The sequence below is a fragment of the Bufo bufo genome, chromosome 10 (assembly GCF_905171765.1).
Source record: "Bufo bufo chromosome 10, aBufBuf1.1, whole genome shotgun sequence".
NCBI lineage: Eukaryota > Metazoa > Chordata > Amphibia > Anura > Bufonidae > Bufo > Bufo bufo.
The window spans coordinates 111,424,439-111,568,617 of record NC_053398.1 but is presented as its reverse complement, the minus strand read 5'-3'; the positions used below and the strand labels follow the sequence as shown (position 1 = coordinate 111,568,617).

At 45.5% G+C, this 144,179-nt stretch overlaps 1 protein-coding gene across 3 annotated transcripts; it reads right to left on the bottom strand.

Moving 5' to 3' along the window:
- Positions 1-73,092: 73,092 nt before the first annotated feature.
- On the bottom strand, positions 73,093-134,801 carry ZDHHC1 (zinc finger DHHC-type containing 1). 3 transcript variants are annotated; one of them, XM_040409744.1, is made up of 12 exons: positions 134,712-134,801; positions 130,165-130,510; positions 126,252-126,470; positions 112,629-112,804; positions 110,032-110,133; positions 107,850-107,974; positions 103,606-103,764; positions 97,133-97,248; positions 92,836-92,918; positions 87,212-87,296; positions 82,655-82,790; positions 73,093-73,657 (listed from the first exon to the last, which is right to left on the bottom strand). In XM_040409744.1, exons 3-12 carry the CDS (start codon positions 126,468-126,470, stop codon positions 73,152-73,154), a joined length of 1,707 nt encoding a protein of 568 aa, XP_040265678.1. In that variant the 5' UTR covers positions 130,165-130,510; positions 134,712-134,801; the 3' UTR covers positions 73,093-73,151. The 3 variants fall into 3 exon arrangements, with proteins under 3 accessions (XP_040265678.1, XP_040265677.1, XP_040265679.1); XM_040409743.1 differs by having other exon boundaries at positions 134,665-134,786; XM_040409745.1 differs by having other exon boundaries at positions 82,655-82,766; positions 134,665-134,786.
- Positions 134,802-144,179: the final 9,378 nt, after the last annotated feature.

Below are 144,179 nucleotides of genomic sequence, written 5' to 3'. Positions count from 1 at the left end.
TGGGTGACGCACTGTTATAGGGGATCTGTGGGTGACGCACTGTTATTGGGGATCTGTGGGTGACGCACTGTTATGGGGGATCTGTGGGTGACACTGTTATAGGGGATCTGTGGGTGACACTGTTATGGGGGATCTGTGGGTGGCTCTTATTGGGGTCTCTGGATGGCACTGTTATGGGGATCTGTGTATGACAGTTATGGGGGGGATCTGTGGATGACACATATATAGCATCTTATGCTATGTGTCATCCACTGATCCTCTCCATAACAGTGTCCCTGTAGTGTGAATGACCCTCAATACAGGGGATGGGGGTTGCATCTGCTTTTATAATGACAGCGGGGCCCGTGCAGTGACTGTATTCTACTACACGGGCCCCGCTCACTGTATATAATCGTATCTGTAATAGTTAATTGTTATGTATATAATCGGGTAATCAGCGCCTGTATACTTACAACTACAAGCGCTCGGTAGCAGAGAGGAGGGAGGAGGCAGGCTGGGAGGACGGGAGCTGGCAGCATGAGTCACTACGTCATGCGCCCACGCCGCCTGCTTCATTCATAAAGTGGGCGGCTAAGGTGCATGACGTAGTGACTCACGCTGCCAGCGCCCGTCCTCCCGGCCTGCCTCCTCCCTCCTCTCTGCTACCGAGCGCTTGTAGTTGTAAGTATACAGGCGCTGATTACCCGATTATATACATAACAATTAACTATTACAGATACGATTATATACAGTGATCGGGGCCCGTGTAGTAGAATACAGTCACTGCACAGGCCCCGCTGTCATTATAAAAGCAGATGCCGGCCCCCAGCCCCTCCTCCCTCTCAGCTGATACACCCGCCGCGTGGCATCGCGGCGGGTGTATCATTGAAAATTCGGCAAAATGCAGCATTCGCCCCATAAGACGCACTACTATTTTTCCCCCACTTTTGGGGAGGGGGGAAAGTGCGTCTTACAGGGCGAAAAATACTATTTCAGGGGAAGTTCTCATGGGTGTTTCCCTGCCCCCAGGCTTAAGCTCCACCCGGAGATTCCTGGGTAAAGCACCAGATTCTGTGGATTTTTACTGCAGAATTTCAGCAAATCATACCTAAATTTCTACAAATGGTACTTCAGTAGGAGCAATGCTACAGTTGTAAGCCCTGTTGACAGTGCTGTGCAGTTCTGGTTCTGACTTCCAGAAATGGAGCTACACAGAACAGTGGGGTGTCAGATTAGCTAGCGATGCTGGGCAACACCTTTACATAGTAACATTGTAAAATAAGGCTGAAAAAAGACATCTGTCCATCCAGTTCGGCCTGTTATCCTGCAATTTGATCCAGAGGAAGGCAAAAAAAAAACCTGTGAGGTAGAAGCCAATTTTCCCCACTTAAGGGGAAAAAAATTCCTTCCCGATTCCAATCAGGCGATCAGACTAACTCCCTGGATCAACGACCCCTCTCTAGTAGATATAGCCTGTAATATTATTACACTCCAGAAATACATCCAGGCCCCTCTTGAATTCCTTTATTGTACTCACCATCACCACCTCCTCAGGCAGAGAGTTCCATAGTCTCACTGCTCTTACCGTAAAGAATCCTCTTCTATGTTTGTGTATAAACCTTCTTTCCTCCAGACGCAGAGGATGTCCCCTCGTCACTGTCCTGGGGATAAATAGTGGTGATTATTTGCACAGTAATGCATTCAATCACTGGTTTCAGATTTAATCTCAGAGGCAGTTGTCTGGACCTACCAGCTGTTGTTAAAGGGGTTATGCCATGACTGATTTAATAAATGAAAATCAGACACTCTATAGTACATGACAATACCTGTCTAACAGAGCTAGAACCAGTCCTGTACCTCACATGGACCCAGCGCTCTCCACATTTACTGTTCCAGTTGCTAGATTATCTTCAACGGGGAGGTCAGGGGGCATTTCCTTTCTGCTGCAGCTGTCTCCCTGAAACTGCCACAGCTTCTAACAGAACATATGGTGGCAGTTGAAGATTTAAACTGAGCGCATGCGACCGGCTCAATGAGATGGACAAAAAATAAGGAAAAGAACAAACAGCAGGTGGCGCTATACAGATACATTTTATTGAATAGCTCAGTGGTTATACAAAAAATTTAATTATATGCAGTTACAAAAGCATTCAGATGCAGGTGCTGGTTTGAAAAATATATGCTTCATGACACAACCCCTTTAAGTGGCTGTCCTCTGCCTAGAGAAAATGTAGTTTGCAGGTCATAGATTCCTGCAAACTGTTCTAGCCATCCAGGAACTGAACAAAACAAGCAGATCATATAAATATGAACATGTTGATAACGGCCTATACCCAGTATATAAAAGTAATCAGATGCCTGTTGTCTGGGTCTACACACGGTATTATATTCTGGAAATTTGCCCATATTACCCTGTAATAGTTTCTGTTTCAGTTGCCTGGTCTATTAACACTGTGATATTTCCTCAATAAATGGCTTACTGTTTCTATTTTTTGCATTACGAGAACATCCTCAAGTAGATTATTCACTAACTCCTTCCACCTGTAAGCCGTGTACCGGGGTGGGCTCCCCAGGATACAGCGAAGTCACGAATGAGGAAAACAACTCCACCACCAGCCTTTTTAAAAGCAGAAATTTACTTAAACGTGGTAATGAACACAACTACAAATGCTGGGAACACACAATAAATCTACATACACCCAGCCCGAAGGCTGAGACCCTTGTGCTGCACAGTACGGCACCCTCTGATGGATGCAGGAGGAAAGCAGGGTAATTTACCTACTGGCGGGCACAACTAAACTGCCACACCTTACCTGTTATTACCCTAAAAACAAGAATAACTGTATGGGTGTGTGGTGCGGGCTAGCCTGCGGTGCAGCACAACAGCTTACAGACTTACAAAGCTCTACAGTATTCCCCCTCCCATAACTGGTCCTGTAGCACGTGACTGAGTATTCCTTCTGAGCAAAACGCCAGCCTGGTTTGAGTTTGTGGGAGGTTTATCAGCTCTTCAGTGTGAAATGTCACTTTAAGTTATGGAGTCCTTGCAATGAACAATAGCAACACTTGTGGCCTGACACAAACAGAAACCCTAACTAACTAACTAACTACAGGCCTGGTCTCAGTCTCTAAGCGCCAACACTGTGATGAGGTGCGTGCACGATCTTACCAACCCAAGTCTGCTCTGCCTCTGCTGGTGACTCGGAACTGAACAAATGCCTCTCCAACAAGTGTGCCGCAGTGTATGTAGCTTTGCTCCTCAGCTCTCATCAGCGTTCCTGGAAACAATCCTCGTTCCTCTGGACAGGATCAGGGTCTTGGACACGATCAGCTTCACTTAGTTGCCACTCTGGTCACCTGGATGCTGTGAGATCCTCTGCTAACACAGTTCCTCAATCTCAGCTCCCTCTAAGATGGCTGCTTTCTTTCTCTTCCTCTCCAGGCTGTGTAACCCCACCTCTCATGAATGTGGACATATATGCAGTCTGTAGCTGTGTTTCGGAAACAGCGGCATCTTGTGGCCAAACAGCAGAATTTCAGTCCAGATCATTTAATTTTATCTACACAGTGTTCAGACAAGGAGAGCTGTTTCCTCATCTCACACACCCTTTAAATAATTTTCCACTTTTCTATAATCAGTCCATCCCTATTTTCAGACTTTTTAAACTTAATATTGAACCACTGGTTTTATTTTCCATTTAACGTCAGAGAGAAGGTTTAAATCTTGGTTGAACCAGGTATTGCTTATTTGTTATCAGAGCTCCTTCCCACCAGAAGTCACATGTGTTATTCTTCCCATAGTAAAAATACAGAAAATTTCTCCTAACATTTTAGATGAGACTATAAAATGTCAAGTCTACAGTCTTTCATATTACCCCTTAGATACATAATCTCACGTGCGTATTGCCTGTTTTCAGTACACATGATATGTAGGGCTAGGTGTTGAAAGTCTTTTGGATTCAGACCTGGGTTAATGGCTTTGCAGTCTTCTTGAAGATATCTGCTGACATTTTGGAATCTACAGTATTATCCTATATGTGTTAAGAAGATAATGCTCCTCATAAAGTTTTGGGAAGGTAATAACATTGTTAATTACAGTACTGTAGTTATAAAATCTGATGAAGTGAACAAAAAATGGTGGAATAAGCTTTAAGGGCTTATTCACCCTAGGGCAGACCCTGTCCCCAACCTGCCGGACCTGCATAGGATAGCATACTGTACTTACCTACTCCCTGCCGTTGAGTTCTGGCTCCTTTGCTTATCCGCTGCTGCTCTCTTGAGGTTTAACGAGGGTTACATGCCCGCTGCAGCCAAAGATAGGCTACAGCTGTGACATGTCCATCATGCGTCGTCACTGGGTCACGTAACACAAAAAGGGACACCTCACCACTGCAGCCAGTCATTATAGAAAGGAAGATCTTTGGCACACCAGAAGATTCTTTTTCAAGTGATGCTTTAATACATATTTGTGCAATTACATTGTTGTGTGCTTAGTTTCCATCCAGAGTTTATAGCAGTATATTGGGCCATAAAAGATAGTCCCAACGTTTTGGTCGAGTAGCGACCTTTATCAAGGGATCTTGGCCCATATGTGAAGCGAATTCCTCTGGATGTGGACCAAACAGCCATATGACCTGTGTCAAACCGGACGTCCATGCTCAGAGACTGGAACGTGGCAGCTGGGGAGCAAAGTAGGTGGAACACAGAAGCGGGGAGCAGGTAAGCACCTACCAGGTCAGATAGAAATCTGACCTTTGCTGCATTTCTCCTCCCCTCCTTCCTACAGCAGCCATCCTCCTGGTTGCTAGGAACATATGTTGCTGGCCATGGGCTTGCATCCCTAGTATAAGCCAAATAGGCATATTAACTAGGGTGTGCCAGCTCAGGACTAGCCTCCCTGGCACTTTTTCCCCTGCCCCTTCTTCTAACTGTTACCCAGTGTGTGCATGCCCTCAGGCACACACCTCCATTTTATTGGCCACAGCCAGTGAATGCAAAGAACTTAAACATGATTAATTCATTCCAAGGACTTTACAAAGTACCAGGGGACATTCTTTACATGTGGTGAAAATGTGATTTAGACATCAATACAGGAAAGGGTTCTTTACAGTTAGAGCAATCAAAATATGAAATGTCCTACCCCAAGAGGCAGTAATGGCAGATGCTATGGAAGCATTTGAAAGGGGCTTTATACTTATCTAATAGCAAATGTCATTGAGGATTATGACTAATCTAACAATTAATGTGATCTGAATAATGTCAAGTAATCTAAGAAAGGCTGAACTTGACTGACCTCTTTAACTATGCAACAGGACTCCCTTTGTTTCTAACAAATTACTGTCCCTCTATAAGACACACCTGACCATAAGAAGCACCTAGGTTTTAAAGGAGGAAAATAAGGAAAAATATTTTTCAGCAGACCTCAAATCAGAGCTCCAATCTTCATCACATCTCAGATCATACTCCCAATCTTCATCAGACCTCAGATCATACCCCCCAATCTTCTTCAGACTCTCAGTCTTAATCAGACCTCAGATCAGACCGTCAATCTTAATCAGACCCCCAAATCAGATCCTCAATCTTCATCAAACCTCAAATCAGACCCCCAAATAAGACCCTTATTACTCATCAGATCTCAGATCAGACCCCCAAATCAGACACCTAATCCTCATCAGACTCAGATCAGACCCCCAAACTTAATCAGACCTCAGATCAGACATAAAATAAATAAAATAAATTACCTCTCCTGCTCCGGATAGCACTATCACTCAGGAGATCCAGCACACTCTTCCTGCAGTGCTGCACTTATGTCCTACAACATGTCATAGTGGGCGCTTACGTGCACGCTCGTCCTCATGCTTTACACTATCAGGACATAGCATGTAGCCCAGAGAAGACCAGGGAGCGATGCCTAATACCAGCCCCAGAAGCGCAACAGTATATTCACCACTCCCTGGTCCTACTGTATACTAACGAGCCCTGCCATAATTGAAGCTGTCACTAGTATCTCCTTCAGAAGATGCACTGCCATTCCCCACCACCACTTTTGGTACTCTGTTTTTTTCCCATACTCAAGAGTAGTGTTGAGCGAACAGTTCGAGCATAGTTCGGGTCCGTACCGAATTTTGGGGTGTTCGTGACACGGACCCGAACCCGAACTTTTTCGTAAAAGTTCGGGTTCGGGTTCGTCGTTCGGCATGTATTTTGGCGCATTTTGAAAGGCTGCAAAGCAGCCAATCAACATGCATCATACTACTTGCCCTAAGATGCCATCGCAGCCATGCCTACTATTGGCAAGGCTGTGATTGGCCAAGTGCAGCATGTGACTCAGCCTCTTATAAGCTTGTGCGCACGTCGGGACGTGCTCACTCCCGATGTGAATAGAACAGGGTTAGACGCAGCTGATGCTAGGGCGAGAATAGGCAGGGATAATTGAATAACTGGAAGCAAATTTCTCTCCTCCACCTGTGATTCATCTGAACAACTGCAGCTGAGCTGCTTTTTTGATAGGGATTGGCTATTTTTAGAGTGGCTAGAGTGATTTTTCCATCCACATGTACCCGGGCTGACCGCCGGCCGCCATTTTGCGACTTGTAGTGCTGCAGCAGAAGCTGCCACAGTGTGCATTCCAAAGCTCCAAACAAGTCAGACATCTACACCTGGGATTCAGACCAATAGCGATTTAGCAGCACAGTCCAAGGCTATTTTTTTTAAAGGTTGTGCAGACCATTTTGTGGCACATGTTACTGGGCTGATAGGTGGCGGCTATCTTGGGACTAGTGCTGCAGCACAATCTCTCCCAACGTCCATTAATCACTTGTAATAGTGGTCTGTGCCATAGAAATCCTACATCAGGGACTTGGGTGTGCTTGTGTCACCCCTACTAATACCAGTCCACCTGTAATCCATACAGTGAAAAGCCATAAAGTATTCCAGTGAGGGAATTTTTTTTTTATTTAAAAAAGGCCAAGTTAGTTTATCTGGCGTTCAATATACTAGATACAGTTAGGCCTGCGTTTCATACATCTGGAATTAGCAAACTAATGTGCTGGGGTTGGGAAAACATATATGTACCCATACTAGAATCTGTCAAAGAAAGCGGTACTCACATATAACAGTCATTCCATCTGTAATCCATACAGTCAAAAGACTGAAAGTATTCCAGTGAGGGAATTTTTTTTATTTAAAAAAGGCCAAGTTAGTTTATCTGGCGTTCAATATACTAGATACAGTTAGGCCTGCGTTTCATACATCTGGAATTAGCAAACTAATTTGCTGGGGTTGGGAAAACATATATGTACCCATACTAGAATCTGTCAAAGAAAGCGGTACTCACATATAACAGTCATTCCATCTGTAATCCATACAGTCAAAAGACTGAAAGTATTCCAGTGAGGGGATTTTTTTTATTTAAAAAAGGCCAAGTTAGTTTATCTGGCGTTCAATATACTAGATACAGTTAGGCCTGCGTTTCATACATCTGGAATTAGCAAACTAATTTGCTGGGGTTGGGAAAACATATATGTACCCATACTAGAATCTGTCAAAGAAAGCGGTACTCACATATAACAGTCATTCCATCTGTAATCCATACAGTCAAAAGACTGAAAGTATTCCAGTGAGGGAATTTTTTTTATTTAAAAAAGGCCAAGTTAGTTTATCTGGCGTTCAATATACTAGATACAGTTAGGCCTGCGTTTCATACATCTGGAATTAGCAAACTAATGTGCTGGGGTTGGGAAAACATATATGTACCCATACTAGAATCTGTCAAAGAAAGCGGTACTCACATATAACAGTCATTCCATCTGTAATCCATACAGTCAAAAGACTGAAAGTATTCCAGTGAGGGAATTTTTTTTATTTAAAAAAGGCCAAGTTAGTTTATCTGGCGTTCAATATACTAGATACAGTTAGGCCTGCGTTTCATACATCTGGAATTAGCAAACTAATTTGCTGGGGTTGGGAAAACATATATGTACCCATACTAGAATCTGTCAAAGAAAGCGGTACTCACATATAACAGTCATTCCATCTGTAATCCATACAGTCAAAAGACTGAAAGTATTCCAGTGAGGGAATTTTTTTTATTTAAAAAAGGCCAAGTTAGTTTATCTGGCGTTCAATATACTAGATACAGTTAGGCCTGCGTTTCATACATCTGGAATTAGCAAACTAATGTGCTGGGGTTGGGAAAACATATATGTACCCATACTAGAATCTGTCAAAGAAAGCGGTACTCACATATAACAGTCATTCCATCTGTAATCCATACAGTCAAAAGACTGAAAGTATTCCAGTGAGGGGATTTTGCTTATAAAAAATAATATATTTCATTGTGGTGCGAGTTGAATCGCAACAATGAAGAAAAATACTATTAAGGGACGAGGACGCGGTCGTGGTGGTGTCCGTGGAGCCTCTGTTGCTGGTAGAGGACGTGGCCGTTCGGCCCCAGGCGCACACAGTAGGGAACGAACTCCCTCAACTAGCCGGCAGAATGTACCGCAATATCTCGTGGGGCACAATGCCGCTCTTAGGATGGTAAGGCCTGAGCAGGTACAGGCATTAATCGATTGGGTGGCCGACAGTGCTTCCAGCACGTTCACCACATGGTCTTCCACCCAGTCTTCTGCGGAAAGCGCACAGGTGGCACCTGAAAACCAAGCCCATCAGTCTGTCACATCACCCCCAAGCATATCAGGGAAACGGTCTGAGCCACAAGTTATGCAGCAGTCTCTTCTTCTGTTTGAAGACTCTGCTTCCAGGGTTTCCCAGGGGCGTCCACCTAGCCCTTCCCCAGTGGAGGAAGACATACCATGCACTGACGCACAACCACTTATGTCTCCAGATGAAGAGGACATGGGAATACCACCACAGCAGAGTCACCGACTCTCTGATGATGACGAAACACAGGTGCCCACTGCCGCGTCTTTTTGCAGTGTGCAGACTGAACAGGAGGAGGTCAGGGAGGGAGACTGGGTGGAAGACGATGCAGAGGACGATGAGGTCTTAGACCCCACATGGACTGAAGGTCGTGGCGATGACTTTCACAGTTCAGAGGAAGAGGTAGTGGTGAGACCGAGACAACAGCGAAGCCAAAGAGGGAGCAGGGGGCCAAAGCAGACGAGCCGCCGCCCCCAGAGTTCGCCTGCTACTGGACATCGCCAACAGGGACCCAGCCCCACAAAGGCAGCTTCAAAGAGTTCCCTGGCATGGCACTTCTTTAAACAATGTCCTACCGACAAGACCCGAGTGACTTGCACGCTCTGCCTTCAGAGCCTGAGGCGAGGCATTAACGTTCTGAACCTCAGCACAACCTGCATGACCAGGCATCTACATGCAAAGCATGAACTGCAGTGGGGTACACACCTTAAAAACCAGGCTCCCCCTGCTCCCTCTACCGCTGCTGCCTCGGCTTCCGCCTCGAGAGGAATGTTGCCACCTGCCGAGCAGCAAACAGAGGATGTGCCACCGACACCACCACCACCGCCACCGTCAACTAGCGTCTCCACTATATCACACAGCAGCGTTCAGCTCTCAATATCTCAAACCTTAGAGAGGAAGCGCAAATTCCCCCCGAGTCACCCTCGAGCCCTTGGCCTGAACGCCAGCATTTCTAAACTGCTGGCCTTTGAAATGCTGTCATTCCGGCTGGTGGACACAGACAGCTTCAAAAAGCTGATGGCCATGGCTGTCCCGCAGTATGTGGTTCCCAGCCGCCACTACTTCTCCAAGACAGCCGTGCCTTCCCTGCACATGCAAGTGTCCGATAAAATCAAGTGTGCACTGCGCAACGCCATTTGTGGCAAGGTCCACCTAACCACAGATACGTGGACCAGTAAGCACGGCCAGGGACGCTATATCTCACTAACTGCACACTGGATGAATGTAGTGGCGGCTGGGCCCCCGGCGGACAGTTCCTTGGCGCACGTCCTTCCGCCCCCTAGGATCGCAGGGCATCATTCTCTGCCTCCTGTAGCCTCCTCCTCCTACTCGGCTTCCTCCTCCACTGCTTCCACCAGCTCATCCGGTCAGCCACACACCTTCACCACCAACTTCAGCACAGCCCGGGGTAAACGTCAGCAGGCCATTCTGAAACTCATATGTTTGGGGGACAGGCCCCACACCGCACAGGAGTTGTGGCGGGGTATTGAACAACAGACCGACGAGTGGTTTCTGCCGGTGGGCCTCAAGCCAGGCCTGGTGGTATGCGATAATGGGCGAAATCTCGTGGCAGCTCTGGGACTAGCCGGTTTGACGCACATCCCTTGCCTGGCGCATGTGCTGAACTTGGTGGTGCAGAGGTTCATTCACCACTACCCCAACATGTCAGAGCTGCTGCATAAAGTGCGGGCCGTCTGTGCGCGCTTCCGCCGTTCACATCTTGCCGCTGCTCGCCTGTCTGCGCTACAGCGGAACTTCGGCCTTCCCGCTCACCGCCTCATATGCGACGTGCCCACCCGGTGGAACTCCACCTTGCACATGCTGGAGAGACTGTGCGAGCAGCAGCAGGCCATAGTGGAGTTTCAGCTGCAGCACGCTCGCGTCAGTCGTACTGCCGAACAGCACCACTTCACCACCAATGATTGGGCCTCCATGCGAGACCTGTGTGCCCTGCTGCGCTGTTTCGAGTACTCCACCAACATGGCCAGTGGCGATGACACTGTTATCAGCGTTACAATACCACTTCTATGTCTCCTTGAGAAAACACTTAGGGCAATGATGTTAGAGGAGGTGGCCCAGGTGGAGGAGGATGAGGGCTCGTTTCTAACACTTTCGGGCCAGTCTGTTCGAAGTGGCTCAGAGGGAGGTTTGTTTAAGCAGCAGAGGACAGGTTCACAAGTCGCCAGCCAAGGCACTGTACTGGAGGACGAGGAGGATGAGGAGGAGGAGGTGGAGGGGGACGAGGATGACGCAAGTTCACAGCGGGGTGGCAGCCCAGGCCCATCACTGGTGCGTGGCTGGGGGGATACGGTGGACGATGACGATACGCCTCCCACAGAGGACAGCTTGTCCTTACCCATGGGTAGCCTGGCCCACATGAGCGAATATATGCTCCAATGCCTGCGCAACGACAGCAGAGTTGCCCACGTTTTAACGTGTGCAGACTACTGGGTGGCCACCCTGCTGGATCCCCGGTATAAAGACAATGTGCCCACTTTAATTCCTGAACTGGAGCGCGACCGTAAGATGCGCGAGTACAAGCGCACGCTGATAGAGGCGCTCTTGAGAGCATTCCCACATGTCACAGGGGAACAGGTGGAAGGTGAAGGCAGAGGAGTGGCAAGAGGTCGCCAACGCAGCTGTGTCACGGCCAGCTCATCTGAGGGCAGGGTTAGCATGGCAGAAATGTGGAAAAGTTTTGTCTCCACGCCACAGCTATCTGCACCGACACCTGATACGGAACGTGTTAGCAGGAGGCAGCATTTCACTAACATGGTTGAACAGTATGTCTGCACACCCCTCCACATCCTGACGGATGGTTCGGCCCCATTCAACTACTGGGTTTCGAAATTGTCCACGTGGCCAGAGTTAGCATGTTATGCCTTGGAGGTGCTTTCCTGCCCGGCGGCCAGCGTTTTATCTGAACGCGTATTCAGCACGGCAGGGGGCGTCATTACTGACAAGCGCAGCCGCCTGTCCACAGCCAACGTGGACAAGCTGACCTTCATAAAGATGAACCAGGCATGGATCCCACAGGACCTGTCCCTCCCTTGTGCAGAGTAGTCCTTATTAACTGCCTAAAACATGTCTTGTTGTGCTACGGGCCACTTCTTTATTTGATACAAATTTTATGAAACCCACAGTTGAATGAAACTCTTCTCTGTCTGGGCGCCGGAGCCTAACCAGATGAAAGTGGCCGGTTAAACTAACGGGTGACATGAAGCCATAACCTCTGCCATGCTACCTCTGTCTTCTGTCTGGGTGCTGAGGCCTAAGTCAAATAAAGCGGTCTTCTGCTGTGCTGGGGGATATGAAGCTAATCTCTGACCTCTCTCCTCTGTCTGGGTCCAAAGGCCTAAATCACTGAAAGAGGCCTTCTCCTGTGGTGTGTGATATGATGCCAGAATATGTGCTGTGGGGCCTCTCTCCTCTTCCTGGGTGCAGGGGTCAAATAAACTAAATTGTGGCCTACTCCTGTGGTGGCTGATATGATGCCAGAATATGTGCTGTGGTGCCTCTCTCCTCTTCCTGGGTGCAGGGGTCAAAGTAACTAAATGGTGGCTTCTCCTGTGGTGGCTGATATGATGCCAGAATATGTGCTGTGGGGCCTCTCTCCTCTTCCTGGGTGCAGGGGTCAAAGTAACTCAATGGTGGCTTCTCCTGTGATGGCTGATATGATGCCAGAATATGTGCTGTGGTGCCTCTCTCCTCTGTCTGGGTCCAAAGGCCTAAATCACTGAAAGAGGCCTTCTCCTGTGGTGTGTGATATGATGCCTGAATATGTGCTGTGGTGCCTCTCTCCTCTTCCTGGGTGCGGGGGTCAAAGTAACTCAATGGTGGCTTCTCCTGTGGTGGCTGATATGATGCCAGAATATGTGCTGTGGTGCCTCTCTCCTCTTCCTGGGTGCAGGGGTCAAAGTAACTAAATGGTGGCTTCTCCTGTGGTGGCTGATATGATGCCAGAATATGTGCTGTGGGGCCTCTCTCCTCTTCCTGGGTGCAGGGGTCAAAGTAACTAAATGGTGGCTTCTCCTGTGGTGGCTGATATGATGCCAGAATATGTGCTGTGGGGCCTCTCTCCTCTTCCTGGGTGCAGGGGTCAAAGTAACTCAATGGTGGCTTCTCCTGTGGTGGTTAGTATGATGCCAGAATATGTGCTGTGGGGCCTCTCTCCTCTTCCTGGGTGCAGGGGTCAAAGTAACTCAATCGTGGCTTCTCCTGTGGTGGCTGATATGATGCCAGAATATGTGCTGTGGTGCCTCTCTCCTCTTCCTGGGTGCAGGGGTCAAAGTAACTAAATGGTGGCTTCTCCTGTGGTGGCTGATATGATGCCAGAATATGTGCTGTGGTGCCTCTCTCCTCTTCCTGGGTGCGGGGGTCAAAGTAACTCAATGGTGGCTTCTCCTGTGGTGGCTGATATGATGCCAGAATATGTGCTGTGGGGCCTCTCTCCTCTTCCTGGGTGCAGGGGTCAAAGTAACTCAATGGTGGCTTCTCCTGTGCTGATTGATATAAAGCTGATGGTTGTGCCATCTGACATGGTTGCCAGGGTCTGATTCAATGGGGGCCTACTCCTGTGGTGGGTGATCTAAATGCCTGATTCTCTGCTGTGAAACCTCTCTCCTCCGTCTGGGTGTAGGGGTCAAAGTCTTTCAAAGTCGCCTTCTCCTGTGCTGATTGATATGAAGCTGATGGTTGTGCCATCTGACATGGTTGCCGGGGTCCCATTAAATTGTGGCCTACTCCTGTGGTGGTTGATATGATGCCTGATTCTCTGATGTGGAACCTCTCTCCTCTGTTTGGGTGAAGGGGTCAAAGTAACTAAATGGTGGCTTCTCCTGTGGTGGCTGATATGATGCCAGAATATGTGCTGTGGGGCCTCTCTCCTCTTCCTGGGTGCAGGGGTCAAAGTAACTCAATGGTGGCTTCTCCTGTGGTGGCTGATATGATGCCAGAATATGTGCTGTGGTGCCTCTCTCCTCTGTCTGGGTCCAAAGGCCTAAATCACTGAAAGAGGCCTCTCCTGTGGTGTGTGATATGATGCCTGAATATGTGCTGTGGTGCCTCTCTCCTCTTCCTGGGTGCGGGGGCCAAAGTAACTCAATGGTGGCTTCTCCTGTGGTGGCTGATATGATGCCAGAATATGTGCTGTGGTGCCTCTCTCCTCTTCCTGGGTGCGGGGGTCAAAGTAACTCAATGGTGGCTTCTCCTGTGGTGGCTGATATGATGCCAGAATATGTGCTGTGGTGCCTCTCTCCTCTTCCTGGGTGCAGGGGTCAAAGTAACTAAATGGTGGCTTCTCCTGTGGTGGTTGATATGATGCCTGATTCTCTGCTGTGAAACCTCTCTCCTCCATCTGGGTGTAGGGGTCAAAGTCTTTCAAAGTCGCCTTCTCCTGTGCTGATTGATATAAAGCTGATGGTTGTGCCATCTGACATGGTTGCCAGGGTCTGATTCAATGGGGGCCTACTCCTGTGGTGGGTGATCTAAATGCCTGATTCTCTGCTGTGAAACCTCTCTCCTCCGTCTGGGTGTAGGGGTCAAAGTCTTTCAAAGTCGCCTTCTCCTGTGCTGATTGATATGAAGCTGATGGTTGTGCCATCTGACATGGTTGCCGGGGTCCCATTAAATTGGGGCCTACTCCTGTGGTGGCTGATCTAAATGCCTGATTCTCTGCTTTGAAACCTCTCTCCTCCGTCCGGGTGTAGGGGTCAAAGTCTGTCAAAGTCGCCTTCTCCTGTGCTGATTGATATAAAGCTTATGCTTGTGCCATCTGACATGGTTGCCGGGGTCTGATTCAATGGTGGCCTACTCCTGTGGTGGGTGATCTAAATGCCTGATTCTCTGCTGTGTAACCTCTCTCCTCCGTCTGGGTGTAGGGGTCAAAGTAACTAAATGGTGGCCTACTCCTGTGGTGGGTGATATGATGCCTGGTTCTCTGCTGTGGGACCTCTCTCCTTTGTCTGGGTGCTGTGGTCAAAATAATAGTAAGTGACCTTCTCCATTGGTGGGTGACTTGAAGCCTGATTCTGTGCTATGGGACCTCACTCCAATTAATATTGTTTAATTTTTATTTATTTTATGTTAACTCATCATTTCCCTATCTACATTTGTTTGCAGGGGATTTAACTACATTTTGCTGCCTTTTGCAGCCCTCTAGCCCTTTCCGGGTGTGTTTTACAGCCTTTTTAGTGCCCAAAAGTTCGGGTCCCCATTGACTTCTATGGGGTTCGGGTTCGGGATGAAGTTCGGGTCGAGTTCGGATCCCGAACCCGAACATTTTTCGAAAGTTCGGCCGAACTCGTCGAACCCGAACATCCAGGTGTTCGCTCAACTCTACTCAAGAGAAATACTGATAGGGAACTTACATTGTGAGCAGGGCCGGTGCCGGGAATTTTGCCAACACCAGCAAAGCTACATTTTGGTGCCCCCCCCCCCCCCCCCATTTTGCAGCTCACCTGGCCCTTGTCCCGTCTGCAGCATAGAAACATATACGGTTTCACCCTCTAAGACGCACCTAGGTTTTAGAGGAGGATAATAAGAAAGAAAAAATTTCCATTACACCTCAGTTCAGACCAGCAATCAGATCCCCAATGTTAATCAGACCTCAAATCAGACCCCCAATGCCTCAGATCAGACCCCTATGTCAGACATCATCCCCCATCCATCAGCCCCCCATGTCAGCCATTAGCCCCCATCCATCAGCCCCCCATGTAAGCCATCATGCCCCCAGGTAAGCCATCATGCCCCCATGTCAGCCATCAGCCCCCCATGTCACATCACCCCCCTATGTCACATCAGCCCTCCATGTCACATATCCCCCCCTCCATGTCACATTTCTCCCCCTCCATGTCACATTTCTCCCCCTCCTTTTTACATAATCTGTCACATCACTCCCATGTCACATTTCTCCCCCATGTCAGATTTCTCCCCCTCCATGTCATATTTCTCCCCCTCCATGTCACATTTCACCCCCTCAATGTCACATTTCTCCCCCTCCAAACCATGTCACATCACCCCCTTCGTGTCACATCATGATCACATCATTACCCCCTATTGTGTCACATTTCAGCCCCCCCCATGGCACATCATCTCCCCCCCCCCCACGGCCGGCCCTGGCCCCATCCCCATGTCACAGACTACAGACATTGTCCCCCCTTCCATCATGTCACCATCCCCCCCTCCATTTATGATTGTTGTTTGTGTAATAATTTTTCTAAAACACATTTATGCCGTGCACTCTAGCGCTAGTGCGCTCATCAGTGATCACCTACCCACCTGTCCTGCTGCCACGGCAATCTGGCTGTGTGTGAATCAGACTTATAGACACAGTCAGCTCCAGTCCCTGCTGCCGCCCGCCGCCGCTGAGCCACTCGCCAGTGACAACCCCCCTGGCTTGACCCCGTGACCGTGCTGCCGTGCTGCCAGGCTCGTGCCGCTCTGTGAGTGAGGGCCAGGGCCGCACGGCGCACGCAGGCTGGGGCGGGCGGCCGGCGGCGCTGCGGCGCAACTCACAAGTAACTTAGTAAGTGATTAAAAAAAATAAAGTTCATTTTTCCGCCCTCCCCCAGGGTGCGCCCTAAGGCAGCCGCTTGGTCTGCCTTATGGTAGCGCCAGCCCTGATTGTGAGCTCCATTACATACAGCAAGCAATGATAATGTCTGTAAAGCACTGTGGAATATATCAGCGCTATATAAGTGAGTAAAATAAAATAAGGAGCGTCTTGTTGAACATAGTAAAGCTGTAAAACTAGAAAGCTACAACATATAAACATATAATGTCTGAATAAACAATGTATAATAACATGTCAATTAAACGGCATCAACCACCATAAATTATATATAATTGCAAGAATAAAAACAAGTCTTGACAGCTTTGCTCATAGACGATATTCAGATTTGCGTGCCTTGTAGAAATAAAGCAATCACATTTACACCACACGAAATGCAACAGATATGTTAGAAAACATAACTTTACTCAGATCCTTTGGTGAGTCTGGTGTCCAGGGCCGTCTTTAATATTGATTGGACCCTGGGCAAGAATTTACTTGGGCCCCCTGGATCCCCCCCCCCCGCACTTTGCTGTACTTGCTATACAGCAGCACTTACCTGTCACGTCCAGGGCCTCCTGGTGACGTCTCCTCTCTGTCATCATCCTCTCTGTAGATCTTCTCTCTCATCATCTTCTCCACTCGGTCTGGACAACTTCTCTCAGCCGCCTCGTCTCTGCAGAGTGTGACACACAGACATCTTAGCTTCCTCACATTCTATCATTATCCCCCAACTGGAGTCCCCACAGTGTTATCCTGCTGCTTGCTGTGCCCCCCCCCCCCCCCCGGGTGTAGCTATAGGGGGTGCAGAGGTAGCAGTCGCTACCGGGCCCAGGAGCCTGAAGGGGCCCAAAGACACTTGTGCCGCATAAGAAGACACACAAAGCACTGAGGGAAGCGGGGCCCAAGCTGAACGCTTGCACCGGAGCCCATGAGCCTTTAGTTACGCCCCTGCCTCCCCCCCAATACCCCCAAATACTATCCTGAAGAAACATTACTGCCCCCCATAGCAATAGTGCTCCTCATAGTCTCACCAATAGTAATTCCCTTCTAGAATTCCCTCATTAGTACCACTGCCCCAACCGTGATAATGCTCCTCAACAATGCCCCCATTATTAGAAAAGCCCTCCCATATTAATAATACCCTCACAGAGTCCCCAGTAGAAATAAGGCCCCCTATTGTGTCCCCTGGATCTGCAGTGCCCCCTGCAGTTATCCAATGTGTGAGAGAGAATCTAAATCGCACATCCTCATTACTATGCTTTTGATACAACAACTGTTATAAATTTTCAGCAAGATAAACAATGGCTATACAGCACTATTATCATAAATTTGCTATGCACTATTAGGAGGCATTAGTATACAGTTTGATCATAGGCCCACTTACCACGACAAGGTCGCCTCCTTGGTGTTCCTGAGAGGCTGTGAACAGGTGAGCTCTTTGCACTAGTTCACATGCGGTGCTGGACGGTGGCCGTCGCTGCTTTTGTGCCGTGCTGGTGGAGTAATGGGACCCAGGGCCTTGGTGGCTTTTCTGCACAGTGGGGCCGCTGTGCGGCTGCTGGATCCCATTGCCTGCTGGAGCGGTGTGGGGGCGCGATGGTCGCCGCACTGCGCCGCGCCATAGTTAGAGTAGGTCCCCACTTGAAAGGAGGCGACCTTGTCGTGGTAAGTGGGCCTATGCTCTTTGATCAAACTGTATACTAATGCCTCCTAATAGTGCATAGCAAATTTATGATAATAGTGCTGTATAGCCATTGTTTATCTTGCTTAAATTTAAAACAGTTGTTGTATCAAAAGCATAGTAATGAGGATGTGCGATTTAGATTCTCTCTCACACATTGGATAACTGCAGTTATAATCCTCCCTCCACCATACAGTCCCATGTAAATAACATCACCTCCTCCCTAGCCGCCTCCAACGCACAGTCCCATGTAAACATCACCCCCTAAGGCTACTTTCACACTTGCGTTCGTGCGGATCTGTCCTGTACTTGTACAGGACGGATCCGCACCGATAATACAACAAATGCATCCGTTCAGGACCGATTCGTTTATATTAGATTTTAATTTCTAAGTCCCAATACAGATCCGTCCTGACTTACATTGAAAGTCAATGGGGGACGGATCCGTTTTCAATTACACTATATTGTGTCAGTGAAAACGGATCCGTCCCCATTTACTTACATTGTAAGTCAGGACGGATCCGTTTGGCTCCGCAAGGCCATGCGGACACAAACGCTGCTTGCAGCATTTTGGGGTCCGTCTCCAAAACGGAACGGGGGGCCGTACGGAGCCGAACGAATGCATTCTGAATGGATCCGCATCCATTCAGAATGCATTGGGGTTAAACTGATGCATTTGGGGCTGCTTGTGAGAACCTTGAAACGGATCTCACAAGCGGATCCCCAAACGCAAGTGTGAATGTAGCCTAAACATTAAGTCCCATGTACATAAACATCATTCCCCCCCACCATCCACTTTCAACATACAGTCCCATGTAAATAACATCACTCCCTCCCCCAGCCACCTCAAGCACACAGTTCCATGTCAATAACATCCCTCCCTTCAGCCCTAACATACATCCTAGTTAAATAACTACAACCCCCAGCATTGCTCTGCCTCTCCCTTCACTTACCTCTCCAGTCCTCATATACAGACATCAGCATTAGGCTCCTTCTCCTCTTCAATCCGGTCCAATCCTGCACTCGTCACATGATGGTGACATCATCCAGGTCATCCTATCACAGCCTGTTTTGCTGATCACATGACCTGTAATGTCACCACAGGTCCTTCATCTCTTCCCAGTGTATTAGATTCAATTGTATTGCCGTTCTGTGTACGGCAATACAGTTGTATCTAGCAGGCAGGCAGGACATTCGGGGCCTGTGACAAAACATCAAGGGCCCAGGCCCCGAATGTTTTAACCTAGCGACGAATGTTTTAACCTAGTGACTAGTGAAAGGGAGTCGGGAAACGGAGCTCCCTTGGGCCCCCAGGAGCAACTGGGCCCGGGGCAGCTGCCCCTTTTGCACTGCGGCAAAGACGGCCCTGCTGGTGTCCAGTGGATTGATCTACAGTATAGTAGCAGTATCTACTTCTCTTTCTTTTAACCAGACCTTTTTCAACCACAGCTACATGTTCTAGCACCTTAATTCCCGAAAATGGTCATTGTCCTGGCAAAAAAACTTTTTGAAACTGGTATTTTTTGGTTCTTTTGGCTTTTCTGTCTATATAATAGTATTCAAAATGGTGCGGGGATCAATTAAAGGGTCACTGAATCTTCAGAAAACTTTTGATATGTGATAGTGACCTATCAGCGGTTTTGCATTGTGGAGGTCTGAGTGCTGAGATTCCCACCGATCGCTAGAACGAGGAGAGAGAAGCACTCGTATATCACGCTCTCTCCTCACTTCAGGAGATGGAAGAGAGACAGGCCTATAAACTTTCATTTGAGTCTGTCTCTGTTTCTCTCCTGCAGCAAGGAAAGCATAATCTGTAAGCTCTTCTCTCTCCTTGTTCTAGTGATCGGTGGGGGTCTCACGCTCAGACCACCAGCGATCAAAACGTTTCATATGTCTCTATCACATATCAAAAGTTTCTAAAAACTCAGTGACCCTTTAAGTGTTTCTGCAAATGTGGTGCTATTCTAGGATAGCAGCTGAGCGCTCAGTAGAGGAACTAGAGTCCTTTGGCTCCCCCACCAATCAGCTGAATGAAGCAGCTCAAATCTTTTAAAGGGATTCAGAACCATTATTTATCAGCTAGGCACTCGGACCTCCACTGAACTTGAGAATGGGGGTCTAGCACTTAGGCGATGAAGAGGAATCTGAATTATGCAGCTTGCACTGTACTTGCCGATCCCTTGTAAGTCCCATAGACTTTGAATGGAGCAGCATCATGCATAAAGGAAAGCTATTGACAGTGTAGGCAAGCCAAGCCACTCTTATCTGCATTTGAACTGTACATTGCTATGTTTGTCGGAGCTCTGCATGAGAATTGTGTATGAGTAGGCGGCAATATTTACTTATCAAAAGCTTTATTACTTGTCGGTTTAAAATGAACTCAACATCAGTTGAAGAAAATATCTCAAGCATCTCTTTATCTGAAGTACATGGGTTAAAGCAAATACCATCTGACCAAAAAGTGCCTTAACGACTTTTCAGGAGCCCCGTGGAATCGAGCGACGGATTGCGTTGCTAGGATGCTGGCGGTATCTGTTATTAACTACAGCAACACATCATGGCTCGCCCTCTTGTGCAGAGCATTGACGCTTATCACGAGGAAGTGGATTACTGCAGACAGTGATGAAACATGAAAGAGTGAATGGCTCTAATGCCTTGTGTGTCTGCCAGGCGTGCCTCGAAATCTTCTCCTGTTTACTGTAGTATGGATTAAATGTGAACATAATAAATGTTCTACTGGTTGCTCTAAGGTTTTGTTGGACCACGGTGGAGGCACCTGGTCTATATCAATGGTCTTCGAAGTCTTCATGAGTTGGCATGTAATTTCTTTTTACAGAGTACCTACACTTTGTAATAACCTTTGATATGTCATAGCGAGATATCAAAAGTTTTGATCAGAGGGGGTCTGTCTGCCAGGACCTTCACCAAGCTCTAGAACGAGGAGAGAGAGGCCTAGGAATCCAGACGAACTCAGAGACTTCTATTGAGGCCATCTCCTGTAGCGAAGAGAGACAGTTCACTATGCGAGTGCTTCTCTCTCCTTGTTCTAGAGATCGCTGGGGGTCTTTACAAAGGGGGTCTGTGTGCCAGGACCTTCATCAATCTCTAGAACGGGGAGAGAGAAGCCCATGAATCCAGATGTACTCAGAGACTTCTATTAAGGCCATCTCCTGCATCGAAGAGAGACAATGCACAATGCGAGTGCTTCTCTCTCCTCCTTCTAGAGATCTCTGGAGGTCTCTGCATTCAGATCCCCACTGGTAAACAACCTTTGATATGTCGTTAGGAAGTGTCAAAGTTTGTTCATAGTGCAGCGACATTTTAAAACAGGATCCAATGTTTTCTTTCTACCAGCTTTAAGCGACTATTCCTGACAGCCTTGTTGAACTTTGAACAATTCTGAAAATTGCTAAACTAACAGCCTAATAAAAAAAGTGTTGGTAACAGTGGTGGAACTACCACCATAGCAGCCATAGGGGCTACTATGTGGCCTGCAGTGGCAGGGGCGCCCAGGCCTCGACTGCCAGTACACACTCAAACACACACAGTAATGATTACTGGCAGCTGAGGAACTAGGCCGTAATGGATGATAGACACAGCAGTCGGGCTTAAGCATGGGATATTCTTTGTTCTTCGGAGAGAGTGAGTATTACTTTTTTTGTTTTACGCTTTTATTAACAGTACAGGGCAGCACTACTCTAAGTGGCTCTCATTGCACCAAAACTCTGCCCCTTTCAGCTCCCACGTCCTCCCTCCCTGCTTTGATTGACAGAGCCAGGCACTGATGATGTAATCTCACCTGGCCCTCTGTTCTTGCATAGCTTTGCATACTGGCACATACGCAGTACACCACGGTTTCTCGCCAGGGCTGAAATCGCCTGTACTGCACATGCGCTGATGACGCAGTGAAAATGTCTGTCAACTTCCTGGTGGAGACCGACGTCATCAAGAATGCTCCTTACAAGTGATTTCAGCCCTGGCGAGAAATATGGCTGTACTGCGCATGCGCTGATATGTGAAGCTTGTATGCACCAGAACACAGTGCCAGGGGAGATTACGTTGTCACTACCTGGTCCTGTCAATCGAAGCAGAGAGGGAAGGGCTGGACGCTGAAAGTTGTGGAGCATTGGTGCAATGGTGATGCCCTTATTTGCACCAAACGGTTCATTTGTTTGAGTCAAAAAAACTCATATCTCAGGAACGGAACCTCAGATCGGAAAGCAGAAAAAAAAAAAAAAAATTTTTAATTGGGTGACCTAAAGCAATATCTATGCCCTTGGTTTTATATGGAGGTCAGTAGTGACAGACTTTAGTCTGTCAATTAAAATATTGCATATATCAATTATAGTATTTCTTCTGGGTTACAATAAAAGGGGTATAATGTAGATCTTACAATACTCAGATGTAAAAAAGTACCTTCAATGTATTCCTATAATGTCTGCATGTTTTAGGGAGACCCCAGCAGAAACCCCCGGTTGTGTCCTTTCCTCCCCATGCAGTTCCTCTTCTTGCAGGGCAAGATTCATCAGTGGAAATCCAAAAATGAGGATACTAAATTATGGTGGTGCAGATAAAACAGCCTTGCACTGGCTGAGGAAGCTATCGGACGTCCTCCATTTGGCTCACCAAGCCGCGAGTCATGAGGACCACCGCACACAGCTCGCTAAGCCACTGCAATGACAATTTTTGGCCTCAGTTTGTATACAGTATCCACCTAGCAGTACTGGAATAAGTTATCTTCCCACCAAGAGTGAAATATTACTTTTAAGGGAGAGATTAATCTGTCAGTGAGGAAATCCATCCCTTAATAACGATCTTGAAGAGCTTCAGGAATGTGAACGTAACTATAGTTCTATGGTGAGAGCAGGAGCCGTAATATCCACGTCCCTTTTCACTTATCACATTATAATCCCATTTATTTTATCAAACATCACATTTTGGCGCTGCGCGGTAGTAGGAGTTTATGGGGGAGCTGCCTTAGGCTCAGAGAGGTTTTTTCCTGGATGTGATGCTATTAGGAGCATGCAGCAGCAGCAAATATAGGCAGATAGCTTCTAGGACTGTCTTCTAATGTTTGTGTTTCATTGAATTCCTGTTTCCATCTCTGGGAAAATTCCTGCGCAAAGACTGCAGCTACACTGACAATTATATTAATGCTCATCATGCACAGCCAAATCCGACAGCTCAGACTGAGGAGTGAACGTTGAAGATGGAGGAACACTGAAGATGTCTAAACAAACGTGCTTAGTCTAGCCAGAAAACATGAGTCCCACAGATCTATTAATTATAGTTTAAGTATTAAAGGGGGTCCGAATGAATCGAAATATGCTTACTAGGGTCAGAACATGAAGTGTTAACACTTTGGTATATACTTTGGAGTTGTTGTTATATCATTTGGTGCTCCAAAGAGGACAGAAGACCGGTCAAGCTTGCAGTAGACCGAATCTGTCCGCCGTCAAAATAACATGCAGCAATGCTTGACAATATATGTTTTCTAGATTTCCACAGTTCAATGCACGGTAGCAGTTTCCTAATCCATCCTGGGATGTACCTATAGCACCTTTCATGCAGCTCTTCTTGGTTCATGAGTAGGAATCTACAGATTTTCCATTAGGCCTGTGTATATGGATGGCCCAGTTGGGAAGGACATCTGTTCAGGGTCTATCTATAGTAACTGTCACTTTGAAAGATGGGTTTCTACTACTCTCTGTTAAAAAATATATACATTGAGGTTCTAGTTCAATAATATATAGGATATGGACAACTTTGCACCAATTTTGAATGCTCCAGTGCATCTAAAGTTAAAAATTAAGGAACTTTACAAATAGTCTTGATAAAAAACATTCTATGCTCCTGACTATAAACCAACCTTGTGCATCCTGATCAGTAGGCCATTCCCCCACAGGAATTTACAGTATGCGTTCCACTATAGAACGCTTCTGAACTTACACCGGAAGTGACCCAACAGGCACTTCTTGTTTCTGTCAGCATGGTTTGTTGTAGGGGCGTAGCTATAGAGGGTGGAAAGGTAGCAGTCACTACCGGGCCCAGGAGCCTGAGGGGGACCAAAGACCCTTGGGCCACATAAGAAGACACTTGTATTATAGAAAGTGCATGCTAGTCAAGTTACACCTCTGGCTGGAGGTTAGGTCAAGAATTTGGCATGGGGAGGGGGTGCCATTTCAATTTTTGCCTCAGGGAGCATGAGGGCTATGTGCTCCTCTGCCCCCTGGCCACAAAGGACTGAGGGAAGGGGAGCCCAAGCTGAACTCTTGAACCAGGGCCCATGAGCCTTTAGCTACGCCCTTCGTTTGTTGGTGACCTTTTGACTAGCAAGCAGCTACAAAAGTGATTATTCTATGACTGTTTAGATTTTTTCCTGATGAAGGGAAGCCATTCTCCCTAAAACGCGTCAATCTTTCTCAATAAAATACACTACTGCAAGCAAAGTCCTACTCTCCATCCTTGGACAGGCTGTGTATTTGGCATCTGTAGAAAACCTTGGTGAAGGAAGGGAGGGGTCGTCAGGGATGGGCTGAGTAGCCATATGTTCCATTGGGACTAAATACATATGGCTTGAATTGGCGCCTCCTATAACCATTTTAGGTCTATTTCTGTAATAATAGGGGGAGATCTACAGTCTATGACCATATTTTGTATATCTGCCTGATCCGCATTCTTTGCAGATTGCACATGGACCCCATTCATTTCTATGGGTCTGTAAGAAAAAAAAAAAACACACAGCCCATAGATGTCACCCGTGTGTTGTCCGCACCCGTGTGTCTGCTCCTCAAATTATAGAACATGACCTATTCTTGACCTTCCTGTTGACAAGAATAGTTACTTCTAGTAATGGGAGTGAGAAAAATGGGGATTGCATCCATATTTTCTGTATCCGTAGCTTGTGGGCTGCAATGTGGACATGGTTATGTGCATGAGGCCTAAAAGAAACGCTGTCTTTGTTGGCCACTCCAAGCCATCACAGCACAGGATCAGACTACATAGAGTTTGTTTGTAGTCTGTAACCATGGAGACATAGGTCTGCCTAGGAGCTGTACATGAACTTCACCATGTTGGAGTTATTAAATATAGGGAAACGAGTTGTATGGGTGAGGACTGAATTGTGCGCCAGAGCACCTGAACACAATAGAAAATTATCATAGAGTAGAGAAGAAAAAGCGGGACCTTTGTAATGGCGCTAATACAGCAATCTGATCCCACGTCTCCTGCATTAGCGCCGTTACAAAGGTCCTGTTTTTTCTTCTCTACTCTATGATTGTTTTCATCTCAAAAACCGCTTCTACAGTACGGGAAAAGACCTTGGCAGCAGTGCAGACACCCCGCACGCTGGACGGAAAAATACCAGCAAGGCGAGACAAAGGTGTTGTGACTCATCACAACATCAAATGGTAAGCGCAACTTATTATTTATTGCGATTTTGTGTCAAACGGCAACACGCACGAGGCGCTGCCTCCTGTCTTTCCTTCTTCTTTCGAAATAGAAAATTAGAGACCTTGCATTTTTAATTTTTCTCAAATTTACTAATTTTTCACATTAGTTATTATGATTTTCCTTTTTATATCATCCATATTTGCAAGTATGGTCGAGGTTTAATGGGCAGAGTCAAAGCTTTTCTTGGCCCAGTAAATCAGCGGGAATGCTGAGAACATTTATGCCAGTTGTTATTTATAATTCCTCAATTAGAATGTTTTTAAACATCTGTCATCCGCTTCTAGCAAGTAAAGCATAGCCCGCACTGAAACGGCACTAATTGTCTATGGAAAATTCTATGTAAACTCTTCCCAACACCTAACTCAAAGCAGTGGATTTGCAGCACAGTTTGGACAGTTCTCAATGTGTCGCACATTCAAATAGGAAATTCCTATCAGTCATGTCTATAATCTAAATTATGTTTTGGTTAAATACATTGCAAGTCACTTCTCAGTGGGAAAAATGAGTGGGGAAACATGCTTTAATATAAATAGTTCATTTTCCAGAAACCGAATAATAGATGAACATTTTGTTGATGTATGTTTACTCAGTCCTACAGGGGTTTTTCCACCTCGGCATTTGTGGCACATTGCTAGGATATGCCACACGTCAGAGAGGTCCATGTCCCGCCTTAAAGAGGTTGCCTGGGTTCAGAACTGAACCCGGACATATACCCTTTTTCTTCTCCCACTCAGCACAGGGCAAGGGCTTTTTTGTTTATATTATTACACTGCTAGGCGGAGGCTTTCACCCAGCAGTATTCCCAGTGATGTCACCGGCACTAATGGGAGAGCTTTAGCTCTAGGGCAGCACTAAAGCCCGCCCATCAGAGCCAGTAAGTCACCGGGAACACTGCTGGGTGGAAGCCTCCGCCTATCACTGTAATAATATAAACAAAAAAGCCCTTGCCCTGTGCTGAGTGGGAGAAGAAGGGGATATGTCCGGGCTCAGCTCTGAACCCAGGCAACCTCTTTAACCTACATCTCATAGAACTACACTGGAGAGTCAGCAAACACAGATGGCATAGACAAGTGCATGTAGGAGTTTCGACACGTTAGACTACTTTTGGCTAAAGCCATCATTTTGTCAGGACCAGTCAGTACTCTAATATGTATGGGGAGCACCTGATTCTCACGGACAGATGATGATGTAGAGGGAGATCAGGAACGTCAAATTACAACAACGATCCTTTTGGTTCTACCCAATCAGTGCTGCCAGTGTCACACTGTGCAGGAACAACTGGTAACCCATCTGGACCTTCACTGCAAACTGCTTGCAATTCATTCATAACTTCTAGCAGGAATAATAAAGAAATGGAACAATATAGAGTCATAACAATTGATGTTCCTGAATTATTATTACAAGATAATGCAAGTAGTTACTAAAACAGACATGTCAGGAGAGAATATACTATGGTATTCTTTAAAGATCGTCACAAAAAGACTATCAAGGATTGTTTAGGAAAATAGCACATGACATCTGACTTTGAAATTCCATTAGTATAAGTGCTTCTGTAGTGTGGGAAGAGCAACTTTTTTCCATGATCTGTTAATTTTGATTGTGTCCACTTGCATATGGTCAAGAAGGACTCAAGCTTTTAATGTTTTAGTTGTTTTCTGAGAAATGTATTTTCCTAGACTTAGACATCAATCTAAAGGAGAATATACGGTAATAACCACTCTTCTGGATTAACACGTTAAAGGGGTTATCCGATTTCTGAAACAGCCCCCCATGTGCCGGGCCCCTCACAGGTAATATACTTACCCTGCTGCCCATTCCCGGCGCCGCCCCTGGTCCCCGCACCGCCGCTGCTGCTTCTCCCTGCACACGAATGAAAACATCCAGTGTCGGTGGGGGGAGGAACAGCCAATGGTAGGCGGGGACCAGTTCTGACCAGTAAAGATCACTTCTCGGCAAGATGGCCACCCTGAAATCATGTACAGAAAAAGGAATAAAAAAATGTACAATCCGCAAAAACAGATGGCAAAATTAAATATCTGTTTTTCATTTAATTAGAAAAAAATTATGGCGATACATTCCTGTTGGCACCATGCCATCCAATATACCATGCTTGTACTGCTGGAGGCCTAGATAAAGCAGGGTAGCAAAAATATAATCTATACACTCAGCTAAGGCTCTGTATACGTCCCCCAGGCAGCTCTCTAGATCAAATTAGGGCAAATTATGTACAGTGCCACAGTACAGGGGTACCTCCAATTGTTTGGTAATGCACTGTACTGTGAAGTAAGGTAATGTGATTCTATGCTATGTAATTTGTATGCAGAATATCTATGCATGGTGTAGGTATAGCCAGGGTAAATTATCCTGGCCTAGCCCTCATAAGTGCTTAGGGTGTGGGCTGGCTCCACCCTTGGCTCTAGAAAGTTCTAGGCAGTCTGAGAAAAAGCTTGAAGAACGTGGGGAGCAGACTCTATGTGCTTCTCTCCTCAGGCCTCCAGCTTCAAGAATCCAGAGACTAACAGATCTCCTTGGTATCCTCCAGCGAAAAAGGAAGAAAGACAAGATTGGTGAATCTGCATGGCCAGGCAAGGAGTCAGTCAGCAAGATAAAAGTCCAAACTAGCGAAATATCATGTTACTTCTCTCTTACAATAAATGGTAAAAATGCTGGAATTGCTGTTTTTGTCACCTCATCTCTTAAAAAAATTACTGAATAAAAAGTGTTGAAACGGTCGTACACTACAGTATGTAACCCAAAATGGTATAAAAAAAACTACAGTTCGCCCTGGAAAAAATGAGCCATTGCACAGCTCCAATGACAGCAAAATAAACTTTAAAAAAAAACTAAACAGCTAAAGGGTTGTTTGGAACTAGAAAATTGATGTCCTATTCTCAGGATAAGTTATACATATCTAATTGATCAGGGTCCGACTCCTGAGGATAGGCCATCAACACCAAAATATCTCAGAATATGGCGCCACAAAGCAATTTTTTTTTTTTTTGTAAAATTTTTTGTTTTGTAAAACTAGCAAAAAATAACAAACATTATAAATTTGGTAATCATACTCACAGGCAGAATAAAGTTATGTCATTTATAAATAATAAACCTAAAAAAAAATTAAAAAAATGTGCAATTGTGTTTTTTTCTATTTCACATGCAAATTATTATTTTTTTATAATATACTGCGTGGTTCCATGAAAAAAATGCAACTCATCCTTCAAATGACATGCCTTCATACAGCTATGTGAATGGAAAAAAAATAATTAAAGATTAGGGCTCTTGAAAGGTGTGAATGAAAAAAACAAAAATTGATAAAATTAAAAATTTATGAATAGAATATTTAAAATAAAAACTAAAAACATTATTTTGCTTCTGAATACTAAAGATGACACAAAGATAAAATACCAGGCGTTATTAGGGGGAGCTTACTACTGTTTTTTTATACAGTTTAAGGAATATGCTGTAAGTGCCTAAAATCAGTGGAGGTCCGACATCCGACACACCCACCAATCAGCTGTTACATGCAAACGCCAATCCTGGAGCTACCACTGACAATGGAGCAGGCAGCACAGCTCCGTTCAAAGTTTAGTGGCCGTGTCAGGTTACTGCAACTCAGCTCCCATTCACTTGAATTGAAGATTGACTCCTGGCTTCAAATAACTGCATCAACAAACCTACACATTTGGCTGAAACCTTGGGGTTGTGCCCCATGTACATTAAAGGGGTTATCCCATGATTAATGTAAAAAATGAAAATCAGACATCATATACTGTAGTTCATGACAACCTCTTTCTAACAAAGCTAGAACCAGTCCTGTACCTCACATGGATCCAGAGAGCTCCCCATTCATTGCTCTGCTAGATTTATATCAAGCTGAAAGCTCAAGGGGAGTGTCTTTTCTGCTGCAGCTCAGGGGGCGTGTCTCAGCTCTCCCTATCACAGCTCAGGAGGCGTGTCCATGCTCTCTCTATCACAGCTCAGGAGGCGTGTCCATGCTCTCTCTATCACAGCTCAGGCGGCGTGTCCATGCTCTCTCTATCACAGCTCAGGAGGCGTGTCCATGCTCTCCCTATCACAGCTCAGGAGGCGTGTCCATGCTCTCCCTATCACAGCTCAGGAGGCAGTTGAAGGATAAAACAGAGCATGTGCGGCCATCTCAGTGAGCAGGTCAAAGAAATAAGAAAAAAAAAGGGAGGTGGCGCTATACAGATACATTTTATTGAATAACTCAGCAACTATACAAAATTTTTAATTACATGCCATTACAAAAGCATTCAGATCCAGGTGCTGGCTTAAAAACTGAAGAATATTTTTGGTGGGACAACCCCTTTAATTGCTGTGTACTGTGTATACCCTGATAACCATCTCATGGTCGTTAATTCTAAGTGGGTGCTATGCCTTTAAAGCCACATATCTTCATCAGCTGTTAGATAATACCGTTGCAATCCTTGGCATGGCGAGGAGAGTGCCGTTTCCTAGGGAACAGTTGCTGTATTAAACACTCAGAGCTGGAATTCACAGTCTTAATTGTTAACAGGTGAACGATTTCTCTGTCCCGCGAATAAAACCAATCTCTCGCTGCCTCATTTGCATACTTCAAAACATATTTCTGCCCAACGTATTCCTAAAAATGTGCCGCTACAGCTGCAGATCACAGTGTGCACACAATCCTGAGAAACCCTTCTTCTGCTGAATGTAGAGTTTATGGCCAACAGCGGTATTGTTTACTCTTAGTGCGTAATTTATTAACCATATTCACTGGCAATAATTTACCGCCGGTGGTATCCAATACTTGACCTGTGTCTAGTTTCGGATATGTGCTCAGTTAATTGGAGAATTAAATTTTATGATTTATTGTTGAAGCACTTATGAATGTGTGACGGGAGTTTTTCTAACGGCCGTCACGTCTGTTCTAAGAACAATGGTAGTCTATGGGCTTACACAGCCGTTTTTTTGACGGCCCGTGAATAACGGCTGGCACAAAATAATACATGGTATAAACAAAAAATCGAGTACCCAATGTCTCCATGAAAATTCAAGATTTATTAGATATCCATTGAAAAGTTTATGTGAACAGGTACTGGATGCATGGTTGACGCGTTTCGAATTAAAAGTACTAGGATTTTTTTAAATCCGAAACGCATCAACCGTGCAGGCGGTACCTGCTCACATAAGCTTTTTAATAGATATCTAAAAAATCTTGGATATTTATGGAGACATCAGGTGCTGGAGTTTTTTGTTTATACATCAGTGTTTCTCTTAAAGACATCAGTGTCAATTTTTCATGGCCATTTTGCAGAAGTGCGTGCATCCATTTTCTGGCCGTGTATCCGTTTCCAATGGCCGTTTTGCATCAGTTTTGGGATGAAGTTCATTGGATTTTTTTTTAACAAACCCAACTCCTGCAGAGCCCTCAGTATACCTAATGTCCCCCTGGACATCAAATGCCCGCCTTAGTGCCCCTAGTATGAATAGTGCCCTATTTAGTGGACCCCAGTATGTATAATACCCCTCATGGTGGCCCCCATTATATGTAATGCTCCTCTTAGTGGTCACCAGTATATATAATGCCCCTCACAGTGGCCCTTATTATATATAATCCTCCTCTTAGTAGCCCCCAGTATATATAATGCCCCTGTTAGTGGTCCCCAGTATAGTTAATGCTTCACTTTTTGTACAGTTTTAACATAAAGAAAAAATACTCTCCTCAACCACTTGCATGCACCATTACACTTGGGATATGCACTCCCAGCATGGTCATGTGACATCATTACGCCTGGAGCGATATGCCACCAATGTCTAAGGTGAGACAACCAGTTTAACTCAAACTTGAAGCTAGCTTGCAAGGTTATATTATAAATTGTTATTGGAATCTTTCCCCAACCAATCGGAAACATGGTAAAAGTATAAGCCTGTAGGACTCCAAATACCCTGTGGGCAGGGGCGTAGCTATCATGGAAGCAGTGAAAGCGGCTGCTATGGAGCCCGAACTCAGGAGGGGGCCCGGGAAGAGGACAAATAGATCTATTTTCAGGGCCGAAGGAGTAGTGAGTATGGTGCTCCTAGTCCTATCACTGGTATTACTCACCGCTCCCTGGTTTTCTTCTCTGGGCGCCTGCACTGCACTAAGTCCTGGCAGTGCACAGCTTCAGGACGAGACGTAGCGTAGGAGGAGAGTACTATGACCTTCTGACACTTTGCGATATCAGGTCACAGTCTAGTGCATGCCTAGATGCAGTGCTGCACAAAGAGTGGAGGTGCCTGCAGGAGGAGATGAGAGGTATGATTTTTTTTGTCCGGTCTGTGGTCTGCATTAAAGAGATTAGGGGGAGGGGGGGTTGCCCATTCAAAAATATTCTGTGGGACCCAGTCAGTTCTAGTTACACCACTGCCTGCAGGCACTGTTAAAAAATGTAGGCATATTTTGCATGGTTGGATAGTCCTGTTGTGTTGCTGGACCTCTGTGTGCAATTAATATAAAACACCCTAAAAATTATGAAGGTTGCATTGGAAAACTATATTTTGTTTCTTGTGGGGGATTTCCCATAAAAAAATATTCTAAATTTTTCAAACCAGCACCTTTTGCAATTGCATGGAATTAAAAACTTAGTATAGCTACTGAGTTATTCGATAAAATGTATCTGTATAGCGCCACCTGCTCTTTATTCTTTCTATTATTTCTCTGTCCTACTCACTAAGGTGGTCGCACAGGCTCAGTTCCATCTTTCAACTGCCACCAGCCATATATTTTGTTAGATGTGGTGACAGTCACAGGGAGAGAGCTGCAGCACAAATGAGACAACCCCTGAGCTATAATAGGGAGAGACATCAGAAAGAACATGCCCCCTGTGAAATGACATGACCTCTGAGCAGCCATCTTGAAATAAATCTAAAAGAGCAATTGGAATTAAGAATGGGGAGATCTGTGGGGTACAGGGCTGGTTCTAGCGTTGTTTAGAAATAGATTGTCATGTACATTGACAATAATGATTGGATAACCCCTTTATTAGACGTGCACCTTACCAGGCTCTGGCTATATGGTCATCTTGTTGAATGTCTGCTGCCTCTGTAACACCCCGGTGTGGTGTTACCACTCCTAAACCCTGCTACTATATTCAATGGTCTAACATAAATGTCATCTGTGTATTTCTGTCCAGGTCCTCTACACTGCGCATTCCTAATCTTGTTATGCAACTGTTTATTACATGTAATGTGCCTGGTTCCCCAGCAGGTGGCAGCGTATATGGCAGAGCTATACTTAGATAGAATAGAACTCACCATTACATTCTTCCCCTTTGGGCAGTCCTGCTTGCTACCAGAATGAGGCTAGGCAGTTCTGGTTTGTTCTGGTTGAGACTCCATGTTGGAGCTGCCAGCATTCTAACCTACTTTTTGGCTGAACATAAGTCCGACTACAAGAGTGAAGTTCAGCAACTGAGGAAACAAAGACACCAAGTTAGCTTGTCAGTACAGTAGAGTGAGAGAAAGATATAGCAGAGTTGACTTTGCCTGCCAGTTTATTGCTAAAGCCTGCTGGAACCAAGACAAAGCCTGAAACTGTTTGGAGAAACGTTTATTCAAGTAAAGCTGCCATTGAACATCATCTCAAGGTCTGGACTCAAGTTATTTTTTCAAATCCCTCAATTATTCCCCCTATTTATTGCCTCAGAGCCAAAGTCTGGGGTCCAGCAGTATCCAGGTAGGAGCACCGTGACACACATAAAGAGAGATTTTAGGCTGCAACATACCACTCAGCATTTCCTACACCTGGGACGCGATATAGAGGGACCTGTGACGCGGCCGCCCGTTGCACCTCTTCACCTGACAATGGCTGATGATGTTGCCAGGAGCCTACCTATGGCTGACGTAAGTCTTCTATGTAGATGTGTATTAGGAAACAGATGTTTTCATGCCTTGAATGTGATTTGTTCTTTAATACATAGAATAACTTTCATCTTAGACCTAGTTGAACTTTACAGATTTGGCTTTCCCCCAACAAGTGATTCCTCAAGAAAGGTCCTAGTCTTGTTGATGCCAGACCTCGTTATTCTTTACCAAAGTGATGAAAAAGACTTTTTGTTTCTTGTATTTGTTTGTGAAGGGATCACCATAGAGACTCGAAACATTGTGGCTTCCACAAGAACAGATAATTAATCACACATTATATGAAGCCAATGATGAATACTCTGGGCACTGTTCCTGGTTATCACTGAAGGGGTTTCCCGGGAGTACAGTATTGACAACCTACCCTCAGGATATCACATTAATATCTAATTGTTGGGGTTTTAACTCCGGTCGCCCCCATTGATCAGCTGTTTGAAGAGGCGCTCCAGTGAGGGTACCAAGCACAGTGCCGTACATTGGATAGTGGCTGTGTTTGGTATTGCAGGCCAGGCACATTCACTTAAATAGGACTGAGCTGCGCCTAGGCTATGTGACCTATAAATGTGACTAGTGATGAGCAAAGTATTGAAAAATTTGATTTGGCTGATTGCAGCATCTGACATTAATAACAGTGTAGAATAAAATGAAAAAAAAAATAATAATAATCATACTTACCTCATCGGTTTGATTGTGAAGAGCCAGCCGCTGCCATCTTGATTAAAGATCTAGCGCGAAATCTGTCACGGCCAGTGAGGATGTCATCACGTCGGCCGGGATTTATTGTGAGATCTGCATTCAAGAGGGAGGTGGCCGGCTCTTTGAGCTCAAATGGATTAGGTAAATACGATTTTTATTTTATTTTTTACCATCATTCAGGGAAAACTGATTCGCTACCATGAAGCACAAGGAAATTTGGCTTTGTGACGAATCTAATTTTCCCTAAAATTCTGATCGAATTCCACTTCGTGGAGTTCCATTTGCTCAACCGTAAATGTGACATCACATGGCCTAGGAAAAGATTGGAGATGTTGCGGTGTGATCTCACGCTGTGCGTAGCCTTCACAGCACAGCCGACAGCAGGAGGAAGAGGATCACAATGTAGGTGAGAAGCAGGAGAGGTAAGTCATTTTTTTATGTTAAGTTTTCTGTGGCATGGGGGCACATATGGAGGCATGGGGGCAGGGCCATTTCTTGGACTGGGCGGGCCGGGTGGCCGCCGTCAGAAGGGGGGCGCTTGCAGCGAGGAGGCTCCTTGGCCGGTGTAGCGACTGCCATAAACACTACACACTGTAAGGACATGCAGGACGGCGGCAGCCTTCTTTCACCTCCCGGTAGCGCCCTTACTACTTTATAGACGCCCTTGCCTGTGTCACAACTTGCACGCGCCTCATGAGAGGGAGAGATGGGGTTCAAACTCACAACCTTCTGTATCAGAGGCAAACCACTTACCCACACAGCTATAAGAGCTGCATAGCCACTGACTGAAAAAATATCAGACTTCTACTGTAGACTCTGTTATAGCCAGTGTACATTAATACACATGACAGCTTCCCCAACACACCCAGCACTGCTATATCTCTATATGACATCACACTCAGCTCTGCTATATCTCTATATATATGATAGCTGCTCCAGCACACCCAGCTCTGCTACATCTAATACACATGACAGTTGCCCCAGCACACTCAACTCTACTATATCTCTATATATGACAGCTGCCCCAGCACACCCAGCTCTGCTACATCTATACACATGACAGCTGCCCCTGCACACTCAGCTCTGCTATATCTATATATCTCTAAGTATTACTATACAGTAGATAGATATATAGAGATAAAGCAGAGCTGAGTGTGTAGGGGCAGCTGTCATGTGTATAGATGTAGCAGAGCTGGGTGTCCCGGGGCAGCTGTCATATATAGAGATATAGTAGAGCTAAGTGTGCTATGGCACTATGATACTGCACACAGCTCTGCTATATCTATATATCTCTAAGTAGATAGATACAGTAGATAGATATATAGAGATATAGCAGAGCTGAGTGTGCTGGGGAAGCTGCCATGTGTATAGATGTAGCAGAGCTGGGTGTGCTGGGGCAGCTGTCATGTGTATAGATGTAGCAGAGCTGGGTGTGCTGGGGCAGCTATCATATATAGAGATATAGCAGTGCTGGGTGTGTTGGGGCAGCTGTCATATGTATAGATGTACACTGGCTACAACAGCTAACAGAGTCTACAGTAGATATATGGACATACAGCCCGGGACACAGGCCGGAAGAGGCTAAATCGCATCGCTAACATGGAGGTAAGTATAAGTGTTTTTTTTTAAATACCCGACTGTTACTGCCACATGGGGGGAGCGGGAGGCACTTGATACTGGCACATGGGCGAGGGGGGTTGGCACCTGATACTGGCACATGGGGGGGTTGGCACTATGATACTGGCACATGGGGGGGAAGGAGAGAGGCACTTGATACTGGCACATGGGGGAGGGGGGTTGGCACCTGATACTGGCACATGGGGGGGTTGGCACTATGATACTGGCACATGGGGGGGAGGAGAGAGGCACTATGATACTGGCACATATGGGGGGAAGAAGAGAGTCACTTAATACTGGCACATTGGGGTGGGGGGAGATGACACTGATACTGACACATGGGGGGAGAGAGGCACTTGATACTGGCACATTGGGAGGAGGGGGAGATAGCACTATGATACTGGCACATATGGGGGGGAGGAAAGAGGCACTTAATACTGCACATTGGGGGGGTGGCACTGATACTGGCACATGGGGGGGTGGGTGGGAAGGAGAGAGGCACTTGATACTGGCACATTGGGAGGAGGGGGAGATAGCACTATGATACTGGCACATATGGGTGGAAGGAGAGAGGCACTTAATACTGGCACATGGCGGGGGAAGATGGTACTGATACTGGCACATGGGGGGGTGGGTGGGAAGGAGAGAGGCACTAAAAACTGGCACATTGGGGGGGGGGAGATGGCACTGATACTGGCACATGGGGGGGGGTGGCTCAGGAGATTGGCATTTGATACTGGCACATTGGGGGGGCTACTGGCACATGATAGGAGGCTACTGGCACATAAGGGAGACTACTGGCACATAAGGGGAGCTACTGGCACATAAGGGAAGCTACTGGCACATAAAGGGGGGCTACTGGCACATGATAGGAGGCTACTGGCACATAAGGGGGCTACTGGCACATGATAGGAGGCTATAGGCACATAAGGGGGACTGCTGGTACATAAGGGGGGCTACTGGCACATGATAGGAGGCTACTGGCACATAAGGGGCGGAGAGCTACTGGCACATAAGGGGGGCTACTGGCACTTGATAGGGGGGCTACTGGCACATGATAGGGGGGGCACTCTGGCTACTGGCACATGATGTGGGGGCTCTTATTACTGGCACATGATTGGGGGGCATCTATGGGGGCTCTTATTACTGGCACATGATTGGGGGCATCTATGGGGCACATCTTTCTGGCACATGATTAGGGGGCATCTATGGGGGCACATCTTACTTGCACATGATTACGGGGCATCTATGGGGGCACCTCTTACTGGCACATGATTGGGGGGCATCTATTGGGGCACTTATTAATGGCACATTATTGGGTGGCACTATAGAGGCATCTACTGAGGCTAAAAAGAAGGGGTATTTTATATGGAGGGCTCTGTATAGGGGCATTTTATACTGGGACACATTATGGTGGGTACCATGGGGAAGGGAGGAGAGGAGTACTATGGGGTCATCTACAGGGGCACTGAGAAGGGGTATTATATATTGGTACATTATGGGAACATTAGCTCAACTGGGGGCATTACAAGGGGGTATGTTTTGCACATTATAAGGAGAATTATTTCTACTGGGGGGTATTATGGTGGGCTTTATTACTCCCCCATGGTATGACCCCCTAGTTGCAGCAACAGCCTCTCCCTGCTCTGCTATCCCTCTGCCCTTTCTCCAAATCCTTATTATGAAATCTTTCTCATTAGGATAAAACACAACATCAGCTCTGCTGAGCCCCCGGCCAAGTGTGGAAGTGGCGTCCGAGATCCCCAAGGGCCAAGCCAAGTAACTGTAAGTTTTCATGTGAAATATGTTTGTTATACACATATAGCATACACTGTGCCACACAATATACAGTATACCGCTACACTGTGCCACACAATATACAGTATACCTCTACACTGTGCCACACAATATACAGTATACCGCTACACTGTGCCACACAATATACAGTATACCTCTACACTGTGCCACACAATATACAGTATACCTCTACACTGTGCCACACAATATACAGTATACCGCTACACTGTGTAGGGGTTATACTGTTTATTGTACAGCATGGCACAGAGGTTATATTGTCCGGCATGGTGTAACCTCCATACATTTTATGTACAGTATACACTAATCTGCCTTGCCATCTATGCTTTGAATCTGGTTTTATATGTTACTTGGTTTTTGTACATTTACTTGCTAGTTGAGACCTGCTGTGATTGGGTTTTAGTTAGTTATTAAATGCTAACATGACAGTTTTTTGGTTTTGCACATTATTGATGATTGTATTTCATGACTACTCTTCTAAGGGTATTGCCTTCCTTTATACTGCAGTTCTCCTGTACTACTCTGCCTGCGACTTTTAGCAGTTTAAGCAGTATTTATGATTTTCTTTTGCTCTCAATAAATCTTGTGTTAAAGGGCTTCTGTCACCCCATTAAACCGTTTTTTTTTTTTCTTTACTAATAATCCCTACACTGCGATCTCTGCATACATAAGCTAATTAATGATTTTCGTTCAGTAGAATTTGCTAAAAATCGATTTTTGAAATATGTAAATTAACTTGCTACCAGCAAGTAGGGCGGCTACTTGCTGGTAGCAGCCGCATCCTCCGATCGTAATGACGCCCCCTCGGCTTGTTGATTGACAGGGCCAGCGGACGGGATCTCTCTCTGCTGGCCCTGCCTGTTTTCATTCAATATCTGGCGCCTGCGCCGCGGCCGTACCCATCTTCAATCTGCGCAGGCGCACTGAGAGGCGGCCACTCACTCGGCCGCTCGTTCCTCAATGCGCCTGCGCCGATGACGTCACATCTACACCCGGCGCAGGCGCATTGAGGAGCGAGCGGCCGAGTGAGTGGCCGCCTCTCAGTGCGCCTGCGCAGATTGAAGATGGGTACGGCCGCGGCGCAGGCGCCAGATATTGAATGAAAACAGGCAGGGCCAGCAGAGAGAGATCCCGTCCGCTGGCCCTGTCAATCAACAAGCCGAGGGGGCGTCATTACGATCGGAGGATGCGGCTGCTACCAGCAAGTAGCCGCCCTACTTGCTGGTAGCAAGGTAATTTACATATTTCAAAAATCGATTTTTAGCAAATTCTACTGAACGAAAATCATTAATTAGCTTATGTATGCTGGGATCGAAGTGTAGGGATTATTAGTAAAGAAGAAAAAAAAACGGTTTAATGGGGTGACAGAAGCCCTTTAAGCATAAAAAATAAATAAATATGGTGAGACGGTTGCAAGTACTCTTCTGATATGATTTCATCGAGCAGTTTTGGTGGGGGGGGGGAGTTTTTTTGACACTTGCCCTGAGAGAAATTTTACCTAGAAACTGCACTGTATGGAGGCTACTAAGAGGTGCTGCACATAGGCATGGGGGCACATATGGTGGCTGCACATAGGCATGGGGGCTCATTTGGTGGCTGCACATAGGTATGGGGGCTGCTAAGAGGCATGGGGGTACATATGGAGATTGCTAATAGGCATGGGGGCTGCTAAGAGGCATGGAGGCTCTTCTCTGAGGTCTGATTGGGGGTCATTCACATTGGAGTCTGATCTGAGGTCTTACTGGGGTCTTATTAACATTGGGGGTCTGATAGGGGCTGTGAGCTGAGGTATGATTAATATTGGGCTTTTGACTGCTGGTCTGACCTGAGCGCTAATGCAAAATATTTTTTTCTTATTGTTCTCCTCTAAAACCTCCTTATGGGCCGGTGCGTCTTATAGGGCGAAAAATACGGTAATTAGGAAAAAGTGGTAGTAGCTGCGCTCACCTGAATCCAAAGTGGATGCACGGGCGGTGCCAGGAACAAGGCGCTAGTACCAATGAAAAGCGTTCAAACAGCCCAGCTTTTAAAGGTAAAAATTCAGCCTTTATTCTTCCAAGACTTAAAATCCAAAGTAGCAAAAAGTCTATGCGTTTCAGGTCAAATAACACTTAATCATGACAAAAAGTCATGATTAAAGGTCGTTGTTTGACCCGAAACGCGTAGACGTTTTGCTCCTTTGGATTTTAAGTCTTGGAACAATAAAGGCTGAATTTTTACCTTTGGAAGCTGGGCTCTTTGAACTCTTTTCATAATATGAAGTAAAAATGAATCAAACCAGCAAAGGAGGCAATATGGACAATCACAATACATTAGTAAGTGCCTTGTATTTACTTTCTCTACATAATAACTGCTATTTGCTGGAGTTAGACAATCCCTTTAAACCTGAACATCTGATAAGTGATGGAGTCAGCAGATTACTAAGCATTTACTCCAGTCAAACACAGATTGGTCTTTGTGTGTAGCCTTCCAAAACAGGTCTGCTTTCGGCGTCTGCAGACGGCCTATCCTGCAGGGCTTTTACTGATTGTGTATGTTTACAGGAGGATTGTCATAGAGACTGACAGCGTCCTGGGCTCCATAGGCCATAAACTGCACGTCATCCGTGAACACAAACATTAAGTTGCTACCATTAGTGAAGATTTATGGAGAAGAATCATCTAATTTATTTTGCCGGATTCTAATAGTTGGTTCTAAGTAGATATACTGTATATTATAGGGGTGGTCTACAATGTCTGAAAATATAAAAAAAGATCACAGAATCACCACTAACTCCAGCCCCGTTCTCTGCTGTGATTCTCTGCTACTCCCGCAGGGGTGACATGGCAGGCTATGGCATTGGATCACTGCAGCCAATCACTGTCCTCAGCTGAAGACCTGCAGTGATCTGAGGACAGTGATTGGCTGGTGTGTCATCTCTGCTGGAGAAAGGGGTGAGTGCAGGAAAGTAGCTATGGGCCCTGGTGCAAGAGTTTAGCTTGGGCCCCCCTTCTCTCAGTGCTTTGTGCCCAGGGGCAGGGAAGGAAGCACATAGCCTTCGTGCTGCCAGAGGCAAAGATTTAAATGGCACCCCCCCATGCCAAATTCTTGACCTGACCCCTTCCCTCCAGCCAGTGGTGTAACTTGACCAGAATGCACTTCCTTTAATACCATGTCTTCTTATGTTGTCCAAGGGTCTTTGCCCCCCCCCCCCCCCCCCGGGCAACTGCTACCACTGCACCCCCTGTAGCTACACCCCTGGGTGAGTGCATGACCTTTTTTATTTTAACAAAAAAAGGCAAAATGTAGCAGCACAACTGTGGTGTAAATACCGTTCCTTATTGTGGTGGTGCCCGCCGTGTCGGAAGTCAGTCTCAGACTCCCCCAACTTCAGATGCACTTGTAAAAAAAACACAGCACTCTCCAGTCTTGATTCTTTCAAAGGTTTATTCACCAACACTTAGCGACGTTTCGACCTGTGTGGTCTTTATCAAGCTTTATTCATCTTTTTTATTTTAAGACATTGTAGGGGATGTCTGAGATTTGTAATCATCTCAGACCAGTGACGTAACTAGAAATGACTGGACCCGACAGCAAACTTTTGAACACCCCCTTCATGCACAGCAACTTCTTTGCATCCCCTACTTCCATGCAACCCTCACTCCTGTGACTCTCAGACCAGCCGATCTGTCTGTTTCCTACACGTATTTATGTCATGTCACTGTATATAAAGTCTTTGCATAATACTGTTGAGGGGGCCCTGACAATGAAATATTTTAGTTCTCCTCCTGGGTGGGCCCCTTCTGAGGTCAGGCCCCAAAGCAGCCGCTCCCCTATAGCTACACCCCAGTCTCAGACAAACCCTTTACTTTTGAGCAAGCTGAGTTCTCAGATGGCTAATTATCAGATGTTAGCAAGTGACCAATGGTCAATGAGACTAAAATTGCAAGACAGAACATTAACCCTTATGTATCAAACCTACTATAGAGAAAAGGCAACTTGGTTCTCAAAAGTAACCAATCAGGTTTCAGTTTACAGCATTTCATATGTGAAATTCTGCCACTGATTTGTTGGGGTCCATTCACACGTCCGCAAAATGGGTCCGCATCCGTTCCGCGGCCCCGCAAAAAAATAGAACATGTCCTATTCTTGTCCGCAGACACGGACAAGAAAAGGCATTTCTATTATAGAGCCGGCTATCTGCGGTCCGCAAAATGCGGAATGCACATGGCCGGTGTCTGAGTTCTGCGAATCCGCAATTTGCGGTTTGCAAAACAGTTGCGGACGTGTAATGTAATGTTCAAGTGTTTTTTAGCTCCCATTATCTTTCATCAGCATTTCTCAGGAAGCCAATGGTATTGACCATGGACACGGTGTGGCAGGACGGAGGTGGAGAGTTGGGAGGAGGGGTCCAACATTTGGGAACAGCCCACGGCCTATGATCTATTTAAAGGGGTTTTCCAAGTTTTTTGAACTGATGACCTATCCAGAGGATCCCCAGTATCTGATTGGTGGGGATCCGACATCCGGGACCCCTGCCAGTCAGCTGTTTGAGAAAGCACCGATGCTCGCAGTACCACCGGTGCTGTCTCTCTGCTCACCAGACACAGTGCCTTTCGGACCCCCACCGATCAGATACTAATGACCTATCTGGAGGTCAAGAATTCTATATATTTACATAATCATTTGTCCATGGGACGAACACAGATGCCTTCAGCTGTCAATCCAAATATAACAGGTCAGCCAGTGTCATAGGTACAAAGCTGCTGACAGATGCCTCTTATATTCCAAGTTTATACATATTCATAGGCTAGGAGTAAGAACATTGGTTTGAAAAGCCTAAGCTTTTAGGGGCATCTGTCAGTAGATTTGAACCTATGACACTGGCCGACCTGTTACATGTGCACTTGGCAGCTGAAGGCATCTGTGTTGGTCCCATGTTCATATGTCCATGCATTGCTGAGAAAAGTGATGTTTGAATATATGCAAATGAGCCTCTAGGAGCAATGGGGGTGTTACCATTACACCTGGAGGCTCTGCACTCTCTGCAACTGCTGTTCCCTCTCCACTTTGATTGTCAGGACCAGGCATGATGATGTTTTCACAGCCTGGCTCTGTCAATTAAAATTCAGAGGGTGCGGTCGTTGCTGCTAATGGGGTGGAAGAGGCCTCAAGAATCATTGTAAAGGGTTAATGAGCTCCTCCGTCTCAAAAACAATTCCACGACAAGTGGGGCAGAGGCAGCTGTATGCACATCAGTAACTAGCTCCATGTTTTTAGGTGTTTGATGTGTAAACAGGACACACTCCTTAGATACCTAAAGGACAGTGATCAAATATTATGCCCCGAGGCGGACACGACTAATTCAATCAATGGAGCTTCTCTGTTTGGGAAACTATTAAACTGCCTCAGAACACTGCTGCCTCTATAAAAAAGGACAAAGGGAGATACACAAAACGATGCTTTGGCAAGAACCACAGTAAGCCATTTATGATGGGCTGTGAAGTTAACTTGTAATAAATGATGGAACATGTAATGGGCTGGCACCGAGTTTCCACCGTTGTCCATGTCTCAAAAAGAAATAGTATGGCTCAAAACAAGTGCCAGAAAGAAAATGTAGTGTTATGTGCTAGCTTCTCGTCTCTCAATATTTATTAACGATGTTACTAAGTATCTGCAAAACCATATAAAATTATTGCAAAATTTCAACTAAAATGAGTCACACACCCAGAGATTTCCAGACTACACCCAGACTTCTGTGCATTCATTGCGGCTTCCCTACATCCATGACTGAAAGTGAAGTATCTGTCTACTGCACCTTCACTTCTAAAGCAAGGGTGAACCTACAGCCTGCGGTGTACTTCTGCATAAGGACCCAGAGGTATATTCCCATCTGAGAAATTTTTTGGCATATCCATAGATAGGGATGTCCCGATAACATTTTTTTTAAGGCTGAGTACGAGTACCGATACCAATTACCAATACCAATTATAACAGTTTTATGTAGTTTTGCAACAGCTGGAGGCAAACTGGTTTGGAAACACTGGCATATAAGGAGGGGAATATGCCCATCCCCACCCCCACCTTATTTTATTATTCGCTGTTTGTCTGTTTTAAAATGAAATAGAGAGAAATTAACCGAATTTCTCCTCCATTTCATGCACCACCATACCCACCTGGCCTGCTGCAATCCTTCCCATGCAGATGCTCCAGAGTACTGGGAGGAAGTGGCTTTAACTTCCTCCCAGTGCTAGGCAACCGCATGGGACTAGAAACACCACCGCACATAAGTCCCGCCCCGAAGCCGATTAGCTGGGACACGTTGCCGTCCACACGCTGATCGGCTGGGAGCAGCGCCACCATCACCGCCGCCGCCCAAAAGAGAAGATAAGGCCACGCCGCCGCCCGGAAGAAGATGGGACATGCCACCGCAGCCGCCACCACCGCTGATCTGGGCCATGAGGTATCGGCCGTGGTATCGGCAACATTGGCACGAGTACAAGTACTCGTGCAAATGTCCGGTATCAGCCCCGATACCGATACTGGTATTGGGACATCCCTATCCATAGATAGACCATAAATATCTGATAGGTTTAGCATTCCAGAGAGGTGGCGTTTAGATGAAGAGGTGGTGCTGCTCTCTCCATTATTGTTTATAGGAATTGTGAAGTCCTCATCCATTTCGGTAACTCCCATAAACTACAATGGTGACACCTGCGTGCATAGGCGACCACCTCTTTTCTTTCTCTCTAGGGTACTGAATGGGGGAGCAGGGTACCATCATTCTTCCATTTCAGGGAGTCATGAGTCTTAGGACATCTCAGTATGATGTGTCAAAAGTTTTATAAAAAGACAGGTACACTTTAATATAGTAAGATCGATACCGGACCATGGACAAGATAAGTATTTTGCATTCTAGGGGCACTGTAACTTGCAGGATTCAGGAGCATCACTAGATCTTGACAGTATTCTGAGAACACTCTATTATCTTGGGCTTATGACCGGGGTAAGGGGGTGTTTAGAGATGCGGCCAGGGTAATAAGAGGAGAGGCTTACAGTTCAGCTCTGTAATGATAACTGGTAAACCAGCAACAAGGTCTTGGGTGCCCAAGGCTCATTAAAATGCGTGGGAAGTGAAGGCGAGCCTGTCTTGTTCGATCCTACATGAGAATTACTGTAGCACAATTGGTTTAAGGGGTATTCCCATCTGGGACATTTATGGCATATCAATGCTTGCGAAACTCTTTTCAGAAGACCCAAAGTGGTTTCCATTCATGACAGGGACCTGTTCTTGAGATAGGAGCAGGACCCAGAGGTGGAACGAGTCTCAACCATCAGACATTTTGTAACAGACAGTGTGTGTGGACCCACTGTGCCAACTAACCAGTTTGACTTTGGGCTAAACCTAAGGGTGTTGTCTTGGCGGTTCCCTGGTATTCACCTTTTAACCCCTGTACAGGGATCTTCACTGCAGGGAACCAACCAGGTTGCTACCTCCTGGAGTAGTCCTGGTGTAGTTGGCTGCTGACCCACAGGAGTCTGAGACACTGGACCAGGAATAAGGCAAAAGGTGTAGTCTGAACACGGTCCAAGGTCGGGGGAGGCTGAGTATGTGCTTAGTTCAGATGGCAGTTCCAAGGTCGGGGCAGGTGGCAAGGTGCAGACAAGAGATCACACCTTCGCTGGTTACTAGAGACTAAAAAACCTCAAGGCTCAGGCAAGGGGTTGGGAAAAGCAGCCCAACTAAATAGTGAGGCTGATCAGCACCTTTATCAGCAGATGGACAGGGAACAAGGGGAAAGGATTAACTCCAGCAGAATGTGGCATCATTTTAGAGGGGAAAAAAGCGAGACTCCAATTACTTATTTCAAGATGAGGTCCTGTGAATCAGCTGGATGTTCAGAGGATTGAGACTCACTTACTGCTGATGTTTGCCATTGATGCCACCAGCCAGAGAAGGCAGAGGGGGAAACATCTGTTTCGTCATGACAGTGCCACCATGGGCTCCTTATTGTTAGTTACACCAGTGGTTTTCACAATTGTTCAGCTTTTCAAGCCATGTGATGTAATAAATAAATATATGATGCTGCAAAAAATTGGTTACAGAAAGAGTCAGCTATATCAAGTGGGGAATCTTGGTAATAGCCGTTGCACGGTACGTTATGAAGAGCTATTCCATATGATGAACAAGTGTGAGAAATACTAGGGATGAGATAGGTACTGGGTTACAGCATTTCACTTTAGTACTATTTTTGGATGGCTGTTTAAAAGGAACATCTGTGCCAACAGATCTCTAGGGATATTTTTGTCCAGCGAGAGCCATGGAGTTGTCTCCTGATGGTCCACCGAATGGTCAGTTGTACTCATGCTGACTCTGCCTCATACTATAGACGCCTCTGAATCGCCTGTGGTTTCCTGCAGTCATTTAGGACTTTAAAGTGAAAGATTAAAGGCAGGCAATCATCATATTTCAATGCAGTCATCGTGCACGGTTCTATATTATTATTTTTTTACTGTGTTTGTATCTGGTTGCTAAGTGGGATTAGGAGTAAGCCAGCGGCCTAATGCTTCTCATGATAGAACTGAATTCAGACATTTTAACAAGAATATTTCTGCTCCCTCGTGAATATAATTCAGTTCTATATTTCAGCTCGGCCATAGAAATCTTCTACACAGTCTCCTTTGACTTGTCTTACATTCTGATTGACTGCATGTAGCTACTGCTCTCTGATGGATGTGTTTGGTTTGATATGGCCTCCTTTTATTTCTAGTGCAGAATTGTGTCTGTTCTTAAAGGGGTTATCCCATGACTAATGTAAAAAAAGGTAAATCAGACATCATATCGTACATGACAATCTCTTTCTAACAAAGCTAGAACCAGCCCTGTACCTCACATGGATCCAGAGATCTCCCCATTCATTGTTCTGCTAGATTTATACCAAGCTGACAGCTCATGTGGAGTGTCTTTTCTGCTGCAGCTCAGGGGGCGTGTCCATGCACTCCCTATCACAGCTCAAGGGGCGTGTCTATGCTCTCCCTATCACAGCTCAGGAGGCATGTCAATGCTCTCCCTATCACAGCTCAGGAGGCGTGTCCATGCTCTCCCTATCACAGCTCAGGAGGCAGTTGAAGGATGAAACTGAGCATGTGCGGCCTTCTCAGTGAGCAGGACAAAGAAATAATAAAATAAAAAAAAAACAGCAGGTGGCGCTATACAGATACATTTTATTGAATAACTCAGTGGCTATGCTAAATTTTTAATTACATGCTGTTACAAAAGTATTTAGATCCAGGTGCTGGTTTGAAAACTGTAGAATATTTTTCATGGGACAACCCCTTTAATTTATAAGACCTGCATGGTTCAAAGTCTAGAAGTAAATCAGAAGGAACTGATTGTGGCAAAATCCAAATCTTCCTCTACAGAGAGATCAATATGGTGATAAAATAGTGATTTACTGCAATGCAATGACACAAAGTGCAATATTCTTGGAGTGCACTTTACACCTATTTTCATAGTCATATTGCACCCAGCCCCATTTTACTGAGTGTGTAAATGTTAAATGGCAGAGGATAATAAATGCTCATGGTAAACTAAGATGTCAATAGTGGAAGAAAACGCTTTAGTTTTGTCCCCATTCATTGTCAATGGGGACAAAACTGAACGAAACGGAGTGCACCAAAATGCATTCTGTTCCATTTGGTTGTGCTCCCATCGCAGACAGAATAATGCTGCAAGCAGCGTTTTTCTGTCCACGATGTGGTGTGGAGCAAGACGGATCCGTCCTAAGACTCCTAACACAAAATGTAAGTCAATGGGGACGGATCCGTTTTCTCTGACACAATCTGGCACAATAGAAAACTGATCCGTCCCCCATTGACTTTCAATGGTGTTCAAGACGGATCCGTCATGGCTATAGAAGACATAATACAACCGGATCCGTTCATGACGGATGCATGCGGTTGTATTATGGTAACGGAAGCGTTTTTGCAGATCCATGACGGATCTGCAAAAAACGCTAATGTAAAAGTAGCCTTAGATGCGTCATGTCTGCCTCCTTGGTATGGCTCCTGATAATTCCCAGTCTGATAGCTTCTGAGCATTGTGAATTTCTACCACTGTCAGGACAGAAGTGGTCAATCAGAGATTATCTTTGGTGTGAGATTGGAGCAGGATGAGAAAAAATACACTTAAGGAGCTGCTGGTTGACTGAACCCATAAATGGAAGCAAACAAGTGGACTTAAATGGGTTGTCCCATAAAAAATATTCAAAATTTTTCAAACCAGCACCTGGATCTGAATACTTTTGTAATTGCATGTAATTAAAAATTCTCTATAACCACTGAGTTATTCAATAAAATGTATCTGTATAGCGCCACCTGCTGCTTGTTCTTTTTATTATTACCCCGTCCGCCTCACTGAGGTGGTCGCATGTGCTCAGTTTAAATCTTCAAATGTCACCAGCCATATCTTCTCTTAGAAGCTGTGGAAGTTACAGGGAGACAATTGCAGTAAAAAGGACACACACCCTCTGAAAAAGGAAATGCCCTCAGAGGTGCCAACCTGAAATAATCTAGCACAGGGATGCCCAACCTGCGGCTCTCCAGCTGTTGTAAAACTACAACTCCCACCATGCTCTGCTGTAGGCTGATAGCTGTAGGCTGTGTGGGCATGCTGGGAGTTGTAGTTTTGCAACAGCTGGAGAGCCTCAGGTTGGCCATCCCTGATCTAGCAGAACAAATGGATCCATGAATGGGGAGATTTCTGGATCCATGTGAGGTACAGGGCTGGTTCTAGCTTTGTTAGGCTACTTTCACGCTAGAATTATTCTTTTCCGGTATTGAAATCCGGTAAAGGGTCTCAATACCGGAAAAAAAACGCTTCCGTTTTGTCCCAATGCATTCCGAATGGAAAGCAATCCGTTCAGTATGCATCAGGATGTCTTCCGTTCCATGCCTTGTACGGTATTTGACCAGACAAAATACCTTTTTTCCAGCCAAAATACCGGAACACTGCTGCAATTGCCGGATCCGGCATTAATTTCCATTGAAATGTATTAATGCCGGATCCGGTACCAAGTGTTCCGGAAATTGCTGCATCGCCGGATCCGGTTTTTCGGTCTGCACATGCGCAGTTCTTTCTAGCTTTGAAAAATGATACCGGAAAGACGGATCCGGTATTGCAATGAATAAGTCTACCGGATCCGGAAAAAAAAAAGATATCCGTTTGCATGCGGATTTCCGGATCCGGCAGGCAGTTCCGGCAACTGCTGGATTCTAACAACGGTAGTGTGAAAGTACCCTTAGAAAGGTATTGTCATGTACTATATGATGTCTGATTTTCATTTATTTCATCCATCATGACATAACCACTTTAGAGGGTACCTATAGTTTTGTAAACCTGTGACTTATCATAGCGGCATGTCAGAAGTTTTGATCTGTGACAATCCAGGTACTGAAACCCCAATGATCATTAATACCAAGTGGCAGAAGCAAGCCCCTTTGGCGTTATCAGCTTTGCCTGGCTTTCCTTGGAGAGTGGAATAAGTGGTTAAAGGGATTATCCCATAAATAATGTAAAAAATTAAAATCCTACATGTCAACCTCTCATTCATCATTTTCTACGCCTGTTTTATCTAAATGTAAGAAAGCTAGGAAGCCGACTGGCGCTGGACACACCGAAGTTGCCTCTCCAGAACTACGGCGGATCCACTGCCAGCTATAGGGGTTATTAAGACTGGCGTCGAGATAATTGTCCCCTTTGTCTGCAGCTGAGAACCCTTTAAATGGAACGGGAGCTTCCTACAGCTTTTGAAGGGGGTTGTCTTCCCATTCATTGCTCCAGTTGTTCCTCTAGATTCATGTAAAGCTTAGGGGGTGCGTCCTTTCTCAGGGATGTGTCCTTTCTGCAGCAGCTGGTGGCAGTTAAAGGATGGAACCTTCCATTTCAATGAGCAGGACAGAGAAATTAGAAAAAGATCAAACAGCAGGTGGCGCTATACAGATAGATTTCATTGAATAGCGCAATAGGTATAATACATTTTTAATGACATGCAATTATAAAAGTATTCAGATCCAGGTGCTGGTTTGAAAACTGTAGAATATATCTTTCGTGGGACATCCCCATTAATAGTTGCGCATGCTTTCTATGAAGCCATACACCGCATGCTCTGCTATAGGAGGAGAGCAGAGATAAAAGCTGAAGGGGCTCTGTGCCAAGCTGAGCACTCCCGCGTTTTCCTAATCCAGGCCTGTTGTGCTGCACCCCACGGTACAGTTCACTTCCATACAGTATTATAAGGATATTGTCATGTGACTGTTCTTTTACTCATATTGACGTCAATTCATTATGCTACGTTATCATGTAGCGATTTATCACTCGGGATATAAAAAGATCATTGCCAAGAATACGGTAGTGACGTAAAATAGATCTCAGTTTGCCAGATAAAACAACATCTCCTTTCATATCGACGACTCACCGCCCCCTGGGGGGAAATAAACATTATGTCCATTCTTGTATGAAGAAGGGGGTTAATCCCCGAAAGGCGTTACATGTAATTGGAATAAAAGCAGCATATCCATGAAGATCCTTGGCTAAAAACTAGCTGGACATTGTAATGGGGCGGTGCTGGAGCTGTGACAGAGAAAGAAGTGCATCATGGGTTTGGTTGGATACAGGAACAGGAAGTGCTACCTACAGGATGGGCACCAACCAGAGTGAAAAGGGGTCAGACGAGTCCAAAAAGAAAAAAAGTGCAGAACCCCAGAACAGAGTCACTGCAAAGAGTTAACTGATGTAATGTTATATTGCTAAGTGAAATGTTGTGATATGTTCTGTTTTGTGTACTTAATGACACTGTATGGATAATTACAGGTTGGGTTGCTGGGGAGATGGAACAGGGTCCATCCCAGAGGAGTCTAGCTTGAGCAGAAGAAGAAGATAGTTTGTGAGAAAGCTCTGCAGACAAGTCCCAGAGAACCACCATCTCTGAGACTTGTGCAACCAAAAAACACCTGCTACACCAGAGCGCTCCAGAGAGATAGATGGAAGTTAGAAGGTCCAGAAGGCTGTGCACTGGAGTCAATCAGCAAGGTATTGTGCACGTTTATGGCAGAGAGACCTTACTGCTGTGAGAGGGAACATTGCTAACATATCCTTCCACACTTGGAGACGGCTTGGCCAGCTGTATCTGAAATCTGCACCCCCTCCGTCCAGGAATTTGTAGAAGCATTTAATAAAAACCTCATTGCCAGCCCAAGGTTCTGTTGAGAGGCTTTAGAAAGACACAGAAAAGGAGCACCACAACCCTCTTCATTGCTGTTGTCCATACACTTCTATTGGGGATGGATTGCACTGTGTTATTTACCCTGGAACTGTGCCTTGTTATTACTGGATGGATTACTACTCCTATTCTGCACTTTAGTAAAGAGAGACTTATTTATTGATATCCACTGACCCGGGTATTGACCCCACTATACATCTGCCGCTGTATCCACAGTCCTGTTTTGTACCCTGCCTAATATCAAGGGAAGCCTAATCACTACCAGGCAGAAGCCCCAACACCAGGGTGTGCCCAAAAGGAAGAAAGAGTGGCAACAGTCATGCGTGGCCTTCTGCTCCATTTATTGGGGGGAAAGGGACCCCTATACTCATGATCCCCCCACCAATCAGGTGGTTATCTCCAGTCCTGTGGATAGGGGGTTAACTTTAAAACTTGGCACAACCCTCTTAGCTACGGGGACCCTGTACAGACCTATGGCATGTTGGCAATTTGTAAGCCTGTACTGCAAGGCACCTCATGAAAATGAAGAATACAGAGCAGCGGTGCGATCGTTTCAATTATAGAACGGGGGTCATTTTTAAATACCGCTAGGAGATCAAAGAATATATTGGATTTTTTTTACCATTTATTCCAGTGGGGATGTCTACGTGTGCAGTATAACCTCACGGCTACCCGATTGCCTCTGAAGCTGCTGCACTCCTTGGACCATAGTCTTAGAAGAATGAGCAGAAGGTGTCACAAACTTGATAAACAGGGTGAATAACATCAATGTCTTATGCTGGAGGCTTATGGACTAATAGAAAGCAAATGCTGTGATGTATGATCCTCTACAAGGCCATAAACATTAACAGATGCTGTTTCTAACTTCCCCATATTGGACTTGATGAGCTCCTAAATGTGCGGTGGACACCACAGATGATTCATCGCTGATCTGACTATTAGCTTATCTTGAATCACAAGATAAATGTCAAAAAGGCAAAATAGTTTTATTTTCTAAACTTACTTTTATATAACAGGGAAAATGGCCAAAATATGTTTATTTGCGTGGCCATGTACTGTATGTATCTTGGGTATCACTACAATGTATTGGAGGAACTAATCAAGAGTTTTTGGGAAGAACTGAATTTAGTATATAAAGGGCATCTCAGGAGTCATCAGAAGGGATGGATAATCTAATAAACTAATTAAATGATTGGCATTATAATAACTCATAACATTATTGTATATTACACAACCGCACCTGATTCATTCTCTCATGGGAAGGAGGATAGTCCTAGAGTCCTTGCTTAAAGGGAACCTGCCGCCGGGATTTTGGTTATAGAGCTGAGGACATGGGTTGCTAGATGGCCGCTAGCACATCCGCAATACCCAGTCCCCATAGCTCTTTGTGCTTTTATTGTGTCAAAAAACGATTTGATACATATGAAAATTAACCTGAGATAAGTCCACTCTGAAGGAGCCCAGCACAGCCCCTCAGGGAACGAACTGCGCATGCGCTAGCTCGCGCATCACGAGATTATGGCGCTCTAGCTTTGTGACGGGGAGCAAATAGGAGATTCGGAGGATGCGGGGGGGTGCTGGGCTCCTTCACGCTGGACTCATCTCAGGAACAGGACTCATCTCAGGTTAATTTGCATATGTATCAAATCGTTTTTTTCACACAATAAAAGCACACAGAGCTATGGGGATTGGGTATTGCGGATGTGCTAACGGCCATCTAGCAGCCCATGTCCTCAGCTCTATACACAAAATCCCGGTGACAGGTTCCCTTTAACATTCCTCTGGAAGGCTTCTTTCACACTTCTGTTCATAGTTCCGGTAGGTTGTTCCAGCAGCGTACCGGAGCTCTCTGGTTCCGGCATTGCCAGATGTTATCAGAATGCTTGCCAGCCCCATTGACAATAATGTGATACAAAATATCTATCTGCTCCCCAGCAAACATGCCGAGATTCGTCAGGACAGAAACTGCTGCACACGTGGGTTTTTGTCCAGCCAAATCCAGGAATATTTGCCGGGGAGCAGCTGGATCTCTGCCGGATCCCATTATACAGTCCTGATCAAAAGTTTAAGACCACTTGAAAAATGGCAAAAAAATCCTATTTAGCATGGCTGGATCTTAACAAGGTTCCAAGTAGAGCTTCAACATGCAACAAGAAGAAATGGGAGTGAGACAAAACATTTTTTGAGCATTCAATTTAATGAAAACAACGCATAAACTGAAACAGGCTGTTTTTCAGCTGATCAAAAGTTTAGGACCACTCCTCCAAAAAAAAAAAACTAAACACCCCCAAAACAGAAATCCAACTTCCAAACATGAACTCAGTAATGAGTAGCTCCGCAGTTATTGTTTATCACCATTAAAAAATTTGTTTCGGCATGCTTGATGCAAGCGTTTCCATGAGGTGAATGGGAACATTTCTCCAAGTGGTGAAGGCGGCCGCACGAAGGCCATCTACTGTCTGGAACTGTTGTCTATTTTTGTAAACTTTCCTTGCCATCCATCCCCAAAGGTTCTCAATTAGATTTAGATCAGGGGAACACGCAGGATGGGCCAAAAGAGTGATGTTATTCTCCTGTAAGAAGTCCCTTGTCCTGCGGGCATTGTGTACTGTAGTGTTGTCCTGTTGAAAAACCCAGTCATTACCACACAGACGAGGGCCCTCAGTTATGAGGAATGCTCTCTGCAACATCTGGACATAGCCAGCGGCCATTTGACGCCCCTGCACTTCCTGAAGCTCCATTGTTCCACTGTAGGAAAAAGCACCCCAGACCATTATGGCGCCCCCTACACTGTGGCACGTAGAAAACATCTCAGGTGGGATGTGCTTGTCATGCCAGTAATGTTAGAAACCATCAGGACAATCAAGGTTAAATTTTTTCTCATCAGAGAATAAAACTTTCTTCCACCTTTGAATATCCCATGTTTGGTGCTCTCTTGCAAAGTCCAAACGAGCGTTCTGTGGCGTTCAAGGAGACGAGGTCTTTGAAGACGTTTTTTGTTTTTGAAGCCCTTCAGTCTCAGATGCCGTCTGATGGTTATGGGGCTGCAGTCAGCACCAGTAAGGGCCTTAATTTGGGTCGAGGATCGTCCAGTGTCTTGACGGACAGCCAATTGGATCCTCCGGCTCAGTGCTGATGAATTATTTTGGGTCTTCCCCTTGACTTTTTTGTTCCATAACCCTCAGGATAATTTAAGAAATTCCAAATGACTGTCTTACTGCGTCCCACCTCAGCAGCGATGGCGCGCTGTGAGAGACCCTGCTTATGCAGTTCAACAACCCGACCACGTTCAAGAAGGGAGAGTTTTTTTGCCTTTGCCATCACAACGTGTGACTACCTGACAGAAAATGACAATGAATCCACATCTTTGCACAGATTTGGCCTTTTAAATGCATGTGGTCCTAAAATTTAGATCAGCTGAAAAACAGCCTGTTTCAGTTTATTCGTTGTTTTCATTAAATTGAATGCTCAAAAAATGTTTTGTCTCACTCCCATTTCTTCTTGTTGCATGTTGAAGCTCTACTTGGAACCTTGTTAAGATCCAGCCATGCTAAATATGATTTTTTGCCATTTTTCAAGTGGTCTTAAACTTTTGATCAGGACTGTACTAGGTATGGAAGGATGAAACTAGCCTTATTCTTCTCATACTTCCGCTGTACTGGCCGCACCACTGAAACAGATCAATCCAGGAAGATGTTTACACTAACACACTGAAAAAATCAGAGCGGAATCCACATGTGTTTTTTTCCAGAGCGGATCTGCGCCCAAAATGAGTTGAAAACGCATGGAGCTGTTTTTTTTGCTTCTCATTCATTTCAATGGGAGATTCAGCACAGATTCTGCCCCAAGATAGTACATGTTGTTTCTTTCTTCCACGTCAAAAAAAAAAAGTTTTTGGAGCTGATTTTGAGGCAGAAACGTGACAAAAAACTCCATGTGAACTGGCCCCAAGGGCTCATGCACAGGACCATATTTTTCCTTAGCGCACAGACCCATTCATTCCTATGGAGCCATACACACATCCGTATTTTTGGTGGATTTGTGTGGCCGTTCCGCAAGTTATAGAACATGTCCTATTCTGGTCCGTTTTGCAGATGGATAGGCATTTCTATTGATGGGAGTGAGAAAAATGTGCAATGTACACATGAGGTATCTGTATTTTGCTAATATGTGGTTTGTGGACCAAAATACTGATACACTGTGTGCATAAGCCCTAATCAAAAGTAGGGATCGACCGATTATCGGTTTGGCCGATATTATCGGCCGATATTGAGGATTTTGAACGTTATCGGTATCGGCATCTATTTTGCCGATATACCGATAACGTATTGGGAACACAGAACGCGCTGCTCTCAGCGCGTTCTGTGTTCCCTCCGCAGCACAGGGGAGAAGGAAGCAGTGTCTCCTCCCCCTGTGATGCTGCTGCCGCTGCCGCCAATGACAGGACGGAAGACAAGAGGAGGGGAGGGGCTGTGGCCGCTGCGCCACCAATGAAGATGAGTCTTTCATTAATTCAAATACAGGAGGCGGGAGCTGGCTGCAGAATCACATAGCCGGCTCCCGACCTCTATGAACGGCAGCTGCGGTCCGCGGTAGTTAACCTCTTAGGTGCCGCGGATCGCAGCTACCGCTCATAGAGGTCGGGAGCCGGCTATGTGATTCTGCAGCCAGCTCCCGCCTCCTGTATGTGAAAGAGAGGTATCTTCATTGGTGGCGCAGTGCGCCCCCCCCCCTCAAGCAGTGCGCCCCCCACCCCAATAGTAAAAACATTGGTGGCGCAGTGCGCCCCCCCCCCCCCCTCAAGCCCCCTAGTATTAGTCATTGGTGGCGCAGTGCGCCCCCCACCCCCATCCCAATAGTAAAAACATTGGTGGCACAGTGCGCCCCCCCCCCAGTTCTAATCATTGGTGGCAGTGGCCACAGGATCCCCTCTCCCCTGCTCCTCCGATCGGAGCCCCAGCAGTGTAAGCCTGGGGCTCCGATCGGTTACCATGGCAGCCAGGACGCTATTGAAGCCCTGGCTGCCATAGTCAGCTCCCTGCTGCTGGGAGAGTGCGGGAGAGCACAGGGCAGCAGGGAGAGTGCGAGATCCTATTCACTCTGATAGAGATCTATCAGGGTGAATGGGACAGGGGTTCTAGTCCCTAAGGGGGCTAAAAGTTAGTAAAAAAAAAAAAAAAATATTAAAGTATAAATGAAAAAGATTTACAAAAAAAATAAAATAATAATACACGTTAACAATAAACATTAATTTTCAGCAGATTTGTGTAGGAAATTTTTTTTTTTTCCTCAAAAATAAAAATACCCAGAATATCGGTATAAATTATCGGCTATCGGCCTGAAAGTTGACAAATTATCGGTATCGGCCCTAAAAAATCAATATCGGTCGATCCCTAATCAAAAGTAAAGCATTCTATGACACACTGCTCCAAAAAATTAACAAACACATAAATCACACATTGGATGCCAAGGTATCATTCATTCAGAAAATAAGTGACATAGCAATGGTCAATGAAAACCAAAATCATCAACCAGCTGAGGAATGGATTCCAAATCATCCCAAAAATCGAAGTAAAAAAATTCAGATCACAGGCAGATCCAATTTGCGTGAATTTTTTTCATAGCAACCTATCTGACTGATGATGGTGTGTATGGCCAACTGTGCCTGTATGCACTCCCGACAATGTCTGGCCATACTTCTGATTAGACAGCAGATGGTATCTTGGGGATATCCTCTAAGATCTGGATTTGGTCATCAGTGAGCTCCTGGACAGTCTGTATGCATTCCTGACAATGGCTAGGCATGCTTCCGATGAGATAGTACAGGGATCAGCAACCTTCAGCACTCCAGCTGTGGTGAAACTACAACTCCCAGCATGCACACTTGCTTAGCTGTTTTCAGAACTCCCATAGAAGTGAATGGAGCATGCTGGGAGTTGTAGTTTCACCACATCTGGAGTGTCGAAGCGAAGGTTGCTGACCACTGAGATAGCAGATGGTGTCCTGGGGATATCCTCCCAGACCTGGATCAGGCATCAGTGAGATCTTAGACATTCAGTGGTCCTACTTAGTGGTTCCAGATGCAGTGATACAGAATGCCCCAGAGGCTCTCAATTGGATTCAGGACTGGGGAATGTGAGGACCAGTCAATGGCCTTAATGCCTTCCTCATCTTGGTACTACCTACACATAAGAAGGAGGAACCCAAGTCCAATGCACCAGAGTAAGGTCTCACAGTGGCTCTAAGGCCTCATGCACACGGCCGTTGTTTGGGTCCGCATCCGAGCCGCCGCCCATTCACTTCAATGGGGCCGCAAAAGATGCGGACAGCACTCCGTGTGCTGTCCGCATCCGTGGCTCCGTTCCGCGGCCCCGTTAAAAAAATATAACATGTCCTATTCTTGTCCGCTCTTTCCGGACAAGAATAGGCATTTACATTGCTGGCGCCCGTTCCGTTTCACAAATTGCAGCACGGTTGTGTGCATGAGGCCTTAGAGTAAGAGATGACAGTCTCCAACTGATCCAAATATCAAACCGCTAAGACAAAGTACACCGGTGATCTAATGCAATGTCAAAAGCAAAAGGGAAAGTAGGAAGACAGGGAGGGAAAGTGGAACAGAAAAAGGATGGAAAGGGAAAGAAAGGAAAGAAGAAACGTTGGAAAGGGGGGGGGGGGGGGGGTAAAGAATGGAAACAAAAACTGCAAAAAACAAAAACATAAAAAAGAAAGCAAGTTTTGTAAGCCAGTCTCTCTATTACCTCTAGTAGACACAATGGCATATAGATTACCACCAGGGGTGGACTGGGAACTTAAAGTGGCCCCGTTTTGTAGTCGGGTCTAAATTGATGGAAGGCGGGGCCAGCAATACCATTTGCTGGCACATAATACCACCCCAACAAAGCCAAATACCACAGTCCATCACAAAATACATCCCCAAAAACTTCTACTGGACGGCCGTGAGGAGGGCTCAGTCAGCCCGCTGGGCATCGGTCCACCGGAAAATTTCCCTGTAAGGTTAAAATTGCCAATCCGCCCCTGATTACCATAGGCAGACAGGTGTGACGTATGGGACCTTATAGCAGCAGGACAACACAAGAGACCACTACTCCAAAACAATCAACAGTCTCCAACTAGGATTAGTTTTTGAAACCAGCTAGTCGGTTCTAATACCTCCTTTTTTTACTAAAAAAGGAGGCCAATAGCGGGGCTTACTCTGGTTGGTAAGCCCCACTATTGGCTTACTGGTAGGCTACCAATCAGAGTAAGCCCCGCTATTTGCCTCCCTTTTTAGTAGCAGGAGCGTCCCACTGCTATCCTAACTCATACAGTCAGTGCTAGTAGGACTTGTCCACATAGACCTGTGATGGCTAACCTCCGGCACTCCAGCTGTGGGTAAAACTACAACTCCCAAAATGCACATTTCCTTAGCTGTTTTCAGAACTCCACGGAAATGAATGGAGCATGCTGGGAGTCGTAGTTTCACCACAGCTGGAGTGCCGGAGGTTACTCATCACTGACATAGGTGTACTGCTGTTCCTTATTTTCATCTGTAACGGCAGCTTTGTTTGCCCCCCATTTTTGGTTCATGTCCCCTGATGAGTCTTCATCATCAAAGACAGAAACGTGGCACGTAGGGCAGTGCAATAGGGCTGGAAAAGGGCCAAGGCAGTTCGAAGGGCAGGTTCTGGACAGGGTGGCCCCTTTCTGGGCGAGTGCTCTGTATGGACAGGTAGGGAGTTCTAGGTCCCTGGTCTCTTCCAATAGGACTTATCTAGGGACAACTCCACTGTACCCACTGCCTGTATGCGGTAGCACCAGGACCACATCACTACTACGTGTCTACCCACCAGGACCCCCCATTGATAATACCGGCACAATACCAGACTACTTGGATCCGGTAAGGCGATTTATTTAAAATATTTTTTCTGGTCACGAAAAAATGGCGCATGGACACAAACAAAAGTTTGCGTCTGTTTAGATATTTGGCGCACCAGATTTAAGATGGAACGCCCATGATCGTTGTGATTACTGTTATTATAAGCTAAGTTTTATATTGGTACTTCCTTCCTTGGATATTTGAGCCGGCTCATAAATGATAGCGTCTCGTCGTTATGCGCTAATTCCTGTAGGGAACGCACCGTGTGCTGCGTTGAGGGTCACACAGGAATGCCGTGTACAAGGACCCCAAGTTAAGTGCTGCTAAATTATTTTTTTAGCTGTAGACTCCTGGTGCAGTGGTTGTACAGCCAGATCCAGAACACGAGAAGTCTGCGGGATATGCTGTGGGGTCTCTGGAAACCAGTGGTATTCAGATGTTACACCACCCATACACACAGAATTACGGTATATAAAGGTGTATAGATTGCATTATAAAATACAAGCACTGAGGAAACGGTTTGTATAGATGCTTTAATATTCTGCATGTTTTAATGTACGTCTTTACGCACGTTGATTATAATTTGCTAAATACTGCCACCTAGTGGAAATTGTATTCCTTTCCCTTGCATGAAATAAGAGCACTGGCTTCAGTCTCGCACACGGGCGTCACGGATTTGGTCCGGGTGCATTGCGAGTGCGCACACAATTTCAGTCAGTTTTGTCTGCGATTGCATTGCGTTGTTCAGTTTTTTCCACGCGAGTGCAAAGCGTTTTAAAGCGCTTTGCACACGCTTGATAAAAAACTGAATGTGGTACCCAGACCCGAACCCGGACTTCTTTACTGAAGTTCGGGTTTGGGTTCGGTGTTCTGTAGATTTTATTATTTTCCATTATAACGTGGTGAGTGCGATGACGTCAGCGCAGGTCCTTTTGCAGGTCCTGCAAGAAGAAGAAAGAAGACGATAGCGGCTGCGCGATCAAGTGGATGAGGTGAGTAATTTTTTTTATTTTTTTTTAACCCTCAATGGACATTTTACTTAGCATTCTGTATTAAAGACTGCTATTATTTTCCCTTATAACCATGTTATAATGGAAAATAATAAAATCTACAGAACACTGAACCCAAACCCGAACTTCAGTAAAGAAGTCCGGGTTCAGGTCTGGGTACCACACTCAGTTTTTTATCACGTGCGTGCAAAATGCATTAAAACGCTTTGCACTCGCACAGAAAAAAAACCGGACTGAAATTGTGGGTTTGTCGCAACGCATCCGGACCAAACCCGTGACGCCCGTGTGCAAGAGGCCTAAGGCTGGGTACACAACAAGCGTGCTGAGCGGCTAATTACAGCATGGTGAAATAGCATGCATTTTTAGCGCAAAACCGTTTTTGTGAAGCAATTGTTTTGGCCACGTGGTTTAATATGTCCAATTTTCCAAAAATGTTTTACCTATGAAAACTGCTGCGATCCATAGTAAATGCATGCGATACTGTGCGCAGTAACTGGCCATGTGGCACACCACTACTATGTGTGAACCCAGCCTTAAGGCTCATGCACACGAATGTGCGTCGGCCGGGCCCGTGCTGCGGAATGAAAATTGCGGTCCACAATGCAAAGGCACCGACCGCGGCGCCGCCGCATGCTGATCGCGGACCCATTCACTTGAATGGGGTCTGCGATCCGCACTGCAAAAAAGTAGTGCATGCACTAGTGAACGAGTCCGCCTCCGTGATGCAGGGTGCACATGGCTGGTGCCCGCAATACAGGCACGGCCAGGCAATGGCCGTGTGCAGGAGCCCTTATGATGTCAGAATGCATAGGAACAGCGAGTTTTCCGCGCGGGTGCAATGCGGGAGGTGAACACATTACACCCGCACTGAATCCGGACCCATTCATTTCAATGGGTCTGTGCACATGAGCGTTGTTTTTCACGCATCACTTGTGCGTTGCGTGAAAATCGCAGCATGTTCTATATTCTGCGTTTTTCACGCAGCCCTGGCCCTATAGAAGTGAATGGGGCTGCGTGACTGCGTGAAAAACACATTGCATCCGCAAGCAAGCGTTTTTCACTGATGGTTGCTAAGAGATGTTGTTTGTAAACCTTCAGTTTTTTTATCACGCGCGTGAAAAACGCATTGCACCAGCGCAGAAAAAAACTGAACTGAACGCAATCGCAGACAAAACTGACTGAACTTGTTTGCAAAATGGTGCGAGTTTTCCTGAACGCATCCGGACCTAATTAGTCACGCTCGTGTGAAAGAGGCCTTACTCCTACATTTCCAGGAGGAATAACAGAGGAGCTGCCTACAGTAGGCTTCTAATAAAAGATGTTATTTTACGGGGAATAGCAGAATTTTCTAAAATGTTACTTCCTCTTTAAAGAGTTTTTCCAACTAACAATACTTACCCCACAGGATAGCTAATAAGGATCTGATCACTGGGGGTCTGACAGCATGGACCCATCGAGATCACAAGAACAGAGGTCCCTCAGCGCACTGTACTGGAACAACACAAAAAAAAAAAAAAAAGAGAAAAAAACTCCAAAAATGGGACACATTTACTGCCACCCTCAACTTAATATTTGGTTGTACACCCTTTGGAAGAAATAACTGAAATCAATCGCTTCCTATAACCATGAACAAGCTTCTTCGGCTACTTTCACATTCGCGTTTGGTGCGGATCCGTTCAGAGAATACAACCGCATGCAACAGATCCGTTTGTATTATCTTTACCATTGCCATGACGGATCCGTCTTGAACACCATTGAAAGTCAATGGAGGACGGATCCGTTTTCTATTGTGCCAGTGAAAATGGATCTGTCCCCATTGACTTAGGCCTCTTTCACACGACCGTATGGCTTTTTCAGTGTTTTGCAAGCCGTTTTTTCCAGATCCGCTGTTCCGTTTCTGTATGGCATATACAGTAATTAAATAGAAAAAAATTGGGCTGGGCATAACATTTTCAATAGATGGTTCTGCAAAAAACGGAACGGATACAGAAGACATACGGATGCATTTCCGTTTTTTTTTGCGGACCCATTGACTTGAATGGAGCCACGGAACGTGATTTTCGGGCAATAATAGGACATGTTCTATCTTTCAACGGAACGGAAAAACGGAAACTGAATGCATACGGTGTACATTCCGTTTTTTTTGCGGAACCATTGAAATGAATGGTTCCGTATACGGACCGTATACGCAACGCAAAAAACGGCCTGTAAACGGGGAAATAAAAACCGGTCGTGTGAAAGAGGCCTTACATTGTGTGTCAGGACGGATCCGTTTGGCTCAGTTTCGTCAGACGGACACCAAAACGCTGCAAGCAGCGTTTTGGTGTCTGCCTCCAAAGCGGAATGGAGACGGAACTGATGCATTCTGAGCGGATCCTTTTCCATTCAGAATGCATTAGGGCAAAACTGATCCGTTTTGGACCGCGTGTGAGAGCCCTGAACGGATCTGACAGTGTGAAAGTAGCCTTACACCTCTCAACTGGAATTCTGGACCGCTCTTCTTTTGCAAACTGCTCCAGGTCTCTCATATTTAGAGGGTGCCTTCTCCCAACAGCAATTTTAAGATCTCTCCAATGGGATCTCTCCTCTCTGTTCATCGGGATTTCGATCCGCACTCATTGCTGGCCACTTCAGAACTCTCCAGTGCTTTGCTCCCATCCATTTCTAGATGCTTCTTGAAAAATTGTTTGGGGTCATTGTCCGGGTGGAAGACCCATGACTGAAACCCAGCTTTCTGACACTGGGCCCTACATTGTGACCTAAAATCCTTTAGTAATCTTCAGATTTCACGATGCCTTGCACAGAGTCAAGGCCTCCAGGGCAAGAGGCAGCAAAACAACCCAAAAACTTCTTTGAACCTCCACCATATTTGACTGTAGGTACTTCTGTTATTTTCTTTGTAGGCCTCCATTTTCGTTAAATAGTAAAATGAAGTGCTTCACCAAAAAGCTCTATCTTGGTCTCATCCGTCCACAAGACGTTTTCCCGGAAGGATTTTGGCAAACTGCAGTCTAGCTTTTTTGTCTCTGTGGCATCAGTGGGGTCCTCCTGGGTCTCCTTACATAGCGTTTCATTTCATTCAAATGTCGTCTGATAGTACGCGCGGACACTGATGATCCCTGAGCCTGTAGGACAGCTTGAATTTCTTTGGAACTTGACTGGGGCGGTTTGTCCACCATCCGGACTATCCTGCGCTGCAACCTTTTATAAATTTTTCTTTTCCGTCCACGTCCTGGGAGATTAGCTACAGTGACATCGGTTGTAAAAAAAGTAATTATGTTGCGCACCATGGACAAAGGAACATCAAGATCTCTGGAGATGGACTTGTAACCCTGAGATTGTTGATATTTTTCATAATTTTGGTTCTGGTGAGGGAACAGCCTGCAGGATCCCTGCTAAAGCTAGCCCACTGTTCATTGTAATGGGGGGCGGGCCGGAGGCCTGGCCGCAGAACGCAAACAAGCCGAGAGGCGGATGGACAAAAACCGCAGCATGCTGTAGTTTTTGTCCGAACGCCTCTCGGCATGTTTGTCGTGCTATAGCCGGACCTCGCCCATTATAGGGAATGAGGCCGGAGCGAACTTACGGCGGTGCGGTGGGCTAGCGATAGCATGGATCCAGTAGGACCCTGCTGCCGCCAGTGTGAAAGTAGCTTAAAGGGGTTTTCTCATCTCAGACAATGGGGGCATATCGCTAGGATATGCCCCCATTGTCTTAAAGGTGCCGCTGGGACCTGCACCTCTATCGAGAACGGAGCCCCGAAAGTGAAGGAGAGAGCACTGCATTCATTTCTATGGGGCTGCCGAAAATAGCCGAGCGCTGGCTCGGCTATTGCCGTCTGCCCCATAGAAATGAATGGGAGCATGAGCCGCGCATGCGCGGCACGCTCCTATTCACTTCTATGGGAGAGGCAGGGATTAGTGCTTGGTGATGGGTGGACCCTGGGAAATCTGTCTTCCAGCCACAGCGCTCCCCGCTACGTTCTCGATATAGGTGCGGGTCCCACCGCACCTATCAGACAATGGGGGCATATCCTAGCGATATGCCCCCATTATCTAAGATGGGAATACCGCTTTAATACAAGTACACGCCATTTTGTGCAAAAATTAGACATTTTTTTCCCAATATTTATGTTGGTCTCACTATATTTGGCTGAGCATCCGAGTCCAGGAATACCCCTTTAACTAGACAACTGATTAGAAACCCCTGCTGGTTCATTAGAAGCAGGAACAAAACTGTAGGGTATGGAATAGGGTGCAGGGCTCCCAAATGTGGGAGAACATATCAGTAGGTAGTGCCCCTCCCTTCTGGAGTTAAAGGGTTATTCCCCTCTTGGACATTGGGGGCATATTACCGAATGTCTGATAGGTGTGGGTACCACCTCTGGGACCCGAACCTATACTTAGGACGGAGCCTGCAAAGTGCCGGAGGGCGGTGCATGTGCGGCTGCCCTCCATTAATTTCTATGGGACTGCCGAAAATAGCTGAGCGGCACGAAATAAATGGGAAGCGCATCCGCACATGCGTGGCCTCCGCTCCATTCACTTTTATGGGCTTACAGAAATAGCCGAGCCAGTGCTCAGACATTTTTGCCAGTCCCATGGAAATGAATGGAGCGTGGCCATGCATGCGAGGTGCGCGCTCTGGCACTTTGCAGGCTCCATAGGTGGGACCTGCACCTAGTGATATGCCCCCAATGTCCAAGATAGGAATACCTCTTTAACCGCCTCCGGACCGCCTAACGCAGGATCGCGTTCCGGAGGCGGCAGCGCTGCGCAGAGTCACGCATATACGCGTCATCTCGCGAGACGCGAGATTACGCTCAAAGCCGGCCCGCGCATGCGCATCGCGGGCCGGCAAAAGTTAAAGAACAATTTCGTCACCAGCCTGCCAGCAACGATCATTGGCTGGCAGGCTGGCGATTTTCAAAAAAAACGAATCACAAGCCGTATAACAGATCATATTAGTAAATATGATCTGTTATATGGCTTGTCTGCTCCTCTGCTGGTCCTTTTCGTCGGTTGGATCCAGCAGAGGAGCAGACTTCACAGTGAGTAGCACCAACACCACACTTTAGCCCCAGATCACCCCCTGCACCCCAATTAACCCTTTTGATCACCCCTGTCAATCACTTAGTGAAAGACAAAAAGTGATCAGTGTAAACTGTCACTTTTTTTTTTCACTAGTATTGGCTGTTAGGTTTTAGGATAGTTTAGGCCCCTTGGTTAGGTAGTTAGCGATCGGTTAGCGCCCAGCCCACCGCACCGCAGTCACTGATTCGCGTATCGCTAATCAGCATTTGTACTTTTATAGTATCTGTAAGTGATCAAAACTGATCACGGTCAGATCTATAATAGTATTAGTGTCACTTTAGTTCGCCCTCCACCCAAAACGCAGTGTTTGCCCGATCAGGCCTGATCGGTCGCCCACACGTGCGTTCACCCACGCCCGCCCCACTGCAGTGACAAAAAATATATATTTTTTGATCACTGCACATTCACTTTACACGCTCTGCGGCGATAAAAAAATCAGTTTTGATATTTTTTATCAACCGCAGCGGCCTCCGGTACTTCGCTAGCCTCCCCTTTGTAAGACAGGCTTGCTTTTTTTCTTGGGTAGTCTCAGGGAATACCCCTAAATTTAGTAGTCCAAAATGTCAAACAGGGGGTATTCTTCTGAAGAGGCCTACAGGATTCTGACCCAGTCGGATGAGGAATGGGAACCCTCATCTGACGAATCTAGCGGGTCAGAATATGAACCTGTAGAAAGCAGTGGCTCTCTGACCCAAAGTTCGGACGAGGAGGTGGAGGTCCCTGATAGAACCAGGCGTACCCGGCCCCGTGTCGCTAGACCACAGGTTGCGCAGGATCCGCTTCAAGAGCAGCAGAGTGGGGCTGGCGCTGTCGGATCACGTGGTGAGGCATACACCAGCAGCGCAGCCCTCCCTGGACCTAGTACCAGCACTGCCGTACAACCTGGTGAAGTGGCGAGCACCAGAAGGGCAGTTGAAGCTGGTACGGTGGCACGTGCAGTAGTTACCCCGTCGCAGCCACCGCACAGACAGGCCCGTAGAGCCCCTAGAATCCCTGAGGTGCTGGCAAACCCTGATTGGCAGTCACCAACTTCAGCCGCACCAGTAGTTCCCACTTTCACCGCCCAGTCTGGAGTTCGAGTTGAGACGGCTCATATCGGTTCGGCCCTGGGATTTTTTGAGCTGTTCTTGACTGCGGAGCTCTTGGACTTAGTCGTGGCAGAGACAAACAGGTATGCCACACAATTTATATCCGCCAACCCGGGAAGCTATTATGCCCAGCCTTTCCGGTGGAAACCAGTCCAAGTTTCCGAAATTAACTAATGGGGGCAAAATGGGGGCACTTGTGGGGTAGTTATACTGCCCTGGCATTCTAGGGGCCCAAATGTGTGGTAAGGAGTTTGAAATTAAACTCTGTAAAAAATGGAAGGTGAAATCCGAAAGGTGCTCTTTGGAATGTGGGCCCCTTTGCCCACCTAGGCTGCAAAAAAGTGTCACACATGTGATATCTCCGTATTCAGGAGAAGTTGGGGAATGTGTTTTGGGGTGTCATTTTACATATACCCATGCTGGGTGAGAGAAATATCTTGGCAAAAGACAACTTTTCCCATTTTCTTATACAAAGTTGGCATTTGACCAAGATATTTATCTCACCCAGCATGGGTATATGTAAAATGACACCCCAAAACACATTCCCCAACTTCTCCTGAGTACGGAGATACCACATGTGTGACACTTCTTTACAGCCTAGGTGGGCAAAGGGGCCCACATTCCAAAGAGCACCTTTCGGATTTCACCGGCCATTTTTTACAGAATTTGATTTCAAACTCCTTACCACACATTTGGGCCCCTAGAATGCCAGGGCAGTATAACTACCCCACAAGTGACCCCATTTTGGAAAGAAGACACCCAAAGGTATTCGCTAATGGGCATAGTGAGTTCATCGAACTTTTTATTTTTTGTCACAAGTTAGTGGAATATGAGACTTTGTAAGAAAAAAAAAATAAAAATCATCATTTTCCGCTAACTTGTGACAAAAAATAAAAAGTTCTATGAACTCACTATGCCCATCAGCGAATACCTTAGGGTGTCTACTTTCCGAAATGGGGTCATTTGTGGGGTGTTTGTACTGTCTGGCCATTGTAGAACCTCAGGAAACATGACAGGTGCTCAGAAAGTCAGAGCTGCTTCAAAAAGCGGAAATTCACATTTTTGTACCATAGTTTGTAAACGCTATAACTTTTACCCAAACCATTTTTTTTTTTTTTACCCAAACATTTTTTTTTTTTATCAAAGACATGTAGAACAATAAATTTAGAGCAAAATTTATATATGGATGTAGTTTTTTTTGCAAAATTTTACAACTGAAAGTGAAAAATGTCATTTTTTTGCAAAAAAATCGTTAAATTTCGATTAATAACAAAAAAAGTAAAAATGTCAGCAGTAGGGATGAGCGAACCCGAACTGTATAGTTTGGGTTCGTACCGAATTTTGGGGTGTCCGTGACACGGACCCGAACATTTTCGTAAAAGTCTGGGTTCGGGTTCGGTGCTTTCTTGGCGCTTTTTGAAAGGCTGCAAAGCAGCCAATCAACAAGCGTCATACTACTTGCCCCAAGAGGCCATCACAGCCTTGCCTACTATTGGCATGGCTGTGATTGGCCAGTGCAGCATGTGACCCAGCCTCTATATAAGCTTGGGTCACGTAGCGCTGCACGTCACTCTGCTGATTCAAGCATAGGGAGAGGTTGCTGCTGCGACGTTAGGGCGAGATTAGGCAGATTAACTCCTCCAAAATACTTCATTCTGTGATCGATCTCCAGCTGTGGATCATTGAAGTGCTAATATCGAATTGCTCACTTTTTTTAGGCTGCCCAGAGCGTTTTTATATCACTTTTTTCTGGGGTGATCGGCGGCCATTTTGTGGCTTGTGGTGTGCCAGCACAAGCTACCACCAAGTGCTTTTAACCATCAATAGTGTGGTTATTTTTTGCTATATCCTACATCAGCTGCAGGCTGAGCCTGTGTCACCGAAGTGCATTTAACCATCAACAGTCTGGTTATTTTTTGGCCATATACTACATCAGGTGCAGGCTGAGCCTGTGTCACCCAAGTGCATTTAACCATCAACAGTGTGGTTATTTTTTGGCCATATACTACATCAGGTGCAGGCTGAGTCTGTGTCACCCAAGTGCATTTAACCATCAACAGTGTGGTTAATTTTTGGCCATATACTACATCAGGTGCAGGATGAGCCTGTGTCACCCAAGTGCATTTAACCATCAATAGTGTTTTGTTTTTTTTGGCCATATACTACATCAGGGGCAAGTTGAGCCTGTCACCCAGCGCCTAAAAAATAGACCTGACATTTCGATTCAACCAAATCTGTACTGTTTTAGCTGGTCAAATTATTTGTAGTGACCGTAAAAGCACAGTTTTTGTTCTGGGTTGAAAAACTATTCCCTAATTTGCCATTCTCAAAATAAGTAGTTTATGCTATATCAGGCCTACTAGAAATCTATCCCAAAAAGGATATCTTAGATTTAAGGTGCTGATAGTGTCATTCAGAAAAACTTAACACACACGCTACCGTGCAGATACAAGTCTAATTCTGTGATTAAACGTATACCTGTCACACAGCACAAAAAAAATAGGCCTCACATTTCTATTCAACCAAATCTGTACTGTTTTAGCTGGTCAAGTTATTTGTAGTGACCGTAAAAGCACAGTTTTTGTTCTGGGTTGAAAAACTATTCCCAAATTTGCCATTTTCAAAATTGTGGTGAACGGGAAAAATGAGGAAAACATCTAATAAGGGACGCGGACGTGGACATGGTCGTGATGGTGATAGTGGACCCTCTGGTGCTGGGAGAGGACGTGGCCGTTCTGCCACAGCCACACGTCCTAGTGAACCAACTACCTCAGGTCCCAGTAGCCAGCAGAATTTACAGCGATATTTGGTGGGGCCCAATGCCGTTCTAAGGATGGTAAGGCCTGAGCAGGTACAGGCATTAGTCAATTGGGTGGCCGACAGTGCATCCAGCACGTTCACATTATCTCCCACCCAGTCTTCTGCAGAAAGCGCACAGATGGCGCATGAAAACCAAGCCCATCAGTCTGTCACATCACCCCCATGCATATCAGGGAAACTGTCTGAGCCTCAAGTTATGCAGCAGTCTCTTATGCTGTTTGAAGACTCTGCTGCCAGGGTTTCCCAAGGGCATCCACCTAGCCCTTCCCCAGGGGTGGAAGAGATAGAATGCACTAACGCACAACCACTTATGTTTCTTGATGATGAGGACATGGGAATACCACCTCAGCACGTCTCTGATGATGACGAAACACAGGTGCCAACTGCTGCGCCTTTCTGCAGTGTGAACAGGAGGTCAGGGATCAAGACTGGGTTGAAGACGATGCAGGGGACGATGAGGTCCTAGACCCCACATGGAATGAAGGTCGTGCCACTGACTTTCAGAGTTCGGAGGAAGAGGCAGTGGTGAGACCGAGCCAACAGCGTAGCAAAAGAGGGAGCAGTGGGCAAAATCAGAACACCCGCCGCCAAGAGACTCCGCCTGCTACTGACCGCCGCCATCTGGGACCGAGCACCCCAAAGGCAGCTTCAAGGAGCTCCCTGGCATGGCACTTCTTTAAACAATGTGCTGACGACAAGACCCGAGTGGTTTGCACGCTGTGCCATCAGAGCCTGAAGCGAGGCATTAACGTTCTGAACCTTAGCACAACCTGCATGACCAGGCACCTGCATGGAAAGCATGAACTGCAGTGGAGTAAACACCTTAAAAACAAAGAAGTCACTCAGGCTCCCCGTGCTACCTCTTCTGCTGCTGCCGCCGCCTCGGCCTCTTCCTCCGCCTCTGGAGGAACGTTGGCACCTGCCGCCCAGCAAACATGGGATGTACCACCAACACCACCACCTGCATCACCAAGCATCTCAACCATGTCACACGGCAGCGTTCAGCTCTCCATCTCACAAACATTTGAGAGAAAGCGTAAATTCCCACCTAGCCACCCTCAATCCTTGGCCCTGAATGCCAGCATTTCTAAACTACTGGCCTATGAATTGCTGTCATTTAGGCTGGTGGACACAGACAGCTTCAAACAGCTCATGTCGCTTGCTGTCCCACAGTATGTTGTTCCCAGCCGCCACTACTTCTCCAAGAGAGCCGTGCCTTCCCTGCACAACCAAGTGTCCGATAAAATCAAGTGTGCACTGCGCAACGCCATCTGTGGCAAGGTCCACCTAACCACAGATACGTGGACCAGTAAGCACGGCCAGGGACGCTATATCTCCCTAACTGCACACTGGGTAAATGTAGTGGCGGCTGGGCCCCAGGCGGAGAGCTGTTTGGCGCACGTCCTTCCGTCGCCAAGGATCGCAGGGCAACATTCTTTGCCTCCTGTCTCCTCCTCCTCCTACTCAGCTTCCTCCTCCTCTTCTTCCACCTGCTCAGCCACATACCTTCACCACCAACTTCAGCACAGCCCGGGGTAAACGTCAGCAGGCCGTTCTGAAACTCATATGTTTGGGGGACAGGCCCCACACCGCACAGGAGTTGTGGCAGGGTATAGAACAACAGACCGACGAGTGGTTGCTGCCGGTGTGCGATAATGGGCGAAATCTCGTTGCAGCTCTGGGACTAGCCGGTTTGACGCACATCCCTTGCCTGGCGCATGTGCTGAATTTGGTGGTGCAGAAGTTCATTCGCAACTACCCCGACATGTCAGAGCTGCTGCATAAAGTGCGGGCCGTCTGTTCGCGCTTCCGGCGTTCACACCCTGCTGCTGCACGCCTGTCTGCGCTACAGCGTAACTTCGGCCTTCCCGCTCACCGCCTCATATGCGATGTGCCCACCAGGTGGAACTCCACCTTGCACATGCTGGACAGACTGTGCGAGCAGCAGCAGGCCATAGTGGAGTTTCAGCTGCTGCACGCACGGGTCAGTCGCACTGCGGAACAGCACCACTTCACCACCAATGACTGGGCCTCCATGCGAGACCTGTTGCGCTGTTTCGAGTACTCCACCAACATGGCCAGTGGCGATGACGCCGTTATCAGCGTTACAATACCACTTCTATGTCTCCTTGAGAAAACACTTAGGGCGATGATGGAAGAGGAGGTGGCCCAGGAGGAAGAGGGGTCATTTTTAGCACTTTCAGGCCAGTCTCTTCGAAGTGACTCAGAGGGAGGTTTTTTGCAACACCAGAGGCCAGGTACAAATGTGGCCAGACAGGGCCCACTACTGGAGGACGAGGATGAGGAGGAGGTGGAGGAGGATGAGGATGAAGCATGTTCACAGCGGGGTGGCACCCAAAGCAGCTCGGGCCCAACACTGGTGCGTGGCTGGGGGGAAACACAGGACGATGACGATACGCCTCCCACAGAGGACAGCTTGTCCTTACCTGGCACACATGAGCGACTACATGCTGCAGTGCCTGCGCAACGACAGCAGAGTTGCCCACATTTTAACGTGTGCGGACTACTGGGTTGCCACCCTGCTGGATCCCCGGTACAAAGACAATGTGCCCACCTTACTTCCTACACTGGAGCGTGATAGGAAGATGCGCGAGTACAAGCGCACGTTGGTAGACGCGCTACTGAGAGCATTCCCAAATGTCACAGGGGAACCAGTGGAAGCTCAAGGCGAAGGCAGAGGAGGAGCAAGAGGTCGCCAACGCAGCTGTGTCACGGCCAGCTCCTCTGAGGGCAGGGTTAGCATGGCAGAGATGTGGAAAAGTTTTGTCACCACGCCACAGCTAACTGCACCACCACCTGATACGGAACGTGTTAGCAGGAGGCAACATTTCACTAACATGGTGGAACAGTACCTGTGCACACCCCTCCACGTACTGACTGATGGTTTGGCCCCATTCAACTTCTGGGTCTCCAAATTGTCCACGTGGCCAGAGCTAGCCTTTTATGCCTTGGAGGTGCTGGCCTGCCCGGCGGCCAGCGTTTTGTCTGAACGTGTATTCAGCACGGCAGGGGGCGTCATTACAGACAAACGCAGCCGCCTGTCTACAGCCAATGTGGACAAGCTGACGTTCATAAAAATGAACCAGGCATGGATCCCACAGGACCTGTCCATCCCTTGTGCAGATTAGATATTAACTACCTCCCCTTAACAATATATTATTCTACTCCAGGGCACTTCCTCATTCAATACTATTTTTATTTTCATTTTACCATTATATTGCGGGGCAACCCAAAGTTGAATGAACCTCTCCTCTGTCTGGGTGCCGGGGCCTAAATGTGTGACAGTGGCCTGTTCCAGTGGTGGGTGACGTGAAGCCTGATTCTCTGCTATGACATGAAGAGACTGATTCTCTGCTGACATGAAGCCAGATTCTTTGCTATGGCATGAAGAGACTGATTCTCTGCTGACGTGAAGCCAGATTCTCTGCTATGGGACCTCTGTCCAATTGATATTGGTTAATTTTTATTTTTTAAATTTTTATTTTAATTCATTTCCCTATCCACATTTGTTTGCAGGGGATTTACCTACATGTTGCTGCCTTTTGCAGCCCTCTAGCTCTTTCTTGGGCTGTTTTACAGCCTTTTTAGTGCCCAAAAGTTTGGGTCCCCATTGACTTCAATGGGGTTCGGGACGAAGTTCGGGTTGGGTTCGGATCCCGAACCCGAACATTTCCGGGAAGTTCGGCCGAACTTCTCGAACCCGAACATCCAGGTGTTCGCTCAACTCTAGTCAGCAGCAATGAAATACCACCAAATGAAAGCTCTATTAGTGAGAAGAAAAGGAGGTAAAATTCATTTGGGTGGTAAGTTGCATGACCGAGCAATAAACGGTGAAAGTAGGGTAGGTCAGAAGTGTAAAAAGTGGCCTGGTCTTTAAGGGTGTTTAAGCTATGGAGGCTGAGGTGGTTAAAGGGGTATTCCATGATTTTTTTTTTATCTCATGATCTCCATCCCCCCAATTTGAAAAACAACTTTTCCACTGATGATCATTAAAAGTTGCCTATCGGTCCAGCGCTGCACTCCCCAGTCAAATGATGCTCCTGGTGCTTACAATGTGCACATGATCCTAGCCCAGTCATACACTGACAACATGTTCATGACATCATGCAAGTCAGCGCTTGAGGCTGCCTGACTGCGCAGGCGCAGCTGGCCTGGTTAGGGATGGGGATAGTATAATATGCTCTACAGAGCTAGCGAGAGATTCATTCTCACGCATGTATTATGGTGATGGAGCGCAGGGGGCAGGCCATGAATGTGTCGTCGTAACTGCATTAGGGTTCACGTGCACAATGTACGGCATGTGATCCAGGAACACAGCCATGACCCGGTAGGCAACTTTTAAAGTATCAATGCAAAAAATGTTAGTCTCAACAAGGATGGGGCATGAAAGGAACAAAAATAAAATCTCAGAATACCCCTTTAAAGCATATTCATAATTTCAAACTAAACTGGATGAGAGGCATGGACTTGCTGCACCCATGACATACAATTATAAACAGCTAATGTTGCTCATACGTACGTTATACAGCCACAAACTACAAAATAAAGAGCAAACCGCAATACCATAAAATATAAAAAGAATTTATTAAGAATCAATGATTATAAGTAGTCATAAAAAAAGAACAAAAAAAAAAAAAGGTATAGCTACTTATTAGCACTGATGGAGGGCAAAACGTCTGCATTAGAGATGGAAAGAACCTGCTCTCCTTCCATGCCCTTTGCCACCCACATCTTCTTGTAACGTGTCTCGTGACTGTCCTGTGCTTTGGCTTCCTCGGCAAGTCCATTGGGTAGAGGTTTTCCACTGCTGTCACTGACAAATACAGACGGAGTCTTTGGGAGCAGTTCAAACTTTTGCAGTGTGCCCGGCCAGAAGTAACTTGGTCTCGGCCCATGCTCGCGCTCGCTCGCTGTGACATTGGGGTTCCTTGGTGTGAGAAACAGGTTTTCGCTCATGGAAGAGCTGCCTAGATGTGTCTGGGCTACTGGAATCTCTTCCATGGACTCAGCAGAATCAGAGTGATACTCTGCAGGTGGCCCCGCGGCCTGCACTGGACACATGTTAATGGGAGCCAATACAGGTAAAGACCTCGATGGGAAATTGGGAGAATGGATGTCCGGACCTGGAGGTGCCAGGGACACTGGAACTTCTAGAAAACAGAATAACTAAAATGTCATATTTCATGCTAAAATATCACAGTTTAAAATTTCGAAAAAAGATTAATAACTTAAAGGAATTTTGTTTTGTACAGATATTGCGTTATTTCAAGCTAGTTTTTATTTTATTTTTATTCGGCTGGTTGCTCTTGGAAACGGACAGAACTCTGTTGTCAGACGCATCACCTTACAATTATGGCAGAACTGTCATCTAAGCTCCCACATATGTTATCATTGTGGCAGGTCGTAGTCAGCCATGTGTCTCCCCTGCAAAGCCCTGGGGGGTGGCATTATGGACAGGTCATCCAAAGCAAAGGTCCCTTGCACTCAGACGGGATGACCCTTTACATATCTAGACTGAATGGCCAATAACATTGCTCTACGTGCACGTACTGACACTGGTGATACATCAAAAACTACTTTGTAGGATTATTTTCAGAATGTATTAATATTAGGTTATGTCTTCAGACCATGGAGCATGCAGCCACATCACATCACTGCTGCACCACAATGTCACTTTAGGACACAGAAGTCCTGTGAGGACAAAGGTAAATTAAACCACTGGTCACAAGACCCTTGCTTGAGGTTTCCATTGCTGATGGGTTCTTCCCTTTATGCCGTTAAATGGGTCTTGCGGGAGTTCGACACTGATGGCCTATCCTCAGGATAGGTCATTAATATAATGATCCTGGGGGTCGGATTCTCAGCACCCCCATGATGAGCTGTTTGAAGAGGCCATGGTGCTCAAGTGAGCGCCCAGATCTCATCCTAGGCCATTGATCATCACTTTCATTGGTCACATATTTTGCAGCTCAGTTCAAATGAATGGGCCTGGGCTGCGACACCAAGCACTGCCACTATACAATGTATGGCGCTGTGCTTGGCATGTTGTAAGGATGTTTACCACCGTGCCATGATCTCTTCAAAACAGACGATCAACCGGGTGCCAGGAGTTGTGCTCCCACTAATCAGATACTGATGTCCTCTCCTGAAGATTGTTGGGCATTTTCATACGTATACAATATTATCTAATGACATTATAATCAAAATGAATGCTCATCTCATTGCCTTTAAGAATAAGATCAGCCTGAAACAAAGTTTTGTTATGTGGCTGAAAAAGCCAAGATGAGTTCATGGCAAGTTCAGTCTATATAAAAAAATTAATAATTGGGAACATAAATTTAGTGCTAAAGATATGAGACCATCTGGTAAGGAGTATGCCAACTCCCTAAAAACATGTCTGTCTAGAGGGGACAAGGTTACTTGATAAGGACTCAAGTCCGTATCACACACCTGGTGTATGAGGTTCAATTTATATATTCATAATTATATATATATATATATATATATATATATATATATATATATATATATATATATATATATATATATATATATATCTCTGCATGGTATATTTAGTTTACAACATATGTTAATCAATAATTCATATAATGTGTTATCTATGTGTAACAATGTATGGATTTATATATATATATCATGCTATGTATTTACCATTTAGAAGGTACAGAAACAACTCAGTAAGTTTAAGTTAATTGGATTTCAAAACAATAGTTATTCATGGGAGTACATAAATGAAATCTACAAGTTCCGATGCCCAGCATCAAAGCCGCTACATAAAATTTTCATCAAGTCAACCCATATTTCAAAAAGATAGGAGAAGACAGTCAACTCCAACTAGTCCAGGATATAGGTAATTAAAAGTGTAAGGAAAAGACCTTCCTCAGTGATTTATGGTAGGAAGGTCAATGAGGTCCTGTGAAAGTATTATTAGATATTTAATTTTATGCTTAAAAAGTTGTTATATTCACCTACAGTACCGCAGTGCCATCTGGAGGCAGATGGGCAACATTATTTTATTTCATTATTTGTTCTAATACCATATTAGGAGTTGAGATAACGTCATGATGTTATTAGCATACGAATACACCCACCTTACCTGATTGGGAATCCCTAATCTAAAGGGGATGATTCTTAGAGAAGGGGGGGAATAATTACTCGTGTGCGGAGTAGCAAGAGAGCGATCAAGAGAAAAAGAGAGTTAGGAGAGGAGAAGTTGAGGTGTATCAAGATGGAAGCCATAATGAGATGCGCTATGATGGACCACCCAGCTTTCCTAGGAGCAGAAGTGAGATTCCTGCTAGGACTTGGTAAGAGACACAGAAAATGATATTTCATTTTATTAAGACTAATTTGATAGTGTGGGTGAAATTATACCATCTAGATTGGCGAATAAATACATGATTAAATTAATTGATCATCTCCATATTAAGATGTAGTATTAGGATATTGTGAGGCTTCATTCTACCTGCAGAAGAATCTAGACTCATAATCTAGCAAAGCATTAAATGATTGCTTTTATATATGCATATATATATATATATATATATATATATATTTATTGATAGAACATTCTTCGCCAAGCTAAGTGATGGATTCCCACCGGAAAGACGTCAAGTCCTTCCCATTTAAGATCCTAGATCCCTGTTATTTGTCTTAATAGTCTTACCAAAGTTATATCCTTGGATGGATTTGCCCATCTTGAAGCCATGTGATGTGTAGTTGGTTAGAGGGGGCAGAATGTATTTAGCATTCTATAATGATGTCTAGGATTAGACATGCCCATCCTGATATCATGAGGTTTTCTCTGAACAGAAGTAATGTATATAACTGATGTTCATATTTTGATATCCTAACCTAATAATAGCTTGGTTATAATGTGACAAGTTATTTCCACTCACATGTATTGTTAAGCTTGTAATGCTTTATATTAACGCTATATATATTCATTTGCATATATCATTGTGTTTATTTACTTATATATGTTTAATTTTGTAACCAATAAATCTGCATATTTTTATAATACCTGTGTATTATTGTATAATGCAAGACTACATTTTATCATTAACGTCATCTCACGTCAAAAAGAACTTATTTATCTGAGGAAATAGTCGGACTCAGATGTGAATTGTATCAATTAGGTTGTCTACAATTCACCAGGTCATGATTTTAAGAATTTATGACCAATTTTATAAATTTGATTTTTTTATGGTTAATTATTTTTATGACCATAATTAATAATTCTTAATTGAATTATTACCCCCCGACAAGATAGGCCATTACTATTGAACTCCCAAGGAAAACCCCTTAATGAGCATCAATGACTCACCAACTCAAGCATATTAGTTGGCCAAAAGCTCGTTCAGCCAACAGCTATCTCCTCCCGTGACCCCCCACATGCACATGCCCACTGTGCAAATCCAACTGCCCGACTTCCGCAGTTGGGGGAAGAGTCAAGAGGCATCCATCAGGCTCTCCTATTTTTTATATTAGAGTATATAGGTATCAGGGGGGTGTCTGGGGTTAGGGAAGCAGTTCTAGAGATGGGACAACCTGTTTAAAGCATAAAATACACAATACTGCACTGCTTCCCATCCAGGGTTCCTGGAAGCGCCTGTCCATTTTTCTTTTGGGATGCCAATCTGGTTTCGGTCTGCTCATGGAAACCTGGCGCAGGCATTAGGAAAGGCAGTATAAAAATCCATACAAGAATATAGAAATAATGTTTTACTGCCAACACACATTTTCTTTGATGGTTGAATGAGGAAAGTGGCTCCCCAGGAGTGGATACGGTTTCAGGGGTTTTATCAAGGTAATAAGGCAGAGAATCAATGCGGGGAATTGCTGCACATCAATAGGTTACAGTACAGACTTAAGCTTAATATGCATTTCTGTGTCTTTAATAATGCTGTGTTTACATTTTCGTAAATTTATCAGTTTCTCTTTTCCATCAGAGCCACAGAAACGTGGAAAAAAATGGCCCCTTTCAGCACTGATAGGTTCACAGAGCATTTTATTGATATGATGCTATGTAACCCTTAGAGGTCGGGAATGTATTGGATAACACTGACATAATGCTGTCAGTGTTATCCTATACATTCCAGAACTGTAAGGGTTACCTAGCATCATAAATTAATATAATGCTATGCAACCCAGTCAGTGCCGGGAGGTCAGGACGGGAGCTGCTGCATACTCATGCTGCGAGTCTGATGCGTGGGACTCGCTTATCTGAAAGGGGCCAATGTCAGATAAAACTGACAGATTCCCTTGACGTTAGAGGATAATTACACTGTCCTCCCAACAGGCATAGATGGCACCAACTCTAGCTGCCCACGTGCTGCCGTACAGGGGCATCATGGGGTTGGTGGCAGAGCACAGAGGAAGACAAAGCAGGGTGAAATCTAAATTCAAGATGGTGAGGTCCTATCTACAGCATAAATAGGACTGGGAGGTCTGTCTAATTAATCCGTCTATCCAATCCGTCTATCCTATCCTATCCGTCTAAACTATCCTATCCGTCTAAACTATCCATCATATCTATCCAAATCTATCTATCCATCATATCTATACATCCATCCATCTTATGCCATCTATCTTAATCATTATAGGACTTTAGAATATGTGATTTATTTTATATTTAGTATAAATAAAAGACATTTATTAAGACCAGTGTTTTCCATGCTGGTCTCAAGTCCCTCTTATCTGCAGGAGAAAGCACCAAAGTTATGTAGGGGCGCAGGCTTCTACATAAGTTTGGTGCTTCGTCCGACAGGCCGTGCAACAGACTTAACTCTATGCCAGCCCTCTTGCTGACGTTGGTCGCAGCCATTTTCCACACTAAAAACAGACGTGGAAAATGATAAATTAGCCGGGCTGCCCTGCCCACACACCCTTTTCAAGTGGCACGAGTGGGGAAAAGTCACATATTTTCCTGAACAATGGCGTGTTCCAAAATTTACAACCTAGCTACACCACAAGCGTGGAGTCAATAGATTAGTAGTGCCTCTTTGTGTTTTACGACCACTGTGTATTACTATATTCATTAGAAACAGGCCTATAGGTCTTTGCCATCCCTTATTCTTCACATTTGTTTCCTTTGGAGTTGCCATTTGAGTTAATGAGAGCAGGCCAGTGCACATATCTTCTGAATATGAGGGGCTTGACTATCCCTGAAGAAGAGCACCACTTGTCCTCTCTGATACTTCAAACTGCTGTCTGTGACGTCAAGGAGTAGGTGTGCACAAGCTACGCGTAGGACCCCACCAGCCAGAACGACTCCACCATACTCTCTCAGTGCAGTCTTCTAGGTCAAGCAACCAGACACCGCGCTCGTTCCTACTGCAATATTACTACCCAGTGGTGCGTGCCTCAGATTTATTTCATGTATTGCCACAGATATCAGTTTCTAGTGTTAGCTTCTGTGCCCTGCACGTTTATATTGGGGGCTGTGGCCATTAAAATTCCAGATGGAGCCGGAACAAAAGCAGACAGTGACTAAACTGCAGAGTGTACATCAGCAGGGACATGCAGTGATGGAAAGTCGTGTTTTTGATGGAGTGAGTCTATAAAGGCTATGGATACCTTTGGGTCCTTTCTTTATGATTGCATTTTACTCATTTTGGGCTAAAAATATTTTTTTCAATTGGTCTAAATTAAAAAGGTTTAGCTGTTTCTGAGATACAAGGGTTAAAAATCAGTGTTACAGTCTGTTTTCATCATGACATCTGATGTGTAGCTCTTATCCCCTGACCTCATAAACACCTATTTAAGGCCTCATGCACACGACCGTTTTTTTTTTGCGGTCCGCAAAACGGGGTTCCGTTTTCCCGTGATCCGTGACCGTTTTTTCGTCCGTGGGTCTTCCTTGATTTTTGGAGGATCCACGGACATGAAAAAAAAGTCGTTTTGGTGTCCGCCTGGCCGTGCGGAGCCAAACGGATCCGTCCTGAATTACAATGCAAGTCAATGGGGACGGATCCGTTTGACGTTGACACAATATGGTGCAATTTCAAACGGATCCGTCCCCATTGACTTTCAATGTAAAGTCTGGAGTCCCTTTTATACCATCAGATCGGAGTTTTCTCCAATCCGATGGTATATTTTAACTTGAAGCGTCCCCATCACCATGGGAACGCCTCTATGTTAGAATATACTGTCGGATATGAGTTAGATCGTGAAACCTCATTTCCGACAGTATATTCTAACACAGAGGCGTTCCCATGGTGATGGGGACGCTTGTAGTTAGAATATACTACAAACTGTGTACATGACTGCCCCCTGCTGCCTAGCAGCATCCGATCTCTTACAGGGGGCCGTGATCAGCACAATTAACCCCTCAGGTGCCGCACCTGAAGGGGTTAATTGTACTATCATATCCCCCTGTAAGAGATCAGGGCTGCCAGGCAGCAGGGGGCAGACCCCCCCCCCCCCCCTCCCCAGTTTGAATATCATTGGTGGCCAGTGCGGCCCCCCCCCCTCCCTTCCTCCCTCTATTGTAATAATTCGTTGGTGGCACAGTGTGCGCCCCCCCCCCCTTCCTCCCTCTATTGTAATAATTCGTTGGTGGCACAGTGTGCGCCCCCCCCCCCCCTTCCTCCCTCTATTGTAATAAATCGTTGGTGGCACAGTGTGCGCCCCCCATTGGCCCCCCTTCCCTCTATAGCATTAACAACATTGGTGGCCAGTGTGCGGCCTCCCATCTCCCCCCCCCCCCCCCATCATTGGTGGCAGCGGAGTTCCGATCGGAGTCCCAGTTTAATCGCTGGGGCTCCGATCGGTAACCATGGCAACCGGGACTCTACTACAGTCCTGGTTGCCATGGTTACTTAGCAATAGTACAATAGTAGAAGATTCATACTTACCTGCTGCTGGCTGCTGCTGCGATGTTCGTGTCCGGCCGGGAGCTCCACCTACTGGTAAGTGACAGTTCATTTAGCAATGCGCCGCACAGACCCTGTCACTTACCAGTAGGTGGAGCTCCCGGCCGGACACGAACATCGCAGCAGCAGCCAGCAGCAGGTAAGTATGAATCTTCTACTATTGTACTATTGCTAAGTAACCATGGCAACCAGGACTGTAGTAGCGTCCCGGTTGCCATGGTTACCGATCGGAGCCCCAGCGATTAAACTGGGACTCCGATCGGAACTCCGCTGCCACCAATGATGGGGGGGGAGATGGGAGGCCGCACACTGGCCACCAATGTTGTTAATGCTATAGAGGGAGGGGGGGCCGATGGGGGGCGCACACTGTGCCACCAAGGAATTATTACAATAGAGGGAGGGAGGGGGGTGGGGGCGCACACTGTGCCACCAACGAATTATTACAATAGAGGGGGGGGGGGGCCGCACTGGCCACCAATGATATTCAAACTGGGGAGGGGGGGAGGGTCTGCCCCCTGCTGCCTGGCAGCCCTGATCTCTTACAGGGGGCCAGATCAGCACAATTAACCCCTTCAGGTGCCGCACCTGAAGGGGTTAATTGTGCTGATCACGGCCCCCTGTAAGAGATCGGGTGCTGCCAGGCAGCAGGGGGCAGTCTTGTACACAGTTTGTAGTGTATTCTAACTAGAAGCGTCCCCATCACCATGGGAACGCTTCTGTGTTAGAATATACTGTCGGTTCTGAGTTTTCACGAAGTGAAAACTCAGCTTTGAAAAAGCTTTTATGCAGACGGATCTTCGGATCCGTCTGTATAAAAACTAACCTACGGCCACGGATCACGGACACGGATGCCAATCTTGTGTGCATCCGTGTTCTTTCACGGACCCATTGACTTGAATGGGTCCGTGAACCGTTGGCCGTGAAAAAAATAGGACAGGTCATATTTTTTTCACGGCCAGGAAACACGGCTCACGGATGCGGCTGCCAAACGGTGCATTCTCCGTTTTTTCCACGGACCCATTGAAAGTCAATGGGTCCGCGAAAAAAAACGGAAAACGGCACAACGGCCACGGATGCACACAACGGTCGTGTGCATGAGGCCTAAGGCTGGGTTGACATCTGCATCCTTAATTCCAGCAGCCTGTTCCATCGAGGGAACAGACTGCCGGAATTTGGCCAGGCTACAAATGCTACATGCAGCATTTTTTGTCCTGCCAAAAGCTGGCACATATACCAGTAAGCAGCTGAACTGCCACCGGATTCTATTACAGTGCGGTGCACGGTGGTATCAGGCATAGCCGGATAGGGTAAACTCTGGCAGTCTGTTCCTGCGGCGGAACAGACTGATGGAGACAAAACCACAGATGTGAACCCAGCCTAAGGCCTCTTTCACACTGCCGTATGGCTATTTCTGTGTTTTTTGGTCCGTTTTTCACGGATCCGTTGTTCAGTTTTTTTTGTTTCCGTTCCGTTTTTCCGTATGGCATATACAGTATACAGTAATTACATAGAAAAAATTGGGCTAGGCATAACATTTTCAATACATGGTTCCGCAAAAACGGAACGGATACGGAAGACATACAGATGCATTTCCGTATGTGTTCAGTTTTTTTAGCGGACCCATTGACTTGAATGGAGCCACGGAACGCGATTTGCGGGCAATAATAGGACATGTTCTATCTTTCATCGGGACGGAAAAACGGAAATACGGAAACTAAATGCATACGGAGCACATTCCGTTTTTTTTGCGGAACCATTAAAATAAATGGTTCCGTATACAGAACGCAAAAAACGGCCCGCAAAACGGAAAAAAAAAAAACAGTAGTGTGAAAGAGGCCTAAACCATATTCTTATCAGTTTAATAAAAACTGAGCTATAATGAGTGTTTATGAGGTCAGGAGATCAGAGATAAGAGCTTTCAGATGACGGGATTCAAAGAAAAAAAAAAAAAAAAAAAAAAAAAAAAAAAGACTGTGAAAGCTGAAAAACAGACTGATTTTTAACCCTTGTATCTCAGAAACGGCTGAGCATTTGTAATAAAGAACAAACGAAAAAAATAATTTTTAGCTCGAAAGTCAAAATGAGTAAAACGTGATCATAAAAAAAAATTGCCCCAAAAAGGTGTGCATAGCCTAAACTAGCTATAAAATCACACTAGACATGAATAATTTTTTGCTCCAGCCTCATATATTCACTTTAGAAATTATAAATACACCGACATTTACACCAGGAATGTATACTTTTATGCCTCACCATTTTCTCCATGGGATAGAGGAAGGGCATGGAGGCTTGGTATGTCACCAGAAGGTTTATTTGAGTCTTCTGGAGAGATTCTGTTTCCTTTTGTCCTTTTCTTTTTCTTCTTCTGTGGGAGATAAATCACATATGACTAAAATAAGAAAAGAAAAAAAACTAAAGGCATAGAATTGCCTTATATCCATATCTGTTTATTACTTTCCCATTTTTCTCTTCCCTTCCTCTCCCCAGATTCAGTTCACTATCAATATTCTCCTGGAACGAAATAGCAGTTTTGTTGTCTGGAATCTGAATCAAACCATAAATTCCAAACACGGAAAGGGTTAATTACTCTTACCGGTAATTGGTTTTTCCAATAGCCTCCACAACGGCACTCACAGGAGGGTGTCCCTGCCCCCAGGACAGGAAAACACGCAGGAGCGCATGATTTAAAAAGGCCTCCTCTCTTATTGACTAAATAGGTAAGGGGAGGACACGGAAGTGATGCAAGAACAAAAAATAATGTATTAAACATCATATTACATAATTTGACAAAACAGAAGAAAAAAAAAAGGGAGGGAAAAACTCAGTGCCGTTGTGGAGGCCGTTCGGAAAAAGCAATTACCGGTAAGAGTAATTAACCCTTTTCCCCGGCGCCTCCACAACGGCACTTGCAGGAGGATCAACAGAGTAATGAGCTCTAGGGAGGGACAACAACAGAAAGGATTCTACGACCAAAAGACAAGTCCTTGTTCTTAAAGGGAACCCGTCATCAACTTTATGCAGCCCGTACAAACAGCAGAATAAAGTAGAGACAGGCGAGTTGATTTCAGCGGTCTGACATTTATAAGTTAAAAGTAAGTGGTTGTCGAGAACCAACATCACAATCATTGCAGACTGGGCCTGGAAAAGAGTCCCGGCCACCTGAGAGGAGTCCTGGTTATTCATGAAGTCCTGCTCTCCTGCCCACCTGCTGATGGCTGACCGTCTTCTACCTAGTTGTCTCCCTCTCTCTCTAGGAGAGAACTGCCAATCATCAGCAGATGGACGGGGAGAGCAGGAGATTATAATAACCAGGACTCTTCTCAGGTAGATTGGGCTCTTTTCCAGGCCTGGGCTGCAATTATTATGAGGCTGGTTCTCAGCAACCACTTACTTTTAGCTCATGAGTGACACCCCGCTGAAATCAGCATTTCTGTCACTATTTTATGCTGCCCTCAGTGAGGTCAGCATAAAGTTGATGACAGGTTCCCTTTAAGAATATCCAGCTTGTAATGATTGATAAAAGTCATAGGGCTTGCCCACGTGGCTGCTATGCAGATCTGGTCTAGAGAAACTGAAGCCGACTCAGCCGAGGAAGATGACACAGCCCTAGTTGAGTGAGCTCTTATTCCGCCAGGGGGATAAAGATCTTTCTGGAGATAGGCTAAGGTAATAACATCCCTGATCCATATTGCTATGGGTGACTTGCTGGCCGCCTGTCCCTTTTTAGGACCCTGGTATTGGAGGAAGAGATGATCTGACTGTCTGAAACTATTTGTGGCATCCAGGTAGGATAACACGCTTCTTCTAACATCCAGATTGTGGAACTTTGTATCTCTTTCAGTTGTTAGAAATGGACAGAAGGAAGGCAATGATACTTCCTGTTCACAATGAAACCTGGAGACAACCTTGGGAAGGAAGGACAATGCCTGAGAATTATGTTATCGTCCAGGACTGTTCGATATGGAGGCTTGCAGGAAAAAGCCTGGATTTCTCCAAACCTTCTTGCGGTTGTTATTGCTACAAGAAAAACTGTTTTCTAGGTGAGTAGTTTTAACGGGATCCGATCCACTGGTTCAAATGGAGGTTCCATCAGGACTGCGAGGACCAAGTTTAGGTCCCAGGGTGGAATGACGGAATGGACGGTAGGCAACCTTCTCGTAGCCCTTTTTAAAAAAACATTTAATAAGTGGGGAGTCTGCCAGTTTTTTTTTTATCTAGGAAAGCACTTAAGGCTGATATCTGTACTTTGAGTGTAGCGGGCCTGAGACCTTTATCCAATCCTGCCTGCAAGAAACTAAGAATCTGAGGAATGTCTGGATAAAGGCTATTTGAGAAGGATAGAAAAGTGTTCCAGGTTCTTAAATAAATTCTGGATGTTATAGGCTTACAACTCAATATCAATGTGGCAATGACATCATCAGACAACCCTTTCTTCTTCAAGGCGAGGCGTTCAGCTGCCGGGTTGAGCTGGTTTATCTTTGGATGAAATACCGGACCCCGATGGAGAAGGTCCGGGATCGAAGGAAAGGTACAGAATATTCCCGCAGACAGCAGGGGGAACCAAGACCTTCTTGGCCAAAATGGAGCAATGAAAATTACTTGAGCACCTTCCTCCTCCACCTTCATCAGAATCAAACTGAAGGGAGGGAACGCATAAAGTAGAGTATTCAGCCATGGCTGGGATAGAGCATCTATCCATAAAGGCTGGTCTTGACAGGAGAGGGAGCAAAATATCTTGGTCTGTCTGTTGTCCCTTTGTGGCGAATAGATCTAGGTCTGGTACTCCCCATGTCCAATAGATCAGCTGAAATATATGAGAATTTAGGGACCATTCTCCCTCCTTCAAAGTTCTGCGGCTGAGGAAGTCGGCTTGTTTTCTCCTTTGACATGGACCGCAGTTAGAGATAAGATTTTTTTCTGCCCAGAGAAAAATGTCCCGAGACACTGACCCTTGAATGATCTTTTTTTTCCCTTTTATCTTGGCGGTGTCAGTAAGGGTACATAAGACTGGGTCCAACTGAACTTCTAAATTAAGTACCAATTCTAAATAGTCCACAACATCCGACCAGCTTCAGTTTTAGACACCGCCAATATACTGTAAATGGATTGCCGTACCCTCATTAATTTTACATTTTGTGTATAGTAGATATTTAAGCCATTTCATTTTGCAGAGATTAGAGAGGGTGTAATGAAGTCTAGCTATCGAAACGTGTGCTGTGCTATAGTGACGTAGCGATTCTTTTATACAATATGTCAGGAATATTATCCCACTGCTGAGCAGATACAGACATTTATCAAGAGTGACGCACCCATATGCCATTCTTGATCTTCCTGCACTGGCGTGAGATGCGGCTAATTTATTAAAGGGGCTCTGCACTTAGTTTAAAGTGCTGATCTATCCTCTGGATAGATCATCAGCATTTGATCGGCGGGGGTCCGACACCCGGGACCCACGCCGATCAGCTGTTTGAGGAGGGAGCGGCGCTCCATTCAGGTGAACAGAGCTTAGCCTCGGCCAGGCTAGTTGATACTAGTCGTGACGTCACTGGGCCTGCGGTAAACAGTGAGAAGGCCGCGGCGCTGCTGGAGCGCCGCTGCCTTCTCAAACAGCTGATCGGCGGGGGTCCCGGGTGTCGGACACCCGCCGATCAAATGCTGATGATCTATCTAGAGGATAGATGATCACTTTAAACAAAGTGCAGAACCCCTTTAAGAGACAGATGCCTTTTAATAAATCAGGCACATCTCTGTCCTGCCGTGCTCCAGACACTGAAGTCTACAGCGGCTACAGGCAAAAGTTACAGTAAATCTGGCACTTCGGTATAGTGAAGAAATGCTTCAAAAGTATCAAATTATTGTGCAAGTACGGCGTGCGCCATACTCTGGGGCATTAGTAGTGTAAAACCTTTAGTAAGTGTCCCCCACTGACTCAGTCCATCAACCACTTATCATTACTTTAACATCAAACTCTGGAAGACCAATTACTTAAAGGGAACCTGTCACCATAAAAATGCAGTATAATCTAACAGCAGAATGATATAGAGCAGGAAAAGCTGAGCGGAATGATATATAGTTTTATGGGAAAAGATTCAGTAAAACTTGTATTTCAATCATTTAAGTTCCTGCTCATTCTGGGCTTTGAGGTCAAGGAGGCGGTCCTATCAGTGATTGACAGCTCTCTCTGTATACAGAGTCATAGAGGAAAGGCTGTCAATCACTGATAGGACCGCCTCCTGGACTTCAAAGCCAACAGCTATCTCTGTACACACAGTCATAGAGGGAAGGCTGTCCATCACTGATAGAACCGCCTCCTGGACTTCAAAGCCCAGGAATTTAAATGATTGAAATACAAGTTTTACTAAATCTTTTCCCATAAAACTATACATCAATCTGCTCAACTCCTCCTGCTCTATAACATGCTGCTGGTAGATTATACTGCATTTTCATGGTGACAGGTTCCCTTTAAGTAATTGGTCTAGTTAATATAATTTTTCCTAAACTTTATACACTTTTTTTTTTTTTTTTAAGTGCCACCCTTTTTCAAGCTCCTTAGATACCACGGTTGCTATTGAATGTGGCATCTAAGAGATTAAAAGACAACCAGGATCAGAGATTTTTTTGATTATATCCATTACAGCAAGAAACCAGCCATCAATCACTGTCAGGTTCCTGCGGTTAATCACACAGGAACAGAACGGTGAAGGTTAAAAAAAAATAAAAATCAACCAGCCCAAAATTTAATATATCATACAAGCTCACTTATAGGTTCAACATTACCAATTGCACAGAGAAATAAAAATTGGTGTAAACCTTCTTTGGTTTCTTCTGTTCTGCTGGAGATGTCTTCAAGTCAAATTCAGGGTCTCCATGATTAGCGTTCATGGCCACTGGTGAGCTGCAAAAACTGAATGTTGTTGGAAATGCCATAGATGCAACTATACAAAAAGTGAACTTGTATAAATTAAAGACAATGAACCTTTGGTTAGGTTTCGCCAGTACTTACCCATCCGTTATGCCGCCGTCTCCACAGCAGTCAGAATGACTGTGGGCTCTTCTGCTCGGGTCCTGACTGAATGTGTCCCAGAGTCTTCCTGTACACATCCAGCTGCAGCTGAACAGGAAGACCCGGGAACACATCCAGCTGCAGCTGAACAGGAAGACTCGGGAACACATCCAGCTGCAGCTGAACCGGAAGACTCGGGAACACATCCAGCTGCAGCTGAACCGGAAGACTCGGGAACACATCCAGCTGCAGCTGAACCGGAAGACCCGGGAACACATCCAGCTGCAGCTGAACGAGTCGGGAACACATCCAGCTGCAGCTGAACGAGTCGGGAACACCTCCAGCTGCAGCTGAACGAGTCGAGAACACCTCCAGCTGCAGCTGAACGAGTCGGGAACACATCCAGCTGCAGCTGAACGAGTCGGGAACACATCCAGCTGCAGCTGAACGAGTCGGGAACACCTCCAGCTGCAGCTGAACGAGTCGGGAACACCTCCAGCTGCAGCTGAACGAGTCGGGAACACCTCCAGCTGCAGCTGAACGAGTCGGGAACACCTCCAGCTGCAGCTGAACGAGTCGGGAACACCTCCAGCTGCAGCTGAACGAGTCGGGAACACATCCAGCTGCAGCTGAACGAGTCGGGAACACCTCCAGCTGCAGCTGAACGAGTCGGGAACACCTCCAGCTGCAGCTGAACGAGTCGGGAACACCTCCAGCTGCAGCTGAACGAGTCGGGAACACATCCAGCTGCAGCTGAACGAGTCGGGAACACCTCCAGCTGCAGCTGAACGAGTCGGGAACACCTCCAGCTGCAGCTGAACGAGTCGGGAACACCTCCAGCTGCAGCTGAACGAGTCGGGAACACCTCCAGCTGCAGCTGAACGAGTCGGGAACACCTCCAGCTGCAGCTGAACGAGTCGGGAACACCTCCAGCTGCAGCTGAACGAGTCGGGAACACCTCCAGCTGCAGCTGAACGAGTCGGGAACACCTCCAGCTGCAGCTGAACGAGTCGGGAACACCTCCAGCTGCAGCTGAACGAGTCGGGAACACCTCCAGCTGCAGCTGAACGAGTCGGGAACACATCCAGCTGCAGCTGAACGAGTCGGGAACACATCCAGCTGCAGCTGAACGAGTCGGGAACACATCCAGCTGCAGCTGAACGAGTCGGGAACACATCCAGCTGCAGCTGAACGAGTCGGGAACACATCCAGCTGCAGCTGAACGAGTCGGGAACACATCCAGCTGCAGCTGAACGAGTCGGGAACACATCCAGCTGCAGCTGAACGAGTCGGGAACACATCCAGCTGCAGCTGAACGAGTCGGGAACACATCCAGCTGCAGCTGAACGAGTCGGGAACACATCCAGCTGCAGCTGAACGAGTCGGGAACACATCCATCTGCAGCTGAACGAGTCGGGAACACATCCATCTGCAGCTGAACGAGTCGGGAACACATCCAGCTGCACGAGTCGGGAACACATCCAGCTGCAGCTGAACGAGTCGGGAACACATCCAGCTGCAGCTGAACGAGTCGGGAACACATCCAGCTGCACGAGTCGGGAACACATCCAGCTGCACGAGTCGGGAACACATCCAGCTGCACGAGTCGGGAACACATCCAGCTGCACGAGTCGGGAACACATCCAGCTGCAGCTGAACGAGTCGGGAACACATCCAGCTGCAGCTGAACGAGTCGGGAACACATCCAGCTGCAGCTGAACGAGTCGGGAACACATCCAGCTACAGCAGAACGAGTCGGGAACACATCCAGCTGAACGAGTCGGGAACACATCCAGCTACAGCTGAACGAGTCGGGAACACATCCAGCTGCAGCTGAACGAGTCGGAACACATCCAGCTGCAGCTGAACGAGTCGGGAACACATCCAGCTACAGCAGAACGAGTCGGGAACACATCCAGCTGAACGAGTCGGGAACACATCCAGCTACAGCTGAACGAGTCGGGAACACATCCAGCTGCAGCTGAACGAGTCGGGAACACATCCAGCTGCAGCTGAACGAGTCGGAACACATCCAGCTGCAGCTGAACGAGTCGGAACACATCCAGCTGCAGCTGAACGAGTCGGAACACATCCAGCTACAGCAGAACGAGTCGGGAACACATCCAGCTGCAGCTGAACGAGTCGGGAACACATCCAGCTGCAGCTGAACGAGTCGGGAACACATCCAGCTGCAGCTGAACGAGTCGGGAACACATCCAGCTGCAGCTGAACGAGTCGGGAACACATCCAGCTGCAGCTGAACGAGTCGGGAACACATCCAGCTGCAGCTGAACGAGTCGGGAACACATCCAGCTGCAGCTGAACGAGTCGGGAACACATCCAGCTGCAGCTGAACGAGTCGGGAACACATCCAGCTGCAGCTGAACGAGTCGGGAACACATCCAGCTGCAGCTGAACGAGTCGGGAACACATCCAGCTGAAGCTGAACCAGTCGGGAACACATCCAGCTGCAGCTGAACGAGTCGGGAACACATCCAGATACAGCTGAACAGCCCACAGCCAGTCTGAACATAGTGGATACAGCGGCAGACTGTGCTGACAAAACTATCTTTCCTACACAGCACCGGGATTTTATGAAATACCCCGAGAACCCCTTTATTAGACACATTTTTGTAATTTTACTTCAGATGCACAGCTGTCAGAATATAACATATTTCCTATTATCGCCACCCATCACGTTCAATAATACTGGCATCCAGTCAGTAACTATTAGTTGTAGGCACAAGCAGCAGCACCCTTATCAATAACGGCAGATCATCCCATTACAAGTATTTCTCTCTGAGGCATCAGATGTAACAGAGCAGAGACTGTCGTTTAGCAAGATACATGATAGTGTGTTATTTCTGGTTTTACACAGGACTGCATATAATATACCATCACACAGCATAAAAATGCTGCCTAGAAGACATAGGTAATGAATGCATCTCTGCATCTTGCAAAGTCTGCCCTAACTTTAACCCCTCTAAAGATGTAAAAGGATGTAACTTTTTTTGTCTCATCTCATTCACACCTTTTTTGCCCCAACCTTTCGTGGATGTTGTGTATTGCTGTTTACAAGAGTTAGGCTACTTTCACACCTGCGGTTTTGTATTCCGGTTCTGAGATCCGGCAGAGGATCTCAAAACCGGAGCAAAATGGTTCTGTTTGATTTAATGCACCAGGATGCATCCGTTCCGTTAGGATGCGGTTGTATTAAATCAAAACGGAACAAAATCGGACCTGGCATTAAAATCATTGTAAGCAAAGGGTGACAGATCCGATAAAAAACGGATCCGGCACCATTGACTTACATTTTTTTTGGTGCCGGATCCGGTTTGTTCCATTTCGCAGACCGGACACAAAACCGCAGCTTGCTGCGGTATTGTGTCCGGTGTACAATACTGAATAAACCAGAACTGATGCATCCTGAATGGGTTTTTCGCCATTCAGAATGCATGGTGACAAAACTGCAAAAATATAGATGTGGGGCAGAGCGGTTGGCAGAGATGGTAGTTGTACCGTACTGATGAATTTGGGTAGGTGCACTACCTGATGACTATACCGTTAGAGGGGTTGGTAGTAAGATTTGTAACTTTGTGGCAATACAGGTTTGGTGTTCACTCCTGTATGTAGCTATGCCGATAAAATAGAATAAAATATGTTGCAAACATTAATAAAGGAGGAGCGCAGACAGGTGCTTGATGCAGATGCACCCTATTGATGTCACGTTACCCGTTCTGCTACGGTGTTGTTCGCCAGCCCTGCTCCAACTGCCCGTGACGTGGCGTCCCACGTGGGCGGGAGCGGCGGCTTGGAGTAAAAAAAAAAAGAGCGGGTTCAATGTGAGTCCTCGGGTTGATGCATTCCTTAGAGAGATCGGCAGGTGCCTGTTTATTCTTGTCTCCAAGTACTGTGTTTGCGATCTGAAGGGTGGCGATGCTGCAGGATACCAGACGCGTTTCGAAGCACAATGCTTCTTCCTCAGTGGCCTGCAGCAAAGTGGTATGTCCTGGCTTTTAAAGGGAGAGGTGCTTCACCCCAGGGAGGAGGGGCGTTACCAATTGGGAAAAAGTGGAAGAGAGTGGCAGTAAAAACATGGAGTGGATGCTGCTGTTTGCAGGATATGGTATTCCATGTTTTTATATGTTCATTTATCAGTGTGTGTCGGCTTCTCAGTGTGTGGTGTGTGCCGGTGTGACAGGGGGTGAGCAAGTGTGCATTCAATGAGTTTTTCATGAGGTTGTCATCTCCATCATATATATAATTCGGGATGGTGCACTGGTGCGGTGCAGGTGCGATATTGGTGCGTTATGTGGTGAATGTGAGATTTTTTTTAAATAGTCGGGGCATAGGATAAATAGTGGTATTTTCCAGGTGCTGAGTGTGGACTGTATTTAAAGATAGTTGAAAAATTTGGTGGTAGGATTTTTTTGGGAGAAATTTTTTAAAAAATATTTCCCAAAAATGTTTTAATACATTTTTTGGGCAAAGATTGGAAAATTGGTGGCGTTAGGGAACGGTTTCTTACCCTATATTTGTATCGTCTCTTGAATTAGTGTGATGGTGACAAAACTGAAGCATTTCGCTCTGGTTTTGAGATCCTCTGCCAGATCTCAAAACTGGAACACAAAACCGCAGATGTAAAAGTAGCCTTAGACGTCTGTTATTGGAACTTTATTAGATCTTGGTTGCTAAAAAGGACACTGCCATTTCCATTGGCCTCATACACACCGGCTGGTGCGGCAGGGCCTATGAGTGACCACTACTCCCAACTACAGTGGTGAAGTGAGGAGTAAAGGGGGGATTGAGATCCAAGTTCTAGAAATAGTGAGGGCCTTAGGAATCGGACATTTATCACCTATCCTGTGGGACAGTCCCTTTAAAAGGGTTGTCCGGGTTCAGAGCTGAACCCAGAAATACCCCCATTTTCACCCAGGGAGCCTGCCCCCCCCCCCCCCCCCCCGATATTAGCATTAGAGCATTTCATGCCCCGATGCTCTCCCTTGCCCTGAGCTGGATCACGCAGGACAAGAACTTTTTTGTTTATGTTTTTACACTGCCAGGTGGAGGCTTCTGCCCAGCATGGTATTCAATGACATCACTGGTTCTGATGGACGGGCTTTGGCGCTGCCCTAGCCGCATAGATGCTCAAATTAGGGGGGCAGCCTGGGCGAAAATGTGGGTATGTCCGGTTTCAGCTCTGAACCTGGACAACCGCTTTAAGTTAAGAATTTACAATTCTCAATAAAAAAAAAAAACCTTGGCATCTTAATGATACATACAGGCAATACGGACAACCCACATTTTCTTTAATCTTCTTAGTGGTGCCACTCTTCCTATGGAAATGTACCTTCAAACTACTGAGCGACCACATGGTGAATTATCTGTCAGACCCACTGTATAAAGAAATAAAAGGGTTCAGTATACTCACTCTGTATTCAGAGATCCAGATGAAGGGCCTTCAATTAGAACATCTGGATTTGTGTAAACGAGGCTTCCACCATAGTTTTCATTCTGAGGAGAAAAGCAGGAAGATAACTTGATGACACAGGGCACAAAAAGGGAGAGAAACTAGATAAAACGGAAATTTTATTAATTTTGGTGCAGTTAGAAATCAGGCATCATTTACGCAGTCTCATTGTCCGCGCTCTCTGTACCACCTAACAGCACCAGGGAAGCAACATTTCAGTTCCCCATTTGCTCCTATTCATAAATTATGCAATTAAAAAGCTTTTTGGAGTATTTAATAGTGATAACCAGGCATGGAATTCAGCCAGTTCCCTCCAGTTCTCCAGATCCGGTTGTTAAAATTAAAACTGGATCAGAGAACCACGTTACCTGCCGAGTCCCGATCCGGTGCTCTGGCGGTGGCAGGGCAGCTAGAGATGTTCACTTCCATTGCTTTGCGCACTGCTGATAGTTTAGCTCCTTAGTTCAGTGTTATGTGTGTTGCATATATATATATATATATATATATATATATATATATATATATATATATATATATATATATATATATATATATATATATATGGTATATTTATGTGTGTTGCATATATATGGTATATTTATGTGTGTTGCACATATATGGTATATTTATGTGTGTTGCATATATATGGTGTATTTATGTGTGTTGCATATATATGGTGTATTTATGTGTGTTGCATATATATATATATATATGGTATATTTATGTGTGTTGCATATATATGGTATATTTATGTGTGTTGCATATAAAAATATATATATATATATGGTATATTTATGTGTGTTGCATATATATGGTGTATTTATGTGTGTTGCATATATATATATATATATATATATATATATATATATATGGTATATTTATGTGTGTTGCATATATATGGTATATTTATGTGAGTTGCATATATATGGTATATTTATGTGAGTTGCATATATATGGTATATTTATGTGTGTTGCATATATATGGTATATTTATGTGTGTTGCATATATATGGTATATTTATGTGTGTTGCATATATATGGTATATTTATGTGAGTTGCATATATATGGTATATTTATGTGTGTTGCATATATATGGTATATTTATGTGTGTTGCATATATATGGTATATTTATGTGTGTTGCATATATATGGTATATTTATGTGTGTTGCATATATATGGTATATTTATGTGAGTTGCATATATATGGTATATTTATGTGTATTGCATATATATGGTATATTTATGTGTATTGCATATATATGGTGTATTTATGTGTATGTGTGTTGCATATATATGGTATATTTATGTGTGTTGCATATATATGGTATATTTATGTGTGTTGCATATATATGGTATATTTATGTGAGTTGCATATATATGGTATATTTATGTGTATTGCATATATATGGTATATTTATGTGTATTGCATATATATGGTATATTTATGTGTGTTGCATATAAAAATATATATATATATATGGTATATTTATGTGTGTTGCATATATATGGTATATTTATGTGTGTTGCATATATATGGTGTATTTATGTGTGTTGCATATATATGGTGTATTTATGTGTGTTGCATATATATATATATATATATATGGTATATTTATGTGTGTTGCATATATATGGTATATTTATGTGTGTTGCATATATATATATATATATATATGGTATATTTATGTGTGTTGCATATATATGGTATATTTATGTGAGTTGCATATATATGGTATATTTATGTGAGTTGCATATATATGGTATATTTATGTGTGTTGCATATATATGGTATATTTATGTGTGTTGCATATATATGGTATATTTATGTGTGTTGCATATATATGGTATATTTATGTGTGTTGCATATATATGGTATATTTATGTGTGTTGCATATATATGGTATATTTATGTGTGTTGCATATATATGGTATATTTATGTGTGTTGCATATATATGGTATATTTATGTGTGTTGCATATATATGGTATATTTATGTGTGTTGCATATATATGGTATATTTATGTGAGTTGCATAAATGGTATATTTATGTGTATTGCATATATATGGTATATTTATGTGTATTGCATATATATGGTGTATTTATGTGTATGTGTGTTGCATATATATGGTGTATTTATGTGTGTTGCATATATATGGTATATTTATGTGAGTTGCATATATATGGTATATTTATGTGTATTGCATATATATGGTGTATTTATGTGTATGTGTGTTGCATATATATGGTGTATTTATGTGTGTTGCATATATATGATGTAGGGGTGGGCGATATGGCCTAAAATCTATATTGCGATATAATTTTAAGCATGTGCGATATATATTGCGATATATTGTTTTCTATATTTGGGGGGGCGTGTTTAAACTTTTTTTTACTTTTTATTTAATAACTATTAGTCTCCTTAAGGGCTAGAACGTAGAACCCTTGTCATATTCACCCTAATAGAGCTCTATTAGGGTGAATAGGACTTTACACTCTCCCTGCTGCCCTGTGCTTTGTGCACACAGCAGCAGGGAGCTGATCCCCCTCCCCTAAACGGTGCCATCCACAGATTCCCCCCCCCCTCCCCTAAACGGTGCCAATCCATCCACAGATTTCCCCCCCCTCCCCTAAACGGTGCCATCCACAGATTTCCCCCCCCTCCCCTAAACGGTGCCATCCACAGATTCCCCCCCCCTCCCCTAAACGGTGCCATCCACAGATTCCCCCCCCTCCCCTAAACGGTGCCATCCACAGATTCCCCCCCCCCTCCCCTAAACGGTGCCATCCACAGATTCCCCCCCCTCCCCTAAACGGTGCCATCCACAGATTCCCCCCCCTCCCCTAAACGGTGCCATCCACAGATTCCCCCCCCCTCCCCTAAACGGTGCCATCCACAGATTCCCCCCCCCCCTCCCCTAAACGGTGCCATCCACAGATTCCCCCCCCCTCCCCTAAACGGTGCCATCCACAGATTCCCCCCCCCTCCCCTAAACGGTGCCATCCACAGATTCCCCCCCCCTCCCCTAAACGGTGCCATCCACAGATTCCCCCCCCTCCCCTAAACGGTGCCATCCACAGATTCCCCCCCCTCCCCTAAACGGTGCCATCCCCAGATTCCCCCCCCCTCCCCTAAACAGTGCCATCCACAGATCCCCCCCCCCCTCCCCTAAACAGTGCCATCCACAGATCCCCCCCCGACGCTCACAAGAATACATTTAAAAACTAATCAGTAACTAACTTTATTCATTGGTGATCTCTTTACTGTATACCTTACTAGGTCTTAGCTCCGATAACAGCAGGCAGTGCGGGGGGCGGCGCTCATTCACTGACATCACGCGCCTGCGCCGCCTAGTGGGAGGAGCAGGCGCGTGACGTCAGTGAGTGAGCGCCGCCCCCCGCACTGCCTGCTGTTACCGGAGCTAAGACCTAGTAAGGTATACAGTAAAGAGATCACCAATGAATAAAGTTAAAGTTACTGATTAGTTTTTAAATGTTCTACTGTCAGCGGCGTGGCCCTGTATATTCTAACCCCCAGGCAAGCGTCCCTGTCACCATGGGAACGCCTGGGGGTTAGAATATACCATCGGATTTGAGTTTTCACGCGCTCACTGAGATCGTGAAAACTCAATGATTTACTGTCAGTCCCTCCCCTCCTCCTCCTCTTTTGTCATTGGTAGTCAGCGGCAGCCGCGCACAGTGGGGAGGGAGGGACTCTCTCCTTCTCCACTGTGCCGGCTCAGGAGAAGATGGTGCGCGCAGAGAGCGCGATCATATCGCGGTTCGGCGATATAGGCGATATGCTCAAAATCCATATCGTGGCACAAATTTATATCGCATATCGCCTATATCGCCCACCCCTAATATGATGTATGCATATGTAAACATGTGTCGTGATGCAGAGTGTCCGCTATTGAGTAGGGAACCTGATAAAAATGTGAATCCCCACACTGCTGATAACCTATCCTGAGGATAGTTCATCAGTATCTGATTGGTCATGATTTGACTTTCGGCACCCCTGCCCATCAGCTGGTCCAATCACTTGAATGGGACTGAGCTGCCCATAGGCCATATGACCGATGAATGTGACGTCACTGGCCTAGGAAAAGACTGGAAACGTTGCGGTATCTTTAAACAGCTGATCGGCAGGTGTGCTGGTAGTCGGACCCCCACGATCTGATACTGACGACCTATCCTGAGGATAGGTCATCAGTATTAAACACTCTGGCAACCCCTTTAAACGTTTTTTATAATTTACCTGCTCCCGGACTGTGGGGGGTGTTCCTCCAGCCTCCGGTTCCCTGCTGTTCGACTTCATTTCCTGCTTCTGCCGCTGGTGCATTATATACTCATAGGTGCTAAGCTTATTCCACACTGGGATAAATGAAGAAAATACAATCACATAAAATCTACATACGCATATGCTACATATTTGGCAGGAAGGTCCATATATATTTGGACACACATTTTCTTTTTATTGCCTGTTTACTAAAACATAATCAAGTCATAGTTATATAATGGACAACTTTTAGCCTTCATGTGAGGGTATCCACATTAAAATTGGATGAAGGGTTTAGGAGTCTCAGCTCCTTTAAATGTGGCACCCTGTTTTTAAAGGGACCAAGAGTAATTGGACAATTCACTCAAAGACTGTTTCATGGGCAGGTGTGGGCAATTCCTTCATTATTTCATTCTCAATTAAGCACATAAAAGGCCTGGAGTTGATTTGAGGTGTGGTGCTTGCATTTTGAAGATTTTGTTGAAAAGTAAACATGCGGTCAAAGAAGCTCTCCATGCAGGTGAAACAAGCCATCCTTCATCTGCGTAAACAGAAAAAACCCATCCGAGAAATTGCTACACTATTAGCAGCTGAAAAATCTACAGTTTGGTACATCCTGAGAAAGAAAGCAAGCACTGGTGACCTCAACAATGCAAAAAGACCTGGACGCCCATGGAAGACAACAGTGGTGGATGATCACAGAATAATTACCATGGTGAAGAGAAACCCCTTCACAACATCCAACCAAGTAAACAACACTCTCCAGGATATAGGCGTATCAGTATCCAAATCTACCATAAAGAGAAGACGGCATGAAAGTAATACAGAGGGTTTACTGCACGGTGCAAGCCACTCATAAGCCTCAAGAATAGGAAGGCTAAATTGGACTTTGCTAAAAAAAAATCTTAAAAAAACCCGCACACTTCTGCAAGAACATTCTTTGGACAGATAAATCCAAGATCAACCTCTACCAGAATGATGGAAAGAAAAAAGTATGGTGAAGGCATGGTACAGCTCATGATCCAAAGCATACCACATCTGTAAAACACAGCAGAGGCAGTGTGATGGCTTGGGCATGCATGGCTGCCAGTGGCACTGGGTCCCTAGTGTTATTAATGATGTGACACAGGACAGAAGCAGCCGGATGAATTCTGGGGTTTTCAGAGACATACTGTGTGCTCAAATCCAGCCAAATGCACCAGGAGTTAACTGCCGCGGATCGCAGCGCCCTGTCAGAGGCAGGGTGCCGGCAATGTGTTTCTGCCGCCGGCTGTATTTGTATATTAAAATGAAGAAATTCGTGGCACACCACAGTTAATTTGATGCAATTTAATTATTGGTTGATGTTCTACATCATTTCATATATTCATACATATATGTCCCACGTTACACAACTTTAATTTGCTCCTATCCGGATGTATTGAATATATGTATGAATATATGAAATGATGTAGAACATCAACCAATAATTAAATTGCATCAAATTAACTGTGGTGTGCCACGAATTTCTTCATTTTACTACGTGACGATCCCTCGTCCTCCGTGGGCACCCATTACCCAATAGGGTGTGCGGATCTCATTATCTCCTGTATTTGTATATTAAACGTTAATTATCATTGGTGGCGCAGTGTGCCCTGCCCCCCCCCCTCTCCAGTATTAAAAACATTGGTGGCGCAGTGCGCGCCCCCCCCAGTAATAAATCATTGGTAGCAGTAGCCACAGAGTCCCCTCACCTCCTCTCATTGGTGGTGCAGTAACAGCTTCTGATCGGAGCCCCAGCAGTGTAATCCTTGGGCTCCGATCGGTTACCATGGCAGCCAGGACGCTACTGAAGCCGTCCATGGTAATCTCCCTGCTGCTGTGTGTACTATGCACAGGGCAGCAGAGAGTGTGAAGTCCTATTCACCCTGATAGAGCTCTATCAGGGTGAATAGGACAAAGGATTAAAAGATCCCCCAGGTTCTAGCCCCTAAGGGGAAAAATTGTTAGTAAATAAACTGTAATAATAAAAAATAAAAAAAAACACACCAAAATATTAAAGGGAACCTGTCACCGTGATTTGATGTATAGAGCTGAGGACATGAGTTTCTAGATGGTCGCTAGCACGTCCACAATACCCAGTCCCCATAGCTCTGTGTGCTTTTAGTGGGGGGAAAAAAACATTTGATCCATATGCAAATTACCCTGAGATGAGTCCAGCGTGAAGGAGCCCAGCACTGCCCCGCATCCTCAGAATCTACTCCTTGCTCCCCGACGTCAGACAGCCAGAGCGCCGTAATCTCGCGATGCGAGAGCTAGCGCATGCACAGTGTCCTCATAGTGTTCCTTCCCTGTGCTGGCACCAGCCTCAGAAAAGGAACTGCGCATGCGCTAGCTCACTCATTGCGAGATTAAAGCGCTCTGGCTGACGTTGGGGAGCAAGGAGGAGATTCTGAGGATGCGGGGCGGTGCTGGGCTCCTTCACGCTGGACTCATCTCAGGGAAAGGACTCATTTCAGGGTAATTTGCATATGGATCAAATGTTTTTTTTTCCACAATAAAAGCACACAGAGCTATGGGGACTGGATATTGCGGATGTGCTAGCGGCCATCTAGCAACCCATGTCCTCAGCTCTATACATCAAATCCCGGTGACAGGTTCCCTTTAAGTATAAATCACCTCCTTTCCCAATTTTACATATAAAATATATAAACAATAAATAAACGTATTATATATCGCCACATCCGAAAAGTCCAAACTATTACAAAATATCTCCTATGCGGTGAACACCGTAAAAGATAAAAAATAAAAACTGCGAGAGTCGCAATTTTTTTTGTCACCTTGTCCCCCAAAAAATAGGATAGGACTGCTCGATTATGGGCCGGATGTTCCATAAAACGCGGAGTGCACGCGGCTTTTTTTGGCGTTTAATTTTTTCGCATGGTATCAAATATTGCAAAAAATTTTTATGGTATCGAAACCGAATCCAAATTTTGGTATCGAAACAACCGTACCTGGCAGAGCATTAAAAAGGAGGAAACACAGTGTCCGGTGATGTCCATGAGTTCAAGACTTCAGCCAGTCATTGCCAACAAAGGGTTTTCAAACTAACATTTTATTTACAATTATTTAATTTGCCCAATTACTTTCTAGCCCCTGAAATGAAGGGATTGAGTTTAAAAAATGCTTTAGTTCCTCACATTTTTATGCAATTATTTTGTTCAACCCACTGAATTAAAGCTGAAAGTCTGAACTTTAACTGAATCTGAATCGTTTTGTTCAAAATCCATTGTGGAAATGTACAGAACAGAAATTAGAAAAATGTAGTCTCTGTCCAAATAAATATGGACCTAACTGTATAAATGGGAAAATTAGGATGAAAAATTATTAACCCTTTCACTACCGGAGGTTTTTGCATTTTCATTTTTCTTCCCCATCTTCCTTGAGCCATAACTTTTTTATTGTTCCGTTCACATAGCTGTATGAGGGCACATTTTTTTTGCGGTACAAGTTGTACTTTCTAATGCCACCATTAATTACGGCATACAATGTAGTGGGAAGCAGTAAAAAAAAAAAAAAAAAAAATTCCAAATGGGGTGGAATTGAAGGAAAAAAACAAACGCAATTCCTCCATCGTTTTATGAGTTTTGTTCCCACGGCGTTTCGTTTGCGGCAAAACTGACCCATGCCCTTCATTCTCTGGGTCAGTACGATTACAACGATACCTCACATGTACAGGTTTTGTATGTCTAAATAGTGTAAAAATAAAATTTAAACTTTGAAAATGGAACATTATTTTTTACATCACCATATTCTGACCCCCATTACTTTTCTATACTTATGTCTACTGAGCTGTATAGGGGCTCATCTTTTGTGGGACAATCTGTAGTTTTGATTGATACCATTTTGGAGTGTGTGTGACTTTTTGATCACACCTTTTTGGGTAAGCAAATGAAGCAATGAAAAAATGGCAATTCGGCCATTTTGACCCTTTTTTCCGCCATTAGCCGTATTGGATTTTTAAAAATATATTTTAATAGTATGGGCGTTTTCGGTCGTGGTGATACCCATGATGTTTATATTTATCGTTATTTAGGTATTTTTTAATTATATGGAAAGGGGGGTGATTTAAACTTTTATATATATTTATAATGATTTTGAAGCTCCTATACGAGCCTATAAATTCAGTTTTTTAATTTTTTTCATTTTGTACAATCAGGGATTCTTAAAATGATTTTATGACTGTCAATTGCTCATTTCTTTTTTGCCATCTAGTGGCCAAAAAAATTATTGCAGCATGAATACTATCAGCCTCGTCAGCGAGGCTCTTAGTATTCAGAGCAACTACCGACAGCCCCATTGGCAGCAGGGCATTTAGATGCAGTGATCTCACTTGATCACGGCATCTAAAGCCTTTAATTACCGCAATCGGCATTATTGCTGGTCACAGTAATTAGCAGCAGGTCTCTGCACGTGCGAGCGGGCGCCATGTTCGCACATCGCTGGTAGCGAAAGGGTTAATCTCTACTTCACTATAGGTGATAAATAATACTAATTCCACAATAGGTTTGTCTTTTATAATATGCATGCACAATGCAATACATCTAGTCTACTTTTAAAAAACAATGGATAATAATGGTGTGTAAGAGGTTACCGTTTAAATTGGATAGCAGCGCGTGCCACATGGTATTACCAATCAAGTGGCGGGCAGCAAAAGTGACTTTTTAGGGCATGTACGCTGTAAGACTGGGTCTCTACATTCAGAAATTCTATGCAGTTCTTGAAGCCAAAGCCAAGAGTGGATTCAAAAGGTGAAGACTTAGAAGAGGGAGATTACATCAACAACCCACCAGAATACTCCAGGGATACATATGTAAGATATGGAGTTTTGTATCTGTACAGGCCTGGACCTCTCACCGCTCCTGACATGTCTGTTTTAATAGCTTCATGCATTCCCCATGTAATAACAATTCTGGAGCATCTATTCTTATGTCTGTATGTTGTGCCATTCCTTTATTATTTCTACTAGAAGTTATGAATTCATTGCTATTAGCCTTCAGTAAGGGTACAGAGGGGTGTTACCAGTTGGGGGAGGGGGGTGGCCCTGCACAGTCTGAAAATGGCAGCACTGATTGGATAGAGTGAGTCTGTGCAGGTACACCCCCCCAACTGGTAACACCCCTCTGTACCCTTACTGAAGGCGAATAGCAATAACTTCTAGTAGAAATAATAAAGGAATGGCACAACATACAGACATAAGAACAGATGTTCCAGAATGGTTAGTGCATGGGGAACGCATGAAGCTATTAAAACAGGCGTGTCAGGAGCCGTGACAGGTCCTCTTTAACCGTTAAAGGGCTTGTCTCACTTCAGCAAGTGGCATTTATCATGTAGATAAAGTTGATGCAAGTTACTGTACTGTGATTGTCCATATTGCTTCCTGTGCTGGTTGGATTCATTTTTTCCATCACATTATACACAGCTTGTATCCAGGGGTTAGGACCACCGTGCAGTCCATCAGCGGTGGCCGGGCTTATTTACTAAAGGAAAAAGCGCAATTGCACTCCCGCAATCCTGGCCACCAGAGAGGCCGGTGCTTTTTCTTATAGTGTGCAAGCAAGACCAACGCTGACGGATTACAGCGTGGCCGTAACCATGGAAACCAGCAGTGTGTAAGGTGATGGAAAAAGGAGTCCAGCCAGCAAAGTATGCAGTGTGGACAATCACAATACATTAGTAAGTGCCTTGTATTAAAGGGGTTGTCCCACAAAAATTTTTTTTAACATTTTTCAAACCAGTACCTGGATCTGAATACTTTTGTAATTGCATGTAATTAAAAATGTAGCATAGCCACTGAGTTATTCACTGAAATCTATCTGTATAGCGCCACCTGCTGTTCAGTTCCATCCTTCAACTGCCACCAGCTGTTGCAGAAAGGACACCCTCGTTGAGAAAACGCACGCCCAGCTTGAAATAAACGTAGTCGAACAATTGGACCAGTGAACGTGGAGATCTCTGGACCCATGTGAGGTACAGGGCTGGTTCTAGCTTTGTTAGAAAGGTATTGTCATGGACTGTAGGATATCACATATCTATAGGATTTTATTTTTTATATTATTCATGGGATAACCCATTTAACTTTCTCTACATGATAAATGCCATTTGCTGAAGTGAGACACCCCCTTCAAAAGCTGTGGGAAACTCCTGTTCTATTTACCGGGATCTGGATAGTAAGTGACCCCCAAAGTACCTACATTTATCTAGAGGCGGTGGTTGCAATAAGAGGAAATGTTGGCGGATTATAAAATGAGACATGGGGTATACTCCAGATGTGGATGTGTTTGAGTGCACCCCGACACGAAAAAGAAAGCGATTTTGATATGTATTATTTAGTTAATGTCAAATCTTCCTTTTTGTAACAGAAAACATCTTCTATCCTGAAGGGTGTAGAGTCTTAAAAGACGGATACGTACAGAGGTAGATGTGAAAGCAGAGCAGCTGCCCTATCAGCAGTATAGTAATGAGTCCCATCACTGAAACGAGAGCTGCTAGGCCCAAAATGACAGACGCTTGAGTCTCCACCGGGGCTGCGGGAAGGAACACGTACCACGTGTCTGACAGGTTCTGGATGGCTGCAAAACATGAATGATCGAGGTTACCATCTGCAAACACAACTAGATCCAGTAGTCCACACTATATAAAATCGGACAGACATAGGACACAGGGTTGTCACGCACATCGTGACCGAAAACCAAGCGGTAAAAGCACAGTCTATCTTCTCACCTACCTATGGGCATAGAAGGGCAGCAGAGCCCGCATCTTACTGCCAGCTTTCTGTGAATGCTTTGAGGCCCAAGTGCCCAGTGCAGTCTGTCGCCAGCGTTATGGAGCTCCATACACTAGTGACAGAGACCCTGATGGAAATGCTAGGTCTCTTACCAATACCTATACGAGCCGCTCCAGTGGGTAAGGCACGTTCTCGGGAGTCACTGTACTGATGAGCTCCTGGCTTTCCCCACTAAATCGGCAGCTTCCTCCCTACACACTGTATAGTTAGAAGGCTGTCAAATATACGCCGGAGGGTGGAGGGGGCCCGCAGATCAGGAATATCCGGACTCCAGCGCACCGTCCTCCTAGAGCTTCTAATCGGGGGATTTAAGAAAACAACTGAGCCAAAAAAAAAAGTAACTGCATTGTAATATTGTTAAGATGAGACTATTGCAATTAGATTATTTCCAATGTGTCTTCTACATCTGGTCTTTACAAGGGAAACAGCCGTCTATGGATGGATGCTGGTCTGGCTAGTTTCCCTTGTCAAATCCCAAGGCTTGTCGGAAAGTTGGATCTTCACTCATAGGGAGACACTTCCAATAGGTGGCACTGGCTGGATGGTTCTCTTTCTTGGCAGATGCCTCTTTGCGTATTCGTTTCCCATGGAGCATTTCCAAAAGTCTCCATACAGGACTGGTCTCTGTAAGGACACCCTTCCTAAACTGCTGGTCTTGACAAATCTAATAGATGCCACGGAACACTTTAGTGTTTGCAGAAAAAAAAAAATGCACTTAATTTGGTTGTCCCATTAAAAATCCTTATCCTCTAACCACAGGGTAGGGGGATAAGGGTCTAACTGGTAGAGTCCGACTGATGGGATTCCTGCTGAATAGGGCTCTATGTTCTCCTGTTGAATGGAGCGGCAGCGCGCATGCATCTGTTCAGCGCCATTCAACGTCAGGAGGGGCAGAAAGCAATGACATTCGTTAGGAGATGAATGTTTATTGCCTTTAGGTGATCAGGCAATGAATTGTCGGAAGCGTTCCTTCAACAATTGCCTGCCCGTCAGTGGGATGAGACCGCTGTTATTACATACAGCGATCTCCTCTACAGTATGGGGAGGAGTGATCACTAATGCCATCATTTTCCAATCAGCCTAACTGACTACTAATTGCCTTAATTCCCTCTTGTAATGTAACTATTATTAGGTCCCTTCATTGACCATTAAATTGTTATTGTTAAAATTATCAGCTGTGTCGCCTCTTTATTCCTAGTGTCGTTATACTTGTATAATAGGTGTGGTAAGAGACTGGTAGTCGCGCGCTGGCTCCAGGCTCTTATTTTCAGATTTTCTTCTGCCTACCACATGAGATAATGTTATTCCTTCCTGACACATAGGAGTCACTTCTGTGTGTTGGGCAGTGTCTGAGGGACATTTTATCACAGACGTGACGCCTATGTGTCAGGAAGGAATAACATTATCTCATGTGGTAGGCAGAAGAAAATCTGAAAATAAGAGCCTGGAGCCAGCGCGCGACTACCAGTCTCTTACCACACCTATTATACAAGTATAACGACACTAGGAATAAAGAGGCGACACAGCTGATAATTTTAACAGTAACAATTTAATGGTTAATGAAGGGACTTAAAGGGAACCTGTCACCTCCTAAATGCATGTAAACCCGCCAGCAGTACCTCAGGGTAGCCCGCAGTGTGATACTAATCATACTTTCCATCCTGCAGTCCGATGCTGCATAAGGTCCGAAAACAAGTATCCTCCGTTCGCGCTAATTTGCATGTCAACTTGAAGTCAAGGGGGCAGCGGCCTCCTCGCTTCAAGTCAAGGTAACCACGCCCCCTCTAGCCTTTGAGTGACAGCCCACAAATCGGCTTTGCTTTCCGAAGTCTCGCGCATGTCAGGGCATGGGATCGCGCAGTAAAATAGAGGGCACCGCGCATGCACGAGACTTCGGAAAGCGAAGCCGAATTGTCGGCTGTCACTCAAAGGCAAGAGAGGGCGTGGTTACCTTGACTTGAAGCGAGGAGGCCGCTGCCCTTCTCGCCGTTGACATAGAAGCAGCGAGCAGGAGGAGAGACAACATCAATATTAAAGGCCCAGAGACCACTTAAAAAAAATTATATATATATATATATATATATATATATATATATATATATATATATATATATATATATACATACACACAGTGGGGGAAATAATTATTTGACCCCTCACTGATTTTGTAAGTTTGTCCAATGACAAAGAAATGAAAAGTCTCAGAACAGTATCATTTCAATGGTAGGTTTATTGTAACAGTGGCAGATAGCACATCAAAAGGAAAATCGAAAAAATAACTTTAAATAAAAGATTGCAACTGATTTGCATTTCATTGAGTGAAATAAGTATTTGAACCCCTACCAACCATTAAGAGTTCTGGCTCCCACAGAGTGGTTAGACACTTCTACTCAATTAGTCACCCTCATTAAGGACACCTGTCTTAACTAGTCACCTGTATAAAAGACACCTGTCCACAGAATCAATCAATCAAGCAGACTCCAAACTCTCCAACATGGGAAAGACCAAAGAGCTGTCCAAGGATGTCAGAGACAAAATTGTAGACCTGCACAAGGCTGGAATGGGCTACAAAACCATTAGCAAGAAGCTGGGAGAGAAGGTGACAACTGTTGGTGCGATTGTTCGAAAATGGAAGGAGCACAAAATGACCATCAATCGACCTCGCTCTGGGGCTCCACGCAAGATCTCACCTCGTGGGGTGTCAATGGTTCTGAGAAAGGTGAAAAAGCATCCTAGAACTACACGGGAGGAGTTAGTTAATGACCTCAAATTAGCAGGGACCACAGTCACCAAGAAAACCATTGGAAACACATTACACCGCAATGGATTAAAATCCTGCAGGGCTCGCAAGGTCCCCCTGCTCAGGAAGGCACATGTGCAGGCCCGTCTGAAGTTTGCCAATGAACACCTGAATGATTCAGAGAGTGACTGGGAGAAGGTGCTGTGGTCTGATGAGACCAAAATAGAGCTCTTTGGCATTAACTCAACTCGCTGTGTTTGGAGGAAGAAAAATGCTGCCTATGACCCCCAAAACACCGTCCCCACCGTCAAGCATGGGGGTGGAAACATTTTGCTTTGGGGGTGTTTTTCTGCTAAGGGCACAGGACAACTTATTCGCATAAACGGGAAAATGGACGGAGCCATGTATCGTGAAATCCTGAGCGACAACCTCCTTCCCTCTGCCAGGAAAGTGAAAATGGGTCGTGGATGGGTGTTCCAGCACGACAATGACCCAAAACATACAGCAAAGGCAACAAAGGAGTGGCTCAAGAAGAAGCACATTAAGGTCATGGAGTGGCCTAGTCAGTCTCCGGACCTTAATCCAATCGAAAACCTATGGAGGGAGCTCAAGCTCAGAGTTGCACAGAGACAGCCTCGAAACCTTAGGGATTTAGAGATGATCTGCAAAGAGGAGTGGACCAACATTCCTCCTAAAATGTGCGCAAACTTGGTCATCAATTACAAGAAACGTTTGACCTCTGTGCTTGCAAACCAGGGTTTTTTCCACCAAGTATTAAGTCTTTTTTTGTTAGAGGGTTCAAATACTTATTTCACTCAATGAAATGCAAATCAGTTGCTATCTTTTATTTAAAGTTATTTTTTCGATTTTCCTTTTGATGTGCTATCTGCCACTGTTACAATAAACCTACCATTGAAATGATACTGTTCTGAGACTTTTCATTTCTTTGTCATTGGACAAACTTACAAAATCAGTGAGGGGTCAAATAATTATTTCCCCCACTGTATATATATATATAAAAATAAAAAAAAAATTATATATATCTCCTTACATTTCGAATGTCTTTAATTTACAAGTCTATTATTACAGTTATAAATTAAAGATTAAAAAAAAGAAAAAAAGAATATCACCTTCGAATTGCTGGTCGCTCCTTAACGCTGCCGGGTCAACGAAGTATACAACAAATACATAGGATGAAATTGTGCTCAGCACCACAGTGCCCAGAAAAGCAGATATAAGACAGTTGAAAAACAGCCTAAAAAGTGGAAAGAACAAGAGCGTTTGTAAAATCCCAGACCATGTCTTCTAATTATCAAACGTGAAGAATGAAATTACACCCAAGAAATATCTGCAATCACTGCAGGAGCCGGTACCACTACCACAACTAGAACATGGCAAAACCTGCATGCTTATGGTTTCACTTCTAATCCAAGTAACATAAGGATGCTTCATAGGGTTTGAAAATACTATGGTAGATGCTCTATACAGCAGATGCCAACCCCATAGGATATACTGTATATCATTACTGTATGCTACAGATCCCTCCAGCCCCGAGTGTTACGATGTGAGACAATTTAAAGTGGTAGCTGACATGTTAGCTGGCATCAAGGCAGGATGCAAAGCCATGCCAGCGGTGCAGAGACCTGCACATGACAGTAGCATCCTCAGACACCCCCGCCGATCAGCTGTTTGAAGAGGAGGCGGCGCTCCATGCGAGCGCTACTTCCTCTTTGTTACACTGCCCGTACTCTCGGAAGTGCGACGGACGTTTTTCTCATATGAATGCAGCCTAGTGGCCAGTGCAAAAACTGCAGGATTTAAAATTATATATATATATATATATATATATATATATATATATATATATATATATATATAAAAATAAATAAATATCACCCAAAAAAAATGTTTAACATAAAAACATGATTTAAATAATGGGTCATTTTCTGATGACACATTCCTTTTAAACTGTCCTGCCTTGATCCATAACCTTTTTATTTTTCCGTTCACATATCAGTCTGAGGGCTTATATTTTGCAGGACAAATTGTACTTTCTAAGGCCACTATTTAATATGGCATACAAGGCAGTGGGAGGCGGGGAAAAAAATTCCAAATGGGGTGAAATTGAAAAAAATAATAATATATATATAAAAATAACACAATTCCTCCATCATTTTACGGTTTTGTCCCTATGGCGTTCTCATTGCCGCAAAACTGACCCTTGCCCTTCATTCGATGGGTCAGTACAATTACAATGATACCACATATGTATATGTTTTTTATGTCTAAATAGTGTCAAAATTTTAACTTTTGACCCCTATAAGTTTTTTATAGTTTTAATTATTACCATTTTGGAGTGTGTGACTTTTTGATCACATTTTATAAAAAAAAAATTAGGTAAGAGAAGCGTTGAAAAAATGGCAAATCTGCCATTTTAACCCCTTTTTTAGCCATTTGAGGTATTGGAAACAATATTTTTCGGATGCGGTGATGCCAATGATGTTTATTTTTTTGTTATTTATGTATTTATTTTTTTATTCTACAGAAAGGGGGGTGATTTAAACTTTTATAATTTTTTATATATTTAATTAATTTTTTACCTTTTTATGGTTTTGCTGCTCGTGTTTGAGGCTACAAAACGCAGTATTTTTTTCTTTTAACTCTGTACCAATATTTTTATTATATATCCATATTGGTACAGAATTGCTCATTTCTTATGTTGCCCTGCCGGCCAAAATAAGAACTGCAGCTTCAATACCCTGGGTCTCTTCAGAGAGAACCAGCATATTTATAATCAATTACCAGCATCCTAATTTGTCGCAGAGGATGCCAGTAAGAAGCCCAGAAGCGCAAGCTTCTTTATCACACGGCATCTAAAGGGTATAAATGACCGCGTTAGGCATTTTTGCCGGTCGTGGTCATTAGCTGTAGGTCTCTGCTGTTTGAAACAGCGGAAACCCGCAGGCCATGGTGCACGCTGCACGTGCCATGTTTGCCTATCGCTCCAGCGTACAGTGCTGATAGCGGGGGGTTTAATGAGGAATGTGGAGGGGATGATGGCCCTGTGCTCACCACATCCCTTTTTCGTAAGCCTGGCAAAGGCGGTGTAAAATGCCAGTTATGACTAAAACATAGCAATCACAATGGCATTGGAAAAGTCACAAAACCGGGGTTTTGCGACTTTTACATCAAAAACACATGTAGGGGGAGTGATGGATTTGCCCCTATATCCCCAAACTGCTTCTCCTGTGGAGTGGTCAGAGTTTGCTCAGCTATCTACATATTCCATTAGAGGCATGATGCTCATCTTACCAGTAATTTTTTCCTCCCACACAGTTATTGAGCCATTTGCAGTGGTGATCAAAATTACTGACACACTTATTGCATAAACTGCAGTGCTTTGACTTGTCGCCACTGTGGAGTAAAAAGAGGAAAAATGTGAATAACCGGAGGTATGAATTAACAAATTTACAGAGAGACATACAGCTCATGCACATGAACGAAAAACAATTCTGCATAGACGGACGTATTTCCGATCGACTCATTAACAGGAATAATACAGCAACCCAACGATCAAGAATACATGGCAAATACTATCTTCTACTTTGTTTTATAAACTTTAACTCGTGTTACCCTTCTTTTATCCTGCTCAATATTCATTTTACCAAAGTGACTGGGGTCCATTCATGCAAGTGACCCAGCGGTGTCATCCTCTATCACCAGTTTTTGCAGCCTTCAGATAGGGCAAAATAAATGGACAGGACAGGAGTCAAGAGATCATTGAGCAGCCATTTCTTAAGCTGGCTGTAGCCATTTTCGGATAGTTAAAAGCTATGTACACCTTTGGGGGCAATTTCTTTATTATTGCATTGTACTCATTTTGAGTAAAAAAACAAAACAAAAAAAAACAACTGGTTTTTAATTGGTCTTTATTAAAAATGTGGAACCCTTGTCTCTGTGCAGCCTCGGGTTTCCCTAGTAGCAGGATCTGAAGTTTCACTCTGTTTCATCAGGCAGCTCAACTGATGGCTCTTTATCTTATAAACACTCATTATGGTTCAATTCAATATGATCTTTCAGGACTTTAGAGATGAGGGTTATTAGAAGACCAGCACAAAAAGAAAGTACGATTTGCACAGCTAGATAAACCATTTGACAGAACAGCTCAATATTTTTTTTAAATAAAGACCAATTGAAAAAATAATTTTTCTCCCAAAATGAATAAAATGCAATCATTAAAACAATTTGCCCCCCCACCCAACATGTACATAACCTTTAATGATATTCCTTGTGTCTACTGAAGCAAAAGTGAACAATTCTGATAAAATAACTGGCTGCATAATGTTTCTGGGTCTGTATCCATAGACATTATAAACCATGAAAATGCATAGGGGTAAACTATATGTCGCACAATACTAAAAATCTTACTTGTGGACTCTTCCTTACAAATCATGATCACACCTTTAAAGATGTTGTCCAGCCTTTTCTAAATGATGGCCTATCCTCTGGATAGGTGATCCCAGCAGATCGCCAGGGTTCTGACTTCAAAGGGGCAGAGCTGTAGAAACGAGCAACCTCCACTGCAAAGTTGATGAGGCTCTGTACTTTCGGCGGCAAAGCTACACCCGAACATCTGACCGGCAGGGGTTCAGGGTATCAGACACCCACCGATCCGCTAGTGATATCCTCGGGGAGGGGGGGCTAAGCCACTACTTAGTAAAGGCTGGACAAACCCTTTAAACCTTTAGCCAGCTTTAGATACAGATTTCCCTGCTCTCTCAGGCACTAATATTGCCAAGAAAAAAAAACCATAACGTACAACAGAAGTCATGGAGAGTTAGGAAATCTGGGACAAACATTCCACAATAATAACAACATCACATGACAAGTGCGATAAACCTGCTATATAGGCGTTTTTATTGTGATGAATGCCTTGCAAAAGTATTCACTCCCCTTAGCATTTTTCCTGTTTTGTTGCATTAACACCTGGATTTAAAAAGCTACTAGCAACATACCTGGAGAGACTTCCATCTGTACTGTGGCAAGAGGTGGCTCCACAAAGTATTGATGAGGGGGGGGGGGGGGGGGGGCGGAATATATATATGCACATTCAATTTCTGTCTTAAAGTGTAACTGTCATGTTTTCATCAAAAAAATCTATTTTAGCATAGGTTACTGCTGCTGCAGCATTATTCATAAAGCAATCTTTAGTTTCTTCACATACCACTGTTTTGCTTGAGTTTTTCCCTTAGTTGGCTGTTTAAACATTTACAATATGAGGACCTTCTCAAGATGGCTCCTCTGTCAGTTCTCTGAGGCCAAAACTGCTTTCCCTGACTTCACATACACACTTGCTGTAGCCAGCAGCTCCCTGTCAGCCAATCAGATTGGATTACTGAGAGACACGCCTCCTCACTCTGAAGCCTAATGCAGGCATGCAGTGTGAAGGACCGCCCCTCTGTCTTCTGTTTATACTAAAGGGAAGACAAAAAAGCCCTAGCAACAGTCTTTTAAGGGAGCAGTGGAAAGGGAGAGAGGACATTAATGAAAGCTGTTATTATAAAGTAATTACAGATCTTTTGACAATCATTGACAGACTAACTCAGGTATACATGCCTAGCTCTAATAAACTAGCAAATAAAAAAATAGGACAGTTATCCTTTAATTATTGTCTGTGTCACAGCAAAAAATATTTTGCATGTTCAAAGAGATAGGCATGTTGTGTAAATCAAATGGTGCAAACTCTTCAAAAATGACATTTTAAATCCGGGTCATATTGCAACAAAACAGAAAAAAAAGGGAGTTAAGACTTTCGCAAGGCGCTGTACAACTCACCAAAGTAAGGTGCAGTGCAGTCCATCTTGCCTGTAAGACCAATACACGTACAAGACACGAGAACTTCTACTTACACATCCACCTCACAGATGTAACAATGCATGTTTTCAATGACATGAGCATGCTTTGTCCTATCGAATACAGGTAGCGGACCGGGGGAGCCCTTGGCACGTACGTGCTCATCTGCTGGGTCAATGGTAACAGCCAGAAAATGGACAATTAAATGTAACGTGAACAGCACTCCCATAAACTGGATGGAGAGGACTAAGGAAGAATAATGTCACAGCGATGTATGTTATGTGGGGGTTCACACTTTTCTTTTCAAGAAACGGTGGTGGGCGACTATAAGGCCCCTTTCATATGTCAGTGAATCGCGGGTGTGCGCAGTCTCCACGGACCACTCATGAATCCACTGACTTTAATGTGTGACACCACGGAAGTGTGCGTTATTTTGTCTGTTATTATAAATCCCTCGCGCACATTATGATCCATGAAAACCGCTGACACAAGACGGAAGGCATCCGTGTTCTGTTAGTGTTTCATGGACCATTGGTAGGAGATGCTCTGTTGACTAATTTTTTAGCCTAAGGGCTCATGCACACCAATGTGTGTGCCCCATGCTGCGGACCGCAATGCACAGGCACCGTACGTGTGCATGCCGTTTGCGGACTTCAGTTGAATGGGTCCACAACGCAAAAAATAGGACATCTTCTATGTTTTTGCGGTGCGGAGGCACAGACCAAAATTCAATGGAAGCGCTTCGTAGTGCTTCCATGGGCATCCGATCCGTGATTGCGCTTGGCATCTTGTGGACCCATTCAAGTCAATCTGTGATATGGAGTGCGCAGGGCTGGTGCCTGTATATTGTGTACGCGCATTACGGGCACACGTTTGTGTGCATGAGCCCTAACCGAGTAGGTGGAATACGGATGACACAGAGGGCAAAAAGCGGACACATGGACCAAACATGGATCCTTCAAGGACACCTTCGAGGATGAACCACTGACCCTCTTCTCACAGATGTCATCATGGACGCGTGAGAGGCCTAACACTGACAGCGACTTCTCCGCCAAGAGATCAGAACTGTTGGAGAGGACTGGCAGCGTATACCTTCTCCTAGTGGCAGTAAAAACTCAGGCTTGTCCACACAAAGAATGCATCTTTCTAGGGAATCAAGGGGCATGGCTAGACCAGTTAGATGTGACATGGTGGGAGAATGAGGCGACTTTCTCCAGAAAAGAGGCTGCTAGTGCTTGAGCAGGGCACCCAGTCTATGCTACGAAGGCTCATCATGAAATGTTCTATCCTCTTAGGCTGGGTTCACACTTGAGCGTTTTACAGCGCGTTCAAACGCGCTGTAAAACGCTCAACACATGAAAACCAATGCTTCCCTATGGCCCTGGTTCTCACTTGAGCGTTTTACAGCGCTGAAAAACGCGCTGTAAAACGCCCTACGCTCAAACAAGTACTTGAGCTTCTTTGGGGCGTTTTGACGCGCGTTTGTGGCCATAGGACATTGCAGTCAATCACACAAACGCGCGTCAAACGCGCGTTTACTATTGCAAAAAACGCTCGTCAAAAACGCGCGTCAAAAACGCGCGTTAAACGCGCATATCAAAGACGCTCAGGTCTGAACCCAGCCTTAGGGTCCATTCACACGTCGGTAATTTGGGTCCGCATTCGTTCCGCAATTTGCGGACCCATTCACTTTCAATGGGGCTGGAACAGATTCAAATCCACATTTCCTGGATCCGCATCCGCATTTTCGTGATCCGCATCCGTTTTTTCGGGATCCGCAATTTCATTCCTGGAAAAAATAGAACATGTCCTATTCTTGTCCGCAATTGCGGACCAGAAAAGGCATTTTCTATTATAGTGTCTGTGATGTGCGGATCCGCAAAACACTTACGGACGTGTGAATGGACCCTAAACAGGAGATTGTGAAGACTAAAGATGCAGCCACTAAGCGCCTGGAAGTCTGCTCCATAGACAAACCTGTGGCTGCCCACAGTGGGGTGGGAGCTCCTTTCAGTCAAGTGAGAAGGCATCTGCCTTCCTCTCAATGAGCAGGACATGGAGCCATACTGACTCCCTCCGCTTCATAAGGGCTCACAACATTTCTACTGATGTCCACCCCAGCTGCCTACACATGGTACAGACAGACCTGGGGTGGACACGTTTACAGCCTACTCAACTGGCCTTGGTACCTCCCGTCATTATAGGATCCCATCTGCGTACGCAAGAATTAGTCTTTATGTAGAAAACTATGATTTAAATCAAGCCTTACTGACTGGTGATTTAAATCGTGATTGAAATCATTTTGATTCAAATCAAATCCACCCTGATACTTTTTATTTATTTAAGTTTTACACAATAATAGCATTTTTGAAACAAAAAAAAATTATGTTTTAGTGTCTCCATAGTCTGAGAGCCATAGCTTTTTTATTTTTTGACCGATTGTCATTTGCGGGATGAGGTGTGTATACAGCGATCTAGAAGGCAGGGACAACTGGGAACTGTCCCTGCCTTCTCTCTGGGTTGCCCTGATGTCACTGACAGCAGGCCCCCCGCCCCCCCCGCTCGGCAGCTGCACGATCAGCGTGCAGCTGCCATCTCTGAATGGACGTTTATATCCTATGGGCAGTCGGGAAGTGGTTAAAGGGTTTTTCCGGTAGAAAACAGAAGATTCATACTTACTTGTTCCACACCACTCCGGTCCTCCATCATTCGGTCTCTGCACCGTTTACATCTAGCCGGCTATGGACATGGTGACATGCACTGCTCCAGCCGATGACTGGCTTCAGTGGCGACGTGCTGCTTGTGGCGACCAGAAGATGGAGACAGCGGGTGCAACGTGAAGAACAGGAGCAGGCAAGTATTAATCTTCTGTCTCAAGGCCACTTTATAAAAAAATATTTTTACTGGAAAGCCTTTAATTTTGCACTGGTGTTTTTCCACCAGATAAGCGGTGTGTGTTCTTTTAGGGTTAGTTGTTTTTTGTGGAGTTTTGTTTCTAAATGATTGAGAGAACTGCAGTGAAAGAGACAGAAAAAATGAGAAAGAAAAAAAACTCTCCAGCACCATAGAGCATGCTGCATTTCCAAAAATAGGTGACAAAAAAGGACACTTGTGTGTCCTGTATTTCTCACAGACCGTCGGCCAACACCCAGAGCTGCTATTTTTATGGCAAAAAATGCACCAAAAACAGAAACGTGCAGAAAAAAAAAACCTGTGGGAAAGAACTCTAAGGCCCCTTTCACACAGGCGAGTATTCCGCGCGGGTGCAATGCGGGAGTTGAACGCATTGCACCCGCACTGAATCCGGACCCATTCATTTCTATGGGGCTGTGCACATGAGCGTTGATTTTCACGCATCACTTCTGCGTTGCGTGTAAATCGCAGCAAGCTCTATATTGTGCAGGAACATGCGCGATTTTTCCGCGCGAGTGCAAAACATTGTACTGCGTTTTGAACGCGCGTGAGAAAAATCGGCATGTTTGGTACCCAAACCCGAACTTCTTCACAGAAGTTCGGGTTTGGGATCGGGGTTGTATAACATGGTTATAAGGGAAAATAACAGCATTCTGAATACAGAATGCATAGTACAATAGCGCTGGAGGGGTTAAAAAAAAAATAATAATAATTTAACTCGCCTTAATCCACTTGCCCGCGCAGCCAGCATCTCTTCTTCTTCTTTGCTGTGTACAGGAAAAGGACCTGTGGTGACGTCACACCGGTCATCACATGGTCCATCACATGATCCATCACCATGGTAAAAGATCATGTGATGGACCATGTGATGACCGGAGTGACGTCACCGCAGGTCCTGTTCCTGTACACAGCAAAGAAGGAGACAGAAGAGAAGCCGGGCTGCGCGAGCAAGTGGATTAAGGGGAGTAAAATAAAAAAAAATAATAATAATTTAACCCCTCCAGCGCTGTTGTACTATGCATTCTGTATTCAGAATGCTATTATTTTCCTTTATAACCATGTTATAAGGGAAAATAATAAAATGATCGGGTCCCCATCCCGATCGTCTTCTAGCAACCATGCGCAGCCCCATTCACTTCTATGGGGCCTGCGTTGCGTGATAAACGCACAATATAGAGCATGCTGCGATTTTCACGCAACGCATAAGTGATGCGTGAAAATCACTGCTCATGTGCACAGCCCCATAGAAATTAATGGGACCGGATTCAGTGCGGGTGCAATGCGTTCACCTCACGCATTGTACCCGCGTGGAAAACTCGCCCGTGTGAAAGGGGCCTAAGGATGGATAGATCTATATCTCATATATATAAAAATGAGTTTCTGTCTGTCTAGACGTTCTTTATGCGCGACCAAACGACTGGACCGATCTTCACCAAATTTGGCACACAGGTACATCAGGTGTCCGGGAAGGTTTTAGACCGGGTCTCAGCTCTCTAGGACGTACCGTTACTTAAATATACCCAAAAAATTACCCGTCCCCCCCCCCCAAATACAAGGCTGCATTTCTTTCTCTTTAAAGCCCAACTGCCATAAACACAGTTTTACTCCAGGTTTCCATAACAACCCAGCCATATTTCTTTACTGTAACAATTACGTTTCTGAGAAACAGACACTTGCGCTGCCGTTTAGGTATATCTCTGAGGCTGATGTCACCTTGTTTGCTGCTGCCTAGTATTGGGGTGACTGTCCAACCTGCTCTCACCGGTGATAGATGGATAGATTATATATATATATATATATATATATACATACACACACACACACACACACACACACACACACACATATACACAGCACAGACCAAAAGTTTGGACACACCTTCTCATTCAGAGTTTTCTTTATTTTCATGACTATGAAGGCATCAAAACTATGAATTAACACATGTGGAATTATATACATAACAAACAAGTGTGAAACAACTGAAAATATGTCATATTCTAGGTTCTTCAAAGTAGCCACCTTTTTGCTTTGATTACTGCTTTGCACACTCTTGGCATTCTCTTGATGAGCTTCAAGAGGTAGTCCCCTGAAATGGTTTTCACTTCACAGGTGTGCCCTGTCAGGTTTAATAAGTGGGATTTCTTGCCTTATAAATGGGGTTGGGACCATCAGTGGCGTTGAGGAGAAGTCAGGTGGATACACAGCTGATAGTCCTACTGAATAGACTGTTAGCTGCTTTTTTCTTGCCATAATACAAATTCTAACAGTCTATTCAGTAGGACTATCAGCTGTGTATCCACCTGACTTCTCCTCAACGCCACTGATGGTCCCAACCCCATTTATAAGGCAAGAAATCCCACTTATTAAACCTGACAGGGCACACCTGTGAAGTGAAAACCATTTCAGGGCACTACCTCTTGAAGCTCATCAAGAGAATGCCAAGAGTGTGCAAAGCAGTAATTAAAGCAAAAGGTGGCTACTTTGAAGAACCTAGAATATGACATATTTTCAGTTGTTTCACACTTGTTTGTTATGTATATAATTCCACATGTGTTAATTCATAGTTTTGATGCCTTCAGTGTGAATCTACAATTTTCATAGTCCTGAAAATAAAGAAAACTCTTTGAATGAGGTGTGTCCAAACTTTTGGTCTGTAGACTTACCGGTAATTCCGTTTCCTTGAATCCACCATGACGGCCCACATTGAGATTGACCCTTGACCTCTGTAGGGGCAGGAACACATAGAGAGTTTAAATTCCCCCCACCCCTCCGTGCTTTACAAATTATCCGAAAGGTGGAAAAGAGTAAAAGATATTGATTCATACCCTTAAACTCGTATTTTATATATATATATATATATTTTTTTTTTTTACTACATATATAATATGTGTGTTTTCTTTTTTTTTTGGGATGGGAATAGTACGGGGCCGTCATGGTGGATTCAAGGAAACGGAATTACCGGTAAGTCTAATTGCGGTTTTTCCATTTCATCCACCATGACGGCCCACATTGAGACGTATCAAATGACTACATGGGTGGGGATATGGCCTGTATAATCTTCCGACCAAAAAGAGACTCATTCGAGTCCGGAAGATTAAGGCGATAGTGTCTTACAAAGGTGTTTGTGCTAGCCCAGGTTGCAGCCCTACAAATCTGGTCTAGTGAGACGCCTCTTTTTTCAGCCCAAGAGGAGGCAGTGGCCCTAGTGGAGTGGGCTTTAATATTGCCGGGACTGGGCCTGCCCTGTATCCTGTAGCAACACTCGATGGTGGACCTGATCCATCTAGCTATGGAGGATTTGGCTAGCTTCTTCCCTTTATTTTTCCCAGAGAATTGAACTAGTAGATTATTGTCTATTCTAAGAGCCCTGGTAGCCTCCAGGTATTGAATTACCGTATCCTTAACGTCTAAGAGATACAAGTTATCATCAGACCCTGCAACTTCGGACCTAGTGATAGAAGGTAGAAAAATTTCCTGTTCCTGGTGGAAGGAGGAGACTACTTTAGGGAGGAAACCAGGGTTGAGCGTTAGGCGGATGTGATCATTACAAATTTGGAGATATGGTTCCCTGCAGGATAGGGCCTGAAGTTCTCCAATACGTCTTGCTGAAGTAATTGCTATCAGGAAAGCAGTTTTCAGAGAAAGGTGTTTTAAGGAGATCTCTGATAACGGTACGAACGGAGGCTTTGTTAGGCCTTCTAGGACGATGTTCAAGTCCCAAGTTGGAGCTCTAGATTTAAGGGTGGGTCTTAACCTTGAAGCTGCTCTAATAAATCTCCTGACCCATCTGTGATTGGCTAAGCTGCAGTCGTAGAAGGTACTGAGGGCTGATATTTGTACTTTCAGAGTACTAGGTCTCAGACCTAATTCCAGTCCGCTCTGGAGGAAGTCCAGAATCTTGTTTATGGGGGGAGAGGAGGTGTCCGGGCGATCAATTCCTAACCAAGAACAGTATCTTTTCCATATTTTTAAATAGATGGAAGATGTCACTTTTTTCCTACTGGCCTTGAGCGTGAGAATCACCTTATCTGACAGGCCTCTGTTCTTTAAGGTTTCGCTCTCAGGATCCAGGCTGCCAGTCTGAAGATTCCTGGGTCTGGATGCAGAAGTGGGCCCTGGACTAAGATGTCTCTCTGAAAAGGAATTTCCCAGGGATCCTCCAGCGATAGCTGTCTTAGAGTAGAGAACCAGCTCCTCTTTGGCCACAGGGGGGCTATTAGGATGAGAGTAGTTGGTTCTCCTCGAAGCTTCTGGATGACTCGCGGTAGTAGTGGTATCGGGGGAAATGCATAAGCTAGTCTCCAACTCCACTGAATTGATAGGGCGTCTATTGCCCATGGACCGTCCTCTTGGTTTAGGGAGCAAAAGCATTCTACCTGCGTATTCTTTCTTGAAGCGAATAAGTCTACTTCCGGATGACCCCATCTTTTTGAGATCCTCTGGAAGATTTTTCGGTTCAGGGACCATTCCCCTGGATCTATTTTTTCCCTGCTCAGGTAGTCTGCTACTGTGTTTTCGCAGCCCTTTAAATGGATGGCGGAGAGCGACAAGGTGTTCTCTTCTGCCCAGGAGAAGATTCTCATTGCTACAGCACCCAACAGGCGTGACCTTGTCCCTCCTTGGTGTCGTAGGTATGCCACAGCTGTGGTATTGTCGGATAGAATTTTTAGATGATGACCCCTCAGTAGGTCCTCTCCTTTTGTTAAAGCTTCGAGGACAGCGTACAGCTCTCTGTAATTGGAGGATCTTCTCCTTATGTCTTCTGGCCAAGCACCCTGTAGAAGGTGGTCTCCTATTTTTGCTCCCCAGCCTTCGAGACTTGCGTCTGTTATTACCTGAACGGCCGGATAGTTTCGCCACTGTAGACCTCCAAGCAGCCTTCTTCTTTCTTTCCACCAGCTTAGATCTGATTTTACGGACTGAGGAATCCATACATCTTTGTCTAGGTTTATCTGTCTTCCATCCCATACACTTAGGATCCAATTTTGGATTACCCTTGTGTGGCTTTGGCACCAGGCAACCGAGGGGATGCAGGCAGTTAGACTTCCGAGAAGACTCATGGACCGTCTGATGGAGCATCTGTGAGAACTCTGAAATATTCGGATCTTCTCTATTAATGCTACGGTTTTGTCCTGGGGGAGAAAGGTCTTTAACAGGGCTGAGTCCAGTTCTACGCCTAGGAATCTTATTCTTCTGGATGGAATCAGCGTGGATTTTTTTATATTTATGATCCAACCCGGACTTTCTAGGAACTCTGAGAATCTCCGAGTTGCAGACAGATTTTCGGCTTCTGTATTGCCAAGAATAAGGAAGTCGTCTAGGTATGGGATAATTGTTATGCCTTCCTGACGAAGATAGGCCACCATTTCCACTACCACCTTTGTGAAGACCCTGGGGGCCGAGGAGATGCCGAAAGGGAGGGCGACATACTGAAAATGGTGGATCAAGCCGTCCGGCCCTTTTAGGGAGAATCTTAAGTACTTTTGAGAAAGATGGTGGATAGGGATATGGTAGTATGCGTCTTTGAGGTCGATTGACGACATAAACGCTCCTTTCTGTATTAGGGGAATAGTGGATGTGATGGTTTCCATCCTGAATTTCCTGTATAAGATGGATCTGTTTAGAGGTTTTAGGTTTATGATGGTTCGCAGGGATTGGTCTGGTTTCTTTACTAGGAAGAGGGTGGAGTAGAAGCCTTTCCTTTGTTCTAGTTGCGGGACCCTCTGAATTACCCCTAGATCTAAGAGGTCTCGGACGCCCTGCCATATTTTTGGAAGTTCTGTTTTGCTCTGGGATGAGATGCAGAATCTTCTTGGGGGGATTGAAGTGAATTCTATTTTGTAGCCTTGAGAGACTACGTTTAGAACCCAGGGATTTGAGGTGATCTGCTCCCAAGATGGAAAAAAAACCCTCAGTCTCCCCCCTACTCTGGCGTCATTGCTGTTTATTTTGTCGGTTTTGGGGATTGAGGATGAAGCCTCTCCCTCTTCCCCCTTTGGGATAGCTCCATCTGCCCGTTTTTCCTTTCCCCCTGTAGGATCTTTGCTGGGGCTGGAACTGACGAAAGGGCTTCTTTCTAGACTCCTTGTCCTCCGGAAATCCCTTTTTCTTATCCGCTGCTCCCTCTAGAATTTTATCTAGAGTGGGCCCAAAGACAAACTCCCCAGAAAATGGGATAGAACAGAGTTTGGCTTTGGATGCCTTGTCCCCTGACCATGCTTTCATCCATAATGCTCGCCTGGCTGCGTTAGAGAGAGCAGCGTCTTTGGCTGAGAAGCGGATGGATTCCGCGGAGGCATCCGCTAAGAATGCTGTGGCGGAACGAAGGAGTGGAATAGACTCCCTGATTTCTTCTCTAGGGGTCTTATTTTTTAGGTGTTCGTCCAACTCCCCCAACCATATATACATAGCCCTGGCTACTGAAGTTGCTGCAATGTTTGCTTTTACCCCAAACATTGCTGATTCCCAGGATCTTTTTAGGAGCCCGTCTGCTTTTCTGTCCATTGGATCACCCAATTGGGAAGAATCCTCAAAAGGAAGAGCGGTTTTCTTTACAACCTTCGCAACCTGTATGTCGACTTTGGGGGTCTGATTATATATTTTGCTTTCTGCTGGGTCAAAGCAGAGTCGGTTCCTGAACTCCTTGGGGACACCTAATCTCTTCTCAGGATCTGCCCACTCCTCCATTATCATTTCCCGTATATTCTCGTTTATAGGGAAGACGATGGAAGTCTTGGATCTAAGGCCGCCAAACATTTCATCTTGAACGGTCCGGGGTCTAGGGGTATCCTCGATTCCCATTGTGGACCTGACTGCTCTGAGTAAATCTTCCATCTCGTCTGTGGAGAAAAAATATTTTTTGTCCTCCTCCAAAATTTCCCCCTCGGACAAGGGGTCCTCAGCAGGAATCTGTCTGGATGTGACGGAAGCTTCCTCTACATCCTCGCCCTCAGATGAGGAGACGACCGACAGTTTGCGTTTCTTGGGAGGGTTAGGGACACTAGTAGGAACAGACATAGTGGCAAAAGAAGATTTGATTTCGTCCGTAATAAAAGTTTTCATTTCGGACAGGATATCTGGTTGCTCTTTCTTCCATATTTCAGCAGTGCAAGGCTTGCACAGCCTCTTTTTGTAATTTTCAGGTTACCTTCTTGAGCATGCACAGCACTTTGAGAGCTTTGCTTTAGTTTTAGAATCTTTGCTGCCCTGGAGGAAGCAACCAGATATACCGTATTCAGAATTGTAACAGAAGTAGAAATTTAAAAATACAATTTCCCCCCAGAGGGGACTCACTGTACTGATGGCCGAAGGGTCAGAGCCTTCCTGGCGAGGAGTAGGTGCTTCAGACATCGCGGTGCAGCAGTCAAAGGCTGATACCGCGGTCTTTTTAAATTCTGTCCCGGCGTCTGACGTCATCAAGCAGCGCCCTCGACTGATAGCGTAAGCCTGCGCCGCACCAGCTTGTAGAAAAAAGGTACGTGTGCCGCCCGGCCCGCCCATAATGCGCTTCATGCGCCGCACCACTCCTGCTGCCGGTCACCTGTAAGGAAGGACGCCAAGCGCCGCGCGCGAGGCGCCTTGTGAAGCCGGCACCCCCGACTATTACCCAGAAGAGGGAAGGAAGTCTGAGGTAGGGAAGGACCGCAGGCCTCAGCATAAGCTAAGACGAGGGTCCTCGTTGCTCCAAGCTGGCCAGCCTTAGCCCCTGCCGTGGGAGGCCAGCAGGAGATTCCTGTAAAAGAATAAAGCTTGCTACCCTCCAGGAAGGAGGGCTCTCTCTACATGTTGGCCCCTGTAGGGGCAGGAAAGCACTGAGGAGGTGGAGGGGTGGGGGGAATTTAAACTCCCTATGTGTTCCTGCCCCTACAGAGGTCAAGGGTCAATCTCAATGTGGGCCGTCATGGTGGATGAAATGGAAATATTACATGTATATACACAGGACACTAATTACGAGATCTCTACCTGTATCTGGTGAATAGTCGTTCCATGATGTGGTGTGATCCCGTTGTTCCAGGAAGCGCTGTATAGATCTGATGGGACGCTTCTTGCTCTAACTCTCACCTAGCGCGCTGCCTCGGCCGGTAGCTAGCGCACACGTGGAGGAGCCTGCAGGGATGAGTTCAGGAGCGTCTTCGTGTGACGTCACAACTTCGCTCTGGGTGCCTCCCCTACCCTCTCTATATGCCAGCTCCGGTATTATATACATATATATTTCTTTACTGCTTAAAGGGGCGGCCACAGTGAAAGTCACAGTTAAAGGGGCGGCCACAGTGAAAGTCACAGTTAAAGGGGCGGCCACAGTGAAAGTCACAGTTAAAGGGGCGGCCACTGTGAAAGTCACAGTTAAAGGGGCGGCCACTGTGAAAGTCACAGTTAAAGGGGCGGCCACTGTGAAAGTCACAGTTAAAGGGGCGGCCACTGTGAAAGTCACAGTTAAAGGGGCGGCCACTGTGAAAGTCACAGTTAAAGGGCTGTCACTGTGACAGTCACTGTTAAACGGGCGGTCACTGTTAAAGGGGCGGCCACTGTAGAGGTCACTGTTAGGCTACTTTCACACCTGCGTTCAGGTGTCCGCTCGTGAGCTCCGTTTGAAGGGGCTCACAAGCGGCCCTGAACGCAGCCGTTCAGCTCTAATGCATTCTCAGTGGAGGCGGATCCACTGAGAATGCATCCGTCTGGCGGCGTTCAGCCTCCGCTCCGCTCAGTGAGCGGACACCTGAACGCTGCTTGCAGCGTTCGGGTGTCCGCCTGGCCGTGCGGAGGCGAGCGGATCAGTCCAGACTTACAATGTAAGTCAATGGGGACGGATCCGCTTGAAGATGACACCATATGGCTCAATCTTCAAGCGGATCCGTCCCCCATTGACTTTCAATGTAAAGTCTGAACGGATCCGCTCAAGCTACTTTCAGACTTAGAAATTTTTCTAAGTTATAATGCAGACGGACCCGTTCTGAACAGATGCAAACGTCTGCATTATAGGAGCGGATCCGTCTGATGAAACATCAGACGGACCAGCTTCGAACGCTAGTGTGAAAGTAGCCTTATGGGGGAAACTGTTGATATTTTTTTACGACACACGGAAACATAAAATGAAATCGATGAAATATACCCGTGCGAAGCCGGGTCCTTCTGCTAATTATATATATATATATATATATATATATATATATATATATATATATATATATATATATATATATATATATATACACACACACACACACACACTCTCACGGTGCGTAATACGCACAGATTTTTGGGTGGAAAATTCACAGGGTAATACAGAACCAGCTAAGTAGAAGATATTTTCAAAATCTCATCCACACTGTGTGAAAATTACCTGTGCGGAGATTAACCTGCGGTGTGGATTTTAAAGTCTGCAGCATATCAACTAATCCGCAAAAAAACAACCCAAAGACATGCAGAGTTTGGTGCAGAAACACAGCGAAATCTGCACAGCGAGTCCTTCCACACGAGCAGGCGATACGGCACGTTGATCTGCATTCGTTTAAGGCCCTCCTACACAGGCAGATAATTGCCCAAACTAGCAGCCTCATAAATGATTCACTACTTAACAATCCTTTGTGCGGCCACTGGTGGAAATACCTTCCGTTTGCACCGGGCGATGAAAAGCAATCAGATGACAAACACGCGCTCGCTCATTCGTTGGCTACTCACTTGGCACCTCTACATGGGGTAATGATCTGGGATAGGAGCACATCTTCTACCTATGTTAAAGGCCCTTGTGAAAATGCTTCTGTAATTAGGTTACACACACATTTTACAGCTCAGCACTGCGTTGTCTTTTATATAGAATTCACAGTAATTCTATATTATCCTGTTGGGACACGAAACATATTGTACAGTTTCCAAACCAGCACCTGGATCTGAATACTTTTATAATTCCAGTCATTAAAAATGTTGTATAGCCAGTGAGCTATTCTATAAAATGTATTCGAATAGCGCCACCTGCTGTTTGTCCATCTCAATATGCTGGTCGCACATGCTCAGTCTAAATCTTCAACTGCCATCAGCCGTACGTTCTGTTAGAAGCTGTGGCAGCTTTGGCTTCTTTCACGTCTGCGTTTTTGCTGGATCCGGCAGGGTTCAGAAAGAATGCTTCTGTCATAATACAACCGGCTGCATCCGTTATGAACGGGATCCAATTGTATTATCCCTAAAATAGCCATGACGGAACCCTCACTAAAACCATTGTAAGTCAATGAGGGACGGATCAGTTTTCTTTTGTGTCCGACAACCCATGCCGGCATCGATGGGGACGCGACCAAATGGAGCGGAATGCCGTCTGGTGCACTCCGTTCAGTTTTGTCCCCATTGACAACGAATGGGGACAAAACGGATGCTATGACGGATCTCAATACCGGAAAGGAGAAACGCAGATGTGAAAATAGCCTTACAGGGAGAAAGCTGCAGCAGAGAGGACCCCCCCCCCCCTATTGGAGCAGTGAATGGGGAGATCTCTGGATCCATAATAACAGGGAGACTTACTGATCTGTCCGCAGACTATAAACTGCCATTTACAGCAGCCTAGATTCCAGAGCACAAGAGGTGATAAAACCTGCTGACGGCCTCGCAGGGAATAAGCAGTCCCAGGGCAGTCCTGAACGTTACTGTAGGCACACTTCCGGGAGAACTTCTGACCTTACCTCTGCGTCTCCCAACTAAATTCGACTTGTTTAACCTCATCATCTTTTTTTTTTTTTTTTAAATAAAAGCCATCCCAGGCATCTGTAGTTAAAGGATACAACATAACCAGCGGCTACCCAATGCCGAGGCAAAAGGGGGACAAGAATGCCAAATCCGATGATGGTGAACAGAAGGAAAGTGAACCAGGCCACAAACTGCAAGGGGTGTGGAGGCCAACTCCAGCCATTTCTCCGGGAATGCTGAGGGGGCTCGGTCCCGGCGTCCTCCCCCTCCTTGACCGGCACGGTCTTACCAGACGGCTTCTTGCAGATGGTCATCTAGGTGAAAGGACAGGTGCTGTTATTTTAACGAAGCACACATATAAAAAAATATATATATGATTTTCGTCACGTTATGTCCACCATATGCAATTACGTTTCAGTAGCAGGTGAGTGAGAGCCCCCACAGACACCGAAGGACGTCTCTTACTAAACAGCCATCGATTACTGCCTTTCAATCTCCAGTCACCAGGACAATATGAGACCATCTGCGACACGATAAAAAGGTCCTTAATCCATATGATGACCATCTTCTATGCGGCCACCCTGAATCATCAGAGCCAGTGATCGTGGGGGTCCCGGCGGTCAGACTCCCACCAGTCTAACGTGTATCCCCTATTCTGTGCACAGATGATAAAGGATCATGGCTGAAACGGCCGCCATTAACCGTAGCTTCTAACAACATTTCACAGTTGACATCTCATATAAAAGTGAACCATTTAGGCTCCATTCACACGTCCGCAATTTTTCTTCCGCATCTGTTCCGCAATTTTGCGGAACAGGTGCGGATCCATTCATTTCAATGGGGGAGTAATTGCTGTCCGCATAATCACTTCCGTGATGCGGTTCCGCAAAAAAAATGAAGCATGTCCTACTTTTGGCCGCAAATTGCAGTCCGCGGCCCCATTGTACTCAATGGGTCCGCAAAAAAAACGGATGATATGCGGAAAGACACCAAATGTCATCCGCATGTCATCCGCATATCATCCGTGATTCACACATCCGCAATTGAATATTTACAGGTTCTTCCTTCCTTTTTTATTTCTGCGGAAACACGGAACGGATGTGGATGCACTATCGTAAAAAAACTGAAGGTTTTTACGGAAACACAGATCCGCAAAAAAACGGACCGTAAGGAAAATTGCGGACGTGTGAATGGAGCCTTAGTAGATATTTATGCTTTGTAAATGTCTTTTTTTTCTTCCATTCACGTACATAAACAGTTGTGATTACTGTATCATCTGAGCCCCCACAATGTCATATGTCATAGTGATCCTGCGGGCACTGCCATTGTACCGATCAGTGGCAGACACAGGGCTGAGCTCCTGCCACAACTGCTGGGATTGGAATTAAAGGGGTTGTCTCACCTCAGCAAATGGCATTGATCATATACAGAGTAAGTGTGCCGCAAATGCATAGAGAGCAGAGCCTCTAGGTGTAAGGGCAACAAATCTGCTGACAGATGCCCTTTAAATGGGTTTTTCCATCTTAGGGCTCTTTCACACTTGCGTTGTCCGGATATGGCGTGCACTCCATTTGCCGGAATTACACGCCGGATCCGGAAAAACGCAAGTGAACTGAAAGCATTTGAAGACGGATCCGTCTTCAAAATGCGTTAAGTGTTACTATGGCACCCAGGACGCTATTAAAGTCCTGGTTGCCATAGTAGTAGTGGGGAGCGGGGGAGCAGTATACTTGCCGCCCGTGCGGCTCCCGGGGCGCTCCAGAATGACGTCAGAGCGCCCCATGCGCATGGATGACAAGTCCATGTGATCACGTCATCCATGCGCGTGGGGCGCCCTGACGTCATTCTGGAGCGCCCCGGGAGCCACACGGACGGTAAGTATACTGCTCCCCCGCTCCCCACTACACTTTACCATGGCTGCCAGGACTTTAGCGTCCCGGCAGCCATGGTAACCATTCAGAAAAAGCTAAATGTCGGATCCGGCAATGCGCCGAAACAACGTTTAGCTTAAGGCCGGATCCGGATTAATGCCTTTCAATGGGCATTAATTCCGGATCCGGCCTTGCGGCAAGTGTTCAGGATTTTTGGCCGGAGCAAAAAGCGCCGCATGCTGCGGTATTTTCTCCGGCCAAAAAACGTTCCGTTCCGGAACTGAAGACATCCTGATGCATCCTGAACGGATTTCTCTCCATTCAGAATGCATTAGGATAAAACTGATCAGGATTCTTCGGGCATAGAGCCCCGACGACGGAACTCTATGCCGGAAGAAAAGAACGCAAGTGTGAAAGAGCCCTTAGACAATGGGGGCATATCGCTAGGAGGTGGGACCCGCACCTACAAAGAGAACAGAGCCGGCGAGAGTTGTGGCTGGAGGACCCCAGGTTTCCCGGGGTCCGTCCACCACCAGGGGCAGCTCCCCGCCTCTCCCATTAAAGTGAATGGGAGCGCACCGTGCATGCGCGGCCACAGATTCCATTAATTTATATGGGGTCGACTCAAATAGCCGAGCCAGTGCTTGGCTATTTTCAGAGGCTCCATAGAAATTAATAGAGGGTGGCTGCGCATGCGCAGTGCGCCCTCCTCAACTTTGTTGGCTCCGTTCTCCTTGTAGGTGCAGGTCCCAGAGGTGGGACCCGCACCTATCAGACAATAGGGGGCATATCCTAGCGATATGCCCCCATTGTCTGAGATGGGAATACCCCTTTAAGATGAAATTTGACAATTCCCAATACAAGAACGCTTGGCGCCTTAAAGGGCATCTTACATGCACCATGACATACAGTTACTTCATAGTGCAATGTAAGGAGTATGGTGCAGAAGTCCGACTCCCAGCACCACCGCCAATCAGCTGTGAGAAGGGGTGGCGGCGCTCCGCGTATTTTTAGCTTCAAAATTACCTGGGCACCGTCTCGCTTGTAGAGGCGGCGCAGCGTAATTACAACTGCTTGTTCAAGTCGCTTGAATAAGACGAGCAGCTGTAATTACACTGCGCCGCCTCTACAAGCGAGATGACGTGCAGGCAGTTTTGAAGAGGAAGCAGCGTTAACCCTTCAAACAGCTGATCAGTGGGGTTTGTCGGACCCTCGCCGAGCTGATATTGGTAACATGTCCTGAGGATAGGTCATCAATATTCTAGCACTGCACAACTCCTTTAAGGGGTTGTCCAGAATTAGAAAAACATGGCTGCTTTATTCTGAAAACAGCACCACCCCTGTCAACAGGTTGTGTCTGGTATTGCAGCTCAGCACCACCAAAGTGAAAGGACCGAGCTGTAATACCGGACACAACCTGTGCACAGGGGTGGGGCTGTTTTTGGAAGAAAGCAGCTTTATTTTTCTAGTCCCAGAGAACCCTTCAGACATTACAGGCTGCACTGCTGTCGTTTTGGATGACTGTAGCTTCTAACACGAGCACCTCTGTTACTTTCACATCTGCGCTTTTGCTATCCGGTTTTCGGATCTCAAAACCACAGCAAAAACACTTCACGTTTTTATAATACAGCTGGCTGCGCCCATTGTGAACGGATCGGATTGTATTATATCGAAAATGAAGACACTGGATCCGACGCCATTGACTTACAATGGTTTTAGTGGCGGGTCCGGTTTCTTTATTTTCGATATAATACATTCAGATCCGTTCAGAATGGACGCAGCCGGTCACGTCCGAAAAAAAACAGATGTGGAACCATTGACTTATATGGTGTTTGGTGCTGGATCCGGCTTCTTCCGTTTCCCATGCCGCACACAAAAACACGGCATGCAGTGGTTTTGTGTCAGGCATGGGAATACAACAAACCAGAACGGAATGTATTCTGGTGCGCTCCGTTCCGGTTTCTTCAGTTTTGCCCCCATTGACAATGAATGCGGACAAAAAAATTGAAGTGTTGCGCTGCAGTTTTGAGAGCAGATGCGAAAGTCGCCTTAGTAACAGTCTATTCAGACATTTCCGTTCATGATGTTCATATTGGACCCCATTGGATTTCCACTGTAATAAGCTCACACAACGTACCAGAATGGACTTGGTTGGGGGCCTGCGAGAGCCTTGCGACCTGAAGACAAGTTACTGATATTTCCTCCAGAACGGAGTGTTCTGGCTTACAAGCATCAGGACCTTTCTGGATATAATGATTCATGAATATCCGGAGCAGCAACAGTTTATAATATATGTAATTTATAATAGTGGGTGAAAAAATCACTGGTAGGCGTCCATGATGCTTAGTACAGGGCTAATCCTGCGCAGATGACAGCGCTTGCTCTGGCCCAGACCGCAAACAGCAAAGCGTTTCCCCCCGGGTCCCATGCTGGGCTCCAGACCCTCCACTTCTATTCACAGCTCGGCGTCATCTTCTGAACATCTGCAGATACGACAGAATAGAAAGGATCAGAAAGGGCACACACTACCGGACAGAAAAGCAAGAATGGCTGAATTTTTCATAGATGGACAACACAGAAGGACTCCCCTGCTAACCCCCCCCCCTTAATGAACCACAAAAGAGAGCCGCCCTATACAAGTGACCCCCGTTCTGGCCCGATAGACCATTGTAGGACATGAATGGCCAACCATGTAAATACTACATCTCCCAGGCCAAGGCTTCCTCTGGAAGAAGTAAGACTTTTCGCGGGGGCAATCAGCTGGTTGCATCAAAAGGTTGTATTTTTGAAAGGGTTTGTTTCTAAGAAGACAATTCCTTTAAATGGGTTTTTCCACCTTAGACAATGGGGGCATATCGCTAAGATATGCCCCCATTGTCTGATAGGTGCGGTTCCCACCTCTGGGACCCGCACCTACAATGAGAACGGAGCGGGGAAATGAACGGAGGGTGCACTGCGCAGCCGCCCTCCATTCATTCATTTCTATGGGGCCGCCGAAAATAGCTGAGCGATGGCTCGACTATTTCCGTCGGCCCCATAGAAATGAATGGGAGCGGTGGCCGCGCATGCGCGGTGCGCTCCCATTCACTTCAATGGGAGAGGCGGGGAGCTGCGCCTGGTGGTGGACAGACCCCGGGAAACCTCCAGCCTCAACTCTCCCAGTCTCCATTCCCCTTGTAGGTGCGGACCCGCACCTATCAGACAATGGGGGCATATCCTAGCAATATGCCCCCATTGTCTAAGATGGGAAAACCCCTTTAAGCATCAGGATGGCAAGGTCCCCATTCAGTCACCCTTAGGCCCCATTCACATTACTGTATTTTTGGTCTGCATTTTTTGCAGATCACACACGGACCCTTTTATTTCTATGGGTCCGCAAAAAAAAAAAAAAAAACATGGTTGTCACAGACGTCATACATATTTTTTGCAGATCCGCGTTTTGGGGACCTCAAAATACATACATCACCTTTACCTCAATGTATCCATAGGCTCTGGAGTCTAGGACTAAACGGCAACATTTTGTAGCGCCACGGACTGATTTTTAAAGTCCACTATACACAGGACATGGGCTAACTAACTGACCAATGGGGGTCCAACGTTAGGACCCCCATCATCCTGAGAACAGGGGTTCCATTCCATTGTCCTGATGGAGCAGGGGGCCGAGCATGCACCCTGCCGCTCCATTCATGCTCCGCTACTTCCAGCGGTCCTGTAGAGAATGAGTGGAATTGCAGGGTGCATGCTCGGCCTACTGCTCCATCCGGACGGGGGAATGGGACCCCCACTGATCAGTTAGTTATCCCTCATCCTGTGAAGACTTGGCACAATCCCTTTAACTATCGAGCCGCGGCTGCGGTCCAAGAGACTGCATCGGGTTGCATGTAATCTCTGGACTGCAGCGGTCACTCAGTAGTTAAAAATCAATGAGTGCCGCTACTAAAAGTCCCTGGGGGTCATTTGCTAACAGCTTTACGACTTTTTTTGGTGTAAAATTCTCACACTACCCCTTTTTGAGGCTTTTTTTGCCGCTTTCGACACAATGGAGTGTCGGTCAGGCAAATTTACTTATTTTACACCAGGAAAGGGCGTAAAGGTTGATAAAAAAAAAACAAAAAAAAAAAAAACACGATGCCAGCCCCTGATTTTCCGGCAGACACACGGACTATCAAAGATGCGCCTAATTTACAATGAGGCGCACGTGCCGCCCTAAATAAGGTGACTCTTCAGGCAGTAACGCCATTGTACATGATAGTAAAAAGACTGTCAAAAAGGAAGGTCTTAATAAATGACCCCTCTGCGCAGCCCAGGCCTTACACGGTGCTATAACCTGGGCATCAGGAGACTCACACGGGTCAGGGACAGTAGGTCAGGTAAGAAAGCGCAGCATAGCCAGCGGGGGCTTCATGGGTAGCCGTCAGTCCAAGAAACGCGCCTGTCGCACGAGGTGTATTTCCCAAACGCGCTCTAAACTTTCCTCAATTCCCATGACACCATGATGGACAGGAGGACAATCCATACGTGCCGGGGTAGGAGGACTCGTCCTGTACGCCGTCTTCTTCTCCACTCCCTTTATTAAACGTGATCTCTGCTCCGAGGTCGGGCGTTTCTGTGTACTGTCTCTTAGAGGCCTGGAGGAAACCAGTTTGGGAACTGGTCCATTTGTGTTTGCAGTGGGTGGCCCTGGAGACTTCCCAGTCCCTTTACTGAGAAGATACGGACTACACGTGTGGGAAATAACACGGATTACCGCCCTGACATACGCTGTTACCCCATATAACTAGGACATGCCGCCATAAGATTGTCTCCCAGGCTAAACACATCCCTATTCTCTTACAGGGTCATCCCCAAAACTTGTTGGCGGCTGGCGGCCCTCGGACCGCAGAACCATCCGTGGAGGCGACTTCTGGGCCGCACAGGATCTCCTGTCGTTTTAAAATGCATCTACAACACATGGCGGTTTTCTAAAGTGACGAGCATTTCTTGTACTGGTAGATTTCGTGTCGTGACCACACCGCCGCTCTTTTCCAGGTACCCCATATGATATCAGAGACGCATCATGGTCCCTTAGCAATCTCCGGGTGCTGGATTAGGGATCCATTTGTAATACCGCCATGAGGCCTAAACGGCCGTCGCTGAGCCTTGTCATCATTCACTACATGCCAGGAAATCCTGTCCAGAAGCAGCACCAAATCCCGGCCCCCCGGATACAAACAGCCGGGCTGTACCCAGATAAGCGAGACTAGGAAGAATAGTCACCTGGGGGCCCTCAGCTGGACCGACGAGTCTCTGCCGATACAAATATAGGGAGGGACATATGAACCAAGCCAAACCGTGCAGGGGTCACCCCCATGACTATTCTCCCCTTTCCAGCCTCATTTTCCAAACTAACATTTCAGGATAAAACAGCTGTTTGTAACAGAGAGACTGCGGATCGGGGGCACCAACCTCCTGACGGGTTCCCAATACCTGCAACCTAGTCCGAGTCAGTCTTCAGGTGCCCTGTATCCACCTGCACCCATACTGTATCCATACTATATCCACCCCGTATCCTATACCCATACTATATCCACCCTATATCCTGTATCCCCCCCGTATCCTATACCCATACTATATCCACCTGTACCCACACTGTATCCATACTATATCCACCCCGTATCCTATACCCATACTATATCCACCCTGTATCCAATACTGTATCAACACTGTATCCACCCCGTATCCTATACTGTATCCACCCAATATCCTATACCCATACTATATCCACCCTATATCCTGCATCCCCCCCCCCCCCCGTATCCTATACCCATACTGTATCCACCTGTACCCACACTGTATCCATCCAGTATCCTATACCCATACTATAACCACACTATATCCTGTATTCCCCCCCCCCCCGTAGCCTATACCCATACTGTATACACCCTGTATCCATACTATATCCTGTATCCCCCCCGTATCCTATACCCATATTGTATACACCCTGTATCCATAAAGTATCCTGTATCCAGCCTGTACCCATACTGTATCCCCCCCGAATCCTATACCCATACTGTATCCACCCTGGCGGATGAGAACGGTCCTTTCCATTGATGGGAGTGAGCAAAATACGGAATGCACGGGGAAGGTATCCGTATTTTGTTCACCCGTGGTTTGCGGACCGAAATATGGACACAGCCGTGTGCGTGAGGCCTGTAATTCCGTATATATATATATATATATGACTGAGGCGGTTTCTGCAACACATGAACGCATTTCTAGGAAATACATATAGGTAGGTATACCTTTAAGGTAAAAAATAAATATATAAAAAAAACACACAACATAAAACCGCCGTGTCCCTCAATATATCCTCCTATTGTTGCCACACACCTGCACAAAACTGTCAAGGCCGCAGTAAAAGATGGAATAAACCGTACAAGTTGTAGTTTCTGACTCCAGTATTAGTGACCAGTGACAGTCACTGAGGGGAGATGGAGCAGTTGTCCATAGCAACCGACCACACTGCCAGCACTCTGTAAGCTAAAGCGCAGTGAAGTGATTGGTTGCCATGGGCAACTGCGCCAGGTTCCCTCGGCACTAGTTATGGACACAGCTTCCGTCCGATGCGATAACCACAAGCCGCAGTCCCTTTACTCACCCCTCGTCCCAGCAGCGGAGCCCCCGTCACTCGCGCCCCCCGGTCACCTGAGCGGCTGTGTACAGACCGGGATCACTATAGCAGTGCTGACTCTGAGCCGCTGTGTGCAGCCAATAGGTTACAGCTGTACGGCGGCGGCGGAGGACCAAACAAGTGCGGCCGCGAAGGCGTTGTGCTGCTGAGGCGGTGTGTAGTCATAGCGAAGCCAGGGTGCAGCCTGCATTCTGCGGATTCTTCAGTGTGCTGACCGCTATTATTACTGGTAACGTGTCATTACAATAGACAGGAGCTTTATGGGCAAAGGACGCAACATATTTTGCACCTGCTTCATGCAGGTTTTTTCACACATATTGCTGCGGATTTTTTTTAATTTACGTTTTTTATGGTGGGGGGGGGGGGGGTATCCTTGTCATTAATGCAACACATTGCACAAGCTGCGGGATTAAATTCAGCGTATGGCTGGAAAAAACCTGATGCAAAATCTGCTATTTTTAGATTTTTTTTCCACATGTTTTTTTTTTTTTTGCAGCCAGCGAGCCCCGGAGGAGCCGGAGAGGAGGATGGGAGTGGCAGTGGCTGCAGAAAGTCAGTGTTTCTCCCTTGGGCTGTGCAGTGATAGGAGGGCACACCCTGGTTATGGGGCTTCTGTCTGATGGTAGTTGGAGTGCCCGTGTTGTTTAACCACTTCCCATCTGGGCCCTTTGCCCCCTTCCTGACCAGGCCAAATTTTGCAAAACTGACATATCTCACTTTATGTGGTAATAACTTTGGAACGCCTTTATTTATCCAAGTCATTCAGAGATTGTTTTCTCGTGACACATTGTACTTCATGATAGTCATAAATTTGAGTCACAATATTTCACCTTTATTTATGAAAAAATCCCAAATTTACCCAAAAATTTGAAAAATTCGCAATTTTCTAAATTTCAATTTCTCTGCTTTTAAAACAGAAAGTGATACCTCATAAAATAGTTATTATTTAACATTTCCCATATGTCTACTTTATGTTGGCATCATTTTGGAAATGTCATTTTATTTTTTTAGGACGTTAGAAGGCTTAGAAGTTTAGAAGCAATTCTTCAAATTTTTAAGAAAATTGCCAAAACCCACTTTTTAAGGACCAGTTCAGGTATGAAGTCACTTTGTGGGGCCTACATAGTGGATACCCCCATAAATGACCCCATTGTAGAAACTACACCCCTCAAGTTACTTAAAACCGATTTTACAAACTTTGTTAACCCTTTAGGCGTTCCACAAGAATTAAAGGAAAATGGAGATCAAATTTTTAAATTTCACTTTTTTGGCAGATTTTCCATTTTAATCAATTTTTTTCTTTAACACATCGATGGTTAACAGCCAAACAAAACTCAATATTTATTACCCAGATTCTGCGGTTTACAGAAACACCCCACATGTGGTCATAAACTGCTGTATGGGCACACGGCAGGGCGCAGAAGAAAAGGAACTCCACATGGTTTTTAGATGCCATGTCCCATTTGAAGCCCCCTGATGCACCCTTACAGTAGAAACTCCTAAGAAGTGACCCTATTTTGGAAACTAGGGGATAAGGTGCCAGTTTTATTGGTACTATTTTTGGGTACATATGATTTTTTGATCATTCATTATAACACTTTATGGGGCAAGGTGACCAAAAAATTGGTTGTTTTAGCACAGTTTCTATTTATTTATTTTTACAGCGTTCACCTGAGGAGTTCAGTCAAGTGACATTTATATAGAGCAGATCGTTACGGACGTGGCGATACCTAATATGTATACTTTTTCTCATTTATTAAAGTTTTACACAATAATAGCATTTTTGAAACCAAAAAATTATGTTTTAATGTGTCCATGTTCTGAGAGCTATAGTTTTTTTATTTTTTGAGAGATTTTCTTATGTAGGGGCTCATTTTTTGCGGGATGAGGTGACGGTTTTATTGGTACCATTTTGTGGCACATACGCGTTTTTGATCACTTGGTGTTGCACCTTTTGTGATGCAAGGTGACAAAAATTGCTTGTTTTGACACAGTTTTTTTTTTTTTACGGTGTTCACCCGAGGGGTTAGGTCATGTGATATTTTTATAGAGCTGGTTTTTACGGACACGGCAATACCTAATATGTATACTTTTTTTTATTTGTTTCACTTTAACACAATAATAGCATTTTTGAAACCAAAAAAATGATGTTTTAGTGTCTCCATGTTCTAAGAGCTATAGTTTTTTTATTTTTTGAGAGATTTTCTTATGTAGGGGCTCATTTTTTGCGGGATGAGGTGACGGTTTTATTGGTTCTATTTTGTGGGACATACGCGTTTTTGATCACTTGGTGTTGCACCTTTTGTGATTCAAGGTGACAAAAATTGCTTGCTTTGACACAGTTTTTTTTTTGTTTTTTTTTACGGTGTTCACCCGAGGGGTTAGGTCATGTGATATTTTTATAGAGCTGGTTTTTACGGACGCGGCAATACTAAATATGTCTATTTTATTTTATTTTTTCTATTTTTAATTTTTTTTTTTATTCCTTACTTGGGATTTTTTTTTTTTTTTACATGTGAAACTTTTTTTTATTTTATTTTTTCAACCCTTTATTTTATTTTTATTTTATTTTACACTTTTCGTCCCCCATAAGGTCATACAAGACCTCTGGGGGACATTTGCTTCACTTTTTCATTTTTTTTCCACTGTTGATTTCTCCTGTAACTGGGACTGACATAGTAGCCCCAGTTACAGGACAAATGCACCCCTAGAGAGGCTGTACAGCAGTAATCCTGCGCTGTACAGCCTCAGAGCAGGGCTGATCGAGGTCTCTGAAAGACCTCACACAGCTCCTGCACACTCCGGTCACGGCGGTCACATGACCGCCGGGCCGGAACAGGAAGCGCACAGCGCTTCCTGCTCTGCAGACACAGCGCTCGGCGAGCGCTGTGTCTGCAGCGATCGTGAAGGCAGGGACACCTGGGAACTGTCCCTGCCTTGTCTTAGGGTTGCCCTGCTGTCACTGACAGCGGGCAACCCGATCAGCAGCTGCACGATTAGCGTGCAGCTGCTGTTTTTGAAAAGACGTTTTAAAACGTGCATTAGGAGATAGACGTCCACCCATAGGACGTTTATATCCTATGGACGGACGTGAAGCGGTTAAAGGGGTTGTCCGGGTTCAGAGCTGAAGCCAGACATATCCCCATGTTCACCCAGGCAGCCCCCCTGACATGAGCATTGGAGCATTTCATACTCTGATGCTCTCCCTTTCCCTGCGCTGTATTTTTTTTACACTGATGACATCACCGGGCTCACTGCTTCCACCTAGCTTACCCTATGGACAGCCTGGTACGTCACCGGATCTCCAAAAAATGTCTTTGCCATGTGCGATTCCGCGCAGGGCAAAGGAGAGCCTCGGAGCATGCTAGCCTGTAAAACGGCTAGGGCAGCGCTAAAGCCCGATCCATCAGAGCCTGAGACGTCAACTGGAACACTGCTAGGGGGAAGCGTCTGCCTAGCAGTGTGATAAAAATTCAGCGCAGGGAAAGGGAGAGCATCGGAGCATGAAATGCTGCGATGCTCATATCAGGGGGGCTGCCTGGGTAACAATGGGGATGTGTCCGGGTTCACCTCTGAAACCAGGCAACCCCTTTAAGTGTTTGTATGGGTGCAAGGCAGGGGTTGTAGAGTGCAAAGGCGGGCATGTGGTGCAGGAGTCAGTAACCAGGCCAGAGACAGAAGAATAAGGGTCTCTCTTTACTGTAGTGCAAAATGGGAGTTGTAGTACATCTACAGCTATAGAAGTCACAGTTCCAACTGCGCAGATAAGAACCTATGGATTCAGGCAAGGATGAGAGTGATGGCCTTCTCTCTCTCTCAAGTCTTCTCCAGTAGAATCTATGGCGGCCATAGTCCCCTTTCTATGGTGGCTGTAATGTCCACTGAAGGGATACAGGGCTGTAGAGGTAACATAGTTTATAAGGCCGAAAAAAGACATTATCCATCCAGTTCGGCCTGTTATCCTGCAAGTTGATCCAGAGGAAGGAAAAAAACCTGTGAGGTAGAAGCCAATTCTCCCCACTTAGGCCTCTTTCAGACGTGCGTTGTGGGAAAATGTGCGTTACGGGAACACCCGCGATTTTTCCGCGCGAGAGCAAAACATTGTAATGCGTTTTGCACTCGCGTGAGAAAAATCACGCATGTTTGGTACCCAAACCCGAACTTCTTCACAGAAGTTCGGGCTTGGGATCGGTGTTCTGTAGAGTGTATTATTTTCCCTTATAACATAGTTATAAGGGAAAATAATAGCATTCAGAATACAGAATGCATAGTAAACTAGCGCTGGAGGGGTTAAAAAAATAATAATAATAATTTAACTCACCTTAATCCACTTGATCGCGCAGCCGTCATCTCCTTCTGTCTCCTTTGCTGAACAGGACCTGTGGGGACGTCACTCCGGTCATCACATGATCCATCACATGACCCATCACCATAGTAAGAGATCATGTGATGACCGGAGTGACGTCACCACAGGTCCTGTTCCTACACACAGCTAAGATGAAGACAGAAGGAGATGCCGGCATCGCGATCAAGTGGATTAAGGTGAGTTAAATTATTATTATTATTTTTTTAACCCCTCCAGCGCTATTTTACTATGCATTCTGTATTCAGAATGCTATTATTTTCCCTTATAACCATGTTGTAAGGGGAAATAATAATGATCGGGTCTCCATCACGATCGTCTCCTAGCAACCGTGCGTGAAAATCGCACCGCATCTGCACTTGCTTGCGGATGCTTGCGATTTTCACGCAACCCCATTCACTTCTATGGGGCCTGTGTTGCACAATATAGAGCATGCTGCGATTTTCACGCAACGCACAAGTGATGCATGAAAATCACCGCTCATGTGAACAGCCCCATAGAAATGAATGGGTCGGTATTCAGTGCGGGTGCAATGCGTTCAACTCGCGCATCGCATCCGCGCGGAATACTCGCCCGTGGGAAAGGGGCCTTAAGGGGAAAAAAACTCCTTCCAGACTCCAATCAGGCAATCAGAATAACTGCCTGGATCAACGACTCTTCTCCTGAGACCTCATGCACACGTTGCCCGGCCCGCAAACAGCGAGTATGCAGTATGCGGGCACCGGCCGTGTGCTCCATGCATCACGTATGCAGACCCATTCACTTAAATGGGCCTGCAATCCAGAGCTGCGATGCGTTCCTCCGCACCGTAAAAAAATACATGTTCAGTTTTTTTTGCGGTATGGACGGATCACGGACCCATTCAAGTTGAATGGGTCTCAATCCGTCCCGGCCGCCGCACGGATGTTGCCCATGCATTGGGGACCGCAAATTGCGGTCCCCAATGCACGGAACGGCCGCACAATGGCCATGTGCATGAGGCCTGAATTCTAGTAACTGTAAGGTTGGGTTCACATCACGTTTTTCCCATCCTTTTAACATATACAAAAAAAGTATATCTTAAACTGATGCCTCAGACTGATGCCATACAGTGGCATCCATTCACCATAGAGTTACATTGTAAAAAAAAAAATAAAGTATACTTTTTTTACTGGACTGGGCAGGATACAAGAACGTGGTGCGCTGCACTTTTGTATCCTTTTTTATGTAACCTACTGTATACGTAAAACAGGCATAAAACGTGATGTCATCCCACCCTAACCTGTAATATTATTACGCTCCAGAAATACATCCAGGCCCCTCTTGAATTCCTTTATTGTACTCACCATCACCACCTCCTCAGGCAGAGAGTTCCATAGTCTCACTGCTCTTACCGTAAAGAATCCTCTTCTATGTTTGTGTACAAACCTTCTTTCCTCCAGACGCAGAGGATGTCCCCTCGTCACAGTCACAGTCCTGGGGATAACTAGATGAGTTCTGCTGTCTGCCTAAGGGCTCTTTCACACTTGCGTTGTTGTCTTCCGGCATAGAGTTCCGTCGTCGGGGCTCTATGCCGGAAGAATCCTGATCAGTTTTATCCTAATGCATTCTGAATGGAGAGAAATCCGTTCAGGATGCATCAGGATGTCTTCAGTTCCGGACCGGAACGTTTTTTGGCCGGAGAAAATACCGCAGCATGCTGCGCTTTTTGTTCCGGCCAAAAATCCTGAACACTTGCCGCAAGGCCGGATCCGGAATTAATGCCCATTGAAAGGCATTAATCCGGATCCGGCCTTAAGCTAAACGTCGTTTCGGCGCATTACCGGATCCGACGTTTAGCTTTTTCTGAATGGTTACCATGGCTCCCAGGACACTAAAGTCCTAAAAGCCATGGTAAGTGTAGCGGGGAGCGGGGGAGCAGTATACTTACCGTCCGTGCGGCTCCCCGGGCGCTCCAGAGTGACTTCAGGGCGCCCCACGCGCATGGATGACGTGATCACATGGAACACGTCATCCATGCGCATGGGGCGCTCTGACGTCATTCTGGAGCGCCCCGGGAGCCGCACGGACTGTAAGTATACTGCTCCCCCGCTCCCCACTACTACTATTGCAGCCAGGACTTTAATAGCGTCCTGGCTGCCATAGTAACACTGAACACATTTTGAAGACGGATCCGTCTTCAAATGCTTTCAGTTCACTTGCGGTGTTACGGATCCAGCGGGCACCTCCGGCAAATGGAGTACACGCCGGATCCGGACAACGCAAGTGTGAAAGAGGCCTTATTCACAGGAGCCCAGATCTGTACACAGTACTCTATATGTGGTCTGACTAGTGATTTGTAAAGTGGTAGGACTATGTTCTTATCATGGGCATCTATGCCCCATTTGATGCAACCCATTATCTTATTGTCCTTGGCAGCAGCTGCCTGACACTGGTTTCTACAGCTCAGTTTGCTGTTCACTAAAATTCCTAGATCCTTTTCCATGTCAGTGTTACCGAGTGTTTTACCATTTAGTATGTACGGGTGACTTGTGTTATTCCTTCCCATGTGCATAACCTTACATTTATCAGTGTTAGGCTACTTTCACACTAGCGTTTTAGTTTTCCGGTATTGAGATCCGTCATAGGGGCTCAATACCGGAAAAAAACCGCTTCCGTTTTGTCCCCATTCATTGTCAGTGGGGACAAAACTGAACAGAACGGAATACTCCAAAATGCATTCCGTTCCGTTTAGTTGCGTTCCCAGACCGGAGAGCAAACCGCAACATGTTGTAGTTTGCTTTCTGTCCTGGGATGCGGAGCAAGATGGATCCGGCATGAACCCCAATGCAAGTCAATGGAGACGGATCCGTTTTCTCTGCCACAATAGAAAACGGATCCGTCCTCCATTGACTTTTAATGGAGTTCATGACGGATCCGTCTTGGGTACATATGTTAAAGATAATACAACCGGATCCGTTCATAATGGATGCAGATGGTTGTGTTAGTGTCATCTGCAAATATTTATTTTTTACTGTGCAAGCCTTTTATAAGATCATTAATATTGAAGAGGATAGGGCCCAGTACTGACCCCTGTGGTACCTCACTAGTGACAGTGACCCAATCTGAGTGTGTACCGTTAGTGGTGTACATAGAGAAGTAAGGGCCCCATAGTAAGAATCAAGCCAGGCCCCCCACACAGGACAGAACTGTTTCTGCCTAAACCCTTTTCAATGACTCTTGGGCCATTTTTCCACTGCCTCATTTGCTAAAAGTTGTTCCTTTAGAGGGTAGAGTCCTGACCAAGTTTTCACCTCCAGTAGAAGAGGAGATAATCTGGGCCCCCTCTTGCCCTGGGCCCGATAGCAGTCGCATGGTCTGCCGCTATGGTAGTTATGCCCACAGTGTACCTGTGTAAGAATATCATTGAGAAGTCTGTGGTTGTTGGGAGGCCATGTCGGCTGTAGGCTGCCATAGCTTTTGGGTTGAGGCCTTGTCCACGCTGGGTGGACTAGGTCTCAGTTTTATACTGATACGTTGATTTCATGGTCTTTTTCTTACTTCATTGAATGTTAAAGTTATTCTGTTATAAATTATTTTATTTAATCATTTATTTATGAATTGTGTAATCCATAATAAACACCACAACCACACCACAAGTTTTTTAGGTTTATCTCTTGTCTGGTTTGGCCAGCGGATTTGGTGTTTGTGATCCCATGAGCTGTTTATCTGTATTTTAAAGTAGAGAATCAACATCCAGCAATTCAAAATAAGTGTCTAAATATTGGGTTAAAGGTCAAATTATTGTGGTCCAGCTACAGCATAACCCTTACAAAAATTATATAAACTTTAATGTAACATTACAACAACTTGTCCTTATGTGTCCAGGCGCATACCAGGCCACCCAAAAGATACTGCCAGGGAGCGGGATAATTAACCCTATTAACGTGTACTAAAACTTGGCCCTTAGCCCAGGGGCGGCTCCTGAAGGTGGAGCCCCCCTGTCCTCGAACCTGGCTAGCAACTCCTGTTAGGCCCTAAGGTGATGGGTATAAGGTAGTTACACAAAATGGTGGGCTGGTATGGGCGTGGACAGAGAGGATCAAAAAAATATTAAAAAAGCACAGTGTATACAACCCTGATGATACAGACTACCAACAGGTACACGGTGCATCCAACTACAGAATTACAGAAACACCTAAATAAGATGACTATAGATGCCACAGAAATGAACTGTGGTAAACCCCAACGCGTTTCCCCCACGGTGTGGGATCATCAGGGGGTAATGAGTAGAAATAGTTAAGTAGGTTCAAACGGAAGACAATATCCAACGGAAGGAGGCCCAGATACAGTTGGCGCATCCGTACCATAACCGTTCAGTACATAGTGTCAATTATGACATTCAGTAATAGGATTAAAATTTTGGACCAGATGACAATCCTGGGAGGGACAGATAGAGAGACATATACCAACAGTCTTGATGTATCACACGCGTATATCATACGTAAGAGAGGTAGATATCTGTAAAGAAAAAGGAGGATATCCATATATATATATGCGTAAGTATGCACCCCAACACCAAATTCAAAAGTGTGAGGGACCACCACCAGCATGAGTTATATTGAGAGGAATCACTCACAATGTCTTGAGGAAATTCCGTATATTGATATAGTCACGATCGGTCTCATTGATAGTGCAAATAACTCCCCTAAAGATAATGAGGTATGCCGAGGCCAATCATGTTAGTGAAGTTCATAAGACGCTTCACATGTATCAATCGCGAGGGTGGGCTACAAGCACAATAGAATAATCAATCAATAGAGACTCATACTACACACGACCCTCATAAGATAATATAGGTGGATTAGAGAAGTGAGCATACCTTCAGATATATGCTGGATCACATACAACATGTTTATCTGTATTTTAATTTTACTTATTTTTTTGGCTATTTTATCACTTGTTTTAGGATCCACAGGAACATATCACTATAAGGATGCTGAACTCAGAAGATGAACATGATTCATTTGCATTCTCTGCTTGAAGCATGATGGAGAAAGAAGTAAATTTGGTTATGGTAGAATAATTTAATTTTACCGGATGAGCTGATTAACTTTGTCTTTTGTTTTTGTAGTATGCATTTGGAGGAGTGAGTGCCTCT

What these genes read in the sequence shown, in the direction of transcription:
- ZDHHC1 (XM_040409744.1), bottom strand. Translation starts at nt 126,470, where the DNA reads ATGACCATCTGCAAGAAGCCGTCTGGTAAGACCGTGCCGGTCAAGGAG. An exon ending in TACATCTGTGAGGTGGATGT is followed by an intron (nt 110,134 to 112,628) that starts GTAAGTAGAAGT and finishes TTTACTCCACAG; the next exon opens with TGGCGACAAGTCAAAGCACT. An exon ending in AACAGAAGAAACCAAAGAAG is followed by an intron (nt 82,791 to 87,211) that starts GTTTACACCAAT and finishes TTCTTATTTTAG; the next exon opens with TCATATGTGATTTATCTCCC.